The 136,711-nt window shown below is 50.5% G+C and overlaps 3 protein-coding genes across 11 annotated transcripts; 1 reads left to right on the top strand and 2 right to left on the bottom strand.

The window, feature by feature from the left end:
- Positions 1–38,095: 38,095 nt before the first annotated feature.
- TCOF1 (treacle ribosome biogenesis factor 1) lies at positions 38,096–77,261 on the top strand. 4 transcript variants are annotated; one of them, XM_067032074.1, is made up of 28 exons: positions 38,096–38,357; positions 40,769–40,824; positions 43,675–43,826; positions 46,005–46,078; positions 47,021–47,207; positions 47,838–47,911; positions 49,681–49,908; positions 50,793–50,975; positions 51,199–51,426; positions 51,603–51,809; positions 51,973–52,155; positions 52,285–52,536; positions 52,625–52,822; positions 58,277–58,414; positions 58,607–58,792; positions 58,920–59,126; positions 62,343–62,450; positions 63,183–63,247; positions 66,996–67,138; positions 68,354–68,490; positions 70,056–70,169; positions 70,477–70,723; positions 71,204–71,286; positions 71,827–72,007; positions 73,954–74,502; positions 75,194–75,291; positions 76,030–76,073; positions 76,868–77,261. In XM_067032074.1, the coding sequence occupies exons 1-27, from the start codon at positions 38,250–38,252 to the stop codon at positions 76,054–76,056; spliced, it is 4,413 nt and encodes a 1,470-aa protein (XP_066888175.1). In that variant the 5' UTR covers positions 38,096–38,249; the 3' UTR covers positions 76,057–76,073; positions 76,868–77,261. The 4 variants fall into 4 exon arrangements, 2 of the variants coding, with proteins under 2 accessions (XP_066888175.1, XP_058917540.1); XR_010840305.1 differs by lacking the exons at positions 63,183–63,247; positions 75,194–75,291; positions 76,030–76,073; positions 76,868–77,261 and having other exon boundaries at positions 71,201–71,286; XM_059061557.2 differs by lacking the exons at positions 63,183–63,247; positions 75,194–75,291; positions 76,030–76,073; positions 76,868–77,261 and having other exon boundaries at positions 66,955–67,138; positions 71,201–71,286; positions 73,954–74,880.
- Positions 77,262–78,633: 1,372 nt separating this feature from the next.
- On the bottom strand, positions 78,634–99,667 carry CD74 (CD74 molecule). 4 transcript variants are annotated; one of them, XM_059061539.2, is made up of 10 exons: positions 99,623–99,667; positions 87,078–87,293; positions 83,413–83,585; positions 83,133–83,206; positions 82,532–82,594; positions 81,669–81,764; positions 81,304–81,391; positions 80,083–80,274; positions 79,529–79,591; positions 78,634–79,255 (listed from the first exon to the last, which is right to left on the bottom strand). In XM_059061539.2, exons 2-10 carry the CDS (start codon positions 87,152–87,154, stop codon positions 79,245–79,247), a joined length of 837 nt encoding a protein of 278 aa, XP_058917522.1. In that variant the 5' UTR covers positions 87,155–87,293; positions 99,623–99,667; the 3' UTR covers positions 78,634–79,244. The 4 variants fall into 4 exon arrangements, with proteins under 4 accessions (XP_058917522.1, XP_058917520.2, XP_066888176.1 ...); XM_059061537.2 differs by lacking the exon at positions 99,623–99,667 and adding an exon at positions 98,892–98,923; XM_067032075.1 differs by lacking the exon at positions 80,083–80,274.
- Positions 99,668–107,665: 7,998 nt separating this feature from the next.
- Positions 107,666–112,326, bottom strand: RPS14 (ribosomal protein S14). 3 transcript variants are annotated; one of them, XM_059061546.2, is made up of 5 exons: positions 112,019–112,326; positions 110,997–111,147; positions 110,331–110,492; positions 108,930–109,006; positions 107,666–107,783 (listed from the first exon to the last, which is right to left on the bottom strand). In XM_059061546.2, exons 2-5 carry the CDS (start codon positions 111,143–111,145, stop codon positions 107,716–107,718), a joined length of 456 nt encoding a protein of 151 aa, XP_058917529.1. In that variant the 5' UTR covers positions 111,146–111,147; positions 112,019–112,326; the 3' UTR covers positions 107,666–107,715. The 3 variants fall into 3 exon arrangements, with proteins under 3 accessions (XP_058917529.1, XP_058917530.1, XP_066888174.1); XM_059061547.2 differs by having other exon boundaries at positions 111,816–112,299; XM_067032073.1 differs by lacking the exon at positions 112,019–112,326 and adding an exon at positions 111,536–111,681.
- Positions 112,327–136,711: the final 24,385 nt, after the last annotated feature.

The raw sequence follows: 136,711 nt of genomic DNA, 5'->3' as shown, positions 1-136,711 counted from the left end.
GGTCCGGGGCTTGGCATCCCCCTGGAGATCCCCGCCTCCTCTCCCTCAGGCCGTGCCTGTACTGTCCCTGAGTGATGGTGACCAGCCCACCTACTGTGAGTCAGCAGCATTCTTCAGGGCTGAGAGCACACAGCACAGCCACAGGCCCTCCCCCGTACCTCGGTGAGCCTGGTGCATCCTCCAGCTAGGCTGGATGTTAGAGAGTCAGCTGGATGAGTGGCCTCAGGTCATGGCCTAATGGCCTGGGAGCTGACCTTCGGGGATCTCAGGGGTTCGGATGACTCAGAGAAACCTCAGCCGCCTCTGTGCTGCCTGGAAGCTGGAAGCTGACCCTGTGTGCTCTCTGTGAAGGGGCCTGGGGTGGAAGGTCCTGGCAATGGTCTAGGCTGGGAGAGGAGGTGGGAAACAGTGAGAAGGTTCTCTGACATGCCCTCCACCCCTCTTTGGTCAAGTCACTCCCCACCTCTGGGTGCGGAGGTGGTGCGCAGGGGGTGGCGGATGTTAAGAGCACAGACTTTGCCATGAGACAAACCTGGTTTGCAGCTGGAGTCTCAATTCTGCCTCTTATTCACATGTGACCTCAGGAAGTTCCTTAGCCTCTCTGGGCCTCTGAAAATGAGAAGACCAATACCCACCTCACAGAACTGCGGCAGGACTAAATATACATAATGCACTTAGCACAGGGCAGGGCAGAGAGAAAGCACTTAAGAATTGAGTGCTATTATTAAGATAATAGTAAATAGTATCCAGCCTCTTGTCTGGCATTCTTCTTTTATTCATTCACCCATTCACTCATTCATTCCCTTAACCAATATTTACTGAGTACTTACCAGGTGGGGGCAAAACTGAGAACAGGGCTTTCCAGAGACTAGAGGTCATCTAGTTGCTGATGTTCATGGTTGAGACCTTGGCTGAGCAGAGAAAACATGGATGTTGACAGGCGTGGTCTCCACGATCATGCAACTTACTTTCAAATGGGAAAAAGTGACATGGTAAATAGGCAAACTGATAATGAGCAAGAAAGTGACAGATATGGTTGAGGGTGATTTGGGGAGGCCACTTAGATGGAGTGGCTAGGAGCGGCCTCTCTAAAGGGGTGATGTTTATGCTGTAGATGAGAGGGTTGAACTGTGAGAGGCCAGCCTCATGAAGAGGCAGGAGGTAGGGCGCTTCTGCCAGGGCAAGGGTAAGGGCAAGGGCAAGGGTGAGCCCCAGTGCCTGGCAAAGTTCTGCTGGGGAAGGAAGGGTGAGGAGATTAATGGGGCTGCCAGAGTGGCAGGACCTTTCAAGCTGTGTTAAAACATGTTCATTTCTTTCTAAATGCAGTTCCATGCCTCTGTAGGTGGGGGTTCCAGGGTAACACTCCCAAACTCCTGAGTCAGAACTCAGCTGGGGAGAGCTTGACCATTTTCCCCAGGGTTCCGCCTGTGTCCTGTCCAGGACGCTGTGATCCTCAGCCCTCCCAGCACCAGCAGGGCCCTCCCCGGAGCAGGGAGACCACAGCAAAGCTGCCAAGCACTGGCTATTTCTGGCAGGGGAGGAGGTGCCTGGGCCCTGCAGCTGCATTCCTGGAGCAGATCTGCCCAAATGGTTGGACCTGAGGAATGCAGAACCACCCCTACCCCAGACACAAGGAGCCTTTTCTCACCCAGGCCCCTGGAATGAGGCTTTCCGAGGGCCGGAGGTCACTAGATTTCTGCTGTTTATGGTTAATGCCTTTGCTAAGCAGAGAAAACACAGCTGTCAGCAAGAGGTCCAACACGACACCTGCAGGGAGGGACCTGGGCTGGAGAAGTGAGGCGCTGCCAGGCTCGCTGGGGTCCTCCCCCTGCCTACAGAGTTCAGTCACACTGGCATCTACAATGACTGTCCTAGGCAGGGATGACAGCCTGCCATAGATCATCTCCTGAACCCTCTTCAGAGATAGGGAAACTGAGGTCGCCCAGCTAGATCATAATAATTGCTAATATTGAGAACTTACTATGGGTCTTCATGACGGTAAGAACTTAACCAACATTTCACAACAACCCTGTGATGTGATTACTCCTGTTACTGCCATTTTACAGATGGGGAAACTGAGGCTTAGAGAGATTCAGTTACATGCCCGATGTCAAGGAACTATTAAGTGGAGGAATTTGGATCTGAACCCAGGCCTTCTGACTCTAAAGCTCACTCTGGGTTTTTGTTTCCTGGTTGTGTTTTATTTACTTAAATTAATTTTTTTTTCTCAAAGAAAACTTCTTATTGCTACTATTAATAAAAGTCCATCTTGGGCAAAGGTAAAAATAAATGCAATGAAAACCAAATAACGTGAGTAAATTCTAACTAAATACTGTTGCTGTCAAAGATCTGAACCTGAGAGGTGCTCTCAAATGATGAAAAAGAGAGATTAGCACGTGTTGGGTGGGTGTCTATGACACACTAGTGCTGAACAGAGGCTTTCTCCTTGAAAGAATCTGAAAGCTAAAATGAGAGGGGAAAGGAAGTCAGTTTTTCACTGTGTGCTTCCCAGTCCTTTAATGCAGATTGGCTTTGTGGTCTTTGTTAGTGCCGTTCACCAAACATTTCTGGGTTTTTGCCTGCCGGGCGCACGGAAGGATGACACCTCCTGGTCCCTTTGTGGTTGGGTGGGGTCACATGACCAGTTCTGGTCCTGAATTGTACATTATTGTGGGCTGCAGCATTTAATTTCTGATTTGAGGTCCTCCAACACTCTCTTTTCCAAAAAGCAGATGCCTCGTAGCCTAGGTCCCAGAGTAAGGACAGTGCCAAGGAAAGTAAGCCCCCAGCGGGGCCACAGTGAATATGTAACATGGGCAAGAAATAGACCTTGATGTCACAAGCCATTAAGGCTTTTGGGTTGTTTATTTAACACAGCATAAACTAACTATTCTGACTGATAGAGCATGTCATCCAGAAACATACTGAAGATGCAGCCCTCTTTTCAGAGCCCACAGCCTTAATTCCGGTACGGTGCTGACATTGGCCAAGCCTAAGCCATTGTCTTCCTTATAGAACGCTCTTACCTTTACCATGTCTCCTTCCCTGGGTTCACTACCTTGGAAAACTAACCGTTCCCCCAAAGTGCCCTTGATTCTCCCCATTCCAGAGCTTTGCTTTTGTGCATTTGTCTCTGGCAGGAATGATCCACACTGCCATCTCTGCTCCAACCAGTGTCATGGTAATGAGACAGACTGCCAGTGTCTGGATCCAGGCTCAGCTGATTGTTAGCTGTGTGATCCTAGACTCATCACTTCACCTCTCTGGGGATGTTTCCTCATCTATAACATGAAGATGGCAATAGGACTCTGCTATTCGCACAGCTGTTGTGAGGATTCAGTGTGTTAATAAATGTAAAGCACATAGAACAATGCCTGGTGCATAAGAAGATATTTATAAGCATCAAAGTATCAGTATGTTCCCTGCTCATTGGAATCCTGCCTTCGCCTTGCTTCTGGCTTGTGCATGGAAGGCCTGGGACCCTACCCCTTATTCCCGAGGGTCCCTTTGGTGGAAAGATTGGGTACCACGTACATTAGTTTGCCAGGGCTGCCATAGCTAAGTAGCACAAGCTGGGGTGGCTTAAAACAACAGAAATTTATTCTCTCACAGTTCTGGAGACTAGATATCCAAAATCAAGGTTTCCATAGGGCCAGGCTCCCTCTGAGACTCTGGGTAGAATCCTTGCCTCTTCCTGGCTTCTGGTGGTGGCCGTCAAACCTTGACCTTCCTTCACATGCAGAAGCATCATTGCAATCTCTGTCTCTGTTGTGTCATGGGACGTTCCCCTCGTGTGCTGTGTCTTCACGTGGTGTTCCCCGTGTGTGTGTGTCTCTTCTCTTTTTATAAAGGACACCAGTCGTATTGGATTAGCCCTCCCTCCCAAACCAATATGACCTCACTTTAACTTGATTTCATCTGCAAGACTATTTCCAAATCAGGTCACATTCACAGGTACTGGGGTTAGGATTTCAACATATCTTCTGGGGGGACACAATTCAACCCAAAACACCAGGAGTCAGGAGACATGGCCCCTTGACCTCTGACTTTCTCCACGGGGCCATAGAAACTGGGACGTAGGTGAGTGGGAGCTCTGGCTGGGACATCAGGACACCTGGACTCTGCCTTCTGGTCCCAGCATGACCCTGGGCACTCCCCTTCCTGGTCTCATTTCTCTTCATGGTAAGACAAGGAAAAGCATCCTCCACCCCCAACCAGGTTCTTGTGAGACCCAAACAAGGTGGGGTATGGTGTGAAGGGGCTTCGCCAATTGAAACCCCATGCACAGATCAGAAGGCTTGCTCTCAGCCCTTGACTGCTCTCCCATCCTCACCCATGAGCTGGGCAGACTTATTGCAGTGACAGTTTTTCTACTGACTCTGCTAATTAGACATGCCCGAGGATGGGCCCTCAGCCCTCCAACACTCTCCATCTCTGAGCTTCTCTCATGAACTTACCCTTTCTCCTGGCTTCCTTAGTTCAGTTACTTGGCTCTCCAAGTCTCAGTTTCCTTTCCTGTAAAGTAGGAGGATTGGTTGCCACCCCATATGCTTATTGCAAGGATTATATTTAGAGGCAATGCAGTTAAGTCAGCACAGTGCCTGACTCATGGTAAATTGAATAAATATTCATTAATATTGGTTTGATCATCGCCACCAGGAAATAGCACATACAACATAGAGACAGCCAGTGCATTGGAGTAATTGCATCTCCCTTAGCCCTGGGCCTTCATTCACACCTTCATCCAGCAGCGTTCAATGCAGCCCCCTACTCAGTGCCTTGCCAGGCTTCAAAGAGGATGGGTCTGGTTTGCTGGGAAATCGAACTGGCTAGGCTCGCTGTGAGGCTTGGGGAATGGCCCCTCTCTCTCTGGTCCTTAGTCTTCTCGTTGGCACAGTGAAGGCCTGAGGCTGTGCAGTCTCTGGGAGACCCCTCCAGCTTTCCTGTTGTGTGATTCTAGCCTGAGGTGGTCCTTTAGGGCACTTCTGGCCCCAGATCAGGAGTGGCTGACCATCGATCGGCACAGTGGCAGAAGCTCAAATGCCAGGACTCCTGGTTCTGCTTCCTGCTCGGCCACTGACATGCTTGGGCAATTCCTTCCCCTCTTTGGGGGTCTTTCCTCCTTCATCACAGAAGAGGCTAGCCTAGATGAAAGCCCTTCAAGTCTGTTTTTCTGCAGTTCAACAACCAACCCCCCTTTGGAACATGCCAAAGTTGCCCTCACCACCCGGCCTTAACGCCTGCCGTGCCTGCCACCAGGAGCATCATCCCGCGGTGTAAATGTACCGCTTCGCTTCGTTCAGGTCTCCAGGATTCAGCAAGGCCTCACCTTCCCGCCCTACCTAAAACCACACGCATATACACAGCCTTGACACTGTTTTTCCTGAAAACATTTATCCTTACCTGACATTATACTATGCACTTATTTGTAGTTTGTGGTCTCCCAGGCTCTGCCACTAGCATATCTGCCCTATAATGACAGGGACCCTCTGTCCATTCAACACAACACTCCTGTGCCTAAAATAGCACTAGGCACATAGTAGGTGCTTAATATATTGTGTAAGAAAGAGAGGGAAGGAGAGAGGAAGGAAGGGAGGGAGGGAGGGAGGGATAGCCATGAATTTAGCCAAGATCACCTAAGAAGCCTTTTCTTCCTCACCATTGCTGTTGCTAAGCAATGTCTTTTTTAGCTCGTATTTATCTGTTCAACCAATATTTACTGCTGGCTCGCTCTGCCCCAGGCATGGAGCTGAGCCCAGGGGATATGGGGGTGAACTTGATGCTCCCAGCCGTCTACTCCCAGATCTTACATCTTGTGAGGAAAAGATAAACAATTAACCAGGCTTGCAGTCAGTGCAAGAACATACAACAGAGCACCTGGTGACAATGGGACTGAGGACAGGCTGGGGGAACAGGGAGGAGTTAGAGGAAAGCTTCTCAGAGAAAGTGAGGTGGGACCTGCGTGGTCACTCAGGGAATGGGGAGGGAGCCTGGGTTCCCGGTGTGGACCATGACCGTCCAGGGACAGTGCTCAGCCATCCAAGCCTAGGCCTCCTCTACCTGTACCCCTGAGAATCCTTTCTCCCTAGCTGCTTGGTTGGACCTTCCCGCCCCCAACCAAGTCAAGGCCCTCTCTCTCCACTCTCTGCACATGAGGTGGCCAGGTCCTTTCCCTCTGAGCTGTCCCCTTCTCATGGTAGACTGGCAGCTGCCTGATCCCTGCCCCCCCCCCCCCCCGGAGCACTCCCTCTCCTCCCACTTTTGACACACACTGGGGTCAGGCTCTGGACACGCTCCCTGACCTCTGCCCTGCCGCAGCTTCCAAACTGGGCTCCTTTCTCTCCAGCCTCACCTCTGGGGCATCCTCTCTGATTCCTTCTGCGATTTTCTCTCCTTACTCATCTTTTCCTTTCTCCCGAGGCTAGGGTGCAACCCCATGTTTCTTCCTAGAATCAGGACCTGGCCAGCTCCAGGTGATTTTTTCTTTTTTCTTTTTTCTTCCCCCCCCCCACCCCGCCTCACTACGCAGCATGTGGGATCTTAGTTCCCTGATCAGGGATCGAACCTGTGCCCCGTGCAATGGAAACGTGGAGTCTTAACCAGTGGACCACCAGGGAAGTCCAAGGTGATGTTGAAGGACCTGTAAGGAGGCCATTTTCACTGAGGAAGAAGAATAAGACAAAGATAGAGAAGGAAAAGAAGGAGACACACAGGAAGAGGAAGGAGGAGGAGGAGGAGGGGGAGGAGGGGGAGAAGAGCTTCCCTGCACCACGCCCTTTACAAACATCATTTCACTGCATCCTCACAAGGACTCTCTTGTTAGTCCCATTTTACAGATAAAGGCCTGTAACACTGGCCTTGCCTTAGCAGGGGGTTGAGCAGGGGGTCTAAGCCAGGGTGCCGGCACCAAAGCCCTCTGAGCCACCTCTCCCTCCGTGCCTTTCGGAAGAGTCCATCTCCTCTGCACCGCCGTGGCGGGGCTTTTGCCAGGGCTGCCAAGTGAGCCAATGGCCTGCTGCTTCTCCGGGGAATCCAGCCCCTTCCCCTGATGAGGGAGTGGGATAGGGTTGGGAGGTGATCAGAATCATAGGAATTTTCAAGTTTGGGCAAAACCTTGGGGAAGGGAATTAGACAGCCATCCTGCTCTCTGGACATTTTCATAAATAATAACCATCACAACAGCTACCATTTATCTAGTGCTTACTACATGCCAGCCACTGCTGTAAGAAATTACACATACATCAGCTGGCTTGATCTTCACAAAAAACTATTACCCCCATTTTACAGAAGAGGACACTGAGGCAAGGAAAAGTTATATCCACACAGCTGCTAAGTGACTGGGCTGTGAATGAAGCTAGGAGGCTCCAGAGTCGAGCTCTTAAGCTCAACTGATAAAGCAGTTCTCAGTCACCAACATGGCCCTTGTTCATAGAATCGCCCAGGCTCAACCCCACCCCATGTTGGAACACACAAGGGCAAAGGGACCAGTCATCACAGCCCACATACACCCCCGGCCCTTGTCCTCAAACTTCTGAACGATTGTCCGGCAGACCTGAGGCCATTTTCTTGGTGATGGGTCTGGGTGCCTTTTAGAAGGAAAATACAATTTTCTTTTCTGCTCAGCAAGCCCATGTTTCTCTCCCCTACCTCCAGCCCCAGTGTTTATTTCTGCAAGGAAATGGCCTTTGAAGTCCTCACTTCTTGAAAGTTGAGAGGGAGAGGGAGGTACTACAAACATTTTAAAGCATGTCCACATTTTGGTTGGAACATGGCATTTTTTAAAGGATTAATAACAGTTTTTGGAATCCACAGACCCTGCTTCTCTTTTAAGGTGAAAAAAAAAATAACCCCTTGAATATCATGGCTGTGAGGGTCTGGGGGAAAACCCCGCTGGGGCAGAGAGCAGTGCCAGGGGTCTTTTTAGGCAGAACTAGGCAGAGTCCGATGAGGAACAGCTCCAAATCTGGTCCAAGGGGAAGATTTCATAGATCTACAGCAAAGTGAGAGTAAGAACAATGTACTTTTTCCTAAAGCTTCGTTCACTCAGTTTAAAAAATTGTCTTTTGTTCAGAAGTTACGCCCTTCCTGCTTTGTTTGATATCAAAAAGTCCTTTCTTTAAGGAAATCATCGCTATATGAAACATAGTTGAATTTTTTCTACTTTTCTGTATAACTCATTTTTAATATAAGTGTGAATTTCTTTAAAATAAAAAAGAGGTGGGTGCTTTGCTTCATTGTTTTAGTGGTTTTACCAGTAGGACAAGAAGATTTATGGAGTTTTCTGGCCATTCTCTGAGTTTCCCTTCCAGGACCAGACCTCTTGCTTCCTCTTTGTCTGTCATTTCCTTTGGCTCTAGACCTTTACCCACCCCCTTTCAGGGCCCCAGCCTGGCCCTGGCCTATGGCTAACTGTCAGGACCAGAGTGTGTTGTGATAAACCAGAGCATATGGACCAGTGGAGAGACCACGGGCCTGGGAGAGGAACTAGGTCTACCTCCTGCTCTGCCATGAATGTGCTGTGTGGCCTTGGACAAGCCCCTTTCCCTCTCTGGGCCAGATGTTACAGTAGGGCCCTATCATACAGAGTGGCCTACAGCTGAACTATTGCAGTGGTCAAGGAGGCAACCCCACCCCCAGATCCTTTCTTGAGGTTCCTCCTTTTCCACAAAGAGCAGAGAGTGACGGACGCAGGGCAACCTGGAGAAAGGCAGCGTGATACAGTAGGAAGAGCACTGGCCTTGTCTTCTGGAATTCTAAGCTGAAGATTCTCTAGGTGGGCATCATCTGGAGTGTTCTACTTCAAACTCTCTGTGTCTTCCAACTGCCCTGAGAATAACCCCCAAATTCCTCGCCATGGTCCCACGTGATCCATCTCACCAGCTGACTCTGCTCCCATGTCTGCCTCTTGTTCATACCCCCCCTATCGCACTAGCTCCCTGCCTTCCCTCCAAGTTCATATGCCCTCAGAGCCTTCGCACTGGCTATTTCCTCTGCCTAGAACTCTCTTACACCTTCCCATGGCTGCCTCCTTCTTGAATCTGGAGCCCCAGCTGCAATGTCATTCCTCAGAGAGGTTTTGCCCACCACCAGCCTCGTCCCACGAGCCCATGTCTGCACCCCTTCCCCTTTCATCCCCGTGACAATCAGCATCATGCCACCAGGGACCTTCTGTCTGCTTCCCTACTGTGGCCTCAGTGCTTAGACAGTCAATAAATATTTGATGAACGGTTGGTTGAACAACTAGAATGGGCCTCAGTTCTCCTATCAACACAATGGGAAGGTAGGTATAACTCCAGAGCTCTGGTCACAGACATCTTTTCAAATGTAATGCGGTTTAGAGATCCTCTCCCCAAGAAAACACATTCACAATATTTTGCATCGGCTTTGGGGAGGGGGGTCCTCAGCCTCTTTGATACCTACCCCAGACACCCTGACCTTGCTGAGGTTTTCAGATTTGGGAACAGAAAACAGCGAAGATCAAATGGTGGCTCTTCCTTTGGTTGCAAAAGGTGGTCAGGATTTGTTTCTCGCCTTTTGCGGGATTTATATTTCCTCATTTGGAGGGAAAAGTGCCCCTCTCACTCTTGCCCCTACCTCCTGGCAGTCTGGGCTCATTATTCTTGCTCTTTGGTTGCCCTCCCTGGTTCCTTCTGGCCCGTTCATCTCCTCTTCCTGCCGCTAGGATCTTAAGACAACTGACTCAGCACCAGCGCCCCCTTCCCAGAGGAATGGTCTCCCTTAACACCAGTATGGCCCCCGTCTATAAAACCTTTCAACTTCATAAACTCGTAACTGCAGAAATCTGTCCAAACATTCTGGGGCCGTTGTAACTATTGGTGTTGGCTTGCAGACCTGAGCCGAGCTGCCAGGGCTTTAATGAGGAAATACTTAACAGCCCCAGCCCAGGATAACGGCCAGGGAGGGCAAGGATCCCGTTGCTGGGTGCCAAGGAGCCCAAGCTGGCCTCCACTGCACAGTGGACAAGACAGGCTATGGAACGATTTCTCAGCAAAGTGTAATTGACCTAATCCTGTTACCTTTTGCAGGTGTGGCTGGAAGAGGCTGAGATGGGTCAGAGGTGGTGGGGCAGCTGTCAAGAGTGAGAGCTTAGTCAGAGCTGAACTTTTGTGTTGAGACCCATGTAGCCAGACTGATGAAAAAGGTGCCTTTTCTCTACCGGGCTGGGGCATGCTGTCTTTTCCATGATAAATGTAGGGAGAATGGCTTAGACACTTCTGAGGGCCGACGCTGAGAAGTGGTTCCTTTTTTTCCTCCTCCTCAGGCGCCTGTCTGGAGGATGATGGGCCGGGAAGGGTCAGGCGTGTTGGTGCGGGTTGCTGCTGGGCCACCTGGAACTTGCACAGGAATCCACTTCACTGAACACACAGGCCCCCTGGCACTTGGGAGGTGGGCTGCAGGCCATCTCAGGAAGAGAGGTTGCTGCAGCCCCAGCTAGGAGGCTACAGAGAAGCAACTGCCCGTGACATTTCCCCTTCCACGAGCCACATGAAACAGTTTTTGAGGGAGATGGAGAGAGAACATACTTCAGAAGTGGGTGTGATAATTTGGGCCTGGCAGATGAGGTGCCCCATGAGAAGGGGGCAACTCTGTGGCCTTGGATCTCCTGGAAAATTAGTCTGAAGGAGTTCCCTGAGGTCTGGTCACCAGGAGAAAGGGCTCATTGGCTGTGTGGTTAGAGGGAATTGCTGCCCCCGTGACCCCTGCCAGAGACCCCCTCTCCCTACAGCGTGAAGAAGGGCTGGAACCTGCATGGGGCCACATTTTCTGCCTGGAGCTCAGTGGGCAATTCTAAAAACTGGGTACCCAGAGACACTAAGTCAGATCAGCATATCTGACCTCCCCACGTGTCACCATAGCTTAGAGCCCCAGTTTGCAGGGCAGTTGACCCCAGGCCAAGGAAAGCCCGTAAATTTCAGGCCCATGGAGAAAAGAAGGTCACTCTGGCAGAAGCTGGGGATAGAGGTCTTTCTCAGCAGAGTAATGGACCTCTTTCCCCTTCATCCCATCAACAGCTCTCAAGACCTTGCTTTGCCTAACATCCTGGTTCCCACTGAGACTCTCCAAGACACCCTTGGGATGGAGCCCTGCTCTCTTTACAGGTAAGACCCTGAGAATCATTCTTGCAGCCCTGGGGGTCAGGAAAAGTGTTAGTTAGTTTCCCATTGGACAGAAGAAGAAACTGAGGCCCCAGGATAAACTGAGTTAGAATCATAAAATGGATTTTCCCTTGGAGGCCATCTGGCAACCTTCTGGTCTGGCAAGTGGGAACTCTACAGCTAAGAGAAGGGAGAGGACTAAATGTGCCCCCATCGCCACCCCCATACCCCACTGCACTGCGTGATCCCCTATGTCCAGGACCCCTGAACCCGGCCTCCCTCTCCTCTGCTCCCACCTCTGGAGGGGGCTCAGCAGGCCACCCCCATGTAGATGTCCCTCTGCTCCCAGCAGAGGCTGGGCCTGGGCCAGAGGAGCCTCAAGAAACTCGTCATAGCTGAGGAAGACAAAAAAAGCACCAGATGCAGGGGCAGGAGTCAAGAAAGCTGACTTCAGTCCCAGTTCCCTGCTAGAAAGCTCTGTGACTTTGGGGAACCCTTTTACATATATCCCTCATGTTTGAAGAACACATTGTGTTTTACAAGGCTCTCTCACATATGTTATTTCATTCTATCCTTAATCTCTTGGGGCCTCAGTTTCCCCACATCAAAATGAGGGAATTGAACTGACAGATGGCTTCAAGGCTTTCTCCTCCACATGCAAAGATTTTGTGAGAGACTGTTTTATAGTATCATATATATTATATTGTTCATTTTAGGCTTTATGGTGCTAAGAGTCTGTGTCCTGGGATTCTAGAATCCTGGGCTTGTAAAATTCAATGGTCTTTGATTCTGAGAACATACGACTTTTTTTGTTCCACAGTTCCATGTGTCAGTATTTCCCAAATTTCAGTGGTACCCGTACCACCTTTACCAGGTAGGTTATGTCTGCATACCACCTGTATTATTATTCATTTAGTGTTTTTCTTTAAATAGACTCTTTTCAACTTAAACAAATGTCTTTAAAATGGAAACTTTATATCACTACTGCAAATGGAAAACGAGTCTCGCCTGCCATAAATAGGAGCTAAAAGTAAAAATAAATACCATAAAAACAATGTTATTAAATTCTAACTAGATACTGTTGCCTGCCAAAGGCTCCGAGCCCAAGGCCTGCTTTAAAAAAAAATTTATTTAACTGTGTGTGTGTATATACACATACACACACACACACACACACACACACACACAGGCTAGCAAGGCTTAAAGAGGTATTAAAGACATGTTAGCATCAAATTAAAACAGTATAATGAGAAGGCGTGAAAATAAAACTGAACTTTTCATCTCGTTCTCATTAAGGGATTCGGTGTGCCACGCCACCTCCGGACATCACCTTCGTTCACCACAGGAGTGTGTCCCTTCACTGTGCAAATCCCCTGGCTCTGCTACGTGGGTGAAGGCACCCAGAACTCTCACCTCCCAGGCCACAAACGTACTATCCAGAGATAATTGCCCTCAACTTTAGGCCTGGGGCTTCCTCTGCTCGTCCCCCTCTGGCTAAGAAGGGGGAGACCGGAAACCCTCAAAGCCAACCACCTGGAGACAGTTAGAGACATCTGTGGCCCCAGAGCCGCTGGCAGGACTCAGCCGGGCAGAAGTGCTCTTGCTTCAGTGCAGGTGTGATGACAGCTGGGCCTTTAGGTGAGGCCTTTGCCTGAGGGGCGGAGAGGGCAGGCACAGACCCAGTGGGGCTGCACCCCCAGGTCAGGGAGGGTGAGGGGCTTCAGGAACTGCCTGGCCTGTTCAAGGTGGTGCTCACCCTCTCTGGGGCTGACTGCAGAGCTAGGGGCATCAGGCCAGGCCCTGACCTCTGGGAAGGAGGACGCAAGTCCTAATCCCACCCACTGCTGATCCACAGTGGGACTGTGGGCAAATTTCTTCTCCTCTGTGGAGCCACTTCCTCCCTGTAAAATCATGATGGATGCACCGGCTCTGACCATCGCGTCTGACTGCCTGCTGACTCCCAAGTCACATATTTGTATCTCAGATAAGTGGCTCCTGCTATTATTGTTATAACAATAATAATTATTATTTAACCCTCACAATTCTTTGGGGAAGGGTGGGGTGGGCAGCAACTTTCTTGTTGATAGGGTCAATACATATAAATGTTCTGGTACAGGGACTTCCCTGGAGGTCCAGTGGTTAAGACTTTGCTTTCTGGGACTTCCCTGGTGGCGCAGAGGTTAAGAATCCGCCTGCCAGTGCAGGGTTCAAGCCCTGGTCCAGGAAGATCCCACATGCCATGGAGCAACTAAGCCCATGCGCCACAACTACTGAAGCCCGTGAGCCTAGAGCCCATGCTCTACAACAAAGAGAAGCCACCACAATGAGAAGCTCGCGCACCACAACAGGAGAAGAGTAGCCCTCGCTCGCCGCAACTGGAGAAATCCCGCGCGCAGCAATGAAGACCCAACGCAGCCCTAAATTAATTAATTAATTTTTAAAAAATACACTAGTGAAAGAAATTAAATTTAAAAAAAGAAAAGACTTCGCCTTCCAATGCAGGGGGTGCAGGTTTGATCCCTGGTCAGGGGAGCTAAGATCCCACATGCCTCGTGCCCCAAAATCCAAAACAAAAAACAGAAACAATATAGTAACAAATTCAATAAAAATTTTTAAAATGGTCCACAATGAAAAAAAAATCTTGGGCTTCCCTGGTGGCGCAGTGGTTGAGAATCCGCCTGCCGATGCAGGGGATACGGGTTCGTGCCCCGGTCCAGGAAGATCCCACATGCCGCGGAGCGGCTGGGCCCGTGAGCCATGGCCGCTGAGCCTGCGCATCCGGAGCCTGTGCCCCGCAACGGGAGAGGCCACAACAGTGAGAGGCCCGCATACCACAAAAAAAAAAAAAAAAAAAAAAAATCTTAAAAAAAATGTTCTAGTACAGGGAAGTACTTCATGAATTGGGTAACAATTCTGTTTCCCACCTGCCAGGCCCCCTGGTTCCTGAGGCCAACATCAGTCTCTGAACTGGGCTCAGCTTCGGCAGCTGGGCACATAACAACTTCTCCATGATGGTGACCTTGACCTCACATCCAAGGCAACCTCTCTTCATCTGACTCCAGAACAATGTCTGAAAAGCCAGGGATGCCTTCCTCCCTGCTCCCTCCAGCCCATGTACATTCCCACGTCTTGCTCTCTGCCCTTATTCCTGCCTTTACCCTCCTCTCTGCCCCTGTCTTAATCCAGCCCACAGGACCAAATTCCGAGACCCAGGTGAAAGTCCTGGCTGGACCCATGATTCTCTGATTACCTTAGGTAAGTCCTAAGTGGCTGCTCTGGGCCTCAGTTTCCCCATATGAAACAAAGCATTGAACTGAACGTCCTCCAAGTTCCTTTCAGTCCTGGCATTGGGAGCAGCAGATGCAGCAGTGCCCACCACAAGAAGGAAGTGATCCTGGCTACTTGGACTCCCTTGGATCAATGAAGATCTATCAGACTTGCAGTCAGGAAAATGGAGACAATCCGCTCCATGACCTCTAAAGGTTTGTAGCCATCACCTCTGCAAGCAACAGGACAGGACCGCGCCTGTACTTACTGACCCTCACATCCTCAGCCCAGCACAGTACTCAACACATAAAAGTTGCTCAGTAAATAATAATCAAATGAGTGCATCCATGCTTGAAAAGTGGTGTGATAAGATTATTATTAGAAACTGAAGTTGGAGTCAAATGAAATCAAGTTAGGGCTCCTTAACCTTAAGCTCCAAAGAGAGAAGCCCCCTCATCCCTTCAGTCTTTTCCTCCAGGCTCGAACTGCTGTATTGGTGCAGTCTAAGCGTGTGTGTGTGTGTGTGTGTGTGTGTGTGTGTGTGTGAGACAGAAAGAGAGAGAGAGAGAGATTATTAAGTTATTTTAGCTAAATAAACTTCAAATCTACACGTATCCTTACCATGCCCAATATTCAATCATTTATTTCACAAATTTTTATTTTATTTATTTTATTTTATTTATTTCACATTATTTCTTGAGAATGTCTGTGCAGCTGAGGCTACACAGACCTCAGTGGGGGACAGGCATGGAATTCAGGAAGTCAGAACACTTGTTTCCTAGCCCCAGCTCTGACAGACATTCTGACCTTGGGCAAGTCACTTTTTTTCTTAGTAGCCTTAGTGTCCTCATCTGTGAAATGGGGGGATTGGACTGATAATATCTAAGAATCTTTCCTTTCTTATCATCTATGACCAAAGTCTCAACCCGTGAGCTACAGATTCCTGGGCAGGGGTGGGAGGGATGTGATGCGGGGAGGAGGGCATAGGTTTTTTTAAGAGGTCTGGGAAGTCGTCAGTGCATCAAGAATTGTCTGCAAACTAAATACATGAAATTACAACACCTTTCACATGTGTTGGTGTAAGGAGGATGAGGTGCTTCGCAAAAGGGTCTCATAGGTTAAAAAGCAGAACCTCTGATGTGAATGGCACTGGCTCTAGTCCTCACTCGCATGGAACTTACAGTTTTACAAATAGGATAGAATCCAAGTCACCTGAATACAAGGAGAGAAACAGATGTGTGTCCTGAAAGTTCAGAGGCAAGAGAGACCAGCGATCTTCTGGAGGTCAAAGACCCCACTGAGAATCTGAGAAAATTATTGCCTCTCCCCTGTAAAAATGCATGCTGGCACCAAATTTCACATGCAATTTCTTGGTGATCAAAGGACTCCTGGTTCATTTCACAAACCTGAGGCTAAGAACTCGACTTAGATAAACCTATAAGCAGAAGTCAGGTGAGTCTGGAGAAAATCCCTACATTGAATTCTTTTTTTTTTTTAATTTTTATTGGAGTATAGTTGATTTACAATGTTGTGTTACTTTTAGGTGTACAGCAAAGTGAATCAGTTATACATATACGTATATCCACTCTTTTTTAGATTCTTTTCCCATATAGGCCATTACAAAGTATTGAGTAGAGTTCCCTGTGCTACACAGTAGTTCCTTATTAGTTATCTATTTTATACATAGTAGTGTGTATATGTCAATCCCAATCTCCCAATTTATCCCTCCCCCACCCCCATTACCCCCGGTAACCATAAGTTTGTTTCCTACATTGAATTCTTGAACAAGAGCAGCACACAATTTATTGGAGAGACTAGAGACACACGGGGGTCAATGGCCTAGAGACCTGCGGGGGCCTCAGCCAGAGAGAGAAGGGAGACGGGGAAATTTGGGTGGAGTGAACCATGAGTCATCTTCTCTGTTCCTTTTGTTAGACAAAGCAATTCTTCAAGCTATTTTGAAAGACCAAACTCATAATCTTCAAAACGTAAAAAAGCAGAGCCTCTTAAATCATTGAGGAATTGTTTATAAATAAAATTATTGGATTAAATTGTCTGTTCATAATCAACAGAGGCTGGGCTGAGAATCCACAACCTCTGTGACGGGATATAGAACAGCAGAGAATCAAGAAGGGCCCCTGTCCAGACAAGACCCCCTCCGATGGTCCCATTCAGAGGCAAGACCACCATCTGGAAAACTCTTTTTCCATTTTCATGAATATGTACCTCCTGGTGCTAGAAACTTGATGGGTATACAAGATTTAAAAGGTGAAAATATGCTTTTGATCCTTCAGGGGTAATCATTTTAAAAGTCAAGGCCAAAGCTGCCAGCACTACAATTACACCCAGCAGTCTCGTGGCAAAGGACAAAGGACCCAGGACCCAATGGCCAAGTGTAGTTTGAATGAGGCTGTTTGGCAGTCAAGGGCGCAGACCCCCTGAGGGTCTGTGGGGGTGGACTGGCTGGGGAGGAGGGAGGAAGTGTGTGCCACTGAAAACAGGCTTCTCACAGTTCAACGTGTATCTGAATCACCTGAACATCTTGTTACAGTGTAGTTTCTGATCCAATAGGTCTGGGGTGCAGCTGAGATTCTGCAGTTCCAACAAGCTCCCAGGTGATGCCAGTGATCTGGTTCTCAGGTCACACTTTGCTAGCGAGGTCTGAGATAACAAACAGCCATGACAGCAGAGCGTGGCTAAGCCCATGAACTTTGGAGTCAGACAGACGTGGATGCAAATCCTGACTTCCCCATCTCACTAACTAAATAACCTCAGTTACTCAGCTTATTTGAGATTCATCTCCTTATCTGTAAAATACAGATTATAGGCAGGAGTGTTTGTTCATTCAACAAATACATATTTAGCATCAGTTCTGTGTCAGGCTTGTGCTGGGCCCACACAAGTGGTGAGACAACACAGGCCCAGTTCCTGCTCTCGTGGACCTGACTGCATTGGAGATGATGGATGTGAAGTATTCAGCACCGTGCCTGGTACAGAGTAAGAGCTCAACAAATTACATCCACTTTTACGAGAGGAGGAGCATCATCAATTTCACGTGCCAGGGAAGAGAACCCTTCTGCTAAATGCTAACTGCGTGAAAGCATATGGGATTCATTCTGCAATCCAGGGGACACAGATATGAAGAGTACATGGTCCGTCTCCTTGAGGACCTCCTGGTTTAGTGGGAAGGTGAGTATTTAGCCTGAGTGGCCCCCATCAGCTGCCCGGTTGTCCCCAACGGCACAAGTCAGCGGTGGGTTCACTCTGCTCAGGCACTTGGTCCTGAACCACCAGACTCCATTCACTCTTCCAAGCTGGCCCTGGTTCTCACCTAATTGCTCCACCCCCAACTTCAGTTTTCTTACTCTGCCTCCCATTTATCTGCTCTGTCCTCATCCCTGTGACTTGAAAAATGCTATTTTCCCCCCTCGGTAAGGATCCTGACCTCCATCTTGCTCTGCCAGCCAGACAGCCTTAGACCTCCCACTTGGAGCTGGGCACCACTTCATGGGCCTCCCTATCAATCTAGACACCAGTGTTGTGGGGTTCTAGGGGGAAGAAGTACAAAGATTCAGAATGCTCTGGAAAGCTGCACACTCTCCTCAGCGGAAGGCCCAGTGGAGCCAGATAGGCCTAATCAAGAGGCCGGAGTTCAGGTTGTCGATGGAGGAATGACAGCCGCGTCCAGGTGGGTTTGGCTTCCAGGGCACCTGGATCTGGGCCCCGACCCCGTGCTTCCTTCCTGGCACACGCTTCACTGGCAGTGGGGTTGAGTCAAGGCCCATGAGAAGGAACAGGGGGCAACTTCAAGAACAGCCAATGACAGAAGACCTAGAGGCAGCCCTAACCTTTAAAAGAACTGTGAATAAATGACAGAGACTTATTGAGAAACTATCACGTGCAGCACTGGGCCCTGGAGGCACCGTGAGGAGTGCGGCTGAGTCCCTGCCCTCGTGGAGCTTAGTCTAGCGAAGAAAGCCACCGAGTTGGGAGGGCATTTCAGTACAATGCAGCAGGTGCTGTCTGGGGGACACATGGAACCAGTGAGTGATCGGCCGAGACCTTCCAGGAAGCAGAACTTTAATGGGGACCTCAAGGAGAAGGTAGGTGAGGCAGGGAAAGATGAAGGCAAAGAGCCTTCCACAATGGGTAAAGAGCACACGTGAAGACTGATCAAGAGGGCGGGTGCGTTTGGTCCGCGTGAGGAGAGTAAGAAAAGGGTGTGGTGAGGAATGGGGCCATGCACAGGACATGAAGTTTTGACCAGTCTAAGGAGCCTAGTCCCTCTCCTGAGGGCAACGGGGAGTCAGCGTGTGGTTCTATAGTATGATTCAGCAGTACGGCTACCGGCCCCCTTTTACAGATGGGGAAACTGAGGCACTGAGGAGCGGTAGGTCACTGGCCTGAGGTCACACTACCAGAAAGTGAGGGGGCCAGGATGCGATCCCAGCAGTCCAAGGCCTGAGCCTACACTCTCAAGTACGTTGTTAAGTATGTACGCAGATACAAATACACGTATGTTAAAATTAAATAAAATTTTTTTTAAAAAACTGCACCCAGGGCACAGGGCTCAGCTAAAGGCCATACAGGCAAACCCTATTTAAACCATTTAACAAGGAGTGTCTTAATGATCTCATTAGCCCAGACAGGGCCCTTAGGAAACTTGAGGCGAGGCCCTGCTTTAAATGTGGCTTCTTTGAAGTGGCCACCACCTGAAGCAGTCACCTGAGAGGGTGGGAACAAAGCCAGCCTGTGAGGCCTGTGTCCGCTCAGGCAGGCACCACGGGGCTGCTCACACGGCAGGACTTGGTCTCAGCAGGGCACCCGTTGGGTTTCCATTAGCTCACTCCCAGCCGCGAGGGGCGATCTGGCTGGCCACACACGAGGTCATGCGTCGTGATGGCGGCAGCCAGAAGGGGCCTGTGGCCTTCCCTAGGCCTCACCCTCTCAGGTCTCGACTTCCAGACTCCTCCGAGCCCTGGCCTGGCTAATGACCAGGGATGCCCTATGCATGGGCTCTCTCTGACCCCAGGCTCAACCTCCACCTCCTGTGTCCTCCAGTTCCTTTTATCAGTTCTCTTGTTTCTAGACTCACACACACACACACACACACCCCTTCCCTTCCAGCCACCCAACTCTGGTCTCTACGTGACCCCCTTCAGGGTGGGTGCCTGATCTTCCATAAGAGCAGCTGTGGAGACCCCAACCAGACATTCCCCTCCATCCGCATGGACGTCTGCTTCTCAGGCCAGCTCTGGGTCCTCTGGGCTCCCTCTCCCTCTGGCTGGGTCCAGCATGAAGGGGGAGGGTTAGCACCTCAGCAGGGCCCTGCCACACCTGTTCTAAGCTGCCCCAGCCTAAGGTCTCTCTTAGGGTGAGACCTTCTGAGAAATGAGCACCTGGCCAATTGTTCTGCCACAGGGTGCAAAATCCAGACAGGCAAAAAGAAGAGATTCACCTTTGCAGAACTGGATGCCGAGGCCCTCCCAGCAGGCTGCGGCTGAGGCCCCTGCCTATTAATAGTCAAGCAGCTGTTTGCCTCCCTGAATGAGACTCTTTATTACAAGCTGCGTTGACAAAACAGATCCCGCTCCTTCCTGCCCAGAATATTTGAGGGTGGAGGGGCCGCGGGGAGATGTTCCTCCCTTCCAGGGAAGTTGAGAAGGTCAGCAGTGGAAGAGACCTTAACGGTGACCTCCCTCAACACTGGGGAGGCCAAAGCTAAGCTCATTACCACCAGCCCCTCAAACCCCAACCTCACTCCTCTGCCCATGTTCCCAGCTCCAGCCAACAGACCACTGTTCCCCCAGTGCTTCCTCAAATTCCCTCCCCTCCCTTGTCCCGGTCCCACTCTAGAAGCCTCAAAGTCAAGGCCTTGGGTGACGACCCTGGATGCTGACGTCCAGGGTCTCATCTCCCTTGTCCCCACCACTTCAATCCACTGTGTCTGTGGATTTGCATGCTCTGCCTTAGCTCCTGGCCTTTGCACATGCTATTTTCCTTGCCTGGGGCTCCCTTTTCCCACCCTCTTCCCATGTTTAATGGTCCCTTAAGTCTTGGCTTAAAAGAGTTCACTTCAGGAAGCCTTGTCTCCCCATACCCACCTCAGTGTGCCTTCATGTTCTGCTAAATCTTCCTCCTCATCTGAAGTTCTGGGAGAGTAGAATGGGGTGGGATTTTGTGGGGGGTTTTTTTCATTGTATTTCTCCTCCAGCCACCAGAACACTACTATATGACACTGAGCTAAATCAGAGAAAGGGCCTGTGAATTCTTCCTCCCCTTCCTCAGGCCGTCATGGTGTCATCCATCACCACGTCCTGTTAATTCAGCCTGATTGAGAACAGGAGATCTGGAAATAGGCCGCCTGCGTTTGAATCATGGCTCTACCACTTACCAGTTGAGAGACCTTGAATAAGTCATTTAACTGTGTAAAAGCTTAGTTTCCCCACCTGTAAAATGGAGCCAGCCATAGAGCCTGCCTCAGAAAGTTGTTGTAAGAGGTCAATGAGAAAATGCTTGTAAAGTGCCTAGCCCAGTGTCTGGCGCATTCAGCACGTTAGCTGCAAAAATAATTTAACTCAATGTTTCATTCGCCACAGAATCCTTTCCTCCTCTTACTAACCACTGTCCATAATGGTTGGTATTCCACAGCACACGCTTTGAGAAATGCCTGTCTAGCCTAACCTTCCTGCTACTGAACAGGTGAGGGATGTGAGGCCAGAAGGAACAGAGGAAAGAGCCATGAATGTAAGAGTTAGACACTGTCACGTGGCTGCGTCTCTGGGACTTGGCCTGGACAGCTAAGTCCGTGGCCATCTGCTGGCAAGCCTGCCCGGCAGGCCTCCCAAAAATGGACCAGGCCCCAGGAGGCCCACCATCTTCACATTAGAGCAAGCTGGGCATGAATTTGGATTCCCAAAACCCCTCAGAGTGCCTAAGGCATGTTTGTGTCATGAGTTAAAGGGATTTGTTCCTTCTCTGCCTGATGAGGGGTAGAGAGTGCCTGGAGGTAGTGACAGGAAAAAGGAAGATGACATTCATTCAAGCCTTGGAGCTGGTGCTCGCTGCTTCCGTGAGGTTGGCTGGCTGCTCCTGCTCGCCGGGCTTCACAGCCTTCTTAAACTGTCTTCAAAGAGGGAATACGTAGGGTCTTCCCTGGTGGCACAGTGGTTGAGAGTCTGCCTGCTGATGCAGGCGACATGGGTTCGTGCCCCGGTCCGGGAGGATCCCACATGCCGCGGAGCGGCTGGTCCCGTGAGCCATGGACTCTGAGCCTGCGCGTCTGGAGCCTGTGCTCCGCAGTGGGAGAGGCCACAACAGTGAGAGGCCCGCGTACCTCAAAAAAAAAAAAAAAAAAAAAAAAAGACGGAGTACGTATCCCTGCCTGCTGCAGGATTTTTCAGTGCCCAAAGCACATTTACTTCCATGATCTCACTTGATCTCTTCACTGCCCAACCTGTGAGCAGCATAAGACTCTCCCCAGCATGGCTGGTGGTAAAATTGAGGCTCAGAAAAGGCAAATGCCTTGCCTAAGTCCACAGAGTGGGGGTATGACCATGCTGAGGCTGGAACCCAGGTCTCCTGGCTTCCCACCAGGTGCTCTTACCACTCCACCTGGCTGTTGATCAAGGCAGGTAGCAGAATGTTGTCTGTGGTGTCAGAGGCCCAGGTCCTTTAAGCAAATAACTCTAGGCCCATAAACATATGAAAAGATGTTTATCCTTGTTAGGATTCCGAGAAATACAAATTAAGACCTTTATGAGATATCCTTTTACATCCACTACATTGGGAAAAAAAAATAAGGAAACTGACAATACCAAGTGTTGACAAGGATAGGGATCAACCAGATGCTTCCTGCTAGAGGAAATGTCTGTGGGGATAAGTGATTTAGAAAACAATCTGTTATTTTATATATATATATATATATATATATATATATTTTTTTTTTTTTTTTTTTAAATAAAGTTATTTATTTTTGTCTGCATTGGGCCTTCTTTGCTACACGCTGGCTTTCTCTAGTTGCAGCGAGCGGGGGCTACTCTTTGTTGCAGTACTCGAGCTTCTCATGGCAGTGGATTCTGTTGTTGCAGAGCACGGGCTCTAGGCATGCGGGCTCAGTAGTTGTGGTGCATGGGCTTAGTTGTTCCGCGGCATGTGGGATCTTCCCAGACTGGGGCTCGAACTGTGTCCCCTGCATTGGCAGGCGGATTCTTAACCACTGCGCCACCAGGGAAGTCCTGTTGTATTTTATAAAGTTGATCATTCACTTTCCCTGCAATCTAGCAATTCCACTCCTGGACATATATACTCCCAGGTGTATATACACCAGTGCTTACCTTTTTAAAAAAAATTTATTTTATTTATTTATTTTTGGCTGCATTGGGTCTTCGATGCTGCACACGGGCTTTCTCTAGTTGCAGTGAACAGGGCCTACTCTTTGTTGCGGTGTGCAGGCTTCTCATTGCAGTGGCTTCTCTTGTTGTGGAGCATGGGCTCTAGGTGCATGGGCTTCAGTAGTTGCAGCACATGGGCTCAGTAATTGTGGCACACGGGCTCAGTAGTTGTGGCACATGGGCTTAGTTGCTCCACGGCATGTGGAATCTTCCCGGACAAGGGCTTGTCCCCTGCATTGGCCGGTGGATTCTTAACCACTGTGCCACCAGGGAAGCCCAGTGCTTACCATTTTGACCACACTGGTTGTTAAAGTTTTGAAATAATTCTATGTTGGTATTAGTAACCAAATAATACCAGTTAGTAAATAGCTACTACTCTGAGTCTCTCCCCAATCCCTTCACCATGTGATGCCCTATGCTCTGGCTGCCCCAGCTCCTCCCCCGGGGACACCCCCAACCTCTCCATGATCCAGCAACTGTATAGTTAACACCTGGCCTCTCAGAACACCTCCAAGCCGGGTTCCAGCTGAATAGCATTCATCCCGATTGCTCAGTGTCCTTACTTTTCCAGTTGTTTATTATTATTATATACACCAGAGAGAAACTCTTTTCCACATTCACCAAGAGAAATGCACAGTTTATTCATAGCATCAATGTTCTTAGGAGAAATAACAACCACAATAACAAATCAACTATAAATAACTTGATGTGCAGGGACAAGAGGTGCCCATCAGAGCTGCTTCCTCTTGCTGGGTCAGAGAAGCTGGTCAGGACTCAGGGTAGAGGGAGAAGCTGGGCTCATACTTAGTGGGGCCCAGTCCCAGTCAGATGGTTATGCTGGATAGCAGGTACTCAGCCATCACTCTGGGCCAGGTGTTCTGTGCCTTTGGGTTGTATCTTATTTACCAGCGGAGGAGGAAGTTACTAGTCTTCATCTCATTTTACAGGGAGGGAAACTGACATGTAGAGAAGAAGTAAAGGGGCTTGTCCAAGGTCACACATTGTGGAGCTGGGGTTTGCGCTCTCATCTTTTTGATTCCGAAGCCCAAACTCTTCTTCACTACTGTGTGCTCATCACCGCAGACTGGAGGTTCCTGGGATGTAGGACTTTCTCCACTTGGGATCCCCAGCCTCCAGCCCAGAGCCTGACATATGGAACATGCTCAGCACAGAGACTTGATCCAACAAATCAATCAGTTAATCAATCAATCAACCTGTTGTGTCTAACCTCGGCCTCTGGACCTGGCCTCACACCTGCTTACCACCTGCCTGATCCATGAAATCCAGGCCACAGGCCATTTCTGCCCTGATCTCCCTCACTTCCTGAACTCCTTGATTTTGAATGGGGATTTGTGCAAAAATCTTCTCTGAGAAGACCCTCCGAATCTTTAAACACAAAGAAAGCGACACAAGCCACTCATTCCTTCATTCTCTAAACGTTGATTGAGCACGTACTGTATGCCAGGCTCTGAGCTGAGCTTGGGGGAAACAGCACTGACCAGACATGGTCCTTGATTTCTGAAGCTCAAAGTCTACCCTGGGTGACCCTGAACCTGAAACTGCATCCCCCAGAATAGCAGGTGCTGAAATGAAGCCCACGTGCTGGCTCAGTATCCCTTCACCCCAGCAAACTGGTAAATCAAAGCGTCAGGCACTGCAGTGCTTGGTTGGGTGTTCTGTCTCCATCGACCTCCTGTCTGACCTTTTGCCTGAGGAAGGATTTGTTTTTGCTGCAGGAAGAGAGGTATAGCTGTGGGGAGTTCAGTGTGCTCATTTATTTGTTTGGTTTCCTTAATTTAATCTCTTTAACAAAAATAAAGATAGTATGTTTGCCCAAATTGTGGCAGACCCCTCCTGAGATGTTATTACTACACTTTCCAGAATTATAGTCACACCATTACTGCTAATGGCCTAGGTGCCAGAGGCAGTGGGAGAAACACCAAGTGGGATTAGGAACCTGAGTTCCCAGCCCAGCTCTGCCAATAATTGATGCTGGAAAAGTCATTTCACCTTCTCAGGCCTCATCCCCCTCCTTCGTAAAATGAGAGGGCTGAACACACTTATAAAGACTGAACTCTCACATTTACTGTCTCATTTTGCCTCCATAATATCCTGCGAGGAAGGCATTTTGATCCCTATTTTATTGATGGGGAAATTAAAGCAGAAGAGACAGGAGAGTCCAGGTGACCCAGCCAATCAGAGGCAGAGACAGGACCCACAAACAGCCTCCTGACCCTTGCCTGGCATCCTCTTGTCTTCACCAGGGTTTCTGGTACTAGAGTAACGTCCAGATGCCTTTAAAAAATTTCTCATCGATCCTAAGAATACAGCAAGGGATCTTGACTGAGGAGGTCCGCAGACACAAAATATAAGAAACTTCTCGGTTTGATCTACCTGAAAATCTTGGTTTATTCAGGGGACTGTGGAATCATTGATTCTCCCAGTGCCCGTGTGATCATAAATACAAACACCAACACGTGTGTGGTCACATGGCCATACAACATGAGGCACATGAGACAGACAACCAGATGATCCAAAAATATAATTTTTAATTGTTTTAGATTATCACTGAAATGAGCATAAAAAAATTAAAGTCTTAATGAACTTGGGGACTACCCCCCGCCCCCAATCTGAGGTTCTGTCAGGCTGCCTCCACGTGGCTGAAAAACCCCTCCCAGTTCTAACATTCTTTGAATCTCCCTGGTAACCATCTGCTGGTGGAAATGACAATTAAGCTGTTCAGCTGCCTGGTTCACTTAGTTCCCTCATTATGGCTCCATGCCAGGGTCAAGAAGGCCTGAATTTACCCACCTGCAGTGACATGCCGAAGGAGGAGGGAACCTCCCAAGGTCAGGGATGGGTCTCAAAATACAGAGTAAAAATGGCCTAAACCTGGTTGAACATCATTCATTCATCCACCACCCCATTCACTAATCCATCATTCTTAGAACATTCACTCCTGCCTGTCCTCAATTTGGGAAAGAGAAGATAGGGTAGGAAAACGTAAATAAGGTGTACACAGTGTGTATAACGTGCCACTATCAATGTCATGTAAATACATGTATATATATACTCACGGGTAACATTGCTTCCTCCTGGGAATCTGGGGGAGGGGTTGGGAAGCTGGGAGACTTATTTTTCTCTGTATGTTTTTTGTACATTTACAATTTTGCATCATGTATATGTATCAGCTACTCCAGAAATGTTTCAAAGTAAACAATGTTCCTGACTGCCATCCCAGTGCTCTGGTCATTTGAGCAGGCTAACCCCTCTGTGGTGGTGCTGGTGTCAGTGGTAGTACTTTGGGGTCAGTAAGTGGGGAGAGTAAAGAGACATGTCCTGGATAGTGGCATGGACTAATATACACTACCAAATGTAAAATAGATAGCTAGTGGGAAGCAGCTGCATAGCACAGGGAGATCAGCTTGATGCTTTGTGTCCACCTAGAGGGGTGGGATAGGGAGGGTGGGAGGGAGACGCAAGAGGGAGGAGATATGGGGATATATGTATATGTATAGCTAATTCACTTTGTTATAAAGCAGAAACTAACACAACATTGTAAAACAATTATACTCCAATAAAGATTTTAAAAAAAAAGATAAGCTAAATGACCTAAAAAAAAAAAAAGAGAGAGAGACATGCCCTGGCCTTGTTGACCATGGCTGTATGGCCTTGTCCAAGAGGCTGCTGACCTGAGAGGGCTCTGCCCGCCCACCCCTAGCTTGATCCCACCCCAACAGGGTGCTGTGCCCAGGATGAATTACTTGGAGGAAACAGGGGTAACCGCCCTGCTGTGGCCTCAAGAGACCTGTTTTGGTGGCCATCATGTGGTCACATATGAGTGAAACTAACCAGGCATGTGTGGCCCTTTCTTCCCCAGACAAATGTTTTCCTTGGAGCCGTCAGGTGCTCTCCCAAGCCTGCTGCCATGGGTGAATGGGCAGCTTTCCTCTCCTGAGAGGCCAGGAATGCCACTCCACTCACATCCCTGCCTCTGGAGCCAGCCAACATGCCTCGGGACCCAGGGCTGGTAGATCTGGGTTCCCCGTGTCCCAGTTCCTCCAGAGACCCAGTCCCACTCCGAGATGTAGTTAGATGGGGCAGCCTCACGGGATGGCTTTCTGGGTGCAGCTTCTCCAGAGACTTTTCTTAGTGTGAGTCCTGCGTGGGGGCCTCAGTAATTCCTGCCACTGCTCTCCTCTTCCCCGCCTCCCAGAGAACTCAAGACTGTCCTCATTCTTATTTTATTTTTTTATTTTTATTTTTTATGTTTTTGGCCACTCCACGCAGCTTGTGCCATCTCAGTTCCCCAACCGAGGACTGAACTTGGGCAACGGCAGTGAAAGTGCCGAGTCCTAAACATGAGGCAACCAGGGAATTCCCCCTCATCCCAATTTTACAAGTGAGGAAGCTGGAACCCAGAGGTAAGGTAACTTCCTCCCAAGTTCACCAAGCCTATAAACCTCTCAGACTGAATTCAGCCTAGGTTGGCCCAGCTGGAGAAGCCACTCACCTCTCTCTCCACCCCAGGCCCTCCTGAGAAGGGCGCTATGACCAAAAAATGGCCTCAGCTTCTGCAACCCGCAGAAGCCCAGACGGTAGAGGAAGAGATTGGTGCTGTTGGTTATATTAAAATGTAAAACCCTTGTGCATCAGGACTCCATAAATAAAGTGAAAAGACAAGCCACCAACTGGCAGAAGATAGTAGAAACAGACCCAGGATTAGAGCTGTCACAGATCAATAAGAACGACACAAACAACCCAAGAAAACACGGCTTGGGATACAGAGGCAATTCACAGGAGAGGAAATGCAAAAGACCAACAAAATGATGAAAACGTTTCTGCTTCACTGATCAAAGACATACAAATTAAAACTATGAAGGGGAGGCATTTAGCCCCTATCAGAGTGACATAAATTCTGAAGTCTGACAATTGCCTGCCTGAGCCTGGATGTGGAAGGGCAGAAATTAGCCAGGCCTTCAGATGCAAGGATGTCCATGGCTGTGTGGTTTGTACAGTGGAAAACTGGAAATAAATACCCATCAACAAGAGAATGGATTAATAAATTGTGGTACGTACAATGAAAAGGATTAGAATAGTGATGATGTATTCTGCAGAGCTCTGCACATTAACGTGGATAAATTTCAAACCAAAGCTTGAATGAAAACAAGTTGCAGAAGACAATGTACAATATTATATCATTTACGAAAACTTCAAAAATCTGCAAAGCAACACTTTATGTGTTTTATGAATATATACATATGTAGCATAAATATGAAAACATGTACAGGAAGGATTCACACCAACCTCAGGGAATGGGGTGGTGACTCTCTGGGCAGGAGGGAGGGGAATAGGCTGAGAAGCTCCTATTTATTTGTGATGTCATGTTTCACAATCTAGGTCCTGGGAACATAGGAGCTGTATGTATTTGTCTCTATATTTTTCATGTTAAATGTTTTATAATAAAGAAAAGCAGGGAGCTGGACAGTTGCTCCAGGGTCCATTGTCTCTCAGGTCACTGATCACGATTAGAGAATTCCATCTGAAATGTACTCCTAGTCATTGCTCCTAATTCTGTTCCTTCAGGATCCCATGTGAAAACCCAACTATTGGTGGCATACATACGAATTGGCTCCTGCCCTCAGCAGGCTACTTGTGCAGGCTGGCAACTGCAGAGAGGAACCCGCATCTCCCAGCCGTCCCCTCCATTGCCACCCTCCCCCATCTCTCACCACCTCTTCCGGCCCTCTCAGCAGACGGCTGCTCACACAGCATGTTCTTTTCTGTGGAAAGTCCTTGAGAAGTTCAGAGGCAAAGAAGGCTCAGATGATGAATTGCACCACATTTGTCAGTGGAGTTCTCTTTGCTAACAGTGGACCAGGCTCAGCAAGGGATGCTTAGTGGGAAGAACTGAGCTGGGAATCAGGACATCTGCTGTTGATTTACTGGGTAAGTGACACAACCTCTCTGAGCCTCAGTGTCTCCCCAGGTGCACTGAGGGAGATGCAAACCTAGAAGCATCAGCCTTTACTGGGGAGCTTTGAAAAATGTAGATACAGGGGCCCCATAATCAGAATTGCCTGAGGAGGGGCCCTGGAATTGTCTTTCTAGTGAATCGCCAGGCGATTCCAATGCCTGGGCAACTCTGGGAATCGTTAGACGGTCATTCCAGGTTGGACATTCACGTCTGTGAGAAAACTCTATCCACATCATCTTATTTTCTCTCCCCACCCCCAGTGCCTTCCTGAATCCTCGTTAATCATCACCCTGAATAGTTTATGCCAAACAGGGTGCTGGGTGAGAATGAGGGAGCAGATGAGCTTCCAGAATGCAGCCCCTCTCAGCCTCCCACTCCTTAGTAACTGCAGGAAAGCTGAGAAAGAAGGCGGGGAGAGGGGCAAGCACTGGTACCCTCCACGGGGAGAGGAGGGGCTGGTGGTGGGGACACGGCCCATCTGCATAATTCCTGCCCCTCTGCCCTGAGAACCAGCACCCCAGCCCCTAGAGAGAGCTCCTCCTCTCCTCCCTCCCTCCACACCAGGCGAGGACAGGAGTCACCGCAAATCACAGAATTCTAGAACTAGAATGTCAGAGGCAGACCAATGTTTTCCCAATTGCAGCCATTCACCACTGTTCTACCACCTGTACTATTATTATTATTTTTATTATTTTTTTTTTTTTGTGGTACGCGGGCCTCTCACTGCTGTGGCCTCTCCCATTGCGGAGCACAGGCTCCGGACGCGCAGGCTCAGCGGCCATGGCTCACGGGCCCAGCCGCTCCGCGGCATGTGGGATCTTCCCAGACTGGGGCACGAACCCGTGTCCCCTGCATCGGCAGGCGGACTCCCAACCACTGCGCCACCAGGGAAGCCCTGTACTATTATTTAATTGATACTTTCTTTTACATTGGCTCACTGTTTTGTTTTTTTTTTTTCCTTGAATGCCTACTTTAGCCCCACTCTAAGCAATGATACCTGTGAAATAACAGGTTTGATGTGCTGATTATTTTTTGTCTAATACACTTTAAAATAAATACATAATGATTTCCATTTTGAAATGTCCATCTATGTATCTCCTGAAGTCATTTGTGAGTCACCGCACTTTTCAGAAACATTAAACTTGTCCATCCCTCTAGTTTACAGAGATGCAAACTGAGGTACAGGCAGAGGTGGCATTTGCCACAGGTCACAGCCCTGGGTGGAACCTCATTTTTCCACGGGCATCCACAATGGAGAGACTAAGGAGTACACACCACATGGCCCCACTTGAGCCCCAGGCACCCTGGCGACCTTGACCTTTAGGGAGACCTTCTTTGATTGTGCACTGCCCCCTCCTGGTCCCTTCTTCTGCAATGTGGCTCCTCTTGGAAGGAGCAGCTGGAAGAGGGGGGCCTTGCTTCAGACCACGATGCTGAGATGAGAAGCTGGGTTAGTCAGGGAAGGCATCATTGTGGCGGTGGCATTTGTACTTGGTTTTGAAGGATGAACAGACCGGGATGGGCCTGAATGCCTATTAGGAAACTGTGATTTGATCCCATAGTCATTGGTTCATCTGAGGAAGGTTTGGTAAGCAGCAGAGTGATGCAATGCCAAATGCAGTGTGAAGAACACACAGGGGAAGGGAGAATGATGGGGAAAAGAGAATGAGGGCAGAGGTTGCCTGGAGGGAAGAGCAATGTGGCAATGGTCTAGGTGAAGAGGGACGGGGCCTACCTCTGCCTCTACCCCACTGGGGACTTCTCCAAGTCAGTTCCTACCTTTGGGCCCGTTTCCAAATGGGCAAGAGGAGAGAGCTGGGCTCCATGCCCTCCAAGGACCCTTTCGGCTCTGAAAAATAACCACATAAAGAGGAAATTATGCAATAGCCAGGTCATGGAAGCAACCTAAATGCCCATCGGCAGACGAATGGATAAAGAAGATGTGGTACATGTATACAATGGAATATTACTCAGCCATAAAAAGGAACGAAATTGGGTCATTTGTAGAGATGTGGATGAATTTAGAGACTGTCATACAGAGTGAAGTAAGTCAGAAAGAGAAAAACAAATATCACATATTAATGCATATATGTGGAATCTAGAAAAATGGTACAGATGAACTGGTTTGCAGGGCAGAAATTGAGATCCAGATGTAGACAACGAACATATGGACACCAAGGGGGGAAAGCGGCCGGGGGGTGGGGGTGGGGGTGGGATGAATTGGGAGATTGGGATTGACATGTATACACTAATGTGTATGAAATGGATGACTAATAAGAACCTGCTGTATAAAACAAAAAATTAAAAAATTAAAAAAAAATAAATAAAGTGTATTTGAGTCAAAAAAAAAAAAGAAGAAATTATGCCGATGAGACTGGATTGTTACAACCCTTTTGGCAGTTAATCTGGCTTTAGCTATTAAAATAAACCTATTCAGGGCTTCCCTGGTGGCACAGTGGTTGAGAATCCGCCTGCCGATGCAGGAGACACGGGTTCGTGCCCTGGTCCGGGAAGATCCCACATGCCGTGGAGCAACTAAGCCCGTGAGCCATGGCCGCTAGGCCTGTGCGTCCGGAGCCTGTGCTCCACAACGGGAGAGGCCACAACAGTGAGAGGCCCGCATACCGAAAAAAAAAAAAAAAAAAAAAAAAAAAACCTATTCATCTCCTCTGGCCCCCTTTTGATTCCATCCTATGAAAATTAAAGCTCTGGTCTGTACGAATGTATTTACTAGGCTGTTCTGAGCAGCACTGTTGTATTAGCCAAACAACTAGAAGGGACTAACTTATGTCACACTATCTCCCGCCTCTGTTGGTCAGTGGTGCCATGGGGGAATGGTTAAGAGCACTCAGCAGCTGGAGCCTGTCCGAATGCTCCCATTCACTGGCTGCACGACTGAGGCCTTGACCTCTCTGAGCCTCAGTTTCCTCATCTATAAACAGGGCTGATAACCAGTTATATGCTGCCTATAGGGTGCACAGCAGAAGCTCATGGTACCCACTCTACAAATGTGAGCTGTTACTATTACTCAAAAGGCCGTGGCAGATCCAAACATCCGGAGAAATGGCTCTAATATGTTATTAACTGAAAAAAAGCAAGTTGCGGATTTGTGTGTTTAGTATGATCCCCTTTTGTAAACTAGAAAGAAGAGAGAATGGAAAAGGGGGTTGAAACCTGGTGAAGGGTGTCTGTGTCTGCGAGCAAGAAGGATGTGAAGGCATCTGACACCAGGCCCCTGAGACGGGTTGGGGAAGGGAGGGGCTGAGAGTCAGGAATGTTACCGAAAACTCGGCCTCTCTGTACACCATTGCCAAATCAAGCCTCGGAGACAGAGTTTTGGGTGAAGTAGAAAAGGATAGCTTTATTACTTTGCCAGGCAAAGGGGGGCTCCTGCCTCGAAAAACTATGTGTCCCAACCGGGGAGGATCTGATGAGGGGTCTATAACAATAGTTCAATGGTGGGGTCTCTGACAAGATTAGGGGTGAGAAGGGCCTGTGCTCCCTTCATCTCGTCTCAGGTGGTCGGTCTCCTAATCTTGATGAGTTTCTCTCATCCCTTTCATCTTTTTTTTTTTTAAATTTATTTATTTGGCTGCAGCAGGGTCTAGTTCCTGGACCAGGGATCGAACCCAGGCCCCCCCTGCATTGGGAGCAGGAGTCTTTTTCTTTTTTAAAAGATTTATTTTATTATTTATTTGTTCATTTAATTTACTTTTGGCTGTGTCTGGTCTTAGCTGTGGCACGCAGGCCCTTCGTTGCAGCATGTGGGCTTCTCTCTAGTTGTGGAGTGCGGGTTTTCTCTTCTCTAGTCGTGGCATGCAGCCTCCAGGGCACGTGGGCTCTGTAGTTTGCAGCACTTGGGCTCTCTAGGTGAGGTGGGCGAGCTCAGTAATTGTGGCATGCGTGGGCTTAGTTGCCCCTCGGCATATGGGATCTTAGTTCCCTGACCAGGGATCCAACCTGCATCCCCTGCATTGTAAAACAGATTCTTTACCCCTGGACCACCAGGGAAGTCCCAGAATGGGAGTCTTAACCACTGGACCACCAGAGTAGTCCCTTTGGTTCCTTTAATCTTTCCTCAGCTGGTTTCTTGGCTGCGGAAGAAGGATTAGCAACTTGATTAGCAACAGTTCGAATCTGCCCTCTGGAACTCAGGGAAGGTCATGGAGGCTGGAGTCTTGACAAGAAACTGGGGACAAAAGGGCCTCCGTGCCCTGGGGCCCCAAAGGGCCTCACTTGGTTTCAGGAGTCGGCTGGGAATGGATGAAAGAAGGGAAAATTAACTCAGTCTTTATATATCTATAAATTGTTTTATTTGTTACTGCAGTAATAATTTTTCAATCTTTTATAATCTTTAAAATCTCCAGTGCGGGGACTTCCCTGGTGGCATAGTAGTTAAGAATCCGTCTGCCAATGCAGGGGACACGGGTTTGAGCCCTGGTCCAGGAAGATCCCACATGTCGCGGATCAACTAAGCCCGTGTGCCACAACTACTGAACCTGTGCTCTAGAGCCCACGAGCCACAGCTACGGAGCCCACATGCCACAACTACTGAAGCCTGTGCGCCTAGAGCCCATGCTCCACAAGAGAAGCCACCACAATGAGAAGTCCGCACACCACACTGAAGAGTAGCGCCTGCTCACCGCAACTAGAGAAAGCCAGCACACAGCAATGAAGACCCAACACAGCCAAAAATTAATTAATTAATTAATTTAAAAAAAAATCTCCAGTGCTATTGAAGAAAAAAAAGAAACAGAAGAATTGTCATACCAGGAGAGAGAAGGAAGCTGCGGGAAACACAGCTGGCCCAAGTGACTTGACCAGGGAGAATCCATTTTCACAGTGGATGAAGGGTCTGAGTTTGGGTGCTGGGGGCAAAGGCAGTCTTCTCACATGGGCTTCCTCTCTTGAGAGTTTTTGTGCTGGAGGGGCTTTTGTCCAGCTTCTCCAACGAAAAGAAAATTTGAAGAACAGAGAGGGCAAGAGACTAACCCAAGGTCACACAGTAGAGCCAGGTCAAAAAAGCAGCTTCCTGACTCCTGGCCCAGTAACCTCTCCCCTGTATCAAGCTACCTCCCACCTCTGTGCAGGAGCCACTCCTGCTGGGAAGAGAAGGGGATAGAGCCCTACCTGCTTAGCTTCCTTTCTTTCTACGGACAGTCCTTCCTTCACTCATGTCCTGAGTGCCCTGCTCGAGAATTCAAGATGACTAAGGCATACTACTGCTTACCGGAGAGGCACTCAGTTGAGTGGCCTGGAAGCTTCTGGCTTCTAACACTAACAAAGACATCTTTTTCTAAGTGGTAGAAAAATGCTCTGAGGCCAGTTTTGTGTGTGTTTTGTTTTGTTTTGTGTTTGCTGTTTTTTTTTTCATGCACTCTTTTGTTTGTTGCTGTCTTAATTGTTGCCATGTTATATTTTATCAGTTTGATGCTTTGATTTTGTGCTTGGGCCCCAAGGCAATGCAGTGAAGGGGATGATTTGGAAAATCAAGGAAACAGAGAAATTGTCCACAGAAGAGGCAGCCTCCTGGGAGCCAAGGTTAAACCATAAACGCCTAAAATGAATTTCATTAGGAACAGAACAAAAACAACCTGTTGCCAGACCAAAGGTATTAGATAATCCTGCTTTGGTTTGGTTTTTGTTATTTAATTGAATACCAATTCTCCATTTCTTCCAAGGTCAGCCAAGGACGGAAGACCCAGTTCCTTCTCCACTATCTTCTAGAAGACTTCCACATTTCTGCTTCCAGGCCTGTACTTATGGTATGTGCCCTGCCTGCTCTGCCCTCCTCTCCTCTTCAGGAGACAGACTGTAACCACCCTTGCACTGGCCAGTATTTATGGACCGGCGGGGGGGCGGGGGGTGGGGGTGGGTGGGTGCTGGGAATAATGCAGGCAAGGAGAGGACCACCAGTTTGCCTTCAGGGAATTTACATTCTACTAAGGCAGGCATTCTCAACTGGGGCCATAATGCCCCAGGGGGATGAAAATTGGTTCTTGGAGGGGTAAAAAAACTTTTATCTTCCTAATGATTTGCATGCTTATCAGCCTGTTCACGGTTTCAGTGAGTAGCCCTACCAGCCACCCAGTCAGTAACCAGGGCATGGTCATCAATTCGAGGTGCCAACCCTGCGCTCAGGCTCCTGGTTACTGACCTTGTGGCTGCCCAGTCCATGAGAGAGTCCACTCTCTCCCTGAAAATGGACCCCATCTGTCTTCACTTCCCACCCAGCCTAGTTCCCAGGGCCAAAAGATTGGGCATCTCTTTTGCCAACACTTTACAACCCTCTGCCCTTTTCCCCACCCATCTGGCAAAGCCCTGGGCCTGGATAAACCCCACCAAGTACTTTCCCCTGTTTGCACGTGGGTAGGTTACCCATGGTGGGGGAAATCACCCAACCGACAGGACAGGACACACTGGGTTGTCAACGCTCTCGGACATTTGGGGATTTTGTGGGCAAGTTTGCTCCTCAACTGTCTGAATGCACACTCTCCTCCTTCCTTCAAACTCCTCACCACCTCTTCCTCGCTCTCAGCAGAAGACCTTGCCTCCCACTTTGCAGAAAAAATAGAAGCTCAAGATGAAATCTCCCTTAACATCCCACTACAAACCTACATCTACATCTGCACCCATCCTCTCTTTGTTCCTTCTTTTGGTTCTAGAGAAGTCATCCCTCCTCCTTTCCAAGACCAGCCTCTCCACCTACATGCCTGATCCCATCCCCTCATACATGCTCGTGATTATCTCTCCTCTTTCCCACACCCTTAATTAATCTCTCCCCTTGATCTGCCATCAGCCTGTAAACAAACTCAGGTCTCTTCCACCTTCTAACACACACCCCCCCACATATGCTTTGACCCCATCACAGCATCTCTCTCCTCCCCTTCACACAAATACTTCTCAAAAGACCCACTGCCTCCTTCACCCCTCCTTCACTCATCAGAACCACTGCCATCTGACCCTCTCATCACTCTGCAGAAACAGTGCTCCCTAAAGCCACCAGCATATGCCCGTGTCTGTCATTAACCAAAGCCGCTGCTTCCATCCGCCTCCTTCTGACCTCTCAGAGCATTCCCCATTGACTCCTCCCACTTTCCTGAAACTCTCAGCTTCCTTCCCTTGGCTGCCTTCCCTACGTTCACTCTCCAGGATTTTCTCCCACCTCTCAGGCCCTCCTTCTCAGCCTCTGCAGGTATATCCTCGTTTGCACAGCCCTAACCTGTGGTATGTCTCACAGCTCCATCCTGGGGCGCTTTCTCTTTGGACAATCTAGCCATCATCCACAGCCTCGTGATCATTCATCTCCTGACAACTTCCCATCCTCATATGCCTCCAAACCCAGGCCTCCAAGTGCCTGCTCAACATCTACTCTCAGTGTCCCAAAGGCCTTTCAAGCTCAACACATCTAAAGTGGAAGTTGCACTTTTCACGTCCCCCTCCACACCCTCCAATCCTCGCTCACCCAACACCGCCTCCCAGTGGTCTCCAGTTTTCCCCATCTCAGTGAAAACTACTGCCTGCCTGTTTGCAGGGAAACCTCAGGGTCCATCCTGCCACTATCTCTCCCTTACCTTCCATTCCCACACATCTCTGTGATGGTTTTACTTCCTGATAACTGGAACCTTCCACTGCTCTCCAACTGCACTGCCACCAGCACCACCTCTGTGATATTCTCCCCGGATGCCTGTCCATACTCCTAACCCTAACTTATCCTGCAGCTACTCATACACACACTACCCCACTCTCCACTAGGCATTCACACGGGTCACATTAAAATGCAAATGTCATCCTGTCCTTCTTGGGCCTACACTGTCAGTGGTTTCCTATCACTCGGAGGATGAAGAGAAAGATCCTTAATGTAAAATCTGCCTCTGCCTACCTTCTGCACTCCTCAGTCCCCCTGCTCTCCCTCTGGCCCTGTTACACAGGCCTTTTCTCACCTCTTCTCTAGCTGTAACTTCTGCCTCAGACCCTTTACACAGGTTCTTTCTGCTGCCTAGGATTCTCCCTGTACCCCATCCTCCCCTGCATATAGTTCAGATTTCCTCACAAAGATCATTTCCTCAGGGAATCCTTCCCCAAGAAGAGATAGGTCCCTCCATCCTGTCAAATGCTTTCACAGTAATGGCTAACGTACACACAAGCACAGTACTATTCTTTGGAACTCTTCTGTGCATTTTGCATTTCTGCTTAGAACTCATTTACTCCTCATGGCAACCCTATGAGGTAGAAATTATAATTATTTCTGTTTTATGGGTGAAGAAATTGAGGGACCAAGAAGTTATGTAACTTACCCAAGGTCACCTAGTTAATAAGAGGCAAAGCGGGAATTTGAACACAGGCAGCATGACTCCAGTGTAGCTTTTTTTTTTTTTAATTTATTTTTGTCTGCGTTGGGTCTTTGTTGCTGCACGCCAGCTTTCTCTAGTTGTGGCGAGCAGGGGCTATTCTTTTTTTTTTTTTTCTCGGTACGCGGGCCTCTCACTGCTGTGGCCTCTCCCGTTGTAGAGCACAGGCTCCGGACGCACAGGCTCAGCGGGCATGGCTCACGGGCCCAGCCTCTCTGCGGCATGTGGGATCCTCCTGGACCGGGGCATGAACCCGCATCCCCTGCATCGGCAGGTGGACTCTCAACCACTGCGCCACTAGGGAAGCCCCAGGGGCTACTCTTCATCGCGGTGCGCGGGCTCCTCATTGCAGTGGAGCACGGGCTTTAGGTGCTTGGGCTTCAGTAGTTGTGGTGCACAGGCTTAGTTGCTCTGGGGCATGTAGGATCTCCCTGGACCAGGGCTCGAACCCGTGTTCCCTGCATTGGCAGATGGATTCTTAACCACTGCGCCACCAGGGAAGTGTCCAATTCTTCCGTAAGAAAACACTATCCTTTTCCTTTCTGCACTTACTACTGTTTCTAACAATGTATTTGTATGACTATTTGTTTAGCTTGTGTCTCCCGCATTAGACTATAAGCTCTATTCCAAGATATGGTGCTCAATAACTAGTTATTCAGTGAATGAATGAACAATGACAAATAGTACTTGGTTTATGGGTTCTAAAACACCTGTGAAATGAATAAACGAGTGGGTAACTGCAAGTACGGGTCTAGAGAGAGCTGGAGATTAGGATGTCCAGAGATGAGTAAAACCTGATCCGAGCTGTCAGACAACTAAGTGGAAGACAAATCCCCTCAAGGAACGAGTCCGAAGGATTTAAGAGGAAGTCATTCGAATCGTGGCCGGCCCAGGGGGCGTATCCGGGTCTGACCACGCCCTCCAAGCCAATGGGAGGTCTCGTTGTCCTCCCTGCCTCCGCCCCTTAAACCCACCGGGGCGGGGCCGGCCACTCCTGGAGATAAGACTACATGTTCCGGCGTGCCGCGCGGCGGGTGGAGGAGGAGCCGGAAGTGGGGGGCGCGAGGTCTAAGGGCAAGAGGGAAGTGGCGGGCGGGGACTGAGGGGGGCGTGCAGGTGAGCCGACAAGCCGGGGGTTGCGGGCATGGCCGAGGCCAGGAAGCGGCGGGAGCTGCTTCCCCTGATCTACCAGCATCTGCTGCAGGCGGGCTATGTGCGCGCGGCGCGGGAAGTGAAGGAGCAGAGCGGCCAGGTAAGCGTGCCCGGGCCGTGTGCGAGGGCCTCGTGCAAGATCTGAAGAGAGGAGGCCCGCGCCTCCTCCCCTGGCGGCCTGGAGGGCGCCCAGATCCGGATTCCCGCGGTGCTCCGGGACGCGGCCTGGGGTGCCGAAGGAGGCTCAGCCTCTGCTCCCCACCCCTGCGGCTCCCACTTCTTATGGGCCTCAGTTTCCCTGTCTGTGCAGTGGGCGGGCCGGGACGTGAGATATGACGCTCAGGGCTTTATAATTCCCGCGCCTCTTACCTCCACCCGCTTCCTGGGAGCGGCAGTTTAAAGTTTCCGAAGTCTCGGGCCACGTGGCTCGGCGCAGCTCCCTGGGGCGAGAAGGTTGCTGCGAGTCTGAGAGGTGGATTGTGACCAGTTCTGGTGGGGCGAAAGAGCGTCAAGAGAGGGGGTCTGAAGCCCCTTGATTGAGCTGGAGCTCAAGCCCTTAGCAGCCCTTCTGTACTGAGTCGGACAGCTTTGGGATTCGAACTCGTGGTGCAGTCATTTCTTACTTCCTCCATTATTTGAGCAGCTGTTAATCTGGCGGTCAGAGTGCTGGTGACAGAATAGTAAGCACGGTCCCCCAATTCACTGTTTAGAGTTTACAGTCTGAATTTGGTAGGGGAGATAGACATAAATCAAAGAACCATAAAAGCACCTGTACACTTAACACTGCATTAAGTGCCAAGAATGAGAGGCATAAGGTGCTAAGAGAAGAATGGAAGTTTGCCCTCGTCAGGGATATCCAGTGTTGCTTTCCTGAGGAAGTGCATGTTGCTTTGAGATCTGAGAGAAGGGAGGTGGATATTCCAAGCAGAGGTGCAAATTGTTGCATATGTACTGCCCCAGAAAGTTGACTGAAGTGTGGAGTACAAGGATGATAGAGGTCCCTGGGGAGACAGAGGCAGGGAGTTGGCTTACTTTGGTTATTTCATCTGAAGAGCAGTGGTAAGCCACTGGGAAGTTTTAAGCTGGTATGGTGGCTACTGACTTGGTTAATCAGTACCTCTTGGCTGTGGTGGAGGCTGTGGTCATGATGCTTGCTCTCAGGACCTCCTGAGAAACTAAAGGATGATGGGCCTTATGACATTACCTGTGCTTTTTCCAGTTTTCTTTGGACCTCGGTAGCCCTTCTCACCCCAGTTAACATGACTTAACAGCTACAGGGGGTGAAGGAGAATACCCATCTGCTTTGGGGCATTTACCTAAGCAAAAGTATCCTGCCCTCATGGAGCATACATTCAAGCAGGGGCCGAAAGATGACTGATTTTTTTTTTTTAAAGTTAATGATACAGTGTGGGGGGTGATGGTAGGTGCTAGCTCTAAAAATAAGGCAGGCATGGGGGGATAAGGAATGTCAGAGTTAAATTATCTATATAGGGTGGTCAGGAAACCCCAATGAGAAGGTGACATTTGGGCAAGAACCTGAAGGAAGTGAGGGAGTGAGGCGTATAGTTGGCAGGAGAGAGCATTCCAGACAGAAAGAATAGCAAGCCCCCATGCGGGCAGGTTGCCCTGACAGTTTTGAGGGACAGTGAGGAGGCCAGTGTGCCAGGGGCCGAGGAGAGTGAAACTGACACTTTCAATTACTGTCAGTTACAGTCTCAATGTTACTGGCTCCTGTGCTGGGCACTGACTGGATGGTCTGGATCAGGCCTGACGGCAACATCTTAGGTGGGTACTGCTGTTATCCCCATGTTAGAAAGAAAGAACCAGAAGTTTGAAGAGGCAAAGAGAGTAGCCCATCCAGTTAACACAGGCGCTCTGCCTGAGTCCAGGTGCACCCTCTTGACCACTCTGCCTAAATCCCTGGCACTGCCCTCGCCCCACATTACTCACTCAATCTCCTTGGGGCACTTGACACCCCAGGTTCTTGACATTTGCAGAGAGAATAGGCTTCTGATCTTGGCTCCAAAGGCCTCTGTTTCTACCAAAGGACTGGCACCATTTGGTTCCAGTCTCTTCCCAGCGGGTGAGCTGACAGCACCGTATCTGGGCTGTGGTTCGTACTGTCCTGGGGAGATTGACCAGCCTGGCTTCTGAAAGCCTTCTGAAAGGTCACGGGTGGAAAAAGCCCTGTCTCGTGGCACCTAAGCCTGGAGAGTGCCAGGGAGGCTGGGGGCTGGATAAATGCTAGCCTGGAACATTCCAACTCTAATCTTCAAAGGTACTCCTCACCGACATGTTGTCTGAAAAGGTTTTAGCTGGAAATATTTGCCCTGCTTGTCTCTGGAAGGTTTGGGTGGTACTGGAAGGGTCAAGCAGACATACTTCCCAGAGCAGAAAGACCCCCTTCTCAGCCACCTCTCTGTAGATCATGATGTTGTGAGAGTGGGGCCCAAGGAGGACCCTTACTGTGCTTGGGGGATTGATTGCTGCTTTCTCTTTACTTCTCTGCAGAAAAGTTTCCTGACTCAGCCTGTAACCCTTCTGGACATCTATACACACTGGCAACAGTAAGTCTAATGGGACTGAGAGAATACAGCAGGGAGACTGCAAGCCCTCAGCTTGGGATCGGCTAGGATACTAATCTGGTGTAAGATCTGTCCCCATAGCCCACCGTAGATACTATTATCACCTCCAGGAAGCCAGGTCACAGATACGGGTGTCTGGTAATGGAGAGGACACTGAGCTGTGATCCGTGCCTCTTAAGGACAAGAGCTTCTCAGCAGCTTTTATTATTTTTTCAATCAGTAAACATTTATTGAGTAACTACTGAATGCCAGGCTCTGTTCTAAGTACAAAGGTATTGTCATGAGTGAGACATACATGGTTCCTTCTTTCCTGGAGCTGTCATTGGAATCCAGGAAGGTAAGCACGCCTCAGAAAAAACAAATGAGTGTAAAATTATAGTTGTAGTAAGGATTATGCAAAGAGGTTCCCAGTGCCAAAACTACCTAAACAGATTAGCCTAGCCTCATTTGGGGGTTTAGGGGAGGCTTCCCTGAAGTGACCTTTGATTTGAGAGCTGCAGGGAGTGGGGGGAGTGAACGAGGCAATAGGTGTGGAGGGGCCAGTAGAGTGTACCTGGCAGAGGAAACTACTGGTCTAAGGCCTGTAGCTGCGGGCACAGTGCAGACAAGGCTGGACTGTCGGCAGGGCCCACTCCACACAAGGCCTGATCATCCATGGGGAGCAGTTGTGTCTTTGCCCCAAGAGCCGTGAGAGCCATGGAAAGGTGAAGCAGAGAGTGGTGAGATCACTGCAGCATGGCACGACCAGGTGAGGCTGTGGATATCATTATCCACACAAGAGCTGATGGAGCTTGAGGCAGTAATAACATGGGAGGGAGACAGTAGATTCCAGGAATGTGAGACGGTGAGATGAGGGTCTGCGGATGGTTTGGAGAGGCAGTCTAGTCCACTCCCAGGTGTCTGACTTGTACACCTGAATGGAAGGAACCCAATTTGGAGGGGAAGATTTCAAAGACATGTTGAATGTGAAATGCCTGTAAAACATGGGAAACAAGGAGGGGAATAATCTAAGGACATATCAGCAGAGGAATGGCTTGAAAATGAAGGAGGGATAATCGTTCTCTCCATGAACTGGCCTGACCACAGCCAACTACAGGAGTGAAGGACCTACAGTCATGTCCCATGAGGAATGATAGTGAATACTGAACCGTCTGGGATGGGAAAGAGATGTCAGTGGGGCAGGCACGGGACCTCTGTATGCACATCTTTGAAGACAAAGGGAGTGGGGTGTTCCCTGGGGCCCGAGAGACTGAAGTGGGACCCATATGTACCTGCTTTAGGAAGACAGGTTTCAGTTTCTGAATAAAAGCAGTGGGTCATCAGAGCTCTCCAGATATGAGGTAGGCTACAGTGGAGTTGTGAGTTCTTTGTCATCAGAGGTGTGTAAACAAAGGCAGGCATGGTGTGGAAGGGACCCAAGCTTCCAGTAGAGAGCTAAGGTCTTTGAGAGCCCTATCAACCCTCAGTTCTTGGCTCTCCTCTGCTGCTGAGGTGAGCACAGGGCACACCGCCACTTCCCTTCCCACTTGCCCAGGTGTCTGTGTGTTTGCACAGCACTTCCTTCCCCAGAGAACTTCAGTGAGCCACAGTGCACGCCCTTCCCTGCCACCAGCCCTTTCTGTGGGTGAGGAGTACTGACTGGGATGAGGACCTCACACCCACCAGAACTAGCCTAAGCTAGTGGTTCAAACCCAGGAACTAGCCGTATGACCTTGGACGAACTTGGCCTCCCCAAGTCTGTCTCCATCTGTAAAATGAAGATAATAATGGTAAAGTGCTAAACCTAGCCATTGGAGGCATCCCCCTCCCACCCCGACTCACCTCCGTATTTATCGAGCAGTCACTGTGAGCCAGAACTGTTCTTGATATAGCTGGGAACAAACCGGAGAAAAATCCCTGCCCTTGTGAAACTTACATTCTGTTGGGAGGAGAGAGGCAGAGTGAACTGATACATGTAGTAAATGAAACCTGTTTTTGCAGAAGATTCCCTGGGAACAAGGGACCCAAGCAGCACATCCCAAATGGGCAGAGCAGCATCCGTCCCATCTGGAGAACACGGGGCACAGACAGTGACTCCCTCGGGGCAGGAGGCTGGGGTCAGGGGAGATGATGCTCGAAAGTTCCAGCAACTCAGCCATCTGGGTGCTTATCCTCCCCAGTGCCTGAGATTTATTACTCTTTGACTCTGGGCAACTCACTTGGCCGTGAGACTCATGCTATGTGCTCAAGGTACTGAGGGAGCTGGAAAAGGTTCCTGCCAGCCCTCCTCTCCAGGGGCCTGGCTGTGCAGTGAGGACTTCAAGCAGGAAGTAGGTAAAATAACAGGAGAGAGGAACGTGCTCTGAAGAAAATGAAACAGGATGGCAGGGCAGAGAATGTCTTAGGGGAGGGGGGGTGATTAGGGAGGGCCTCTCTGAGGAGGCTGTATTCGAGTTGAGGCCTGAAGGACCATAGGGACCGATCTGGGCATACTCTTCCAGGAAGAGGGCACTGCAGGTGCCACAAGTTCTGGAGGAAGGAGGAGCCTGGATGGTGCTGTGAAGTGTCTATAGTGCCGGTACTTAGTGCTCAGTGACTCTTAGCAGCTGTTATATAATATTGTCCACCCTTCCTGAATATTTGAAGACTCATAGACAATTGTAAAAATACGATGAAATGAGTGAAAATGCAGAACACAAAATTGTATCTAACACTGTGTTTCATCGCTGTTTAAACTCTCTTTATGCACATTTCCTTTGGGGGCAGGGAGGATGTGGGGGCGTCTTCCTTTTCAAGTCTCCTGGGGTTGTCCTTGTCACCCGGTTGAACTAGCCAGTCACCCTTGTCCTGCAGAACCTCGGAGATTGGCCAGAAGCGGAAGGCAGAGGAAGATGTAGCCCTGCAGGCCAAGAAGACCCGCGTGTCAGACCCCATTAGCAGCTCAGAGAGCTCAGAAGAGGAGGAGGAGGAGGAGCAGGAGGCAGAAGTGGAAACCACCAAAGCTAGTAAGAGCTCTGTGTGCTGGGGGGCTCAGCTCAGCGCCCTGCACCTTTCGGAAACAGGCTGTTGTATATTGGATTGTTCCAGGGGAGGGTCCACCTCCAGCTTCTCCTTCAGTGAGCCCTCAGAGGGCCGGTCCTTTTAGAGGGAAGGTTGGAAGGGTCCCAGATACCTATTTCAGTCTTGATTTGAGCCCATCCTCTGGGCCAGACGTCGTGTCCCAGGTGCTAGGAATCCAATGGTGAACAAAAACATGGATGGGCCCTTACAGTCTAATTTGGGGTATGTAGAGTCAGCCCCTCCAGTGGGGCCCAGGAGCTGCATTTTTACAAGCCCTCCAGGTGATTCTGGTAAAGATAGAAAGAAGCCCACATTTTCAGAAGAACTGCTAGCGAGATTTCAGAGAGGGCAGCTGGCGGGCACGTCTTCTGTGTGCTTATGGGCTGCTTCAGGAGCTGCCGATCTTCCTGTTATTTTGGAAGTGTGCAGGTTAGCACTGGCAGGCCTTCCCAGGCACTCTGGTTTCAGGGTGTTGGCAGGGGTGACCCAGGGAGGCCTTCACAGGCCCTTCTCCCCATGTTCTCAGGGCAGTTTGTGCTTTAACCAACAGTGGTCATAGCTCCACAGAGGAATTATCGTTCTTCTTTGCATTATTGGTTTTTACTTACATAGAAGATAATTTCTTAATTTTTAAATATGTTTTCTGATTGTTAAATAAATACAGGCTTTGTTATGGAGTATTCATTATAGAATATGTGAAAATTACTTTTCAGAAAGGTAGGGAAATATTACCCATATTCTTGCCACATATAATTTGGCAAATTATTCTTCCATTTATTTTTCCTGAACATGTTTTTTCAAATACTTGAGATCATACTGAATATGCATTTTATACCTTGCTTAATCTTTTAAAATTATAATGCAAAGCAAGTTCACTGTGCACTGTACAAAAGCATATACAGAAGAAAAGTGGGAGGTTTCCTGTTCCCCTTTCCTGCTCCCCTTCCACACTCCCTAAATGTATCTCCTGGAGGGTAGCCTTACAGTGCTTTCCTTTGTATCTGAAATCATACAGATAGACATCCATACTTGCCTACGTCCATACCTACACACTATTTAAAACAAAAATTGTAAAATTCCCTACTGACGGGCTATTCAATATTAATAAATTTTTTAAGCTGTAATAATGGAATTATAATTATACTTTTAATTTAAGAGTCCTCATTGAGACAAACATGCTGAAATATCTGTGGGCAACATGATACGATGTCTGATGTTTTCTTCAGAATAATACTCAGCAGGGAAGGGCGAATGGGGAGACAGTTGAAATAAGATTGGCCACAAGTTTATAACGGTTGGGGCAGAGTGGTTTTATACACTTTCTCTCTACGTAGAAATGGGCTTAACATTTTCCGTAATTAAAAATAGAGAGAGGGCTTCCCTGGTGGCGCAGTGGTTGAGAGTCCGCCTGCTGATGCAGGGGACACAGGTTCGTGCCCCGGTCGGGGAGGATCCCATATGCCGCGGAGCGGCTGGGCTTGTGAGCCATGGCCACTGAGCCTGCACGTCCGGAGCCTGTGCTCCGCAACGGGAGAGGCCACAACAGTGAGAGGCCCGCGTACCGCCAAAAAAAAAGAGAGAGAGATGGAATTAAATGTCAGGAAAAGAATTAGATCATATTGTTCATCTCATGGTTCAGCTACTTCTCCACTGAGAAACTGCTTAATTCGAGCAGCTTTCTCTGTGGACCTGGGGCTGCCTGACCTGCCCCTGTCTTGCTGAGTGACGTTAGGGCTGAAGTGTGGCAGGTAGCCTGTGGGATTGGCACCCCTGGAGTTGTGCGGGGCCTCCAGGGTAGTATGCGGCAGGGCTAGGAGCCAATCCCTTTTCCTCTGGGGGCTTCAGCGTCTCGTACCACCAGGGAATTGGGACCCCATCTGGGGTCCCATCATGTGTCTGGGATGCCAGACACATGACTTTCATGTCGTCACTCTCCTCTCTTGCTCCTGGGGGATGTGGCTGATGCACCACCGAGTTCTTTCCCAGTCCAGGCTCAGCCTCAGATCTCATGCCAGCCCCAGGCAGCCACACCAGTTGAATTATTAGGTGAGCTCAGCCTGTTTGCCGCTCACCCATGAGAAAATGCTCATCTGGCTCACCCAACCAGTGTTTGTGTCTTGCAGTCCCAGCACTAGCATCTACCAACTCCTCAGCCACGGGGACGGTTGTGCCTTCAAGTGTGAAAGAAAAAGCCAAGGTGAGTGAGACCACCTTCCAAGCTGACGCCCATGGGAGTTGAAGTGCCCTGTAGGACACAGTCCCCTGCGTCAGAGAAGGATAGGGTTGTGGGTAATTGCCCAACTTGGATTCAGATCTCGGCCTCAGTCGCAATGTGATTGTGGTCTGTCCCTTCACCTCTGTGGGCCTCAGTTTTTTTTTTTTTTTCTGTAAGATGGGGATAATTCCTACTGCCATGGGCCACTGGGCACATTACACACCAGGAAGAGACAGTTCCTTTCCTCCTCCAGCCCCACATTCACCTGTTCACTCAGCAAATCGTTACCAATACAGTTATGTTCCAGGCACTGCACAAGGCAGTGGAGACACCAGAGCAGATAAGACACTTGTGGCTCTGAAAGCTTGAGAAGCATTTTATTTTGTTTTTTTGTTTGGTTTTTTTTGGCCGTGCTGGGGGGCTTGTGGGCTCTTAGTCCCCCTACCAGGGGTGGAACCCGTGCCCCCTGCAGTGGAAGTGTGGAGTCCTAACCACAGGACCACCAGGGAACTCCCTCAAGAATCACTTTCTAGGCTGGAAACTACTTGGAAAGTAGACTGTCCTTTTTTGGACATCCACAAAGCAGTGTCACAAGCATGTAAAGGATTATGTCCCTGATGTTGCCTGTAGCATTAGCAAAAAATATGTAGAAAGAATTATGAGGCCATGGTAATGTCCACAACAAAATGCTACTTACCACTGAGCAAAACTACTGTGTCCCAAGAACCGTAATTCGGTTCTCTCCACACCTCTGTGAGGGGAGGTTCCACTTTTAGCCCCACTTTGAAGATGAAGAAACTGAGGCTTAGGGAGGTAGTGTGCCCACGCTCACAGGGCTAGGAAGTGGTGGAGCTGGGATCAGATGTGGTCTGTGCTCTCATTTGCCAGGCCATACCCACTGTCTGTCACTCCTGTTCTGCGTAGGCAAAGACCAAGAAAGCCAGCAAGACGGTGAACTCCACGGCACACCCTGCCTCCGGGAAGGCGGTGGCCCACCTCCTCACCAAGAAGTCACCCCAGAAGGCGGCAGGGCCCTCGGCAAATACCATCCTGGTCTCAGAAACTGAGGAGGAGGGCGGTGTCTCGGCCCTCAGAACCACTGCCAAGCCTGGTGAGCGGCCCTGCCCTCTAGGACCAGGCCCCCCAAGTGCGGGCTGAGGAAGCAGACCTGGGCGCTGCTTTGTCAGGCCCTGGGACCTTCTGGAATTCAGGGAGTTGTCTCTGTGACAGCGAGGACCCCCCCCCCCCCACCTCAGGCCATTTCCCCCTCCCCTGGGTGAGGAAGAGTCAGCTGCAGGGACACCTCAGGCTGTGCCGAGGGAGTGTGAGCAGCCCGGGTGGGCTTGGAGCCCTTTCTGGTTTATTGCTCTCAGGTGGGTACAGGGCCTGCCGCAGAGGCTCAGAGGGTAAGCTGAGCGGCTTGGGCTTGCCTCCATCTCCCATGTAAAATAGGCATCTGCCCTGCCTGCTGCTGTTTGCTGGTGGGAGGAGATCATCTGAGCCATCAGCTTCTGGCGCTCGTGTGTTAGGACCTAACATCATAGGCCTTACCGGGGCCTCAGAGCCGCGCAGGAGCACAGGGAGAGTGGCATGCCCCTCGGCTGTGTGCCTTCCAGAGAGCGCGGAGCTGCAGCGAGAGGAGGAGCGCTCGCACCTGGCCCTGAGTAGTTGGCGTGGAGGGTGCCGGTGAGGGGCGAGCGGGTCTGGAAAAGCCCTCAGTCCCTCCTTGTTTATTCCTCAGGAATGGCGGCCGCCAGCCAGGCCGCCAGCTCCAGCGAGGACACCTCCAGCTCGAGCGATGAGACGGACGTGGAGGTAATTGCCGCCCATCCTCAGGAGCTGCCCTCTGCAAACCTCTAACCCTCATAGGGGCCTGACCGGGGCCTCACCTATCAGGGGCACCGGATCAGTTCAGCAAGGGTGTCAGGGTGACCGCGGAGGCGGGGAGCCAGGCGCTGCTCACTGCACTCTAGGCAGGCAAAGGGTGGGGGGCTGGGGGGAGCCTTCCTGGGAGAGGCGGCACTGGACCGCGCGGCCTTGATGCACAGGAGGCTTCACCGGGGAGGGAGGTGGGGGGAGGGGTATTCGAGCAGGAAGAACTGCGCAAGCAGACGCCCCGGGTCAGGAGCGTGGCTTTCCGGGGGATTGGGGTGTGGGTGAGGCTGCTGCGGAGGCTCTGGGCCTGCTGGTGAATGCCAGGCCTCAGCACCGGCCAGGGGTAGGCAGGTCTTTTAGTCTGTGGCCGTGTCTATTCTGTGAACCGTGACCTGGGAGGAGTTCCCGCAGGTTATTCCTTATTGTGCACCTTCCAAGCGCCAGGCCTTGGGGAAACAGTGGTAAGCAGGACGGGTGGGGTTCCTGCTGCCGTGGGGGAGTGGAGGGGCCCCTCAAATTTAACTGCCGTGGTGATGGTTACTGTGAAAGGGAAACGTGGAGAGCTCTGAGGCGCAGTAACAGGAATGTGACACAGACAGAGGGGCAGCAGGGGCAGAGGCAGACACAAAACGAGTTTGGTGCTTTTAAGCAACGGTGATCTGCAATTTCATGAATGAGGCGGAAAGTGGTACAAGGTGAGGTCAGAAGTAGACGGGGGCCAGATCCATGCCTGACTAAGAGGGCTGCTGAGAGGAATTTGGGTTTTATTCTGGAGGCTGTGAGAAGCCACTGCAGGGCCACAGGCCCAGCGGCAAGATGGCCTGACTTACGGGTCAGAAAGATGGCTGCTTGCGGCCTGGATCGGAGGACAGTGCTGAATAGATGTAATGACGTAGTTGAGGGCCTGTTGGAGTCGTGCTGGCAGGAGACGCTGGTGCCTGGTGCCAGGACACCCGGGGAAAGGTGTTGCAGAGGGAGAAAAGTAGCATTCAGGGATGGATTGGCTGGCACCCACAGTGCTTCCTACCTTGCCTTCCTGCCTTAGCCAGTCACCCACGAAGGTGGAGACCTTGCTCCCAGCTACCCTGGGCCTAACTGTGGGCTGCTCCCCACATTCCGTCCCACCGTTGGGCCCTCGTTACAGCCAGCCATAAGGACGCCCTGGGCTCCCATGCCCCGGGCCCTGCCAAGGGAACGAGTGACACTCCTGGCCCTGGGAAACCAGCAGCCAAACACATATCTTCAGTGGGCCAGAGCCCAGAGAGGGAAGGAGTGTGCCCCAGGAATCTCAGCAAGCCAGTGCCAAGACTGGGGTTCAGATCCTAGCCTCCTGGCCCTTGGGATGGCCACCATGACCAGATATTGTAGCTGGAGGGACAGACAATCATGAGCTGTCCTGGTTGAGAGTGGCTGCCCCTCTGCTGGGCCCTGTGTGCCAGGTGGGAGAGGAGCATCGTGATTGAGAGCTCTGCCCCCAGAGCCATATAGACATGGGTTCAAGTCATAGCTGTGTCCCTTAGTATTGGTGTTGAGTGGTTTAAGCTCTCTGAGCCTTTTGCCCTTTCCTGGCAAATAGGTGTAAAGATAGTATCTGTCTTAGGGAGTTGTTTGAGAACCAGATGACATTAGGAAAGGGCTTTACAAACTATGAAGCATCTTGTACTCCTCAGGGGTGGAGAGGATTCTCTGATTCCATCCTCTTGTTCCAGGTGAAACCTGCAGTAAAACCACCACAGGTCAAAGCCTCAGCAGCTGCAGCCAAGGAGTCTCCAAGGAGAAGGGCAGCCCCGACCCCAGGGAAGGCGGGACGTGTGACACCCCAAGTCAGAGGGGCTACCATGACCCCAGCCAGCAGGGCCAAGAAGCCAGAAGAGGTCTCAGAGAGCAGCGAAGAGTCCGAGAGTGAGGAGGGGGTCCCTGCGGGGACACCCAGCCAGGTGAGGCCCAAGTGAGGCCTACTCCTCGGGGTTCCCTGGTTCCCTGGCCCTGAGACTGGTGGAGTAACTGTGTAATGAGCACCTTCCCTGCCAGAGGAGACTCGCCTTGGAGTTTGGGGGGAGGGAGGCAGGGCTATGGGAGTTGAAGGGCAAGGGTACCTGGTTTTGCTCCAGCCGCTTCTGGAAATGACCCTTCCTGTCCAAGCAGTGGCCTGGAATGGCTGCTTCCCAAAGGGCAGGTGCTGCACCCCACCCAGTCAATAACCACTCCCTTCACCTCAGTTTCCCTGTCTAGTAAATGGGCTGCTGTCCTTGTCCCAGCTAGTCCTGCTGTGAAAGGACTTGAGAAGTTTTAATTACCTGGTCCTCTGTCTTGTCAGGCCAAATCATGGCTTGTTAGCAAACAGGAATCTGCTTCCATTCCATCTGCTGGGACCCCCTTCTCCTCACTTGGGTAGCCAGAGCTGCAGTTGGGCATGTCCTAAGGGAAAGCCAGAGAGGCTGGGAAGCTGTTGGAATCAGAGAGCAGGGAGGAATAGGGGTCAGACAGATGGTAAAAGGCCCCTGGGAGCCCTGAGCCTGCACACCCTGGGGCAGGGCCGTCATGGAGAACTGCTATAAGGAACTGGCATCTGTCTGGGACCCAGGGAGTGAGGCGGTAGTGGTCAGGTGAAATGGGCAGGGGGTGTGAAGGCCCCGGGAATGAGGAGGTATGGCCATACTGGCTGGCCGGCCATACCGGCTGGAGCACCAGTCAAGGTGGGGAGTGTGGAGAGAAGCAGGGGGGTCTTGCGAGCCTCACTAAGGCTTCGAGCCTTATTCTTAAAGTGTCACGGGGGGATTTTCAGAAGGAGGGGAGCAAACTGCACTTTCTCTTTTACTAGGTGAAGGCCTCTGAGAAAACTGTCCAGGTCAGAGCTGCCTCGGGTCCTGCCAAGGGGACCCCTGGGAAAGGGGCCACCCCAGCACCCCCTGGGAAGGCAGGGAGGCCAGAGGAGGACTCGGAGAGCAGCAGCGAGGAGTCGGACAGTGAGGAGGAGACGCCAGCTGCCCAGACCCTGCTGCAGGTGAGGCCTGGGGAGGGAGAGTCCCATAGCCAGCGCCCCATCCCAGGAGGCCTTCAGAGGGCTTGTTCTCCCGCTTCGCATGCGCCCCAGCCATGCTCAGAGCCCTGCACCTTCTCACCGTGTGGTGTGGTGTCTGCGGTGTCCTTAACCCTGTCTGCTGTCCTGTGTTTCCTCACACCCACCGCCTGGGCTCCCTCTCCTGATACCGTTTCTCTCGCTCCAGGCAAAAGCCTCAGGGAAGCTCCCCCAGGTCAGAGCCGTCGCAGCAGCACCTGCCCAGGTGCTTTCCCCTGGGAAAGCGGCCCCTCCAGCACCCCCTGGCAAGGCAGGGTCTGCAGCCATCCAGGCCCAGACCCAGGGGCAGGAGGAGGACTCAGAGAGCAGCAGCGAGGAGTCAGACAGCGAGGGGGAGGCGTCCACAGCCGTGCCCCACACCACGAGCCTGGCTCAGGTGAGGCTGGAAGGATGCCCGGCCCGGTCCTGTGCGTCGCCTGCAGCAACCCTGTGGGCCTCTCCTCCTCTGCACCCGAACCGCTGCCCTCCATCTGCCCTGCCCCCCTCCTGTCTTACCTCACACAACATTCCCCCCAAGCCCCCTATCCTGACCCTGTCCTCTGTCACTCCCAGGCAAAGCCCTTGGGGAAAAACTCCCAGGTCAGAGCTGCCTCAGCCACAAGCACGGGGCCCTCAGCGAAGAGCGCTATCCCAGCGCTCCCTCGGAAGGCAAGGGCTGTAGCTGCCCAGGTGGCAAAGAGGGATGAGGACTCGGAGAGCAGCAGCGAGGAGGAGTCGGACAGCGAGGGGGAGGCGCTGAGGGCAGCGGCCTTGGCCCAGGTGAGGCCCCTGCTTGTCAGGCTCTTCTCTTCGGCTCAGTGCTGGAAGCCCCATCCCCCTCCGCTCAGCATGCCTGTTGACCCTCTCCATCTCTGTGTCTCTGCGTCTCTGCACAGAGCCACACTTTGGGTGCTCTCCCCTGAGCCTGTGTGTCTCGCTGCAGGCAAAGTCCTCGGGGAAAGTCCTGCAGGTCAGACCTGCCTCAGGTCCCACCCAGGGCCCCCTTCAGAAGGCCGGGCCTGCAGCCGCCCAGGTCAAGACCAAAAAATCCAAGGAAGACTCGGAGAGCAGTGAGGAGGAGTCAGACAGTGAGGACGAGGCCCCTACAGCCAAGACTCCAGCCCAGGTAGCTGCCCCCGCCGGTCAGCTCCACAGGGAGCTGTGGGGGAGGATGGCAGTGGGGCTCCAGCCCTGAGCGGATGGGGGCTCTGAGTCCAAGATCCTTCTGTAGCTTCTGACTTCTGTGTCCCCTCAGGCAAAATCAGCTGTGAAAACTCAGACCAAGGTCTCCCCAAGGAAGGGCGCCCCCATTACACCCACATCTGCCAAGGTCCCACCAGTGCAAGTAAGCACACCAGCCCCCCGGAAAGCAGGAACGGTGACTTCGCCAACCTGCACATCATCCCCAGCCGTGGTCAGGGGCACCCAGAGGCCAGAGGAGGACTCTTCAAGCAGCGAGGAGCCGGAGAGCGAGGAGGAGACAGCTCCTGCCACATCCGTGGGACAGGTGAGGAGAAGTTTGTTTGGCAGGTCAGGGCCAGCCCCCACATGATCCTTTGGCTCCTGTGACATGCCTCTTTTCCATGTCATTCCAGGTGAAGTCTGTAGGGAAAAGCCTCCCTGTGAAAGCTGCCTCGGCACCCACCAAGGGGCCCTCAGGGCAACGGACCACCCCAGGGCTCCCTGGGAAGGCAGGGCCTGCAGTGGCCCAGGTCAAAGCTGAGGTGCAGGAAGACTCAGAGAGCAGTGAGGAGGAGTCAGACAGTGAGGAGGCGGCCTCAGCTGCAGCACAGGTGAGACCTGGGAGGAGCCAACCTGCCCCACCCACACCGTTGCCTGGGATGGGGCTGAGGATGCACTTACCTAGGCTTCTCTCGCCCCAGGTATGCAGCAGCCTCAGCTCAGCCTCATTCCACACCTTCCACTCGTCTCCTCTGCCCATCAGAGCTCCAGGGTTGCGCTCCAGGGTCTCCTTCATCACCTTTTGAGCTCCCACTGAGATTTCTTTTTACACAAGCTCTGTTAAGTACCCCATCTGCCAGGTGCCAACTTGTCTGGGGCTCCTTTGGCCCTGGCCCTTGGAGTTCCCAGCCTAGATGTGGGGGGCGTGGACATGTACAGATTATTTCAGCATGGTATGATAGTATGGTTGAGATGGAGGATGTGTGCCTAGGCTAGCAGGGCGTGGCAGGTGATGGTGTCTAGAGGTTTTTCAGGAGAGAAGACCTCTTGAAGAAGTGGCATCTAAACTGTGGGCTGAAAGAGTTGGCCAGGTGATGTGGAGTGTTCTGGGCAGAGAAACCAGCCTGCACAAAAGCCAGGGGGTGGGAGAGTGCCTGGCTTTGTGAGTTTCCCCAAGCAGAACATTCTGGTGGGATCACTAGGGGAGACCATGTGAATGGCGAATGGTGGGAGGTTTGGAGCCAGGTTGCCTGGGTTCAAGTCCTAGCTCCATGTCCTAGCAAATGAAGTAATCCATTAGGGCCTCTGTTTATTCCTCTGTAAATTGGAAATCAACCTGCACAGAGTTGAGAATTTGATGAGATCTCAGCTGCCACACCCAGCAAAGGGCCTGCACACAGCAAGTTCTCATCCGTCTCCCTGAGGGAGCAGAATCAAGAGTTGCTTTCCAGCCTGGGAGAGCAGAGAGAGGTGAAGATATCTCACTCCCTGCATTCACCCACCCACCATTTATTGTTTTTAATTGTTGCTCTTTTTTTCGCTAACCACTCAAATTAGTTATTTCTTGTTTCCCTGTACCAAAGCACACATTTTTATGGATTTTTTTTTTTTTTTTTTGGTCCTGATCTAACTATTATCTTTTAGGATCCAAGGTCCTATCATTCCTTTACTGAGATTTTAAACTATTCTAGGCCTTCCCAGAGTCTCAGGTCAATAGTCTCCTATCCTGTTTTTTCCAAGCTACAGACATATTCCAGACCAATGCCTTAAAAGTTTCAGTGTGCCAATCAATTAAATATCTGTCTTTCCATTTGAGCCTCCCACCTGTACCATGAGACGGTGTTCATTTACTTTGGTTTCTGGAAGAGGATATTGGACCTTAGAGGAGTTGTTTGGTGACTTGCTCCAGCCTCACCAGCACCTGCCTCCAAAGCCTTTGCCTTTCCCACTTCCTTCTGCTGTATCTTGGCCAAAACTTTTCCAGCCACAGAAATGGTCATACTTTGGGGCCTTATTTTCTCTCAGGTAAAATTGAGCAGCCAGTCCCTCTCTATAGGGGCATACCCTTATAGCCTGATGCTCTGTCAGAAGCTACTGCCTTTCCTAGCTTCAAGAGGTCTGAAGAGCTTCTGCTAAAACAAGCAGGGCTGATAGGAGTCTTGTTGACTACCTTCTTTTCCTCGCCTTCATCTGAATGATGAGGATAATAACTGCCTCTGTTGTGGGGTTATTATGAGGGTTGAAATAATACTTGTATGGCCTCACCCGCAAAATGCTGTTCTATTCTGCTTAGCATTGCTGGAGTCAGAAATGAGTCACAATCTCTGATCTGCTCAGAGACACCCAGCCAGCTCAAAGTAAACCATCCATTGAGGGAATTGAGGTTCAAAACAAATTAACAGGACCTCCCTGGTGGCGCAGTGGTTAAGAAACTGCCTGCTAATGCAGGGGACACAGGTTTGAGCCCTGGTCCAGGAAGATCCCACATGCCACAGAGCAACTAAGCCCGTGCGCCACAACTACTGAGCTTGCGCTCTAGAGCCTGTGAGCCACAACTACTGAGCCTGCTTGCCACAGCTACTGAAGCCTGTGCACCTAGAGCCCGTGCTCCAGAACAAGAGAAGCCACCGCAGTGAGAAGCCCGTGCACCGCAACAAAGAGTAACCCCTGCTCGCCGCAACTAGAGAAAGCCCACACACAGCAACAAAAACCCGATGCAGCAAAAAAAAAAAAAATAATAACAAAGTCAGAGAGTCCGTTCTGGAAAACCAAATGTGCCAGAGACTCAGGAAGGAGATTCATGACTTAAATATCATAGAAAGACAGCCCTTGTGTGAGAAAGGCAGGAGAGAGATGTTCAGTCTGTTTGATGAATGGCCAGATGAGTGGTGTGGTGCCTTCTGGGCCTGACCTTGTGATGTATGTTGATCTCATGTCCTGTGACATTGTTACACATGCTTACCAGTTCTAGTGGCTTTTGTAGATTCCTTAGGATTTTCTGTATACGGATCATGTCTGCAAATTAAGGGCAGTTTTGCTTTTTTCTTTCTAATCCAGATGGCTTTTCTCTTTCTTGCCTTATTGCACTGGCTAGAACCTCCAGTAAAATGTTGAATAGTACGGATGAGAGCAGACATCCTTGCCTTGTTTTTAATCTTACTGCTAAAGCATTGTCTTTCACTCTTAAGTGTGATGTTGGCTGTAGGTTTTTCATAGATTCCCTTGATCCGGTTGAGGAAGTTTCCTTCTATGTCTAATTTGTTGAGAGTTCTTATCATGAATTGGAGTTAGGTTTTTATCAAATGCTTTTTCTCCATTGATTTTTTTTCCTTTGTTCTGTTAATATGTTACATTAGTTGATTTTCAGGTATTAAATCAATGTTTCATTCTTGGGATAAATCCATCTTGGTCATAGTGTATATTACTTTTTATTTGTTGCTGGATTTGGTTTGCAAATCACTTGTTAAGGATTTTTGTGTCTGTGTTCATAAAGAATATTGGTCTGTAGATATCGTATGATATCTTTGCCTGGCTTTGGTATTGGGTGATACTGCCTCATAAAATTAGTTGGGTAGTATTTTCTGCTCTGTTTTCTGAGAGTTTGTGTTGGTTTGGTATTATTTCTTTCTTAGTAGAATTCATCAGTCAAGCCAACTGGGCCTGGGCTTTTTGTAGTGGGGGAGAGACTTTTAGTTACTAAGTTAATTTCTCTGATTGATATTGGTATATTCAGATTTTGTTATTCTTGAATCAGTTTATATTTTGTACCTGTTAATAATTCTGTGCACAGTTAATAATTTGTGTCTAGAAACTTGTCCGTTTTCATCTCAGTTGTCTAATTGGTTAACATAAATTTGTTCATAATATTTCCCTATAATCCTTTTAATATCTATAGGATCTGTAGTGATGTTTTGCTTTCTTTCCTAATTTTTGGTAGTTTGTGTCTTCTGTCCTATTCTTGGTAAGTTTAGGTAAAGACTTATCAATTTCATTCTTTTCAAAGAAATAACTTTTGGCTTCATTGATTTTTCTGTATCATTTTCCTGTTTTCTGTTTCATTAATTTCCACTGTGATCTTTATTGTTTCTTTCCTTACTTTGAGTTTGATTTGCTCTTCTCTTTCTAGCCTCTTAAGGTGGAATCTTAGATTTTTTTTCTTTTATTTTCTTTTTAAAATTTATTTATTTTGGCTGCATTGGGTTTTCTTTTTTTTTTTTTTTTGCATTGGGTTTTCTTTGCTGGGCACGGACTTTCTCTAGTTGTGGTGAGCAAGGGCTACTCTTTGTTGTGGTGTGTGGGCTTCTCATTGCAGTGGCTTCTCTTCTTGTGGAGCATGGGCTCTAGGCACGCAGGCTTCAATAGTTGTGGCACACAGGCTCAGTAGTTGTGGCTTGTGGGCTCTAGAGCGCAGGCTCAGTAGTTGTGGCGCACAGTCTTCATTGTTCTGTGGCATGTGGGATCTTCCCAGACCAGGACTCGAACCCATGTCCCCTTCATTGGCAGGTGGATTCTTAACCACTGTGCCACCAGGGAAATCCCTGGAATCTTAGATTTTTGATTTTAGCTCTTTCTTTCTAATGTAAACATTTAAAGCTATAAATTTCCTTCTGAGGACTGCATTATCTTTGTCTCATGAATTTTGAAATGTTGTATTTTTAAATTTTTATTCTTTGAATGTATTATTAAGAAGTGGCTTAACTTCCAAATATATGGAATTATACAGATTTCTTTTTGTTGTTGATTTCTGATTTAATCCTGTGTGGCTGGAGAATATATTTTGTTGTTTTTGGGGTTTTTTTGTGTGGGGTTTTTTTGCAGTACGTGGGCCTCTCACTGTTGTGGCCTCTCCCGTTGTGGAGCACAGGCTCCGGACGCACAGGCTCAGCGGCCATGGCTCACGGGCCCAGCCGCTCCACAACATGTGGGATCTTCCCGGACTGGGGCATGAACCCATGTCCCCTGCATCGGCAGGCGGACTCTCAACCACTGCGCCACCAGGGAAGCACCTGGAGAATATATTTTGTATGATTTCAGTCCTTTTAAACTTTTAAGACTTGTTAGGTCAACTTAGACTTGGTATCTTTTGTTTTGTTTTTATAAGTCTATGTAAAAAACATTACTCCCCTATGGATGACTTGAGTTCTGTGCTGCTAACCACCTGAGCCTTAGTCATGCATAGTCCATGCTTTAGAGAATTTTCTTTCTTCAATTCATGACTGATAATTTCACTTGGTCCCATGTGAATGCGGGAAGCTGGGTTGTAGGGCATATCAGTGTTCAAATGACATCTCTGAAGGAGTCAGGGGCCTTGAGATGATGCCAAATTCCTCATCCAATTTCACATTAATAAGGCTTGCTTTCACATTCTTTCAAGGATTTTGCTCTTTGTTGCTCTTAGTACTATAGTACTATAGTGCTGTCTATAGACTCCGACAAGCTTTTAGGGGATTCCTTGAATATTAGTTAGGTTAGGTTAAGCTAAAGAAAACCTCAAACAACAGTGGTTTTCCTTTTTGTTCTGCCATCCTGAGTACTTGGCTCCCATCTCATAGACTAATATGGCTGCTTGAGCTCCAGCTATTGCCTCAGCATTCCAGGCAGCAGGGAGGAAGAAGACACATTTCCTACGTGTGTAAGAAAGTCAAATGTATGCTTGACTTACATCCATTAGCCAGAAGTTAATCACATGGCCACCTAGCTGAGAGGGAGCCTGGAAAGCACCTTTGCTCTGGGTAGTCTTATACTTAGTTAACAGTAAGAAAAGTTCTTACAGTAATAAGTTTGAGTGCTTATTGTGTGCCAGGCACTGTGTTAAACACTGGGAGTGTTTAAATGGGAGTCTCCCATTTAATCCTCACCCTCCCTATGGGTAGGCCTCATTTATTCCCATTTTATAGAGGAGGAAACTGAGGCCCTGCGAGGTTAAATGATTTGCCCGGTTTCACACAGCTATTACTGGAGGAACCAGAACCCAGACTCAGACATCTGACTCCAGAATCGGCATTCTTGGCTACCTGCTCTATTGCATCTCACCTCCTTTCCGTAATTCCCTTTTCTCCTTCCAGGTGAAGACCTCAGTGAAAACCCCTCAGACCAAAGCCAACCCAGCTGCCACCAGAGTGGCTTCAGTCAAAGGGGCACCATCAGCTCCTGGAAAAGGGGTTTCTGCAGCTGCTCAAGCCAAACTGGGGTCCCCAGCCAAGGCAAGTAGGACCAGTGCCAAAAGAGGTGCCAGGGTGGGATGGAGAGGAGGCCAAGCAGTGGCCCCAACCTGGACAAGGGTCCTGCACAAGCGGGAGTGATCTCCCCACAGCCATGCCCTGGTTGGGGCTTCACTTAAGGGGAACTGTGCTTTCCTCTTCCTTCCCCAATACTGTTCCCTCCTCATGATTCAGGTAAAGCCACCAGCAAGAGCCCCCCAGAGCAGTGCCATCTCGGGCAGGGGCCAGGTGTCTGTGCCGGCTATGGGGAAGGCACTGGCTGCAGCAGCCCAGGCCCAGCTGGGGCCGGTCAGGGGCCCACAGGAGGACTCGGAGAGCAGTGAGGAGGAGTCGGACAGTGAGGGGGAGGTGCCTGCTCAGGTGAGGCCCAGGAGGGCAGAGAGCAGCCCTGTGCTTCCCCTCTGTGCCAGGAGCTGCCCACAGCACAGCTACACATGCCCCATCCATCTCCCGTCTCCCTTCCCTCACTCCGCTTCTCTCACTCCAGGCGAAGCCCTCAGGGAAGACCCCCCAGGTCAGAACTGCCTCAGCCTCCACCAAGGGGTCCCCCAGGAAAGGGGCTGCCCTTGCACCCCCTGGGAAGGCAGGACCCCCAGCCGCCCAGGCTGGGAAGCGGGAAGAGGACTCGGAGAGCAGCAGCGAGGAGGAGTCAGACAATGACGGGGAGACGCCGGCAGCTGTGCCCCCAGCCCAGGTGAGGCCTAATGAGGAAGCAGCTACAGTGCCAGGCCTCTGAGCCACCAACTGCCACCTACTCCTGCATCAGAATGTGGGTTCAGGGCCAGGTGAAGAAGGAATTAAGACCAGATTAAGGCTCTGACCCCGGGATCCTTTCCCCCAGTTGCTGTCCCCCATTTCTCCTTAGGTGAAACCTGCTGTAAAAGCCCCCTAACCAAGGCCTCCCTGATGAAAGGTGTCCTATGCACTCCCATATCTACCAAGGCCTCCACAGCACGAGTGGGTACACCAGCCCCATGGAAGGCTAGGTCAGCAACTCCCGCCAAGCCCCCAAAGATGTCACAGAGGGCCATGAGGAGGCTTGGACTGTGATGCAGGTACCATGAGGCCCTGGGAAGCTGGAGGAAGTCACATCCCTGGGCCTGGGGTCTCCTGTAGGCATGTGTATCTCTTAAGGAGAGCTCTTCTAGCTTAACGTGAAGGCTTGGGAGTGGGGAGGGGGAAGGAATGAGAAAACAACTTTTATCTTGACCATTTTCCCTCTGTCTGCTTGCACAGAAGTTCAGGGTGACAAACTCCAGGACTCAGACATGTGATGGAAATGAAGGGCTCAGGCCTGGTAGGGGTGATAGATGGCAACTGACTTGGAGCCTTGGTGTCAGGAGAGACAGTAGGGAGTGGTGTCAACTAGGACAAACTGGAGAGCCCTTGTCTCATCTAGAAAAGCAGTCGCTGTCAGCTCCAGCCAGTTGTGACCTGGTGGAGATGGACCCTTTGTGAGGCCAGATCTTCTATTTCTTTTTTTTATTTATTCATTTATTTTTGGCTGCATTGGGTCTTCATTGCTGGGAGCACGCAGACTTTCTCTAGCTGCGGTGAGCGGGGGCTACTCTTCGTTGGGGTGCGCAGGCTTCTCACTGTGGTGGCTTCTCTTGTTGCGGAGCACGGGCTCTAGACACTCAGGCTTCAGTAGTTGTGGCGCACGGACTTAGTTGCTCCGTGGCATGTGGGATCTTCCCAGACCAGGGCTCGAACCCGTGTCGCCTGCATTGGCAGGCAGATTCTTAACCACTGCACCACCAGGGAAGTCCCTTGATCTTCCATTTCTTAAGGGAAGCTGGAAATCCCTGTTCCACGCTGAGCTCCAGCCCCTCTTAGATTTCTGTTTTCTTCATGAGTAAACAAGCACCAAGAAGTGTAAGTGCTCCTAGCACTAACCTCTCTGCCTTCAGTGCATCAGACCAGTACTGAACACGCTGTCTTATTGATAGGCACAAAGGGATGAAAGATGTTGGCCCTGCCCTCAAGGAGCATATAGTCTGTAGGACAAGACAGGGTGACTGGATATTATTGGAGAATGTTCTGGTTGTGCTCTGATGGTGATGGGAAAACAAGTTTCTGAGAGGCCAAACGAGATGATTGAGCTGAGCTTGGAGGAGGACCTGGGGTTCTCTAGACATAAAAGTAGAGACAGACCCTCCAGGTTGGGGAGGGGAGTGTGGAAAGGGAGGGGGGATGTAAAGTCAGGTGGGTTCAGCAAAGGCCAGCTGTCCTGTAGGCAATAGTCATTTCTAGTTGCTTGTTACCAGTAACGTTTATGGGGGCCTAAATGCCAGACTAAGACACAAGGGTCCCAGCCACGTTTTGGACTGTGGTGCTTTTTGTAAAGTTTCTTTTGTTTGTTTTTTAATTTTTTTTTTTTTTCTTCCTGCGTTGGGTCTTCATTGCTATGCTTGGGCTTTCTCTAGTTGCGACAAGCGGGGGCTACTCATCGCCACGGTGCGTGGCTCCTTATTGTGGTGGCCTCTCCCATCGCGGAGCACAGGCTCTAGTTGCGCGGGCCTCAGCAGTTGTGGCTCATGAGCTCCAGAGCGCAGCCTCAGTAGTTGTGGCGCAAAGGCCTAGCTGCTCCACGGCATGTCAGATCTTCCTGGACGAGGGTTCGAACCCATGTCCCCTGCATTGACAGGCAGTTTCTCAACCACTGCGCCACCAAGGAAGTCCCTGTAAAGTTTTAAACAGATTATTGTATCAGTCAGGGCATCCTAATCTGCAGGAGAAAACAAGAGCTACTTCACAAGCGCTTAGATGCTAAGGGGATTGGTTAACTCAGTGCACGATGTTTCAGGGTAAGGTGTCTGTAAAGGTGGTTCCTTCAGCTCAGCATCATCAGTGACTCAGATTTCTTCCCTCTCTATGCTTCATGTGGTTCATTGTCACAGCAGGGCTGCAGCATCTCCTAAAGAGCTAGGAAATCCCCCATTTGACTTCCCTTCCCCTTGTCTCCTTGACCAGATCTAAGGCATGTGCTCTGCCCGCTCCCTGCCACCCCCCAAAAAAGTCACTCACTGATGAGAAGCCTGCAGTTCCTGTGATTGGCTAGGAGAAGGAGCCACCCTCTCCAAAGCCTGTGGTGGGGACCCCCTGAACAGAGCCAGGGTTCTGTGAGCAAGGAAGCCATGAGGGCGTGGCTGTTGCAGTGTGCATTGTAATTGATTCATTTTAAAAATTGGGAAATACACAAATCAGGATCTTCTAGCTTTTCTTAAGAAATTGGAGGCTCAGACAACATGGGTCCTGCTTTTCTGAGTGGTGAAAGTGGGGCCTTCGCACCAGTAGGGAGGCCCAGAGCTGCCCTCTGCACCTGCCTGGGCTCCCCTGAGCTGGTCACCATCAGCAACTTGTTGATTAATCACTGCTCTCCGAGTCATCCTCTGGCTCCTGACGGCTCTTCCCAGCCAACCCGCCCCCCTCGTCTACGCCTGGCCCGGCAGGAGCAGAGCAGGAGGGGATAACAGCCGCTCGGAGCACTTTCAGACAACTCCTGCTTTTAGCTGGGGCCGTGACAGCCAGGTGTGAACTGTGCTGGGGCCACTGGCCCCACCCCTGCCACCTTGTCCCGGGCCACTGTCACCTCTCATTCAGATGCCCGGCCAACAGCACACCAGCCCTCAGGCTTTAGTGGTGTCTGACTCACACATTCCCTTTCACGTTCAGAGTCAGCTCTGGAGGAAGGATAGACAGAGTGGAGACCTGTGTTCACAGTGGCTGGGAGGCATGCTGGGCCAGCAGCTGTGCCCCCCATGTGTATATAGGGGGATCATGCTATCTTCCCCGGAGACTGAGGGTCGGTCATTGCTTGCTGGCCGTGGTTTCCCCACCCCGGCCTCTCAGTTGTGCTTCCCCTCGGCTAACAAATGCCCCTTCATCCACCATATGCTTATCCCGTCAGAAGGAGGGTAACTCCAAAACTGCCAGAAGCAAGACACTGGCCCCAGTGCCCGCGGAGAAGAAGGCAGAGGGGTCCTCAACGAGCAGTGATGAGCTGCCAGAGAGACAGGTAGGCCAGGCCTTGCCTCTGAGGACCCTCAGGCTCAGAGCTGGGCAGGTGGGCCCGGGCATGGGGGCAGATCTGTCCCACTTAAATAGCACTTCCCAGTTTCCCGAGCTCTTTCCTCTGTTTTAACATGTTCATCCTCACAGTAACCCCGGGAGGCAGGCAGCAGAGCCAAGGCAGCAGAGCCAGATGGTGTAGGGTCAGAGCCAGCTGCCCCGCCCACCAGCTCCACGGCCCAGGCTTGCCTTAACCATGCTGAGGCCCGGCTGTTTCAGCTGTGAACAGACAGGGTGGCAGTCCTGCTTCCCCGCTTTGCATGCTGGCGCAGGTACACAGCGTGCCGCCCGACAGGGAGGGCCTGTGAATGCAGGAGGGCACATGGTGGTGCATCAGGAGTCAAGATCCAACAACTTGAAGTGATTTCCCTAGACGCCTGTGACCCATAAGGAGCCAAGGAAGGGGCAGACGCTGATACCCCTGCTTCCTGTTGGGAACCAGGAGCCTTCTCTGCAGGGCCTGTCAGAATCCCACAGGCCTGGTCCCAGACCGCACTCACGCACCTGCGGCCCATCTTCACGCGCTGCCGGCCGTCCTCCCCCGACGCTACCCCTGAGGGCGGGACCAAGCCCACCTTGTCTGCCCAACTCCAGAGGCCCACCTTCACCTGGCAGGTGTCTGAGCTGTGTGAACCCCAGGCCTCGCCTGCAGCTGGCACTGCCCTTTGTCCTCCTCTAGCTCCAAGCTCCTAGAAGCTTCTGCCAGGCCCTTCGGAGATGCTGGAGCCCGCAACCCCCAGACCAGTGAGTCTCCTTAACCAGCTCCCCTTAAGGACTTACCTGGCGGTCCAGTGGTTAAGACTGCGCTCTTCCAATGCAAGGGGCACAGGTTCCATCCCTGGTTGGGGAAGTTCCGCATGCTACGCAGTGCAGCCGAAAAAAAACCCAGCTCCCCTTAGATATCATATCACGTGCTAATCAGTCCATCGGTAGTGTCAGATGCCATTTGCACACCCCCAGTGCTGGGGCGCTCCCTTCCTTTCTCTCCTTAATGGCCTAGATTAGAAAAATAACCATGAGCAATTCCATCTACCATTGGTCACTTCCTGAGTACCAAGGACTCTGCTAGGCCCCATACTTTCCTTATTCTGTTTAATCCCCACAACAGACCTATGAGGATAGGTGCTTCTTTTATTCCCATTTTGAGGAGGAAGGAATGAGGCCCAGAGAAGTTGGGTGAGCTGCCCTGGTGTCACAGGGCTGTAACAAGGAGCCAAACCCGGTGTTTGAACCCAGGCTGTCCGCTCCCTGGCACTACCCCGACACTCCCCTCTCCGCGGCAGGAAGGAAGCAGGACTTGGACACTGCCCTCTGGCTCTCTGTGGAGCCTTTTGGAGGCTGCCCCCTTCTCTGAGCAGGATTGAAATAGCTGGGAGGGAGGGGGCCGCTTCGCCCTTCTCTGCGGGGGTGGACTAACACAATTAATATGAACATCGTGCTTAAACTGAACCATTTAATTGGTACGTTAGTCCTCAGTATTCTGGAGTCCCTATTAAAAAAGAGGAAAGAAAAAAGTTGGCACTTTGTGCATTCCCCGGGAGGATTCGGGGAAGACGGCACAGCTCTGGGAAGCTGCAGCCTCCTCCTAACTGGGGGATTTTTATCTCCTTAATCCCCAGCTCACTAATTATTATTATTATCGTTATCCGTTTATCAGGTACTTCTCTGTTGATGTGTTTCACTGTTTTTATTATTAGCCCATCCGTGCGGGAAAGGGATTGATCCCAGGGTGGTGGGCAGAGCCCCAGGCTGGGAGGCAGAGAGGGGATGTGGTCCATTCTCAGGCCCCCTCACGGTGCCTCAGCCTCCCCCCATGCAGGGGATGGGGCCCGCCCCCTTGCTCTGAGGGGCACCTCAGGGGGTGGTCCGTGGCTCAGCCCTGTTGTGCTGGCATTAACCCCAGGCCAGGGTCTGTGCTGGGGCCTGGGGTAAGTACCAAATTAAAAAGACAAGGCCCTGCCTTCCGAGTTTCAGGTTGAGTCAGAAAGAAAGAAGAGAAACTAAATGAGGGTGTTAAATCAGAGGCTTAGCATGGTTGGTCCTGGAAGGAGTTCCTGTCTGGTGCCTGGAGGACTAGCTTCCAGCCCTGGCTCTGACACCAGTTTGCTGGTTACCCTGGGTAGGGCCACTTGCCCTTGCTGAGCTTCAGCCTTCTCAACCCCTGGGGTGAGATTCCCTGGGGGCTGGTGAACCATGGAGGCTCCAGGCCACATCCCTGGGAGTGGGATTTCTCATCTCCCTGGGCTGGAGTGGGCCCAGGATCTGCTAACCAGTCCCAGGCAGTTCTGGGAGAGGCTTTGGAGAAGTGCTGCCATCCAGAGCTTGGGTGCCTTCATGGCCATGTCCCTTGGGGTCAGCAGCCTGGGCCAATCTGCCCGACCCCTGCTCTGCCCCAGACTGGAACGAAGGCACTCTTGTGATGCGCTCAGCTGTGACTTCTAGAAGGCCTCCGGGTTTGGTCCTACAGGCGTCAGACCCTGTAGTAGGGAAGGAGCCCCTGCATTCCCTCTGGGCCCTCACTGCCTGGCACCTACACGGGGCATCCAGCCAGATGTTCTGGCTGCTTCCATTTCCAGTGCGTCTTTTCTGACGTGCCCCAGAAAGAAGGCCCTTGTCACCCCTGTGTGTGCTGGGCAGACCAGAGGCCCTCGGGTGAGTGAGCCCAGGCTGAGGTTACTAATAGCGCTTTCAACAGGTGGGAGGGTGAGGCCCACGAAGCTCGGGCTGGGCTACAAGGTGAGGTCGCGGCAGCGGTGGGATCAGAAGTGCATCCCACATACCCCTGGGCAGCACAGCCCTCCTTCTGAACTCTCCTCCCCAGTCCAGGGCTCAGCCAGGGTCCCCCTCGTGCCCCGCCCCACAAAGCCAGGCCCCCTGCCCAGCCCGGGGGAGGGAGGGGTGCACGGCGTGGGCAGGTGGAACAGGGAGGAGGCTTCTGCTGCGGAGCTGCTTTTAACTTCCCAGACGCTATTGTTTGCCTCAGTGGGCTTGCTGCCTTCTTCATCCCCGACAATCTGTTCCTCTGTCTTCTCACATATATATAGATCCCCCCTCCCTCAACTGTAAGCCTTCTCCCACTTTCCATATTCTCTCTTTCATCACGTGGGAAGGAAGGCTCTGGAAGTGGCAGATCAGAGCAGCCATGGGGGAGGCCGTTTGGCAGGGGTAGGAAGGGCCCAAGCCCAGCAGAGCTTACCCCCTTGGGCGGGCCCCTTTCTGTTTTCCTTTTTACTTTACCTCTCCTGCAGCACCCTGGGAGGAGGTGGAGTCAGGCTCGGGAGGTGGGCAGAGACCTGGGTCCCAGACCATGGCGGTGGCCATGGCCATGGGCAGCTCCCGCCTTCTGCCCTCCTCTCCCTGCGGGGGTGGGGCTGGGGCCAGAACCCAGACCAGACCTGACCTTTGGGGACTGGCAAGTAGCCTCCCCAGATGCCCTTCTGTGCAGTGGGCATATTCGCTGGAGCTGTGGTTCCCAGGCATCCGTAGAATTACCAGGTGGTGCTGCTTTCTTTCTCTTTGTTTCAGTGTCTCACTGGAAAATGCAAAGCATACCCACAGATAGAACAGTGTACAGAGCCCCCAAGTACCATCCCCCAGCTTTGGTAGTTCTGAACTTGTGACCAAGCTTGTTTCATCCAAACCTTCAACTCACTTCCCCAACACCACTGAATCCCTCCTTTTTTTTTTTTTTTTTTTTTTAAGCACAATCACTAAAAAGTTGACCCATCTAGTCAGTGTCCCATTTCCCCAGTTGTCTCATGATTGATGTTTTCTATATCTGGCGTGGTCAAATAGGAGTCCGTGTAAGAGCCACACACTGTACTGGGTCCCTTCGGTCTTACTCTGTTGATTTTCCCTGTGTAGTTTATTTGTTGAAGATACTGGGCCGATGTAGTTGGGTTGCTGCGTCCTGGTCGCACCCCCAGGAGGCGGCATCAGACTCTTGGGCATGGGAGCAACTAGATTGTGAACAACTCCCTGGGTGAATCATGTATTACAACCAGGCAACTGAGGGGGGTGCTGCTCGGAGCGCCCCACGTGGCAGGTGTCTCTCTGAAGTCAGCCAGAGGAGAGAAGCTGAATTGCACGTTCTGGCCCTGACTCTGCTTCTGTTGGGCCATGTGACCTTGGGCAACTCTCCTCCCCTCTCTGGACTTGTGGTTTTCCCATCTGTATGGTGGAGCTAACGCTGCTGACCTCAGGGGTTTATGTGAGGGTCAGATGGGCTCCTGTGAGCTGTGAGGTGCTGTGCAGGGTCTTAGCGGGTGCGTGGGCTGGGAGTGAGCTGGGAGTGCCCTGGGCAGCTAGAATGGCCTGTGACTGTGCCCAGCCACCCCAAGCTCTCTGGACCCCTTGCCTTATAAAACCCTCCCCTACCCACCTTCCCCTTCCTCTTCCCCTGGCCAAGCCTTTAATCACTGGGGGGGTGTGTTTTGTTTTTGTTTTTCAAGGTGATTAAAACCCCTCTGATTTTTGTCGACCCTAATCGTAGTCCAGCTGGCCCAGCTGCTACCCCCGCCCAAGCCCAGGCTACAAGCACCCCGAGGAAGGCCCAGGCCTCAGAGAGCACACCCAGGAGCTCCTCTGAGAGTGAGGATGAGGACGTGATCCCTGCTACGCAGTGCTTGACTCCTGGTGAGCACAGGCCCACTGTGCAGGGCTGATGCCCTTGCTGCAACTGCCAGACACACGCACACACACACGCACACACACATGCACACACGCACGCACACACGCACACACACCCCCACTGGGCTGGCTCAGAAGAAGTAGCTGCTGGGGCTTCTCTGTGCTGGCTCCAAAGGGTAGAACCCAGACCAGAGGCTAGAAGCTGCAGGGACCAGGTTTGTAGTATAAGGAAGAGCTTTGTAACAACTGACTGACTGAACATGGAGAGGGCTGTGAGGTAGTGAGCCTTCCGTTCCTGGTGGCATGTAAAGGGAGGGTTAGGTAATCCCTAAACAGAGACATGTAGGGAAGGATTCCTGGAGACAGGACCAGATCTGGGATTTCTTTGACTTTTGACAATCTGTGATTCTAACAGTGATAGCAAGAAAATGGTTAATTACTGTTATTATTACTAGAACACTTTTTAATGAAGATATTAATGTCTGATCTTGGTAGGCTAATTAAGAAATGCAGATTAGCACAAAAGAAAAAACCTCACTTGGAATCCCCCTGTCCAGAATAATTACTGTTCACATTTTACAACTATTAACTTTACAAAAACCTAAGATAACGCCATGTGTTTTTAGTGAGACCACACTGTACATACGCTCAATAATCTTTACTTGGTATGTTGTGACGTTACATATTTACAGCATGATGCCTGCTGGCTACAGAGTGGTCCCTGGGGTGGGATCCCGCAGTTTGCTTAGCCAGCGCCGCGTTGGAGGAAGCTGAGGGTTTTGTTTGGGGTGTTTGGCTGTCCTGAACAGCGCTACAGTGAACATGTGTAATTGAGCCTCTGCACATGACCAAGGCTGTCCTCAAGAGAGACTGTTTTACGTGCGTGGAGAGTCACGTTTGGCTCCAGTTGCTCTGCCTGTTGCTCAGGAGGAGTGGCCTTGCCAGCGGCGGCGGGGCTGAAGGTGGGGAGGGGCCGAGGAGGAGGCCTGGGGTGACAGCCACAGCAGTCATGTCATCTCCCTGTGATGTGGCGACAGTGGCAGATCCTGCCTGGAAGGCTCGGGAGGGGATTTAACGGGCTTCTACCACACAACGCGCCCGGTCTACCACACACCTGGCACCGTGCCAGGTCCCCAGGACGGGCTGAGAGATTGGGTGTTGCTCCTCTGGGGAAGCCACGGGCTCCTGTGCCCTGATGCAGCCCCTCCCGCTCCATCTCAGCCATTAGGACCAGCGTGGCGACTGTGCCCACGGCCCACCCCAGGGCAGCCCTCAGAGCCAGCATGGTGGGGGCCGGCAGCAGTGAGGACACCAGTCGGGTGTCTGAAGGCAAGAAACAGGAGACGCCAGCCACTCAGGTACCTGACAGGCCGGGGGGGCGCTGTGTGGGCTAGCAGGGCTGAGGGGCTCCCTCCTCTGCCCCCACTTCCCCACAGGGCTTCTGGGTGGCACCGCAGTTGCTTTCTCCCACCCCCTCGAAGCCAGAGCCTTTCCTGGCCTGGCCGTAGCCCTGATCCACGCTCCCAAATCAGCCCTGCGTGATCTGGCACGTGGCGCCCGGGCAGAGCCAGCCCTGCTCCCTGAGTCCCTCAGCAGCTTTTTCAACAATGTCAGGCCTTTGGTTTGTTTTTTCTCTCCCGGTTTGAACAGAAGTTTGCCGTTGTCAGTGTTTGTCATAGTGACCATGAGCGTTCTTCCCAGCCTTCACGGTTTTCAGTGCATTTTTATTTATTTGGTCCGTGCTGGAACTTAAAAACCGGGCAGGGGAGAGTTAATGGCTCATCATTCAGATGGTGAAACTGAGCACCACGCCCTCAGCAAGGGGGTCAAGACGTGTCCAGGATCAGGCAGGGTCAGAATCGGGGCTCCTGCCTCTCAATCCATTGCTCTCAGGGCTGTAGGGTTTGTTTCCCTGACCCCTTGTACCCGCCCCTTTTTTCTGAGAAGGTAGGAGGGAGAGCTGGGGAGGCGGCAGCAGGACTTGGGCACCTCCACTCGTGTAGCTCATCACGAGCTACAGCTCAAAAAGAGCTTCCTGGGAGCATGGGTGCTGAGTGGGTGGCTGGTTTGTGGTCACGGCACCCAACAACCTGCATCCATTTGGCCGTTCAGCCAGCAGATGGTGCTGAGCATCTGTCCATGTGGGACACTGAGGATACAACAGGAAGAAGACAAGGAGGGTCCCTGCCCTCGTGGAGCTCCCAAGGCGGGGGTCAGCCATTAAATAAGGATACCAAACGTTAAAGTACTCACCAACTAGGGAACCGGGGGATGACCTGCTTTAGAAAGGACAGGCCGGGGTGGCCTCCCAGAGGAGGCAGCACTGAGGCCGGAGAAGCAGCCAGGCCTGGGCGAGCTGGGGAGCCCTCCAAGCAGGGAGACCCAGGTGCAGGGACCTCTGGGGAAGCACTTGGGGGTTGGAGAGCTGGAAGAAGCTGGGGCGGAGGGGCCAGGCCTGGCAATGCATGGTGAGGGCCTGGTGAGGGCCGCGGGGGTCCTGGAGGTTTCAGCGAGGGATCACACCCAGGTTTCATTCCGTTCTCTCTCCTTGGCCACTGCCGTGTGTGGGAAGCAGGAGTGGCACCAGGGAGACCGTTAAGGAGGCTGTTACAGCCATGAGGCTAGAGGCTCAGATTGAGTGGTGGGACCTCCAGTGGAGCCTGAGCTGCTTCCCTCCCCTGGGCTGGGAGCTGCCTTTGGACCTCTCAGAACGCTACGATTAGCTCATAACCTGAAGCCTGGCACCATTTTCTGCCCAGATGGTGGCGGTGCCCCTTTGCCCCTCAGTCCTCCACTCCAGCCCCAGGTTCCTCTTGCAGCTACAGGACCCCTTCCACCCCAGCCAGACAGGATCTGACCAGGCTGTGGCATGATGGCATCCCGGGAACCCGGGAGTCTCAGGGCTGCATTTGGCTGTCCACAGGTGACAAAGAGGAACCCAGCTCACCTCCCGCTGACCCAGGCTGCCCTGAAGGTCCTTGCCCAGAAAGCCAGTGAGGCCCAGCCTCCTGCTGCCAGGACCCTGTCTTCAAGTGGGGTGAGCTTGGGAACCGGGGGCCAGGCCCCACTCTGGAGGGGATGGTCATCAGAGACCGCAGAGGGCAGAAGGCAGGGCCCAGGCAGGGGCCTGAGTCCAGCACCAGCACTTACCAGCACCGGCCTTAGCACACGCACTTACCTCCTGGGCTTCTGCTCCCCGTCTTAGAGAGTTGTAGGAGGATTAAATGAGGCCTGTGTGCAAAGCAGCTAACATGGTGCCTGTCCCTTAACTGAGGTGTGCAGTAAGCACCAGATCTTATTTCCCCTAATTTTTCCTTTCGCCCTTTCTCCTCTCACCAAATTAGACCGACAGCGCTCTGGGAACACTGCCCATGACGAGTCCCCAGAGCACCCCCGCACAGGCCAGAGGGGCCAACAAGCTCAGAAAGCCTGAGGTTCCTGCAACCCAGCGGGCCGTAGCCACTCCCTCGGGACGCCCCAAGGCCAAGGCCTCTGGGACCTCAGATGACAGCAAGGACAGCAGTGGCAGCTCTTCAGGGAGTGAAGAAGATGCTGAGGGGCCTCAGGTGGCCCCACTGACCCACAGGCCAGGTGAGGGTCCTGGGAGGAAAAGGCCGGGGGACCTGGTGGAGCCCTCGGCTCAGGCCTCTGCTTTGTATCTCCACTTGTTCTGCCACTTTGGCCTAGCCATCCTACACAGGGTCTCAGTTTACTCAGCCGAACAACCCCATAACAGAGTTGGTCCACATGATGTTAGAGGCCTTCCTACTCGGCTCTTTGGCCACTCCCAACTTTTTGGTATCAAGCTCCCCTAACTGAGCCCCCAAAATCCCAGGGCCATGCTTCCCTTGGGAATTAGAAGGTTTTGGGCATTCAGGTGTCTCACTTGGAATGCTGTGAAGAGCAGTAGACCTTGGAAGGGAGCAGTGAGAGCAGATGAAGCCTTGGGCGGGAGGGTGAGGTACATACACAGGGACCAGGCCATTCTGGGGCCCTCCTGAGGGCTCTGGCCTGTCTAGCTGGCACAGGGTACCTGGGACTCCCAGTAGGATACCTGTGCTTCTCCAGTAGGCCCAGCCCCCGCCAGGAGGGAGACCTTGGTGGAAGAGACCACAGCAGACTCCAGCGATGATGAGATGGTGGAACCTTCCCAGGTAACCACGAGGGAAGGGGCTGGCAACCTTGGGGGCCGTGGGGCAGGAGCTCCAGGCCAGGCTCTTGCCCACCTATGCAGTCGTAGGCTGAGGCCACCCCCGGCTCATGGGTCTGGGCTCTTCCTTTTCCCATGGGCCCTGGGCAGGGTCCTGTCCGTGTGGAGCCAGGCTGGCTCCTGTCCCGAGGCCCCTTTTCAGCATAAAGTCGTGAGTAGCGGACTCTTGGAGTCTATAGACAGGCCTTACCTTGATTTAGGTGATCCCCATATAAAAACGCTCTTTAACAGATGGGATTTCTTTTAAAGTTATCATCTGTACGTGGCAAATGCTAGTGCTTTTCCATTTGCATTAGTAATAAGAAGTTTCCTTTTTAAATGTGCCTGTTGAAACTAGGTATTAATTAAAATAGTGCAGGAGGTACGCACAGAGGGCTGATGTGCCCACCACCCAGTAGGGCTGGCCCAACCCTCGGGGTCCCTGTGCTGGTGTCCTCATAGCAGGCCATGCACTGCTGGGCCTCTTCACACTGGGCTTCTTCAGTCTCTCCTCTCAGGTTATGTGACCCCTGGGCTGACTCCGGCCAGTTCTCAGGCTTCAAAGGCCACTCCCAAGCCAGACCCCAAACCCTCGGTTTCCTCTACTCCGGCCACCAGAGATGCCCTGGACGGCAAGCAGGAAGTGGAGCCCCAACAAGCAGCAGGCACCGTGTCCCCTAAAGCAGGTGAGTCGAGGGCTGCAGGAAGGACACAGCAGGATGTGGAAGGACAAGGCAAGGGCCCCTTTCCCTCCCTCAGGAGCCGTCCCACCAACATGGTCCTGTCTGCCGGCAGGGCCTCCCCAAGTGAGGCCTGGTACCCCTGCATCAGGCCTGGAGGTGCTCATCAAAGGGCAGGGGCCTGCGCCCAGGAGGCTGGCTGCTGTGGTCTAGGGCAGCCTGGAGGTCGGGTTATCCAGCCCTGTGGGATGCTGGTACACCTGGTAGGGTGACCCCTGCCTTAGAGGAGGTGCACCTTGACTTTCAGGGCAGGCCTTGGCTCTCTCTAGCTGTCCGTATTGACTTTTCTTCCTAACAGGTAGGCTGATGGTGCGGGACATCAGGACTCAGGGTTGCTCAGACAGAAAGTGGGGCCACGTTTGGAGAAGTCTTCAGCACATGGCGATGACCCCAGGCTATGGACTGACCTTCTCTAAAGCCTCAGACGAGCCCCTGGCCCCTCTGACCTCAGTGCCTTAACCAGACAGGGCAGGGGTTGATGGCATCCATTGGTGTCACGTAGAAAATGGCACATGTGGAAAATGGTCACGCCGTGTTTAGAGGGCAGACTGGAGTGCTCAGTTCACCTGGCCTGGGGCATCAGCCACCGCTGACTGTGCCAGTGCTATGGGACATTTAGAGGGTACACCTGGGACAGCTCTAGGGGTTCCCCGGCCTTGGTGTTCTCAGGTGTTTGGTAGACAGGAAGCAGAGAAGTGGGCTGCAGGGAGAGAGGTTGCCGAGGCACCCTGTGCCCTCCTCAGCTCCCTTCTCTAGCCGACTCCTGTCCTTGCCAAGAAGCACCAGAGGACTGAGTTGGGCCTCCGTCTGTCCTGCGACCGCCTCTGCCCACCACCCCTGGCCCACTAGGGCTCTGGAGCCAGAGCTGCTGCAGGGCCCATTGCACATTGCCGGGAACAGCGGTCTCCTCCCCACATGCAGCAGGGCCAAGCCAACCAGCACCTCCCCGAGCCCAGGGTGTCGGTGCACTTGTGCTGTGAGGCCCCGAATGGAGCTGAGACCTGCCAAGTCACCTGTGAAGTTGGGGCGGCGTCAGGACATATGCTGAGTCCCACACCCCCCAGTCCCTGGGCTTTTCGTTGCAGCTTGCCTGGTGCCGGGTCAGCAGAGGAGTCATTGCTCACTTTCTTCCCCAGCGTTCTTCTCTTTGTGAGAGGCGGGTGTGACAGGGAGACATTTTAGAGGGGGCTGTGGAAGGCTTTTCACACGTGTAGTCAGCATACAATTATCAAAGGAGAGCAGAGGCGTGGAAAATTCTAAACAAAGGCTGCAGCAGGAGTCGCTCTGGCAGGCAGTAAACCTGCTTAGTCAGCCACCATGTTCATGTTCACTGCACCCAGCACCTCCAGGCCATGCCACCTGGACCCCTGACCACGGAGGGCCTGGGCCCACTGTGCACAGGTGGGCGTGAGTTGAATGACTGCATGGCCTTCGCTTTTGTTATGGATCTGTGATTTAGAATGGGGGTGAGGGGGCTCACAGTTCATCCAACCCCTCATTTTACAAACGGGGGAAACTGAGTTTGGTTGTCAGACCCAGAACTCGGGTCTCCTGCCTCCCAGCACTGGACTCCTGACTGGTAGATACTATCCCTATCCTGATGGTTAGATTCTTTGACTTGTTGCTAGATTTCAAGCCCACTGATGAACATTCTGGAGTTAATTTCCATCCTCAACCTGAGCTTGAGTTTTTAGTGTGAGGAGACAAGAAAAGAGCTCTAAGTTAGAGGCTGGCAGAGAGGTGTGAGCCGGAGACCCAGCGGGGCCCCGCCATCCCCCTCTGTACTGCACCAGAGGAGGTCAGGTCTGTGCTGGAGCCCCTTGACTTTCATTCCACGAGAGGTCTATTTCCTGATTCTCTCAGATCTGTGACCCCGGGTGCTCTCTCCCTAGGCAGAAGAGAGGCTAGCGCCACACCTCAGAAGCCCCAGAAGACCGGGAAGGGGCCCTGGAGCCCCCAGGCCTCCATGCTGGCACTGCAGAGCGACATCACCCGGCGCCTGCTGAGCGAGCCCTGGCCCCTGAGTGAGGCGCAGGTGCAGGCCTCGGTGGTGAAGGTGTTGGCGGAGCTGCTGGAGCAGGAGAAGAAGAAGGCCGTGGATGCCGCCAAGGAGGGCAGCCGGAAGGGCCGCCTGGGCAACAAGCGGAAGCTCTCCGAAGACCAGACGGCCGCCGGTGCCCCCAGGAGCAAGAAGAAGAAGCGGCTGGTGGCCGGGGATGGCGGGGAGCGTGCGGTCTCCCCAGAAAAGGCCCCCAGGACTTCCAAGGGGAAATCCAAGAGGGACAAAGCGAGTGGTGACATCAAGGAGAAGAAGGAGAAGGAGTCTCCTGGCTCCCAAGGGGCCAAGGAGAAGCCAGAAGGGGAGCCAGGGAAGGTGAAGGGTGAGGGGGGAGACCAAGGCAACCCAAAGAGCAAGAAGGAGAAGAAGAAATCCGACAAGAGTAAGTGCCCGGTGCAGCCCGGGAGCACATTCCCCAGCCCCGCCGAGCGCTGTCGGTCACCTCCCAGGCAGGCAGCCCTCAGCCAGCACAGAGATGGGGCTGAGAGTGGCTTGTCCATCATGGGGGGCAGGATGGGCAAAGCCAGAACCAGGTGCCGGAGCACAGGGACCACCACTGCTGAGAAGGTGCTCACGGCTCCAGGGCGTGTGCTCACGGAGCCCCGAGCTCCCTCACAGCAGCCACCGCCATGCGCACTTGCAGCTCAGGCCCCTGCGATCCAGGCTCCTGGACAGCAGCCACCCCTCAGCGCGCTTTGCGCTGGACTCCGCATGCGGCTGGGCTGCCTCTAACCCTCACTCTGGCCCTGTACAATGGGTGATAACCCATCCCCATTTACAGGTTGAAAGGGTTTTTTTAAAAATGTGTAGAAGTTTTACACAGTGAGTTAAAGGAAAATGGTAATAGTCCAGGTGGTCCATGGATGGAGCAGAAATCACGAGGCTGGCCCGAGGGCTGGGGCAGGTGGTCGCAAGGGCCTGTGGACCTGTGCTTTGATGGCTCCCCATGGAGTGAGGCACTGGGAGGAGAGAGCTCCAGGGCCCCCGGAGACCTGCCCGCTATGTCTCTCGACATTGACGCCAACGTTTAAGACTAACACCTGTTGTTTAGCAAGTTTACTTTCTTCCCTTAGAAAAAAAAGACAAGGAAAAAAAAGAAAAGAAGAAGAAAGCAAAAAAGGCCTCAACCAAAGACCCTGACTCACCATTGCAGAAGAAAAAGAAGAAAAAGGTAGAGTGAGTTCCTGAGGAGTCTCAGGCGAGAAAAGGGGGCCCCAACCCAGTCCCCAGGGTGAATGTGATCAGCCCCAGCCTCTGCATGTCAGGGTAGGGGTTCGTGTGGGCCAGACCTGGCCCCTGTGCCCCTTCCATTCTCAGGGTCCAGAACGGGGGCTTGTGCGTTGTGATACACTAGAGAAGAGCTAGGGGTGGGGCGTCACCCTGAGGGGCCCATGGGCACCACGGAGTGGCCCTATCTTGCCTGCGAAATAGAAGGATATTCTTATGACAAGTGAAGAAAGCAGAGGCCCCCCAGGTGGGCAGGGAGGCCAGGTAGGCTGTTGCAGGTTTCCAGGTGAGAGGAAACGTTCCCTGGGATGTGTGTGCCCCAGCGGGCAGGGCATCCCCACCACAGGAACGCACACAGTCAGCTTCATGCATGTCAAGGGCTGATCGCCTGGCCAGGGGGCCCTCAGCACCTTATACTCAGGCGCAGTTCTCACCGTGGCCAGCAGGGCTTCGGCTGTGGTCAGAAAAGCTGAGTATCTGCTGCTGCAAAGTCCTGACCTCCTTCCTCCAGGGCGCATGGGGCACCATCCCTACCCTCAGGATCTCTCTATGCCCAAAATCTGTTCTGAGGGAGCCACGAATCCTCAGGAGACAACTGTCACATCCCCTCCTGGTGGGGGCAGCGTGGGTGGGGAGATGCTTCAGGTACAGGAGCCTCTCATACGTACTTCTCTCTTCACAGAAGAAGACGGCAGCGCAAACTGTCTGAGGGACACCAGGCGGCAGGTGCACTTCCTGACCCGGGAACCCCTGCTGGCCATCTGCTCCCCCGGGAGAGTGGGAGGGCAGGCCCAGCATTCACCGTGGTTCCGGGGAGCTAGACTGGGCTTCGTGGGTAGGCCCTGAGGGGAAGGGGGTTTGGAGAAAGAGGTTGCATTCCTCAGGGTCAGTGGGTGATGCCGGGAACCAGAGCTCTAGAATCAGAAGTGTCCGGGAGAGTCCTGGCAGTGACCGACACTGAGTGTGCAGTGGGAGGTGGGCACTGGGCTGGTGCCCCTGTACATGAGGATAAGGCTTGAGGTCAGGGACAGCTCAGTCTCTCCCTTGCCACTGCCAGTTCCTTTTCCTTATGATTTTGTAATTCGAGGGCATTTCCTCATGGGAAGCAAAATGATTTGCTCAAAACAAGCCATTCTGATGGCTTTGTGCTTCCCAGGTAGTGGTGAAGTGGTTAAGTGGTCCACCTGGCTGAGCTGGCCCCAGCCTGCTGTAAATGGGGGTAATACAGGCCTGGGCTGGTAGTGAGGATTCAGTGCAGTTAATTAAGCTCTAAAGCACTCAGCCCAGTTCCTGGGACATGGTCAGCACTGACAGGTATCCACCATGGTTAGTTAATGCCCCTCCCCTGCATAGGAGGTGCCAGGTTTTAAGTTTGTTCTCCTTGGTGGAGAGGCAGGTCGGAAGTCTGACGTTCCCTTCCCCCCGGGGATGCTTAGCCAGGCGGTGGCCACAGCCCCATGCCTCTTACCTCTGCCCGCCAAGGCTTGGAATTGAATTTTTAACTTCCCCTCCTTCCCCAGAAGATGATGGCCAGCTGCGGTATCCATGCTGGCCAAGCCAGTGAGCCCTGCAGAGAGGCTGGTCCCGGGAGGAGGAACCACGCCCAGCTCCCATGACCTCCACTCACTGACCCTGGCCTGACTTCTGTGCCGACAAAGGATGCCTCGTATGGACATGTACAATATATATATATATATTTTTTAAGTGACCTGCCCCTCCCTTCTCAGACCCAACATGCCCAGAGGTCTCAGGACTTTCCACCTCTGCCCTGCAGACCCAGTGAGGCTCAGCCTGCGACTCCTTCCATGCCCCTGGTCTCCAGCTATGCTGAGGCTTTGTCCTCTTTTTGTCAGTTTTCTCCCATTTTGTTTGTGTTTTTTGTAATAACTCAGAAAATAAAAGACTTGAAGGAAAGGCGCAAGTTCCCATTGCATCTGGGGCAAACGTTTTGCAGTTGATTGATTCTTGGAAGGGAGAGTCTGGCTGACACTTGGAGATGAACAAACCATCGCTCAGGATTGATTCTTGACCGTGTATCAAGGCTGTGGGATACTGTGGTGAGTGACACACTGTTTGCCAGAGAAGGAGACTCAGCAAAAGGCCCTGGTGTTGAATTGGGGTGGGGAAGGCTTCCTGGAGGAGGTGGCATCTAAGCTCAGGGGGAGCTCAGGCACAGTCATGGCTGGTTGCTGGGGTAGGTAGGTCAGGCAGATACCCAGAAGCAAGTAATGGAAGGGGGTCTTCCAAGTCACCTTTTGAAGTTAGGACAAGCTGCGGGCAGGCTCTCTTGAGGTACTTGGTGGAGCGTAGCTGGCAGGGACAGTAGGAGCAGGAAGCCCAGTTAGGACTGAGTTGTCCACGTGTCTAGGTAACAGAGGTTCTGTGATGATGAAGGCAAGAAGTGGAGGAACCTGAAAGATGTGTCAGGGTGACGTCCACAGGACTTTGTGATGGCCAGTGATGCAGAGGTCCACTTCCCTGAGCCCAGAGTAGTGTGGAACACCCAAGGTCATGGAGTCCACTCCAAGGCTTTTAGCCTTCTGCTAGGGGCAGCAAGAGGCCGTGCAGAAACAGAGCACTGGGCTGGGAGGTCTGGGAGTGCCAGGGTGGCATCCAGATTTACCCTAACTTGGGGCTCCTGGGCCAGGCCCTCCCCCAGGGAGCCTCTCTCCCGCTAAGTGCGTTGATCTAGAACAGAGGCCGCAGAGCAGTGTCCTCTTGGGCTTCTTTGACCCACAGCAAGTCTTCAGACTTAGAAATGGAGATTTCAGTGAACTTCTTCATTTGGGGCTCCTCTTGAAAAGTCCAGAAATCTGACCACAGGGGCCTCTGCTCCTCCTGGCAACGAGCGGCTGGGGCACCGCAGCGGCCGCCCCTTAACTAGGACATAGGCCCCCACTTCCACAGCCGCCACTCCCTGGTGATCCCGACACAAGGGCCCATGCTGTTGCCATCTGTCATCACACTTGTACTGTTCTCAGTATAGAAAAGAAAACGGGGACGTGAGAAGCCGGACCCAGAGGAACTTGTGCTTAAAGAACTGTGGGCAAGAGCCTGTTTCTTCTTGGAAGTAGAGAATATATCCCGTGTGTGGAACATGGAGACCAGGCGTGTCTGCGTCCAAAGACTGCAGCCCCGCTGCCCACGGCCCAGCCCCGCCCCACAGGCATCTGTGTTTGGACTCCCTGGGCTGTGTCCTCTCACCTAGACCACAGAATGCAAGGTCTGCAGTTCACCCCCTTCGGGGAAACGAACCGGACCCAACAGAGCAGCCGGGAACTGGGAGTGTTCTACTCACTACCTTTTATTCTCACAGGCGCCGTGGCCCTGAGGGCCAACGACAAGCTTGGCTGCGCAGACGGAACTGGGGGTTGGTAGAAAGGAAGGGGCTGCGGGTGGAGAGGCTGGTTCTTCCTGGGTGGGTGATGCTGGGGAGAGGGAAAGGGTGGCTCCTCCCCCCGAGTTAAATGGGCTGGAAGGCCGAGGCCAGTGGGGGAGGGGACAGCAGAGGCATCCATCCTAGGGCTTGGGTCAGTGCCGTCCCTTCTCCCTACACCTGCCCACCTCTTCCATGGGCCTAGATCTTGGAGCACCATGTGGTGTCAGAAGTGGGGGTCGGCCTGGTTCATGGTCCGTCTCCCTGGGCCTTGTGTCCCTGCTAGTGGATGGGGTTTTGAGCAGCAGGGCCCTTCGGCATTGTTAATCTGTGCCATTCTGATGATTTGATGTGTCCAAGGATGATAGAGAGCCAGGCGCCAGAGTCTCATAGAATGAGGTGCAGGGTGGGAGATGGCAAGGGGAGGGGTGTGTAAAGGAAGGAGAGGGGCTAGGGTAGGGGGCCAGGGAAGCTGTGGCCATGCAGGGCTGGCTGAGTGCTGGCGTCTGCGTCTGCTGTGCTCACAGGATGGCTGCAGAGAGAGACACAGCAGGTTAGGGTTGGAGTCACCTGTTGTTGCTGCCCCTTCCCAGCATTCTGTGGCCTCAGAGCAGTCGAGGACTCTTTACACTCCACTGCCTCCTGCTTGGGTACAAGTACTGACCGTCATAGCCCCTGAAACCCCCAACTCTGGTCCTCATCTGTGAAATGGATGTTGGAGAATGGCCCAGGGTCATCTACCCACGAGGTTAGGCCCCTCGGGGGGTAAGCTGCTAGGGACCAGATGCCCTGCGGGGGCCCTTACCCTGACTGAGATCCTGCTTGGACACGCCCAGCCCAGATGACAGATCCTCCATTTCCAGTGGGTCTGCAAAGGAGCACAGTGTCCACTTGTTAGTTGCAGCCCAGCCTACCGCACCCGTTGACAAGGGGCCTGGGTGAGCTAGTTCTTCCCAACCTCGCCACGAGCCTGGTGCTTGGTAGAACAGACATGAATGGAAGGATGCTTGTTGGATGGCTGCAAGCGGCAATGAAGTGCGGCGGGGAATTGAATGAGCAAGGCCAAGGAGGGGGTGATGAAATCAGATGGGTGGATCTGGAGACTCCTGGATGCATGCTTGGATGGGTAAAGTGGAAGGACTGAAGGATAAATGAGCAAGTAGATGAGTGTGGGCAAAGGAGAGAAATAATAAATGCACAAACAGATAAGGAATGCACAGGTAGGTGGATGCATGGCTGAGTGGCTGACCCCCAGGAGTTGTCACCTCGAGTGTCCTGGCCCCATGTGCGCCAGGAGGGACCTCCTGCCTCTCAGCCTTCCTGGTCCTTCCTGCTCCTGGCACAGTGGCCACTGCTTACCGCTGCAGTTATGGTGCCCACGGCTCCTGGTGTGGGGGACCTCGGTGCCGTTGGGGAAGACGCACCAGCAGTAGCCGATGCTCCCATAGCATTGGAGCGGCATATAGTTGCCGTTCTCGTCGCACTTGGGCCTGAACGTGCCCGGGTGGATGTCAGGGATGCGGCTGACCTCTTTCTGGCACTTGGTCAGTACTGAAGCGACAGGCACGGTGAACACAGTGAGTGAGCGAGCTCTGGGCCAGGGTCTCAGCAGAACCAGAGATCCACATACCACTGCTGTGGACCTAATGCCTTCTGTCCAAATGGCTGTACTTGCTCTACCCATTGCACAGATGGAGAAACTGAGGCCTGAACCAACAAGGTCCAGGATCAAAGAGGAAGTGAATGGCTGTGTGGCTAATTCATCCCAGAACATGATTTCTTCTAACACTCTGCCTATTAAAGTTTAGAATTGCACCTGTGATTCTGACTTCTAGAGAAAAGCAATGGACACCTTGGTAAGTCTGAGCTTGCATTACTGGCGGTAACCAAGTAGAAGTGGGGGTTACTATGTGATGGGGATGTTATAGAGAGGATTCAGACATTAGCTGGGAGTTGGTCGAGATAGCATACAATGTGCCCTCCTCTATGACTATATGATGGAGAATCTGAGGCCCAGAGAGGGCTGGACCGTTGTTCTTCCACTTCTGAAACAAGCCCAGAGGGAAGAAACTTGCCCAAAGTCACACAGCAAATTAGCACCAGGATGAGAACACAGGACCCATAAAGGCTTTAGGGCTGAAAACCCTGGTATACATTGTCCATGAGATGGAAAAACCCCAAGGCCCTCGTACCAAGTACCCGCTAGCTGTGTGACCTGGGAGAGGTCCCTCTGAAGGGTGAGAATCATGAGCCCAGCCCTCTCACGGGAACCTGCAGGGTGCAGTGCTGGGTGGGGAAGGTCACTGCCATGACTCCTGGGATGTTTTGGGTGGTTTTTGCTCCAGGCCCCCTTGTGCAGTACCATCCTCCACAAGGAGGGTCACCTCCTGAAGGGAGGACTCTGTACCCCAGACAGGATGGGGGCTGGGGGCAGCCAAGCCCAGAAAAGCAGGCAGGAGAGACAGGAGTGAGAGCTGAGAGGCTGGGATAGTCCTGTGCATGGATCAGGGAGTGCCCAAGGCTCTACCCCTGAGGGAGCTCCCAGAAACCCTGCCTCCCCAAGGCTCCCATTCCCTCTACCTTTTGGTGGAACTTCCAAAGGCTTCTCCTCCAGCGAGATCTTGCTCATTTCAAACAAGAGCCACTGATGCATCCAGTTCTCAAAGAGCTAATGGGGATAAAGGCAGAGAGTCAGGCTCAGTAGCCCTCTCCAACCCAGCCTGACTCTGTCCCTGGGGACAGAGACATGGAGGGCCAACGGAAGCCTGGTTCCTCCTTAGAGACCCCACAGGGCTTGGTCACTCTTCCATATGGCTGTGGTTTTCTAGGTGCTGGTAAGCCGCCTCCAGCTTCCTGAGAATGGCTTCCCTGCTCACCCGGCCTCTTCCCAGGGCTGCTCTAGATGTCAGGAGAGGGAGGGTACCAGGACAGGGGAAGCTACTGACCTTCCAGTCCATGCCATCCATGGTGTCCTTAAGGTGCTTCAAGTTTTCTGGGAAGCTCCCCTTCAGCTGCGGGTACACCTTCAGTGGGTCAGCCTTCTGCAGGGTAGCAAGGCAGGAAGGAAGGTTAAAAAGCTTCCTGGCAGGCAAGGTTTAATGTGCAGCCCACGTTCCCCTGGTCTTCCGTTCTGAAGGCTGGACCCCAGACCTCAGCATGTTGGAGCTAGTGGGGAGGGGAGGTGGTCTGGGTAATCCGGCTACACAGCTACAAGATCCCAGGGCTAGGAGTCGGGAGACCCAGTTCCAGGCCCAGTTCTACCAATAACACTCAGTCTTCTACTCCTTGCAGGCTCCTGTTCATCTTTCGGGTCTCACCTCCTTCAGGAGGACTTCCTTGACCTTATCCCAACCGCCCAGCTAGGTTGGGTCCTCGGCCTCTTTCCTCACAAAGCCCCTGCACATCCCTCATCACCTGGTCGCTTGTCTATCTCCCATGCCAGCCTGAGATCTCCATGGGACTAGGAGCTGGATCTGATTGCTCCCAATGTGGGTCCAGAGCCTTGCACAGTGCCTGGCACTGAGTAGACATGCAGCAAAAATTTGGGAAGGAAAAAACAGGCATCTTCAGCAAGTCACTTCCAGACTTTGGGCTTTGGTTTCTCTATCCCAAACACAAAACGGGGAGTGGCGGGTCTGGACTTCATATAACGTTTAAGGGCCACACTTGTCTTCCTTCACTAATCTGGTGATCCCATATTGGATGTCTGCTGTGAGCCAGGCATGGTGCAGGTCTTGAAGCATAGCCTCACTGGGGGCTTATGGGGATGGGGCAGGACGTCAGGGATGCCTGGCCGGGTTCCACTCACCAGGAGCAGCTGCATCACATGGTCCTGTGTCATGTTGCCGTACTTGGTGACGTTCTTCATGGGCTGTGGAAGGAAGGAATAGGGTGTTTCCCAGCACTGGCCCATGGAGGAGGGGCCATAGAGCAGAGCCAGCGGTTGGGGTCTGGGTGAGAGTCTGGATTCCCAGATGTTCAATAGGCCCATCTCTGCCACCTCCAAATGTGAGAGCTCGGGCAAGTCACTACCTTCCTGCCTCAATATCCTATTCGTCAACTCTGCATAAGCTTTCCTGCCCAAGGCTTTGTGGACAGGAGATCGTTTTGTGAACAGAAACATTATCCGTATATGATATCAAGGGCTTTGAGAAGAGGAGGGGCTGTGAGATGCTCTGGGAAATGAGAAGTATTTTGTAAGTTGTGGAGGACTGAGCCCTCTTCCCAGGGAGGGCCCCAAGAGGCTCCCCCCCGCCACCTCTGGAGTTCCTCCTCCTCCCCCAGCAGTCAGGACCCCCTCTCCAGCTCTATTTTTCCCAGGCCAGCTGTCCTCCCCTGTCCCTTGGCACCTGCCCTCCATCCAGGCTAGGTAGCGCTTCCCTCTTCCACCGCCCTGGGGCTGGCCTTACCTCCGGGCCTTCCATGGGCAGCGCCTGCATCAGCATCGGGGTGGCAAGCCGCATCTTGCTCAGAGGCTTGGCGGCTGTGGGGCAGAAGGTACAGCATGAGCGTGGCCCCAGGGAAGAGGGCACTCAGCTCGGGGGACCGAGAGCTCAGACCCAGATGAGGGGCTGGAATTCCAGACCGGAGGGAAGGGACGGCGGGCGCAGCTGGGTGCAGGAATGAGGGGGTCTTCTGAGGTGAGGGACGGGGGGGTGAGGGCTGTGGGGATAGAGGTGGGGCACGCACGCTTGGGAAGCTTCATGCGCAGGCTCTCCAGCTGCAGGTTCTGCGAGGTGACTGTCAGCTTGTCCAGGCGGCCCTGCTGCCGGTACAGGAAGTAGGCGGTGGTGGCCTGGCCAGCCAGGAGCAAAGCCACCAGGACGGAAAAGCCTGTGTACAGGGCTCCACGGCTGCACTTGCTGTTGGGGGCAGGGGAGATAGGTCGGAAGAGGGTCCACAGAGGTGGCTGCCCCGAGGACTAGCAGGGAGTGGGGAGTGTGCCCCCCATTTCCAGCCCTTGGCCCTCAGCTACCCCTAACAAACACATACTTTAAACACAAACAGATGCCTATGAACCTGCAGCTTGAAGACGTTCCCCTGACCCCCTATCTCCAACCAGTGCTGCCCCTATAGCCCTCCCAGGTGGAAATCCTGGAGCTGCCCCAGGCCTAGGCTGCATGGTGAAGAACCGGGGACAAGTGCCTTGTCTTCTCCGGGCCTTGGTCCCACCTGTGCAATGAGGGGTCGAGGTGGAGGGTCTCCCCAGGTTCCCTCTACCAGAGGATCTCCTGAGGATCAGGGCTGCCCTCCAGGCAGCCCCCACTATGCACCCAACCCCTGCAGTGAAATCAGAGATGAAGGAAGGAAGTAGGGCCTGGACAACAGAGCATGCAGCCCACCTGAAAAAGAGAAGTGAGGCCTTGCCATTTTTAGGAGTGGGTTGGGTGCATCAGACAATGTCTGGCTGGAGCAGGGCCAGGGACACCCCCTTTGGGAATACATCCTCTGCCCAAGACACTCCCTGTGCCTCTGAGCACATCTCTGCCATTCTGTGGGCCTGTTTCATGGGTACCTCTCACATCAGCAATTCTAGAATTTGGTGGTCATCATCTGAAGTAAGGTCTGTCTGTGACCACAGAAGTAATCTGAATGGTAATATCTAGCGGGGATGGGGGTTAGGGAGCAGGGTGGGGCGCATCTCAGCAGGAGTTTGGTGCCTGAGCCTGTATGACCTGGGAGAACATCTCACGCTCTCTGGACTGGCTGGCTGCACAGGGAGGGGTGGCCAGACCTCAGCCAGCCCTTGGAGCTATTGGCCTTGGATACAGTTTTGAGGGCACATGTACATATTACGTGCCGGGGAAGTAAGGATCCCACCCCAGGACCCTGAGAGTTCCTGACTGGTTTGTTTTTTCCCACCTACCCCAGGAATAGAACTACTAGGACCCCACTGGAAATTGAGGACGAGACTGCACCCTGCTTACTCCAGCAATCAGCAAGGATAGTTTAGGAACCTCCAGGAACACCCTGCTGCCTAGTAACTCATGACATCACAGACATGGCTCATTCTCACTGGCTCTCTACTCGTCAGTCCTCTGTGATTTCCGGGCCAAGGCCCAGCCCAAGGGATTATTATTCTGAAAGGAGAAAGTAAAAAGCCTGTGTAGAGAAAAGGAGAAAAACTAACAGGAGGGGAAAACAAATCCTACTTGTTGGCCTTCCCAAGGAACAGGGGTGGCCTGGCCTCTGAAGTGGTGAAAAGTCCACCCAAACTGGGTCTTGCCTGAGTTCAAGCTCTACAGTCTCACCCCTTCAGCAGCCCCACCCCCAGTCTAGCCCCAGCTCTGCCACCCACCATCCCCTCTCTGAACCTCAGTTTCTCATGAGGCCTGAGACTCTAGAGAGTCATAATGAGGACGAGACCATGTAACCTGGATTGGAATCCTGGTTCTGCCACTCGCTTAGCTCGGGGACCAGGGCAAGTCACTTAAGCTCTCTGAGTGAGTAACTTGAGGTAGGAACATCTACTCTACTCAAAGGTTGTTATATAAAATAAGAGTGGGGGTAAAACTCTCGACTCCATACCTAGCATGCAGTTAGCACCCCATAAGTAACACTGAGCACTAATCTCAAAGGAGTTAGTAGTTAACTTTAGCATCTGGTTTCCTTCCTCTTTATGCACCTTGATTGCCTGTCTCCTGCTTCTAGACAAAGGCCAATTCTTGTCACCCCTCTCTTCACTTCCTCCTTTCTACTGCCTCTTTCTTGACTAGTAATAATAATTGGCCAAAGTCGGGAGCCAACCAGAACTAGCCAACCAGAACTACAAATGTTGCCAGGCAGAAGTGTTCACAAAAGGGTCCAAAACAGGCCAGGGCAGTTTTTAGAAGCAGTAATTGAACTAAAAGGAAAATTAGACAAGGATTTGACGAGGGGGCACCCTTTCTGCTCGCTGAGCCTATGCTGGGTCTGCAACTCACTGGGAGGCCTAAGCTCAGAAGGGGACCCGTCTCCCCTCCCTGCAAATCGTGCCTCTAGAAGGAGGTCAGATGGTAGAATAAACTCAAACTTTGATATCAGACTAGTCCTGGGTTCAAATTCTGACTCCAATATTCAGTAGCTGTGATAAGTAAGTCACTTACTGATATGTCTCAACTTTCTCTTATGTAAAGATGGGAATAATAAAAGTACCCAACTCAGAGTTTCTAAGAGAATTACAATTGAGTTTAGCATTTAGTTATATGTCTGGCACAAAATTAATCATAGTCATGACTAACAGTGGCTGAAGACTGGTAACAGGTATACAGTGAATAGGAACTATTATCATAACTCCTGTCATAGTTATTATTATTATTACTACTACTGAGACCCAGAAGAAACACTGATTTATACAAGTCACACATGACAGTAGCAGAACCTGGACCAGAATCCAGCCCTCATAAGAGTCGGCCCTCCTAGCCATGGGATTCCCCAGGATTTTCACAGGCTGTGAAAATGGTCTCTAAAGGTCTCTATCTAGTTACCTGTCCCACAGTATGCAGTTCCTCATGACACCTCTGAGAGTCTGTCCCAAACCCATTTCTGCCTGGCAACAGCTGACATCACAACTGTAGGTCCCTGTCATTTGCGAATTATTTGGGGGAGCAGGGGCATTAGGGTAGTTGCATTCTAACCACCCCCCTTTCTTTTCAGGGGAACAGATGGATGAGGCCATTTTGGAGTTGGGAAGGGGTCCTCTGGATGGCTGTGCTGGCCCCTTGCTGCAAGGGAGAGGGGCACAGGCAGGGTACCACCCACATCAACCCACAGTCCCTTCTAGAAATTTAGCCAGAGCCCCCCTCACCATTTTCTGATCCCCCTCCAACATCTCTCATTCCCTCCTGTGATGGCAAATGTCTCCATCTACTCTACAGACACCTGCAACTATAATTCCCTTGATATAAACACATACACCAATTTATGGTAACTAGGAGGAAACTCCTCTATGATGAGCTGCTTCTACCAATCTCTTTTAGAAAATCTACTTCTCCATCTAGGATCCATACTGTTTTCAAAATATGGTCCAAAATTTGTAACCTAGGCCTCATGGCCCAGCTTCAGGGGACTCTGTGAAGCTCCTGATATTGTGTGACGCTCTAGGGAAGGAGTCCAGAGCTCTCCTGATTTTCAGAAGAGAAGTGCGTGATGCATAGAAAGTTAAAACCCCTGTCCTAGAGGAGCTCCCTCACTTTACAGGAGGGAGAACTGAAGCCCAGAGCGGGCTGGAGACTTGCTCAAAATCACCCAGTAGCACTGGGGTCAGAGCCCGAGTCCATGCTTCCTCTGACTCCCGGTCTACTGCTCCTCCTGTAGCACCTGCGCACTCTGTGCGGTCCAAGGTTTGTGTGCTCTCTCCTGCCGTTCACACATACCTCTCCTGGGTTCCGGGGCGCTGGCCCAGCATGGGCATCTGCTCATGGCTGGAGATGAGGTCGCGATGCTCTTCCATGGTTCTGGCCTCTGGTCTTCCCCACTCCTTGCTGCTGCTGCTGCCTCCTGCCTGTCTGGGACGCTGAGCCCCTGGCTCACCTCTTGAAATTGGGGCTGAGAAGGAATCTGATTCGTCCACAGGAGGGCACTCCGCCCACCTAGTAGAAGTGGAAGTGAAAGCCACAAAGCTGGAAATACCCTCCACTTGAGCAAAGCTGCTTTTAAGGGGGCAGGATGAGTAAGGGGAGGTCCCCCAGGCAGGTGGAAAGGCCAGCATGCTTCCACTGGCTGCCCAGGGCCCTCATCACTTGTTTCTGGGCAGACCTGTAGATTCATAAGGCTCTTTGGATGTTTTGAGAAACAAGCAAATGTTCACTCCCTAGACAGGAAATCACTTTGAAGCAAAAAATACCGAAAATGCTTTGCTTGTCTCCCCTCTCACCTATAGATGTGTGGGTGCAGAAAGGGGCTGTTCTCCCTTTGTGAACTTAGACAAGTTCCTCTCCTTCTCTCAGTCCTCAGTTATGTCATCTCAAAATGGAGGAGGAAAGTTGGATTCACAGTTCCCTCTGCTTTCTTCTAATTCAAGCATTTTATGAACCTGAGTCCATGGTTCTAAGGCTCTGGTACTAATATTTGCCACCACTTACCAAGCCCTCCTTTGTGCCAGGCACTGTGCTAATTGTTTTGCTTGCTTTGTTTCATTTCATCTTTACAGTAACCCTTTGAGGGCTGTTTTATTTTATTATCTCCATTTACAGATAGGGACACTGAGGCTTTTGAGAGGCTACATGTTTGCCCAGGATCGTGCATCCAGGAATTGCAGCCCATGATTTTAACCGTTCTACCCTTCTGCCTCCTGATGCTCAAATTGTGTCGTTCAAATTCATGAAAGTGGGGACCTCTACAGGAAGGGAATGAGGAGGGACTGGGAAAGGGTATCCAGGGGAGGTTTAACTGTGTTGGCACGGTTTTATTTCTGACTATCTGTGGCTTGTAGACCATATATATATATTTTTTTTTTTTTTTTTTCGGCACACAGGCCTCTCACTGTTGTGGCCTCTCCCGTTGCGGAGCACAGGCTCCGGACGCGCAGGCTCAGCAGCCATGGCTCACGGGCCCAGCCGCTCCGCGGCATGTGGGATCTTCCCGGACCGGGGCACGAACCCGTGTCCCCTGCATCGGCAGGCGGACTCTCAACCACTGTGCCACCAGGGAAGCCCAGACCATATTTTTTAAATTAATCTTTATGTCTTTTGTGTGTGTGTTTAAATTTTCATTAATAAATTAACAAATTTATGGTCAATTAAGTACATGAAAAGATGTTCCACATCATTAGTCATTAGGAGGCAAATTGAGGCCACAGTGAAGTACCACTTCACATCCACCACAATGGCTATAATCAAAAAAACAGATAACAAGTGTTGACAAGGATGTGAAGGAATTGGAACTCATATCTTGCTGGCAAGAATGTAAACTGGTACAGCTACTTTGGAAAACAATTGGGCAATTTCCCAAAAAGTTAAATACAGAGTTACATATGACTCAGTAATTCCACTCCTAGATATCTACTCAAGAGAAATGAAAACATGTATCCACACAAAAACTTCATAGTTTTTGTGTGGATACACAAATGTTCATAGCACCATTATTTATAATAGCCTCAAAGTGAAAACAACCCAAATATACACCAACTGATGAATGAGTAAACAAAATGTGATTTATCTGTACAATGGAATATTATTTAGCCATAAAGAATATCACAATAAAACTGTTATTTTTTTAAAAAGGAATGAAGTACTGATTCATGCCACAAAATGAACTTTGAAAACATCATGCTGGGCTTCCCTGGTGGTGCAGTGGTTAAGAATACGCCTGCCAATGCAGGGGACACGGGTTCGAGCCCTGGTCCAGGAAGATCCCATATGCCACGGAGCAACTAAGCCCGTGTGCTGCAACTATCGAGCCTGCACTCTAGAGCCCACGAGCCACAACTACTGAAGCCTGCGTGCCTAGAGCCCATGCTCTGCAACAAGAGAAGCCACTGCAGTGAGAAGCCCATGCACCGCAACTAGAGAAGGCCCGCATGCAGCAACGAAGACCCAACGCAGCCAAAAATAATAAATAAAATAAATAAATTTATTTAAAAAAAACAAGAAAAGAAAACATCATGCTAAGTGAAATAAGCCAGACACAAAATGTCACATATTGTAAGATTCCATCTATTTGAAATGTCTGGACTAGGCAAGCCATAGGAACAGAAATTAGATCAGCAGTTGCCAGGGGCTTGGGGGAAAAGGGGATGGGGAATGACTGCTAATGGGTCTGGGATTTCCTCTCAGGGTGATGAAAAAGTTCTGGAATTACATAGTGGTGATTGTTGGACAACTTTGTGGATATGTGGAAAAACCACTGAATTGTACCATTTTAAAAGCTTGACTATTATGTGAAATTTATAGCTCAATTTAAAAACAGATTTCTTGGTAATGATCGCTAGAACACATATATAGCGTTGCTTCCTCTTTCACTTGGCTCTGTCACTAAAATGGCAAAGAGTTGCCTTTTTTATTTGTTTTAAGTGTAAATCTATAAGGAGAAAGAGAACAGGAGAAAACAGTGCAGAATTTTGGAAGCTGAAAAGCAGGTGGAGTAGAGGTAGTCATTAACAGACCCCAGAAAGCTTAATCCTAACTCTGCAGCTAGAAAAGCTGAGAAGCCACCAATTTACATGACAGAACAGGCTCAGGAATTGAGGTATTAGGCACACTGGGTGGGAGTACAGGTGGGGCTAAAACGAAGATTCGTTGGCAAGTCTGTTTATGAAAACAGTTGGATATCCATGTCCTCTCCCTCCCCAACTATCCCTCCCTCCCAGAAAGAGGACTGGAAGTCTATCCCCAGGCACAGTGCAGGGCATGGGCCCAGTTCTGAAGCTGAGAGTCCCAGCCTTCTCCCCGACCCAGTTCCCAGAATGCCAGAAGCCAGACCTTCTTTCTCCAGGCAATAAATGAGAGAAGGCTTCCCTGGAGAGCATGACCATCCCACAAGGAATGACGTAAAGATTCTGATATTGGGGTTCAACAATGAAACAACCCAGCTAGATAACCCTATACGGAAGCCCTCAGTGAATAAGCCCTTCACAGCGGTCATGGCTTCCACTTGATTTTTTAGACAATCAAGGGTCATGGGACATCTGAAGTAAACCTCTAACATAAAAGAGAGTGAACAAAACAACTAACCAAACCCCAAAAACCATGGAGGAAGCAAACAGTCATTAATAGCCTTAGGGAGATAAAGGATGATACTGCACCCATGAAACAAGAATAGGATGCTATAAAGATAGAAGTACTGTTAGAAGAAGAACAAAAAAAATCTCTTAAAGACTAAAAATATTAGGGTAGATATTAAACAACCAGTAGGTAAAAGATAAAGGTTTTGTGTGTGTGTGTGTGTGTGTGTTTTACCTCCCAGAAAGTAGACCACAGAGATAAAAAGAAAGAAATAGAAAAGATAAGAGAATTAAAGACCAGTCCAGAATGTCCAATAGCCAAATACCAGAGTTCCAGAAATAGGGAACAGAGAAAATAGAGGGGAAGAAATCAGCGAAAAAATTCAGTACAATTTCCAGAACTCAAAGACATAAATTTGCAAACTGAAAGGGCCCAGTGAATACCAGGGACAAAGTATAAAAATAATTTCACACCAAGGCACATCAAGTGAAGTTTCAGAAAAATAAAGACAAAAAGAAAATTCCACAGAAAGAAATAAACAAGACAGATATAAAGGACCAGGAATCAGAATGACTTTGGACTTCTTAAGAGCAACCCTGGAAACCAGAAGATAATGGAGCAACACCTTCAAAATTCTATGGGAAAATGATTTCCACTGTAGAATATTTACTGAGCCAAATTACTAAATAGGTAGGAGGGTGTCATTAAGATATTTTCAGACATTAGGTATCTCAAAAATTTTTTCTTCCTCAGAAAGCTTCAGGAAGGTATGCTCCACCAAAATGAAGGTGTTCACTACAAATAAAGGAAGACCTGGGACACAGGAAACTGAAATTCAGCTCACAAGAGGGAATGGGGATCCCCAGAATGATGATACAGCAAAATCCCAGGAGTAAAGCAACAGATCCATATTGGATCAGGCCCAAAGGCTCTGAAAGACATTTCTTCAACAAGATAAAATTGATAGATAGCTGATAGGTCTGAACATCCTAAGAGGTGATTTAGATCATTTTTTGGAGAGTATGAGGTTGAATTATGATAATTTCACAGAAAATTAAGCAAATGAAAAACCAAGACAACTATTAACTCTTGGGAAAACAAAAGTTATATAGGAAATGAATAGTCATCATACTATACTACATAGCGCAGCTATAAATGGCATTTATATTGTCATAATATAGTAAACTTTGAATACTGACCTAACTAAACATACAATAGAGGCATTTGGGAGGATGAGAGGTCAGGAAAAGTCACTTAGAGGAGAAAAGAGGGCTAAATCGTGGTCTTCCACAGTGAAAAGCCAACCAGATAATGTTTAAAACTGAAACAATCTGGAAGTAACAATACCGGTAGTTATTTAGAGATATGGAGGTTAATACCAAAAGAATCGGCTAAAAACGTTTTAAAGTGGTGTGAGCAGGAAGGTAAAGAATTGCTGTTTTTCACAGCCAGCCCTTTAGAAGGATTTGATTATTTAAATATGTGAATTTATAACTTTGATACGAAGTAAAACTCCATTCAACATCAAAGTCAGTTGATTCTAAACTGACTGTGATAACAAAATGGTAGTCTAATGCCTTTTCCTTGTGAAGCAGCTTGAGGCCAAAGCTGAGGGTGACCCCAAGGGTCATCCTGTCCTCGCCCACAGGAGGCTGGAGATGATTCCAGCTAGGAGGGTGGGCTAGATGATGGCTCCCTCCTTTTCTTCCAGTAGGGTAAGAGGTCTCAGTTGTCACACAGGCCCTGCTACCCAGTGGAGCAGCCCTGGCCTCCCCACCCTCCTGCATGGGGATGGAGACAGAATGACAGGAAGAAGGAAGGCTTGGTATCTGCCACACCCTGAGGGGTATCCAGGGTTAAGGCAGGATTCTGCCCCCCCACTGTTTGTATGAAGAAAGTCTGGCTCAGAAAGCGGAAAGGAACTGTCCCAAGGTCACACAGAGCTGGGACTGGTCTAAACAAAAGAGCTCTGAGGCCAACTTGGTGGATTCACATTCTAGTTCCAAAATGGCAGATCCCAGGGCTGAGAAAGGGAAAACACAGGTGAGTCGGAGACATCTTTTTTCCCCAGAAACCGAATAAGTGCTCAAAGACCGCTGGAGTGGGCTTCCCTGGTGGCGCAGTGGTTGAGAATCCGCCTGACGATGCAGGGGACATGGGTTCGTGCCCCGGTCCGGGAAGATCCCACATGCCGCGGAGCGGCTGGTCCTGTGAGCCATGGCCGCTGAGCCTGCGCGTCCGGAGCCTGTGCTCTGCAACGGGAGAGGCCACAGCAGTGAGAGGCCCGCATATCACAAAAAAGAAAAGACCGCTGGAGTTTGTCAGAAGGACCCTGGAGCCAACTTGAAGAGGCACCTGCCAGTCAAATATGAGACAATTCCAGCATCAATAAGAATAATTTACCCCGCCTCTTTAAAAGGAACTATATAGTTCAATCCCAGTTGATGAGGAAAAACACTTCTTTCTAGAAGAATGCAAGCTAACTAATGTAAAAGAAAAGACAGAATTAGAAAATCACCTGTTTGTAACCCCCAGTGTAATAATTAATTCAGGCAAGGATCACCAATAGATGCCAAAACCATGAGACAAAGGGTTGGGGGAGAACAGGATATCCACAAGCCATAGTATCATCCCCAAAGTCCTTGCTGGTTGTTTACAGGAAAAGGCACTCTACAATGGCGCAGCCCTGCTGTCACCACCATGTACATGATCAAACTTTTAGCTTCACCAGTGGTGGAGCAACATGACATTATGTATTTCCTAATGGGGTAAGATACTCAGCTGGAGAGTATCTTTGCTAAAATATCATTAAATGAATCTGCCTTTACACCTAAATTCTAGTTTACAGGACACATAAGAACAAATGAAATAAAACTATGAGGAAACAGACAAATTCAGAGACAGAATACAAACCACAACTGTACCCATCAAAGAGTCAATGTCATGAGAAAAAGTGAGTGTGTGGGTGTGGAGAGGGTTCTATATTTTAAAAGATTGAAGAAACGTAACAACCAAATGCAATTTGTAAATTTTGACAAGATTTTGGTTGGGAAAAAAGCTGTAAGAGATTTTTATTTGTTTTTGGTGTTTTTTTTTAAATAAAAAATTTTAATTTATTTTTGGCTGCATCGGATCTTCCTTGCTGTGCGTGGGCTTGCTCTAGTTGCAGCGAGCGGGGGCTACTCTTTTTTGCAGTACGCAGACTTACTCCAGTGGTTTCTCTTGTTGCAGAGCATGAGCTCTAGGCGTGCGGGCTTCAGTAGTTGTGGCAGGCAGGGCTCAATAGTTGTGGCTTGCGGGCTCTAGAGCACAGGCTCAGTAGTTGTGGCACATGGACTTAGCTGCTCTGCGGCATGTGAGATCTTCCCGGACCAGGGCTCAAACCCATGTTCCCTGCATTGGCAGGCGGATTCTTAACCCCTGAGCCACCAGGGAAGTCTCTGTGTTTTGGGGTTTTTTGGCCGTGCTGCAGAGCATGTGGGATCTTAGTTCCCCGACCAGGGATCGAACCCGCACCCCCTGCACTGGAAGCGCAGTCTTAACCATGGGACTGCTGGGGAAGTCCCTGTAAGAATTATTTTTAAGGAGCTGGAGCAGGCTTCCCTGGTGGCGCAGTGGTTAAAAGTCGGCCTGCCGATGCAGGGCACACGGGTTCGTGCCCCGGTCTGGGAAGATCCCACATACCACGGAGCAGCTGGGCCCGTGAGCCATGGCCTCTGAGCCTGCGCGTCCAGAGCTTGTGCTCCGCAACGGTAGAGGCCACAACAGTGAGAAGCCCACGTACCGCAAGAAGCTGGGGCAATTTGAATATGGACTGAATGTTAACAGCTGATAGTTGGGAATTATTACTGCTTTTCTTAGGTGCAATAATGGAATTTTAGTCTGCTAGAAAATTATACTTTTAGAGGCCGAAGGCTGAATTAAGTTCTTGGAGGTGACATGACATGAGGTTTGCAAGTTATTTTCAAAATAGGAAAAAAGAGAGAAAGATAATAGATAAAATTAACAATAGGTGAATCTAGGTGGTGGGTATATGTATGAACATTTTCTCTGTATGTTTGAAATTTTGAATAATAACTGGTTAGAAAAAAAGTAAAGGCAATTGTGTACAAATCCACTTTCCTCCTATATAAGAACTGTGCTAGCTGCTAAGACACTATATTCCCATCACTGTTGCCTTGACACACTATTACAATGACAGTGGGCTCTTTCACAGCATGAGCACAAAATGTGTGTTGTAAGCCTCCTGAAATTTCTCAGAAACTATCAAAAGTTTTGTTTTGATAAGAAAAAAATTCCAGCTCCACCACCCACTACAGGATGTGTGATTTGGAGCAAATTACTTAACTCCACTGTGCCTCAGTTTCCTCACCTGTAAAATGGGCATACTAATAGAACCTAAATCATTAGATTGTTGGGAGTATTGAATGAATTAATATACATATGCCTGCTGTAGAGACTAAATGTGCAATAAATGTTAGGTAGTTCAGTGATAAATTTTTTTTCTGCAAATCTGCTGCATCTGAATCTGGGACCCTGCCTGTACCCAGAGATTTGGAGCTGCTCAACAGAGCCAGAGGGGGCCTCCCCCTCCCCCTCTGGATCATCCTGGGAGTCTCCTCCTGTGGTGTCCCCATTAAGCTCGTCTACGTTGAGATGCCTGCTCTCCCTTGGTCTGGGCACTCCAAGACCCAGAGGTGTGAGTTCCTGCCAGATCACCGGGGTGAGCCAGGAGGTGGAATCCCCCAGGACCTCTCCCATCCTGTTTTCCTCCTTGGTCCCAAAGTCCCTGAGAGGAAAGAGCCACCCCAGGTGGTGGGCAGTGCATATCCAGCCCTATCTACCACCCCACATGGCCTGGCCATCCTTTCTGTGCGGGGGCCCCTTGGACCCTAGCACACCTTGGCCACGAACAAGGGGTCGGAAAAGGTCCTCTTTGTGGGGAAGGAGCAGGCCTGGGCTACAGTCCTGTACCTGTTATGCCTGGCCTGGGCAAGCCACTTACTTCACTTCTTTCACTCACTCATTTACTCATTCAACAATTATTTATTGCACATCTACTTTGTGCCAGGTCCTTGGGCTACATAAATGAACAAGGCAGACAAGTATCCCTGCCCTTATGGAGTTTACATTCTAGTGGGAAACAAACAAGTAAATTTGTTTATTAAAGAGTGATGGCAGAAACTTCCTTGGTGGCGCAGTGGTTAAGGCTCCACACTCCCAGCGCAGGGGGCCCATGTTCGATCCCTGGTCAGGGAACTAGATCCCACATGCATGCCACAACTAAGAGTTCGCATGCCTCAACTAAGGAGCTGGTGAGCCACAACTAAGAAGCCCACAAGCTGCAACTAAGGAGCCCTCTGGCCGCTACTAAGACCTGGCACAACCAAATTAATTAATTAATTTTAAAAAGAGTGATGGCAGACACTAATATATATAAAATGGATAACTAATGAGAACCTGCTGTATAGCACAGGGAACTCCACTTCGCTGTACAGTAGAGGCTAACACAGCATTGTGAAACAACTGTACCCCAATAAAAAAAATAAAGAGTGATGCCAGAGATCGGGAAAAGGAAAGGTATTACTGCAGCAGCAGGACAGGGGCAGGCTGTAGTACTTTATAGGGTGTTGGGCTGGGCCTCACTGACAAGGTGAGATTTGGGCACAGGCTTGAGGTGGTTAATCAAGCCCACGTCTGGGGGAAGGATTCCCTGGCCAGAAGGAACAGCCAGAACAAAGATCCCAGAGTGGGGGTGCACCCAGCATGGCTGAGGAACAGCAAGGAGGCCAGTGTGTCTAGAGTGGCGCCACTAAGGTGCAGCAGGACAGGACATGAGGTCAGCAAGTTCTGGGGTCAGATCCTGTGACCATTGTCACAACCTTGGCTTCTACTCTGAGTAAAATCAAGAGCCATGGGAAGGCTTTGAGCAAAGGAGTGTCATTATCTGACTTGCAGTTTAAAAGGGTGGTTCAGGCTGTGTTGATAATCAGTACAATAGGGGCAGATAATCCCCACTGCCTCATGGCACTGCTGTGAAGGTCCAAGGAGAACTGGGGTGTGGAGACATTTTATACTGAATATAGTACAGTGTTTCTGGGAGAAAGAAACTAGTTGCTTTGCTCCTTCCCATCCTACTGAAGGGACAATTGAGTGAGGAGAGGATTTGATTTGCCCTAGGTCAGATGTTCTACAAACAATCTAGGATCTGGGAATCCCCTACTCTTCTCCCAGCTGCCGTCTGGCAGGTAGGTTAATAGCATGACCTTTGGACACTAGTGGTCCTCGTAGTGATCCTAGTGATCTCAGCTAGCACAGCTGAGCAGGACTGACCGAGCCTTCCCCTAGAATTCATTCATCCAACAAATATGTGTCAAGCACCAGTTCTGTGCCTGCCACTAGGACACAGGGGCATTTGGAGACACCTGGAGATGGCTGAGCCACAGTCTCAGTCAGAGACCAGGCTACCAGTGGCTGAGGTTGGGCTTAGGGGTCGGGGTCAATCTGTGGCTGGGGTCAGGTCACAGCTGAGGCTAGATGCAGGGAGACCAGTCAGGAGGCTGTGGTGAAAAGTCAAGCTGGAGAGGCAGGCCTGTTGGAGGCTATAGCTAGGAGCACTGGAGGAAAGGTGACGAAGAATAAAAGTGTCAGGAGGAAGTCCACAGGACTCAGGCAAAACTGGATATGGATAGAGGGGTGAGACCATGATGCTTGCTGAGCTTTTCTGCTTGGGTGATGGAGATGATGTCATTCACAGAAACAAGAAGTCCTTGGCACATCTGAGGAACAGAAAGAAGTACAGTGCGTCTGAGCCTAGTGAGTGAGGGGAAGGATGGTTTCAGATGCTGTTGAGGGGACAGGCTGGGCTGCAGCTTAGGTATTATTCCAAGAACAATGGGAAGCTGGCAAAGGGTGTCAAGCAGGGAGGGGCTGGGGCTGGTTTATGTTTTTATATGATGTGCGGCATATAGATTTACCAAGGGCAGGAGTGGAAGCCTGGAGATCAGTTAGGAGTAAAGTAGTTTAGGTGAGAGAAGGTGGTGGAGACAAGGAAAAGTGGATGGGTTTGATAGCTGTTTTGAAAGTAGAAATGTCAGGACTTGCTGTGGGAGTGAGTTCAAAGATGGTGGCCGGGTTTAGAGCTATACAATGGATGGTGGCATTCACTGAGATGGAGAAGATGGGAGAACACATTCTGGAATCGGTAGACCCTAGAATTTGGCTCTGGCTGTATTCTGTATGATACCCACGTGTTGACATCAAGTAGATGATTGAAGGTCCTGGACTGAAACTTGAAAACGAGTGAGCATACACCTTTGTAAATGACCAAATTGCAGACAGTATTTTCAACCATGGGATCAGGGCTGAGCTCTGGGGACCCTCAATGTGTAGAGATCGAATGAGGAGCAGCTCTGAGCAGTGCAGAGGCGTGGTCAGGGATCAGAAAGAAAACGGGGAGAGGGTGTGATCACAGATCCCAATAAAGGAGTGAAGGACTGTCAGCTGTGTCAAATATCACTGAGGGAAATGCCCACTGGTCTGGGCCACATGGAGGTCACGGGAGGTCTTGACAAAAGCAGGTATGAGAATTGGGTTGGGAGGTGATTGGGAGGGAAGAAGTGAAGCCAGCATGGGAGGGGGAGCAGAGAGGTGAGGGTAGCCCCTGGAAGAGAGCACAGGTCACGGTGTTTGCACATGTTTGTCCAGATGGGAACGCCTCAGGAGGGAGGGAGGGAAGGAGGGACTGATGATGCTGAGGAGGAGGGGTTCTGCCGAGCTCCTGCGCAGTGAGTCCCTGGTACTTCCACAGAGCCGCCCCTGAACCGCAGGGTCGTGTGGCTGACCAGCCTCCTCCCCAGGCAAGAGTGGTCCTGGAGTGCCTCTACGCGAAGGCACCAGACCAACTCCCTGACACCTCTCTTTTCCTGCTCTCCGGCTCTCAGACCTGCCTCCTCAGCCTGGCAGCTCATTTCCCAATTGCTGCCACAACAGTCCATACACTGGGTTTGGGGAAAAAGTGAAGCTTTCTGAATTACACCAAGGCCTTGGCTCCTGACTTTCCTGAGGTGGCAGATATCTGTCTCATCTCTAATTGAGTATAAATTATTCCTTGTGTTTTCTCATTTTATTGTCACAATAGCCGTGTGAGCCTCAGGGACATTAAATGAGATGTACAAACACTAGCCAAGTGCCAGCAAGTGGCAAACCCAGGATTTGAGCCCAGGTCTGAGCTGTCTGCAGAGCCCATTCTCTTAAGTACCATGCCTCCCACAGAGCCCTTAACTCACTTTGACCAGTCTTAGTGAAGGCCATGCCGCCTACAGCCCCTGTTCCCAAGGCGTTGGATTCAAAACGCAGATAGGATTCCTTCCCAATCCTTGTGGGCAGTGTCTACCTTCATTACTCTCCAGACAAGCTTAATTATCAGTTCACTAGTTCTGTCCTTCTCGGGAATGGTCCTTTTGGAGCATTTCCTTACATCTCTGGCACTCTGCTTACATGCCTCCAGAGCACAGAGCTCAGTACCTCCACAAGCAGCTCATTCTAGGCAGGATAGTGTGGCAATCCAGAGTGTGGACTCCAGTTGGTTGAATCGCAACTCTGCTTCCTACTAGCATCCTGTGGCTCAGTTTCCTCATCTGTAAAATCATAGTAATAGTACCTACTTCCTAGTATGATAATGAGGATGAAATAAGATGCTACATTTAAGTTGCTTGGTAAGTGCTTAATAAATTTTAGCTACTGACACTGTCATTATTGCTATTTTTCCTGAGGTAGAGCTACAACTTGCTCTCTATGACTTCTACACTTTGGGCCTAGCCCTGTCCCTTGGAATTCTGCCCTCTTCCGTATTCCCTGCAGGTTATTCCTATTGTCCTGCATTTCTCAATTTTCATTTTCTCCTGACACCAATTTTTTTTTTTTTGGCAAGCTCAGTTACTCATCACACTAACATGATATTCCTAAGATCATGATTTCTTCTTGACAGAGTCACTGGCTGTTTGCTAGGCAAGCTCAACGCTGCCCAACATTGCGGGGGGTGGGAGAATGGTAGCTTCAAGGTCTCTCTCCTCCTGCCCTCACAGGCCTTCTTGTTGGCTCCTGGGCTTCTGCATTCCCTGAATTTGGAATCCGTATCAGTAGGCCTCATTGACTGTATATCCTAAACATCTATCAGGGCAGGATTATGTCAAGGTGAAGGGTACACACTCTGGAGCCAGACACAGCCAAGTTCAAATCCAGACTCTTCTGCTTACCTGTTGTGTGATCTTGGCCAAGAAGCCTCCCTGAATCTCAGTTTCGCTATCTGCAAAATGAATTTTTAAATTTTTAAATTTTTAATTTTTTTTGGCCACACCGCATGTCATGTGGGATCTTTTTTTTTAAAATTTTATTTATTTTTGGCTGCATTGGGTCTTTCCTGCTGCCTGTGGGCTTTCTTTAGTGGCGGCAAGAAGGGGCTACTCTTTGTTGTGGTACTCTTTGTGGCTTTGCATTGTGGTGGCTTCTCTTGTTGCGGAGCAGAGGCTCTAGGCGCACAGGCTTCAATAGTTGTGACACGCGGCCTCAGTAGTTGCGGCTCAAAGGCTCTAGGGCGCAGACTCAGTAGTTGTGGCGCATGGGCTTAGTTGCTTCGCGGCATGTGGGATCTTCCCAGACCAGGGATTGAACCCATGTCCCCTGCAGTGGAAGCATTTTTGTGTGTGTGTGTGTGCTGCCAGATTATCTTTTATTAGCCAAGTAGGACAAAGAACAAGTCACAATGTCACAGGAAGTCAGACAGACAGAAGGATACACGAGACAGAATGTCATGCTATACTACACAGGGGGCGGAGCAGGGGAGGGGCATTTGAGTCTTATTTTTTCAACTAACAGAATAAATAAATACAATACACAGTGGTTTTGCCACAGGCTGGCATGACCTCTAAGCACAAAAGGTCACAAAACAGCTGGTTTGGAAAGAAGTCTGTACAGCCTGCTGCTACGGAATTGGGGTGGGGGCCCAGGCCCCTGGATCGTGCTCTGGGGAAGTGAGGAAGCAAGGAAATGGAGACCTCGAACAGGAGGGAGAGGAGAGGAATAAGGCCTTCCCAGAAGGAACAGTCAGAGCCTCTGGCTCTCAGCCTTGAGGTGGCCGGGCTAACCTGGGAGAGACTTCAGCCTCAGTCTCAGGTGTGGTGGGCCCGCCCCAAGCTCAAAGGAGATGCAGCGTACCGCTTACAAGTGCTCCCCTCTTGCTCTCTGGCTGCTTTCAGTCACTGAGGCTGGTCCCCTAAGCTACACTGAGATCTGCCTGGGGAAAGGGACCACATACACTTTCCTTGCCTTCTCTGGGCTGGTGGAATTGGGTCAATTGAATGAGGAAGTATTGTCAAAACTCTGAGGGAAGCTGGGCTGAGCCGGAGGTGGGCCTGGTTCTGCCATAACAGAACATGACTCCGGGGTGGACTTGCTCCTTGGGAAGTCAATCAGGGAAGGCTTGCTGGAGGAGCTGGTAATGTCTAGAGTTATTGGATCCCAAGGTCCAGTGACAGTCATTTGCTGCCAGGGACAGGCAAAAAGCTTCAGTCCCCATGCCTGGGCTAGATAAGATTGCTTTCACTTCAGAAACAGAACTTCCTAGAGCTGATCCCAGAGGATAAACCAGAAATCCCTATTATCTCCTAGAGTCTCTGCTACCTTCCCGTCTCTCTGCCCAAGTCTCTCCTCTGATCTCCTATGGCTGTTGGATTCACCTTCCAAATTCCAGATAACTGATCCTGGCTCAACTGATCCCCCTGTTCAGAAACCCTCACCTGCCTGCCTTGGTCCCTGCCACATCAAAGTGAGATCTTGCATTCAGGACCCTCAGCCCCACCTCTCATGAAGCCAGCCACCAATTCCCCATCATCCACAAAGTCTCACTCCACTGCTTTGTTCAAACAGCTTTCCTGGCCCAAGCTATCATCCCCCTCACTTTTCTCCCATCCAAAGCCTTCTCCATCTGCCCCAGCCCAGACGAACTCCCCAAGGGTCATGGGCTTAGCTGCTGGACCACCAGGGAAGTCCCTATCTGCAAAATTTGACTGATAATAATCTTGCCTGATTTATAGGGTATTATGGGGACTGATTAAGATAATGTATATAAAACAGTACAGTGCCTACCTCAGTAAACATTTGTGATTAATATCCTAGGGCTGTGCCATCTAACAGGGCAGCCACTAGCCACATGTGGCAGTTGAAGCCTTGAAACACGGCTAGTTTGAATTGAGATGTGCTGTTAAGTGTAAAACACACACCGGGTTTCAAAGATTTAGTAGAGAAAGAAAATGTAAAATATCTTGCTAATAATTTTCTATATCGATTATACATTGAAGTGAAAATATTTTGGATATATTGGGTTAGATAAAATGTATTATTACAATTTTTTTTTTTTTTTTTTTTTTGTGGTACGCAGGCCTCTCACTGTCGTGGCCTCTCCCGTTGCGGAGCACAGGCTCCGGACGCGCAGGCGCAGTGGCCATGGCTCACGGGCCCAGCCGCTCCGCGGCATGTGGGATCTTCCCGGACCAGGGCACGAACCCACGTCCCCTGCATCGGCAGGTGGACTCTCAACCACTGCGCCACCAGGGAAGCCCTATTATTACAATTAATGTTACTTTCTATAGTTTATTAATATAGCTACTAGAGAATTTGAAATTACATGTGGTTCGGTTTTGTGGTTTGCATATTTGTTTTGGACAGTGATAGTACTGTGGAGTATTATGTGGGGGGGGGGTTGTTGGTGGTGGGTTTTTTGGGTTTTGGGATTTTTTTTTCAGCGTGGGAGAAGAGAAACAGTATATTTGGTTTGCGGGCATTTTATTTTCAGTAGCTGCACCTGTCTCTTATAGGTGGTATTTGAGCTGCAAGTTTTCTTTATGTATTATAGAGATCCAGTCTTCTGTCTGTGAAGATTGCGAAACTAAAGCCCGTAAGAAATGGGGTATGCCTAGGGCCACAGAAGTTACTGGTGGCAGAACCCAGACACCTCCCCCCAACCCAGCAGGTGGCTTCCGAGCTGTACGATGCTGCCACCTGGTGGTCACCCATATACGACGGCTGCAAACTCAACAGCCACTGGGCTCCCTTCAGGAGGGGCACTCTGCTGCCATTTACTTCCCAATCCTCTGCAAGGACAGGGAGGGTCCTCCTCTTCCTGCTCCTCAACCAGACTGTACTGAGCCCCAGCCTGACAAAGGTATGACAGCATAGTGACTGAGGAGGGCACGCGCCACGGTTACAGACAAGCGCAGGTTTGAATCTCTACTCTGACCCTTTCTAGCTATGTGCCCCTGGACAACTCATTTACTCTGACCCTCAGTTTCCCCATATGTAAGATGTGGATAACAGTACTCGCCTTAAAGCTACTGAATGAGATAATATCTGCAATTTGAGTCAACAAATATTTAGAGAACACAACTTAACGCACTGTTCCTGGTGCTGGGATACAGCAGTGACCTAAACAGACAAGTCCAGTGGTTCTCAAAGTGTGGTCTCCAGACCACTGACATCAGCACTACCTGGGGACTTGTTAGAAATAGAAATTCTCAGGACTCCATCCCAGATCTACTGAATCTGATACACGCTCAAGGTTGAGAACCACTGGACTCAAGAGGCACAGACTCTGGACTATCAGTTGGGGTTAAATGCTATGAATGTGGCAGGTAAACAGCTTAAGAATGATGGCTAGAGGTGGGGCAGGGTGCAGAAACATTAACTGATCTGTGATGATCAAGGAAGGGCTGTTTGATAAGGTTACAAGTTCCAGCAAAGATCTGAAAGCAGTTATCTAGAGGAAAGGGAATGTTCCCTTTAAGATGTTTCCTTTATTCATAAAATAAGTCCATGTAATATACAACATGGTGACTATAGTTAGGAACTGTTAATCTCTATTCTGATCAACCATACATCCAGCTAAAAATTGAGACTGCTATTCATAATGAAAAAAGAAGCACTTTAGGGAACTGTCTCTGCCACACTAAGTGATTCTGATGTAACTAGCCTTTGGGGGTCTGGCTTACACTTGTATGCCTCCAATGATTAGGAGATCCACTCTTCAGGAAGCAGTTTTATTTCTCTTAGCAGCTCTCTTTTAGAAAACTCTTCTTTATCTGATGCTTAAATCTCTCTACAACTCCTACCCACCCACTGGCCAAGTTCTACCACCTTAGGACTACAAGCAACAAGACTGCTTGCTCCCTCCTCCCCAAGACAGAACTTTACTTATTTTATTTTTTTTTGTTTTTGTTTTTGTTTTTTTGTTTTTGCGATACGCGGGCCTCTCACTGTCGTGGCCTCTCCCGTTGCGGAGCACAGGCTCCGGACGCGCAGGCTCAGCGGCCATGGCTCACGGGCCCAGCCGCTCCACGGCACGTGGGATCCTCCCGGATCGGGGCACGAACCCGTGTCCCCTGCATCGGCAGGCGGACTCTCAACCACTGCGCCACCAGGGAAGCCCACTTTACTTATTTTAAGTCCCTTATACATCTTCTCTTTGGACCACTTAAGGTCAGCAATGACCCCTGAGGCCACGTTTTGGGAAAGGTTTTCCAGATCCTTCATTAAGAGACTGAGAATGGCCTTGATAGTATTCTCCTGGGCAAAAGGGAGCCATGACACCATCACCCAGGTCAATGAAGTGAACCAGAAGAAACGACTGGCAAGACCTCAAATATAGATGGTTTTCTCCAAAGAGGACTTGCTTTTCTACAAAGAGCCCAGAGACACTACCACCTGGGACCACACTAGCTCTGAAATCTGAGGATTTCTGGCTTAATATGAAGGTCAAGTTCAGTTCCCTCACCTTGGGGCTGTGGGTGGGGCTGAGGGCAGAGCCTAAACTTAATCTCTGGGCACTGACTCCAGTATGTGCCCTGAGGGCTACCCCAACTTTCTTTGCCTACAGCTCTCTGCTCCCTAATGCATTTCATCTTAATGTCCTTTTCTTTCTCATTTCTTTAACTCCCCTGGGAATAGAGCCCACAAATGCATGTTTGTTTTAATGTATCCAGGATCTAGAAAAGTCCTTCAACTGTCTAATTGAGGACAGAAGGTGAAGCCCATTCTTTCAATGATTCATCAAACAAATCTTTATAGAGCCCCTACTTTTGCAGACTGGGCTGGCAGACACTGAACAAGACATACTCTCTGCCCTCAAAGAGCTCACAGATTAGTGGGGAAATAGGCTATTAGAACACAGGGAGACTAGTGGTACCACGAGGAGAGTACGGGTGTTGGGGGAACTGAGTGGAGAAGCATCTTGAGGGGCATCCAGGAAGATAACTTTGTGAGTAATGAAAAACTGATTCCAACAGGTGAACAGAAGGTAGTGAGGGCAAGGTGGGGAGAGGAGATACTGAAGGAGCCAGGCTGGGAGTGGGAAGCATGAGCAAAAGACTGAAGGCATGGAGAATTGGAAAACTGAAAGCAACTAGGTTTGGCATGGGCAGAGAGGGTGAAGGGTGTGGCAGGGTTAGATAAAACACTGGAGATTGGCTTCTAGACTGAAGAGTGGGGCGGGGATAAAATAGCAGGATAGTAACAGAATCCAATTAATTTTAGATCACACAGCTGCAGTGTGGCCTAGGGATAGGCAGGGGCCTGAGGGAAGACAGGGAGACTTGGAGAGACTGTTGTAGGAGCTCAGGTAAGAGAAAGGAGCAAGAAATGGGGACCATCTCCATGGCCCTAGTTGAGGCTGCACTTACAGCCAGCAGCTGGGCTTCCATGCTCTGCAGTCTCGGGGGGGCGGGCAACATCTCGAGTCCTGCCCTGTCCACCTCAGTGGCCAGGAGGCTGCTTATGTTCCAACCTGGGCTGCACCAATTAGCTCTCCTTGTAACTTGCAAACAAAACCTAGAAATGAACTGCTTTCAAAGACCTGGCTGACTGTATCCCTGGTTACCAGGAAACAGCAGGACAGGTTGCAAAGTCCCATCACAGGAAATAAAAAGAACACTCCAGCAAGCACCAGCATTTTCCCACCAGGATTCCAGCCAGCTGTCATTCATGCTGTTTGGCAGAAGAACTGAACAGACATAAGAATAGCAAAAGCTTCTTCAGCACCAGGAACTGTGCTCAACACTTTAATCTTATTTTTGTGATGCCCTATGAGGCTGCCCGTATCACAGGAATTTTCACTAAATGGCTGAGGGGTTAAATAATTTGCCTGAGGTTAGAGTCCAAATCTGGGAAACTGGGATGTTCATGCTGGAATGCCTACCTCTTGAGGGCCTGTGCACCACGTCCTGCCTTAGAAACCAGAATGACAGTAGAAAAGTACCCTCATTTTTTTCCCCTAATGTTTATTTTGGAATCCTTTAAGATTTACCAAAAAGTTGCAAAGATATGGTGTTTCTGTATAACACTCATTTGGTTTCCTCTCATGTTAACATCTTATAACAATACATTTGTCAAAACTAATGGGCATAGGTACATTACTACTAATTGGGCTCCAGGTTAGATATTAGCTTTTACACTAATGCCTCTTCTGGTCCAGGATCCAATGCATTGTATCACATCTCCTTCGGCTCCTTTGGTCTTTTTTTTTTTTTTTTAAATAAATTTATTTATTTTTGGCTGTGTTGGGTCTTTGTTGCTGCGTGTGGGCTTTCTCTAACTGCGATGAGCGGGGGCTACTCTTCGTGTGGTGCATGGGCTTCTCATTGCAGTGGCTTCCCTTGTTGCGGAGCACGGGCTCTAGGTGCACGGGCTTCAGTAGTTGTGGAGCACGGGCTCTACAGCGCAGGCTCAGGTAGTTGTGGCGCACAGGCTTAGTTGCTCCATGGCATGTGGGATCTTCCTGGACCAGAGAACTAACCCGTGTCCCCTGCATTGGCAGGCAGATTCTTAACCACTGCGCCGTAAGTCCCTCCTCTGGTCTTAAGTCCTTGTTTTTCATAACTTTTGACAATTTAAATGTTGATAACGCTGTAGAATGTCCTCTAACTGGACTATAGGTTTTCAGAGAGAATTCAGACCTGAAGTGCTCATCTTGTCAAACCAGAGTACTATCAACATGATATACCAGAAGTGTTAAACAACCTTAACAGTTTGGTTAAGGTCTCTCCAGAACAAAGTTAACATTTTCCCTCTTCCATGTTCTATTCTTTGGAAAGTGAGTCACTAAGTCTAGCCCACAGTAAGTTCTACTTACTGGAAGGGGGAGCATCTACTTTTATTTAGAATCTTTTTTAAGATTTATGGCTTAATTTATTCAAATCACCTGCAACAGCATGGACTTATTTTATACTTTCCGTTGTAATCACTCATTTTTAAGATGAAGAAACAAAGAGACTCAAAAAAGATGGCCTGTCCATCACACAGGGTAAGTTGGTAGGAGCCATGGCAAGACCCACCTCTCCAAGGTTCTGCCAAGTGGGAAGAGAACTGTGAAGAGATCTGTGTATCAAGGTAATGGAACGTAAATCAGCAATAAAAAGGAATGAAGTTCTGAAACATGCTGTGATGAACCCTGAAAACATGCCATTGTCTTGCCTTGGGGTAGCAGTCACTCTCACACAGCCCTATGCTAAGCCTCTGCAGAACACTCAGTACCATCTGGTGCCACTGGGTCCTTGGAGCTGGATGCATGCTTCCGGAAAGCAGAAACTTTCTTTTTCATCACCAACGAAAATAGGGCTTGGTGTATTTGTGGGTGACCGAATCTTTATGTACTTTATGTACTGATGTGGAACAACCTCCAAGATCTGCCAAGTGAGAAAAAGCAAGATGCAAGAGTACGATCCCTTTTTTGCACAGAAGGTGGGGGGGGGGGCGAGTACACACCCACACATGTTTATATATGGCTGTCTGGAAGGCTCTTCTGCTCAGGCTACATACACTTAGCTCAACAGTTTCCACTCCACTCCCGCTCTTTAAGAACTGGTCCATTTTTGGAGTCAACATCTTCACTTTCAAAACAAGGTCTTCAAGGCCTTGGTCGGCTTTAGATGACTGAGGTAACAACACCACAACAAGCAGTGTAGAAAAGACCCAATTGCAGCCACCATTATCTCACCTTTCCTTAGGCTCCTCCTCCCAGGAAACCAGTTCACATAACACAAGCTCACCCTGTCCCATGGTAGGGGCTGAATCAGTACCTCTTGTGTTCTTCTTTGACAGGCTATATACATTCTCTGAAGCAATATATCTATTAAATGGCTGCTGGTTTATCAATGCACCCATGACCTCAAGACAATCCCACACCCTGCTTAAATACAGGAGGAAGGAATCAAAAGCCCCTACACAAAGAAGAAAAGACTAGAGTCAAAAAGAGCTTACATCAAGGCAATTTATTAACAGAAAACAATAATTTGAGGAGTCCTGTTCACAGACGGCGACCACGGCGACCCCCCTTCCTGCGGGTGCTGTCGGAGGGGATGGGGGTGACATCCTCTGTGGGGAGGAAGAGAAAACATCATTTCCTGGAGCTGGATGGGAAGGGGTCAAGGCCTCCCTAGGCCAATGGTCTAACGGATCAGCAGTGGATCCTGCTGCTTCGCAAATTAAGTCCTCAGTATTTAACAGATAGATGTGGAGCTGCCCCATCTGCTGCGTCCTCAAAATTTCTGATGTGGTTTGAACTCAACTTACCGGAAGGGGAAAGTGAGGCACAGAGAGAGTAGGTAACTTGCACAGGATGTCAAAGGCAGGTGATAAATCCAGGTTTCTGAAACCTAGCCCACTGACTCTAGTGGAAAAATCCTCATAAACTGAAGAATATCTCCTTTTTAATAGCTAAGAGGTTGAGAACGTTCTGAAAAAATCTTGAGAGGGCTAGACCATTAGACTGAGGGATCAGTACGCATTGCCAGAAATAGGGAAGGGCTAACATCTCCTTCCTAAGAGCTATAAATGGCCAGATCAGACATGATGGCATAAATGCTACACAAGTGTAGAGAACTGCTGTGATGTCTCAACAATGGGAGCTACTGCCCCCTCCATACACTCTTGTCACAATGCCTGGCCTGCCCTACTGATATTGAGTAGTCAATGATCACACAGGAGACACCGCCCCCAAATACCAATAGCAACCCCCATGAGAACACTGGAAAGGACAGTTCATCTCCTGTCAGTTCCACCAGTCACCATAAGGCACAGAAGTTCAGAAATGAGACGGCGCTGGGCCTCCCTGGTGGTGCAGTGATTGAGAGTCCGTCCGCCTGCTGATGCAGGGGACACGGGTTCATGCCCTGGTCTGGGAAGATCCCACATGCCGCGGAGCGGCCAAGCCCATGAGCCATGGCTGCTGAGCCTGTGCTCCGCAACGGGAGAGGCCACAACAGTGAGAGGCCCGCATACCACAAAAAAAAAAAAGAAAAAAAAGAGTCGGCGCTGTCCCAATGCAGGACATTCACATCAAGGCAACAAGGGTGTTCAGGGAGAGAGTTTATGTCACATGGTGCCTCTTGCACTCCCTATTAACAAACCTAACTGCCAAAAGCTACCAGACTAGGCCCTGTATCCACTACGCAGACCACATGCTTTCCGGGGTCAGTGCTTCAAAGCAAATCCAAGCATAAGCCAAAAAGGGGCACTCACCAATCCGCCCAATCTTCATTCCTGAGCGGGCAAGGGCTCTAAGGGCTGACTGGGCCCCTGGTCCAGGAGTCTTGGTCCTAGGAAATGAATATCTAAATTAAGAAAAGCCTTTGACCAAGTCATTAGAAGATCCCACGACCCTCTAGCTCAGGGCTCTACAAACTTTCTTTCTGCAAAGGGTCAGACCGTAAATACTTCAGGCTTAGTATGCCACTTACTTTTTGTCACATACTCCCCCCCACCACCATGGGTCACAGTTTGTATCCTGCTCTGCCTCCACCCTCTTTAAGGAAGTGCCCCCTTTGGTCACATGCTGTGATTCTAAGTCTTTCTAAGGTCACATGTCCTTTTCCATCCTCCCAAGACCAAGACACTATCATCAGTCCACTGAACCACTTTAAAAACTTCCTATCTGGTCTGTTCCCAACACAGCAGTCATCTTAAAATACAAATAACAACAACAAAAGAAATACCATACAACCCAACCTCAACAGGTCATTACCGTTAACAAGTTTTCATGCCCCGCCCACACCCACCCAGCCCAAGTCCAAATCTTAACCAGGTTCTTCAAGACCCAGCAGGACGTCACCCGTTCCTATCTGATCACACCTCATGCCACTCTTTCCCACAGATGTGCCAAGCTCATTTCCACCCCAAGACCTTTTCCTTCCAGTTGTTCCTGGCTGGAATACTCTCCCCCGTCCTTCCTTCACTCGACCGACTTCTAACACCACAACATTAGGTCTTAGTTTAAACTTTATTACCAACCCATCCTTGACACACTTTTGCTTCCCGGCACTTGCTGCAAAAAGAAACCACATGCTCCCCTGCTCTATACTACTTAAAGCCTGACTCTCCACCAGCGTAAGAGCCACGTAGGAGGATGGAGACCCTATCTATTTCCCCCCATCACTCTCTTCTAGTACTTTGAACATAGCACCTCGTATGCTCTGAGTACTCAATTAACACACTAAGTTGGGGCAGGGGAGGGTGCAGGAACCAGTTACAGGCATTATCTCATTTTACTGCACTTCACAGAAAATGTCTTTAAAAAAAAAAATAAATTGAAGGCTTATGGCAACCCTTCATTGTCAGATGGTTAGAAATTTTTTTTAGTTGTAAAGTATTTTTAACTTACGGTTATGTACACTGGGTTGTTTTTTTTTAAAGACATGATGCTACTGCACATTCAGTAGGCGACATACAGTACAGCGTAAACGTAACTTTTATACATGCTGGGAAAAAAAAATTCACATGACTTGCTTTATTGATATATTAGCTTTAATACAGTGGTCTGGAATCAAACCCACAGTATCTCTGAGGTATGCCTGTATTAATTATGTACACACCTAGGATGTCTTGCCCAAGCCCAGTGACCTCACTACCCAGTCCCAGCCTTACCTATTTCCTCCTGTTGCCCGGAGTTTGATGTGGAGGGCAGTGATGCCCAGCTCCTTGCACCTCTGGGCTACATCTTGGGCAGCCAACATGGCAGCATATGGAGATGACTCATCTCGGTCAGCCTTCACCTTCATCCCACCAGTTACACGGCAGATGGTTTCCCTGGGGACAAAAGCACAGGGTCTTTTCTTTCCTACCCAACAAGGATTCAGAGTGCATTGCACATCTTAATGAGTAAAAAGCAGTACTGCTCAGGTAGGGCAGAGAATGAAGGTCAATTGAACATGCATCCTGATCTGACAAGACTACCATGAGCTCTGCCTCGATGGGGTTCAGATCCTAGATAACTAAACTCTGTATCGACGATTTACATGTACTTTTACATTTAATCCTCCTATTACTCCATGAGTAATTCCTCCTCATGTTACATACGAGGTCCCCATGCTGTAAGCCCATAAGGACACAAAATGTCTCCTTCTCTCTTAGAACTCCAGTACCTAGGAGATTACACCATCTGTGGACTCATCAACCAAGCACATATTCTTATTTGAACATTTTACAACATTTATTTCAAGAGATCCCCTTAAACTGCCACCCAGTTCCAGGGTCGTTTCTAACCCCAACCCCTGTTAATTGGGTCCTGGGCCTCTCCACCTAGGTACTCACTTGCCAGAAAGATCGGTGACATGGACGAAAGTGTCATTGAAGGATGCAAAAATGTGGCACACACCAAACACATTTTCTCCTTCGGCCACCTGAGGGCCAAGGCTGATGACCTGTTCTTCCTTCTTCTCTTTCCCCTTGCGAGGTGCCATTTCTTAAGGAAAGAAAAAAGAATCCCACTGTTAACAACAAAAAACCCCAAGGTTTACTTCTCTGAGAACAACTGCTCCCACGAGAAAGGTGCGCGGGACACGCGAGCACTTGCTCTCCCGCCCCACGCCGCGAACACGCCAGCGCTCAGGATTTCCAGGTGTCGCTTGCTGGACGCTAAACCCGCCCTGCACCTCCCAACCTCCCCTGGCAAGACTTGAGCGCCCCTCGTCTCGGCCTTCAGGGGCAATAGACGCATGGTAGATACTCAGCAAACACTGATGTTAGGAGAAATTAAGGCTTCCCCTAATTTCTGGCTTTGAGAAACCTGCCCTGAGCGCCCAAAAGTTAAAACGTGCCCGATTTAGCAGTCACTCAGATTTAGTAAACACCTAACGAAGGGCTGTTTTTTCTGCATTCCTCTCTGGAATCCTCACTACATCCCACGGGATTCGTGCAACGACTATTCCTGTTTTTCCAGATAAAAAACAAACTAGAAATCAGGGGACCGGCCTGCGACCGCCCACGAAAAAGCTGGTGGAGTAAAGGGGGGAGGTCCCAACAGACTAAGTTTCCGGCTCCATTCGCGCTCAACCACGCTGTGCTGCTCCTTAAGCGTTATGTGTGGTCGTGGCGCGGGGCCTATGCCTTCGAGGCTAGAGCCGAACTCACCCCTGCTTTACCGGCTTTTCCCTGAAGCAAGACCGCCGCCTCCCGAGACAGGGCGCGAACCAGAGTCTGGGTCAGCCCGCCGAGCTCCTCTCGCCCGGCACTTGGTTTGTCTTCCACGGAAAGACGCCAGCCCCGCGCCCCCGGTCCCGGCGGGCCCCCGTGCCGCAGGATGCCACCCGATTTTCCTCGCCCAGGGATCCTACCTACTCTTCTTCTCCAGAATCAGCCACCAGAAAGAGAGAGAGAGAGGGCGGGGCGACGCGTCACGCCCGTGTTCCCGGAAGTGTACGTCTGCGGTCACGGGGCGAGGCCGGCTCCCGGAAGATGCCGATTTTAGCGTTTCCAAGGAGATTAAAACGCCCTCGAGAATACGGCTTACTTAAAGGAGCGCCTAAGGAGGTAAGAGGTTGGGTGTCTTAGCGAGCGGGTCTGCTTCTAAGACTGCACGAAGCAGCCACACACGATGGGTGAGGAAGGTCTGTGTTCTAAGATGGCGGCGACCACGGCTAGACAGACTTCCCTGACCCTGAGCCTGGTCAGCCTGGGGGCGGCAGCACCCCTCGTGGTGTGGAGGCGAACAACAACAACAAAACCACGGTGATCGTACAACTTCTGTGTACTTGCAAAATAAGAATAAATTATTCAATACTTAACCATTGTATACCAGCCTGGGATAAGCGATTCATATGCATTGCCTCATTTAATCGTCACCACATTATCAAATAGATACTGTTTTGACTTCCCTTTTAAAGAAAGGGATTTTATTTTATTTTTAAAAATTTTATTGGAGTATAGTTGATTCACGATGTTGTGTTAGTTTCAGGTGTACAGCAAAGTCATTCAGTTATACATATACATATATTCATTCTTTTTCAGATTCTTTTCTCATATAGGTTATCACAGAATACTGAGTTCCCTGTGCTATACAGTAGGCCTGTGTTGCTTATCCATCTTATATATAGTAGTGTGTGTATGTTAATCCCAAACTCCTGATTTATCCCTACACCACCACCTTTCCCCTTTGGTAACCATAAGTTTGTTTTCAATGTCTTTAAGTGTGTTTCTGTTTTGTAAATAAGTTCATTTGTATCATTTTAAAAAATTAATTTCCACATATGAGTGCTTATTTGTCTTTCTCTGTATGACTTACTTCACTTAGTATGATAATCTCTAGGTCATCCAAGTTGATGCAAATGGCATTATTTCGTTCTTTTTTTATGGCTGAGTAATACTCCATTGTATGCATGTACCACTTCTTTATCCATTCCTCTGTCGAAGGTGGCTTCCATGTCTTGGTTATTGTAAATAGTGCTGCTATGAACAATAGGGGTTCAGGTATCTTTTTGAATTATGGTTTTCTCCAGATATATATGCCCAGGAGTGGGATTGCTGGATCATATGGTAGTTCTGTTTCTAGTTGTTTTTTTTTTTTTTTAAATAAATTTATTTTTGGCTGTGTTGGGTCTTCATTGCAGTGCACAGGCTTCTCATTGCGGTGGCTTCTCTCATTGTGGAGCACAGGCTCTAGAAGCACGGGCTTCAGTAGTTGTGGCCTGTGGGCTTAGTAGTTGTGGTGCACAGGCCTAGTTGCTCTACGGCATGTGAGATCTTCCCGGACCAGGGCTCGAACCTGTGTCCCCTGCATTGGCAAGCAGATTTTTTTTTTTTTTTCTACTACCACCAAGATCTGCACCTGCGGCGGCTCCACGCTGGCCCGCGCCCAAGGCTTCAAGCCTCACTGCAGCGGCCCTCCTACTCGTCGCGGCGTAGCGTACGCGGGGGGTGGGGGTGTGCCGCGCCGGCGGCGGCGGCGGCCTGGTGCGAGCACCGCCGCCCGCCTCCCCCCACCGCGCGCGCGTGCACGCGCTCGCTCGCTCCCGTCCCTCTCGCGCTCTGTCCGACTGCCGGTGACGGCCGGGTATAGGCCCGACGCTCCAGCGCCATCCATTTTCAGGGCTAGTTGATTCGGCAGGTGAGTTGTTACACACTCCTTAGCGGATTCCGACTTCCATGGCCACCGTCCTGCTAGCAAGCAGATTCTCAACCACTGCACTACCAGGGAAGTCCGAGGCACTTCCTTTTTAAAAGAAAATAACCTTACAATATTTTTTCCCTGATAGTATTAAAAAAAAAAATCCATGCTCATTATAAACAATCCACACAATACAGAAAAGTATATAGCAAAAAAGTAAAAATCATCTCTAAATTTTTTTTCTAGAGATACCACTATTATCAAATTGGAGCATCATTCCAGAAATAACTTTCTATACTTATATCTATACCTATATTTTTAGTACATAATATACAATCTCATGTAAATGAAATTGTATTCTATATGCCATTTGGTAACTTTTTTTCTCACTCAACATTGTGGACATCCTCCCGTAACAACTAATAGAGATCTACAACATTTTTTTAACAGATATTTAAAATTTCATTTATTATTTTGAATATTACATGTATTCACACAATTAAAAATTGCGGTTATCAAAAAGTATGTTTAAAAAAACCCTACTCCCAAAAAACAAACAAAACCCCAGAAACCCTACTCCTATCATTTCTGTCCCCAGCAACTCAATCCTCTTCTTTGCAAGCAACCAAAAATACCTGTATTGCATTATTTTTTATTACTATATGATATTCCTCTCTATAGCTGTACCATTGGTTATTTAGTCAGTTCTCTATTGTAGGACATTTAAGTTATTTCCAGAATTTTCAATTATAAACAAAAGTGTCAGAAACACACTTGTGATATTCCTTCCTTGGATAAACTGCCAGCAGTCAAAAGGAACATATATTTTAAGTTTTGATGTTTGTTGCTAAACTGCCCTCCAGAAAGTTGATATCAATTTTCACTTCTGCTAAACTGAGAAACTAAATCTATCTCCTTGCTGTATTGTATTTATTCCATAATTAATAAGGTCAGATACCTCTTTATGGATTGTTTTGCACATTTGCATCTCTCTTGTGAGTTATCTGTTTATATTCTTTGAAAGAAAAAACTTTTTTATTCTCGAACACTGAGTTCCCCAGTAAAGGAAGTTTGTTAGCTGAGTCTGGAGCAGTGTGGAGTAAGTTCCTGCTTTGGACTAGAGGAGTCTTCTTTGACAGCCCTTTCTCTCATGTCCCGTGTTTAATCTACCAGGAAATCCTGTTGGATCTACTTTCAAAATATAACCAAATTTTGAGCACTTCCTTCTCTCCCAACTAATGCCACCTTGGTCTCAGGTACCAATTATCTTTCACCTCTTAACTGTGACCCCTGCTTCTACTTTAGTCCCTCATGCCACCACCATTGAGAGACTATCCTCCACAGAGCATCCATACTGATCCTATTAAAACATGAGTCAGATTCTGTCAGTCCTCTGCTCAAAACCCTCAAAATGGCTTCAGTCAAAGCGAAAGCCAAAATCCTTACAATGACCTAAAGGCCTATATAATCTGCCCCCATCACCCATCTTCTCTCATCATTACATCCCCTTGTCACCCACCCGTCTCCCCTCACTAACTCTACTCCAGTCATACCAGCCTCCTTGCTCTTCCTACAATATGTCAGTGGTGTTTTCACCTTTGGGCCTTTGCACGTGCTGTTCCCTCTTCCAGTAATAATCTTCCCTTAGATTATTGCTAATAATGGAAAGGCTTGCTCCCTTTCCTCCTTCATGCCTCTGCTCAAATCTCTCCTCAACAAGGCTACCCTGCCCCACCCCTTTCCTCAGACCCCGATACCCTTTACCTTGCTTGACTTCTTCTTTCATAGCACTGGTCATCTTCTAACATAATAGGACATTTACTTAGGTACTACATCTGCCTTTTCTGCCAGAATATAAACTCCACGTTGGTAGTGATCATTATCTGTTCTGGTCATCGATGTATCCCAAGTATCTAGAACAGTGCTAGATACCTACTAGGTGATCAGTAAGTATTTACTGAATGAATGAATCACCTATGAGGGGTGGTGGTAGATACGTCTCCTGTACTCACAGTATTGATAGCACATGGGGTTGGATGGGATGGGAAAAGCAGTCAAGGCAACTGCGAAGTAAGAGCCCGCAGAAAGTGGCTCCTGCCATTCCTCCAGCCTGATCTTCCATCCCTCCTCCCTCACATACAACGCCCCAGCTGTTTTTAATTCCTTCAATTCCAAGTGCCTTCTCACCCCAGGACCTTTGTGTATACATGTTCCCCACCCAGACCATTCGTTTTGCCTTTGTTTAGGTAATTCCTATTTTCAAGTCTTAGCTTTGTGCCATTATTATTGTATCTCAGAGCTTGGCACTGAGTAAGTGCCCAATGAAGACATAAGTTTCAATATACATTTAAAAAAAAAATTAACTCCAGAGTCACCATGAGCTGGGGTGGGGAGGCCAAGGGTGGAGTAAATTTGGGGAAGGGGGGGCGGAGCTTAGGTGTTCAGTCTTAGCAGTCTTAGGCCTGAGTTTGAGATGTCTATTATATATCTAAGTGGAGATGTCAACGAGGTTTTGGGGGTAGATGAGTTTGGAATTGAGGAGAGGGTCTTGGCTGGAGGTGTAAATTTGGGAGTCTTCAGCATCTAGATGGTGTGAGACTGCTTGTGACCACCCAGGGGCTGAGTGCAGATAGAGAAGAGGTACAAGGACAGAGCTTTAAAGCGTGGGGACAAGAAGGAGATAGCCAAGGAGAAAGCAGCGGGGAGCAGTGAGATGGGAGGAAATCCAAGAGAGGGGGTATCCAGGAAGCCAGGTGAAGAAAGGGAATCAAGGAGAAGGGAGCAGGTAGCTGTGTCCGCATGCTGAGAGATAAAGTAAGATGAGGGCTGAGAATGACTACTTATGTAGCAGCTTGGAGGCCACTGGGGACCTTGGCAAGAGGTCAAGGTGTGTGTGGCAGGGTTCGGGGGAGGGGAGTGCAAAAGCTTGAATGGAGCAGATTCAAGAGAGAAAGGGAGGTAATAGTCAGCACTTGAGTTTTGCTGCGAAGGTGTGCAAAAGGGCAGAAGAATGAGGAAGCAGGATCAGGAGGCTCTTTTCTGTTTTCTGTTTTAAGATTGTATCAGTAACAGATATTTGTATACCAATGGGAATGGTCTAGTAGAGAGTGAAAAAAGTTGATGATGGTTCCGTGTTCTTGAGCAAGAGGTGACCCACTCTAGTGCACAGATGGAGGTAGCAGCTTTAGATAGGAGTGTGGATAGCACATCTGTGCAAACGGGGAGTAGGGAGATGCTGGAGGGTAAGCACACTTGGGAGTGGGAGCTTGAGAACATTCTTGTCAGGAAAGTAGGAAGCGAACAGCTGTGAGGCTGGGGGTGGGTGGATATTGAAGATTGAAGGTGGAGAGAAGGTTTGAAACCTCACCAAGAGCTAGGGGACTAGGGGGTAATTCCAGGGCAGCATTAAGTGTCCACTGGACGTTTTCTCCAGCCATGTTCTGCTGCATGGATGCAGGCATGGAGTAGGCAGAGGGCTGGATTTAACCAGGGTTGTGGTTTTTGCCAAGAGAAGACAACTTGAGAGAAGAACAGGGGATTGGAGGCTGAATGTACAGGAATGATTATCGCCACTGAGCAGGCACTGAAGCTGGGGTAATTGGGGTAGTGAGAGCATCAAGGGGGTGAGGGGGAGCAGAAAGGTAGTGGGAACAATGGATTTGAGGTCCCATTGGGGTAAGGGACGGCTGAAGTCCAGGTACCAGCTGATACTTTGAGCTGGCGATCAGGGACAGGTGGCGTGAGATTGAGATAATGGTTTGGGGAGGAGTTTCAGACCATGGCAGTGAGTGGCTGACATGGGCAGGAGGCGGGGGGGAGGGGAACAAGATCATTAGGAACAGGTCAAGGGACGAGACCAAGGTGATGGCAGCAGCATCTCTGTGAATACGGGAATGACCAAGATCTACAACAGGAACAAACTGATTGAGAGTGACACTGAGGCCAGGGGCAAGCCCTCAAAGACAGGAGGCTGTGCCCCAGAGGCTGGTAGACATCTGTGCCCAGGTGAAGGCATGGGTGCTGCAGGGTGGAGACAAGATTCAAAACGGGCATTCTTTAGGGAGGTGGGAACACAGACAGCCTGAAAGGGACAGTGAGGGGCAAGGAGGACAACATGCCTGTGGTTTCTCCCTCCGTTCTCTCCATTTTTTCTCCTGTCCATGGGCTATGGAAGAGAAAGGAGAAGCCACTGGGAGGCCTGCGGGGGAACACAGCGTCCTCAGGGGAGAGCGGGTTTCCTAGGGCAAGACGGAAGCATTCAGAGAAAAGATTGGGAGAGAGGAGGTTCCACTGCAGGTGTTCTGGAATTCCTGAGGGCAGCAGAAGGCCTTAAGGCGTTGAGGAGGAGTCCGACGGGAACTGGGGAGGAGCAGCCCAGGACCCATAGGGACTGGAGTGCAGGAGACAAGGGATGCTCTAGGTGTGGCGTTTAGGAGAGATGCAGTGTGTGATCAGTGACCCGACACCGAAGTTGCTCCATGAATAATGGTAGCAGCAATAGGCCTCACATTGAACCCTTACGACAGCCCAGAGCCCATACTAAGTGAGTTGCATATATCCTCTCGTTGAATCCTCTCAATAACCCTGTAAGACAGAAATTTTTATCCCCCTCATTTTACAGCTAAGGAAACAAGCAGCCAACAGCCATCAGCAGTGGTGCCAGGATCGGAGCCCAGACAATCTGACTCCAGAGCCCCAATACTTTTAATCTCAGATCCAGGCATTTTTTACGTATTTGTTGAGTGGATGAATGGAGAACAGAGAATTGGCCTTGAGAAATCCAGACCCTTTCCTGCACCCTCAAGGACAACCTGGAAGGCCCCATACTTCCCATTCTTAGCAACAACTCATATTTTAATTTGCCCATGGGCTTCATCCCTTGGAAGGAAGTTCTGCATGAGGGAGCAAGGGGAGAGTGGGGAGAAGAAGCTGTGGCCCAGAGAGGGTGAGTTAGCTCACCAGAGAAACACAGCCAGAGGTCAGAGACTAATGGCAGCTTAATGGGTTCTGGGGCTTGAAGATGGGGCCCAGCCTGGAGCAGCACCCTGAATCCTTCCTGAAACCCCTCAGTTTCCATCTTCCACAGGCTGTGACCTGCCTGCTTCAGATTTTTTTTTTTTTTTGCCACGCCTCAGGGCTTGTGGGATTTTAGTTCCCCAATTAGGGATTGAACCCAGGCCTTCGGCAGTGACAGCCCAGAGTCCTAACCACTGGACCACCAAGGGATTCCCCTGCTTTGAATTTTTACAGAACTCACCCGCAGTCTGAGCTTATGGGCCCCAGACTCTCTCAGCACTTAGCATGCAGAGGGGAGTGTTACAGGGTCTGCTATCAATGTCTTTGTCTAAGGAGGAAAGAGGGCAAGAAACACAGTGTGTGGATCTAGTTTAGCAACAGGGGGTGAGGAGGCCCACGGGGCAACCGAGGGCAGATCTAGCTTGGTCAGGGACCTCTAGGCAGGTGCCATTCAAGTAGAGGTGCAAAGTGGTAGTAGGGGTTAGCCAGGACATGGAGAAGAGGGTGGGGAAAACTCCCAGGCTGAGATAAGAGGAAAACTTGGATTATTCAGAATCTTTTGTGGGAAGGTTCTGTATGGCTGGAGGGGAAAGAATGGTGGGAGGTGAGCTCGAAGACTGGGGAGGTGGGCCTTCAGCGGTTCAGGGTTAGGACTTAATGCAGTTGGGGAGAGGCTGAGGGCCTTGATGGGCAGCGCCTCTGTCCTTAAGCCTGGTTCTGCCTGGTGAGGACGGTCAGGGCAGGGTCCCAGGGAGCTGCCTCACCCACCCTGAGGAGTGGAAGGGAGGGCTGGAATGCCGGCTCTCGCTTAGGTGCCCGCTAGATGGCGCCTGATCACCACGCTCCTGGGGGAAGGACAGGCCTTGGCTGGGGCTGGCACACTGGGGTGAGGAGTGCCGGGGAGTTCGTTTTGTAGTTTCTGAGCCCCAAGGTTGGTTAGGGAATGTAAGTGTAAGTGAGTGAGTGTGTGTGTGTAAATCTTCACTTCTTTCAGGACGTCCACCTGGGACGTGGTTGTGATAGGGCCTTGGTGTACATTCTCCCTCAGTGCCTCATCACACCCCCAGGAGTTCAGATTATTATTCTCATTTTCCAGAGTGGGAAGCGGGGCAGAAGAAGGTTGAGGATGAGCCCAAGGTCACTCGGCTGGTGCAGAGTGGAGTAAGTGGACAGAGATTGCCACCAGGCCTCCTAGGACAGATCTGGGCCCCTGTGCTCTTTGCCACATGGCAGGACCTACTTGTGAAGGACCTGTTCTGAGTCACCCCAAATGGAAGAACAGGACCCAATGAGCCGGTGGTACCAGGTTACGAATCCTGGGCATTTATCCATTTAGCATATTTGTTGAGCACTACTATGTGCCAGGCACTGTGCTAGGCCTTGGTGAGTGACAAAGCAATGAGTAGCATAGATATGAAGGCACAGTCTAGTGGGGGAGACAGACAGACATCATACAAGTAAGCCAGCCGACAACATTACAGATTATGATAAGTGCTGTGGAAACAGGTGGACCCGAGAAGGTTACGGGGTGGGCTCACACTTAGAGGGGCAGGGACAGGCCTTTGAGTGTGAGAAGGTGCAGACATGAGGCTGGCAGAAGAAACGGCGTTCAGGCAGAGGTGAAAGCTAGTGCAAAAGCTGCCAAAGTGGAAAAGAGCTGATGGACCCCATGGAGGTGGGAGGCTGGTCTGAGGAGAGGGAAAAGAAGTGAGATCATCCAGGAGGCCGGGAGCCTGGCAAATGAGGAGTGTGTGTTATAATCTACATACTGTGAGAAGGGAGAGGAGCTTTAAGCAGGGCGCGGCATGTTGTGATTTGCGTATTTCAAAGTCCACTCTGGCTTTGTTTAGAGATTCAGGTGAAGATGATCACGCAGGTGATAGATGTTGATGGCTCGGAGCATGGAGCACGATGGCAGCTGTGAAGGTGAAGGATGATATCGAGATTTGAGAGTGACTTTGGAAGTAGAATCGGTAGGATTTTCAGATGGATTGGATGCAGGGGTGAGGATGATTCCGGGTACCAAGCTTGAGCAATGGGTGGACAGTGGGGCCATTTCCCAAGGTGGGAGAGCCTGGGGAGGTCGTGACGTGGGTGGAGGGAGGGAACCAAGCTCAGGCCCTGTTATTTTTGAAGCCACCAATGTGACATCCTAGTAGAAAGATGGGGCAGGCAGTTGGGGCTCATTGGAAAGGTCGAAAGGTGCTGATGTAAATTCAGGAGTCTTTAGATTGTATTTAATATCAAGGGATTGGATGAGCTCACTGAGCCCAAAGTCCAGGCAGCTCAATAACAGGAGGTAGTGAGGGTCCCATCGCTGCAGGTGTGCGGGGGAGCCAGGCTGATGTCCCTCATGACTGCTAGAGAGCAGTGGGGGCCTCTTTGAGGGAGGTGCAATGAAATGGCCCCTGAAGATACGAGCGACCAGGACTCCAGGTGGCCCTGGGGCTGCATGGAGGAGCTGGACATGCCGACTCTGCCTCTTTGCCTGGTGAGATCTTCCTTCCCAGTAGCACTTCCCCCACTGCCATCTGGCAGGGCCCAGAGACACAGACCCTGGGGTGGGACTTGGGGGAGGGCAGCCTCTGGGATGGGGCTGTAATTTCAGCTGGGAGCAGGGCTCCTGGGTTTCAGTGCCACCTGGTGTGAGGTTCCTCTTTCTAGCACCTCCCCCATGACTGTCTCTGCCGACATCCTCACCCTGCACTCCCCAACTGCAGCTACTGAGCCTCCCTCAAGGCCCAGGTAGCGTTCCCACCTGGAACGACATTGAGTCAGGTGACAGAGCATCCTGTGGGAGGGGGTGTGGGGTGGTAATTAGAAGGGGCTGCCAAGTTTAATTAGTGGCTGTGAAGCCCTGAAACCTGCATCTGAGAGGTGCCCCCAGACTTTCATCTTCAAAACTTCCCCACCAGCCTGGATAAAGGGACCAGGGAGGGGCCAGGTATTAATAGTAATTATTAGTTTCACTAATAAAGAGGAGAAACGGGATTATCGCCAAGCCCAACGCGTTCTCCCCTGTCTTTGTCTACCTCTTCTGTCCTTCCTCGGGCTCCGTTTCCTTTCTCTTTCCACTTTTCCTCCTTCTTCCCCTCTCCTCCCTCCCTCTATCTTCTTTTCTTTTTCTGCAGGCCTTGCCTCTTCCGTCTGTCGTCATTTCAAGGCCTCAGGATCCACCTGCCCGTCTGGGTCTCATCAGCTTTCTGTGTTGGGATGTCTGGAGCACCAGGACATTCAGGGATAACCCCTGTGTTTATCTGAGGTGCACAGGGAGGGTGTGGGGCAATACTGTCGGGAGGGGGGGGTGGAAGGGTGTCTGTGTCCATTCATTCATTCATTCATTCACTGTTTTATAAATAGTTATTGAACATCTACTATGTGCCAAGCACTGGCTTGGGGCCCTGGGATTCAGTGCTGACTAGGACAGATGCGGCCCTGCGCTAGGGAGCTGACATTCTACCGGGGAAGATGGATAATAAACAGTAAACTGGCAAGTACACTTGAGGTCACAGATTGATGCCCACTAGGAAGGGATAAACAGCAGATATGATGAAGAGCTAAGTGGGTGGCCGCTTGAGGCTGGAGGACCAGGGAGGCATCCCTAAGGAGGTGGTGTTTGGGCTGAGAGCTGAATAATGAGAAGGACCTCATGAGAGAATGATTGAGAAAAGTGTTCAGGGCAGGGAGAATAGCCTTTGCAAAAGCCCTGAGGTGGAGAAGATCATGGACCTTGTGAGGATGTGAAAGGAGGATGGGGTGGCAGGAGGGGAGGTCCAGAGGGAGAGGCCAAGGTGAGCTGGGGTATGCAGGCCCAGGGGCAGGACCCCTGTGCACTCACCCGGGCCTCATGCATCATTGAATGCTCTGCTGTCCCTGTCTTTGAATTCTTAATTTTTGAGCAAGGGGTTCTGCATTTCCATTTTGTACTGGGCCCCATCAATTATGTAGCTGTCCCTACTTGGAGAGGTAAGCAAAAGAAGTAAATGTCTAAAAAAAAAAAACGGGAATGTCTGTGTGTAGAAATATGAAGGTATGGGCTTCCCTGGTGGCACAGTGGTTGACAGTCCGCCTTCCGATGCAGGGGATACGGGTTCGTGCCCCGGTCCGGGAAGATCCCACATGCCGCGGAGCGGCTGGGCCCGTGAGCCATGGCCGCTGAGCCTGCGCGTCCGGAGCCTGGCCACAACAGTGAGAGGCCCACGTACCCCCCCCCCCCAATTTAAAAAAAAAGAAATATGAAGGTATGAAGACTGTTGCACTGGCATTTGGTAAATGAAGGAAGGAAGGCATTTGTGTGCACACATGTGCGAGCTCATCTGTGAGGGTGTCACAGGGTCACGTAGGCCTAGACCAGGTATGCTGCTCACACACAGACATGGCCCCAACATGTCCCAGAGTCTTGCAGTACCTGCTACATTTTCCAGGGCCCGTTGCCGGAGGGGCTCCCAGGGGCTATGTGCACCAGGCCCAAAACAGCACCCTAAACAGGGGATGGTGAGTCCAGGCTTGCTCCAGGCCCTGTTTTGGGAAATAAGGTGACTCCTCTACCCCAGGTGGAGGTGGCCCTGTCTTTCCTGTAAGACCTGAGACTTTGGAGCCAGACAGATTTGAGTTCAAGTCTCCTTCACACCGTGACTAGTGGATGCAAATAACTGGACTTTGGGCATGTGATTTGCTTCTCTGGTCCTCAGTTTCCTCATCTGTAAAATGGGGATCACTACTTAGAATTTCTGAGAGGATTCAATGAGGTAATGAGAGGAAAGTTCTTGGCAGAGTCAGAGCTTGGTAAATATTTGCAATAATAATAATAGTTATTATAATCATACAATCTCTGGAGACTTGGGTAAACATTTGCTCCTGCCCCTAAATGTCTGCATAATCATGAACAAGTCACTTAAATCCCCCTGGGCTGCAGCTTCCTCTTCTGTTAAATTGGGGTGATAATAAACCTACTCATCTCTAACCAGGTTGGACAGGGTGATCCCACACATTCACTGTGGAGCTTCTTTGAGAACTGATGTGCCCATATGAGTTGTTGGCACATTCCCGACCCCCACCTCCCCCATCTTGGGGCAGGTTTTCTCCAAATATGCCCCCTCCACGGAGAGAAAATAGCCCCCCTCCCCCCCATTCTTGGCAGCACATAGAACCCAGTCCCTGGATTCCCAGCCCTGAGTTGTTGTCCTCACACTGGAAAGTCTGCCTGGGAGTGAACCTCAGGGTCAAGGTCTGAGGTTGGGCAAGGAAGAGGAAGGTCCACAGCTGGGGCAGGGGAGGGGGAGGATAAGCTAAAGGAAAACAAAGGAGCTGGAGCCCAAGTACCAGGTGGCCTTACTTCCTGCCTCCCTCTGGGCAGGAAGTAGCCAGAAAGCTGTGAGAATTAATCTCTGACAAAGGGCCGGTGTGACAGTCTTGGAGTGGGTAGAGCTCCCACTTCATCCCCCACATACACCCCCAAAGGCTGATTTGCGGGAGCCTCCAAAACCCATGGGAAGCCCTGAACAGCACCAGCACTAGCCCGGGAAGGGGAGCGCCCTCCGTGACGGGAGTCCTAGCCAGAGGAGCCTGGAAGGGAGAGCTAAAGGGGTCCTCGGCCATCCACAAGTGAAGACCATGGGGTCTGGGGGCAGGAAGGCTGGGTCCACGTCTAGGTGCTACGGCAAACCAGCAATGTGACCACGGGGTTACTTAGCCTCTCTGTGCCTCAGTTTCCTCATCTGAAACATGGGGATAATAGTCACACCTTCTCAGAGTGTTGCTGGTAGAACTAGGTGCTCTTAAGGTTCTTAACAAAGCGTGACACATAGTGAGTGCTTCAGAAAGATTAGTTATTATTAAGGGCTTTAAAAAATGAGGCTACCCTGTGAGCTGTGACAGAATCTGTCAGATCTCCGGAGAGACTAGTTCAAAGCCTTCCCCTATATTTTGCTGTATTCTTGGCTGGCAAAAATCATTCATTCATTTGCTTATTCAAAAAATATTTATGGAGCATTTTTATGACAGCGAAGTATGGCAGATGGGGGCCCCCAAAACTGATCAGTTCTTGGAAGGGCATTTGAGCAAGAACTAAGTATGGGCTTAGTTTATGTACACTCGGATGCCCACTGCCCTGGAGATGGGTATCAGCCAGTTCACCACGGAGAGAGCCCAGCTGAAGTCACAGACACAAGATCACAGAGCTACTAACTAAGTAGCAGTGCTGGGACTCAACCCAGGCCCACATCACTCCAAAGCTGATGCGTTTCCAAATCAGGACTCCAGGGCTACCTTCCTGCGGCACCCCACTACCCCCCACCTCCGCGCCTCCACGTTGGCAGAGCCAGATCCCTAGAGGCCGAAGGTCGGACTGTTTTCTGCGGCCCTTTGTAGCAGGATTTTTGTCACTTCCTCTCTGGTTCTCCTGACCACGCAGAACAACCTTGGGGCTTTCCTCTGAGGGGAAACCCAGCCTGGAAGCAGCCCAGCCTGGAAAATATGGCTACGGGTGACTCCTGGTCTTTGTCTCCTCAGCTGCAGAACATCTGGGTGCCTGGGAGTGGAGCAGGATGGGGGGACGGGGGTGGGGTGGGTGTACTCCCTGAATGGGTGCTGAGCCAATGATTCCCCAGGGGCCTAGACCCAGCCTCCCTCTGGCTCTATAGTCCGAGACAGGTTATAGCCCCTCTCTGGGCCTCAGTTTCCCCACCTGTGAAAAGTGGGACAGTAACAAAGCTCTAGCACCAGGCCCTCTGCATGGCCTTCGTGCTGGGAGTTGATGGGCTGATGGCACATCCTCCCTGCCCCGTTTCCTCTTGGGCTCTCATGAGGATAAATGGGACTGTAGCTGTGAAAGGACTTTGAAATAGAGGACAGAACTGGATACCAGCAGATGCAGAAGCTGATTGATATCAACTGAGACCCTCCCCACCCAGCTCCAGCTTCTGCCTCACCCAGACTCCTGCCTGTGCCCCAGTGCCCATTCTCCGGACCCTTTGTAGGGCCTATGGGCCTGCTGCAGGGGAGCCTGGGAAGAGCCTGGTAGGAAGCAGGACACTCTGGGCCTTGCACAAGCATCCCGAAGCCAAGAAGTCACCCGCCTGGATACAACCCCTGTGGGGCCTTCCAGCAGCCTCGCTAACACCCTGCCATTCTAGGTTTCCCCACAGGCAGAGATGGAACGGGGAGTTTGAGAGTAGGAAGAGGAGGCCCATGGCTAAGCAGGAGGCATCCTTCTGGCAGATCACAACACTCGACTTATGCCTGGGGGTGGAAATCCCTTCTGCTTTTGGGTCTCACTTTCCCTATCTGCATTGTTCTGGCTATATCACAGGACCTCACAGTGAGCCTTCTGAGGTGCAATGGCTGGGTCTCTGGGCCCTAGGCTCGAGCAGATTGAGACCAGTTCCATCCTCAGGGGCTTTCATCTGGGATTTGAACCACACTCCCCAGCTCCATCTGCTCCAGCAGCCCCCTGAGATGCTCTCCAGAGTGGACAGAGACCAAGGCTGGGGGGCCGGATCACGCCCCCTCCCCAGGAGGACTCAGAGGCAAGAGTCCCACTGCCAGGCTTGTGTGCATGGATGGAGAAATGACGAGCCAGATGGATGGTGGGAGAGGCAGCTCCACGTGGAGAGGCCAGCGCCCTGGACATGGGCACGCCCACCCCCTCTTCCACCGGCTGGGCCAGATGGTGGGGGCAGCTGAGGGGAGGGTTCCTTGCTCCCCTCTCTCCTGACCCAGGGGCTTTGAAGGGGCCTAGATTTCTTTCCACACAAAAGACATGTGGGGAGAAGCCTTATCCATACGCAGACTTGGGGCAACATTTTAATCTGGTGGAATCATAGTTGTAGCATTATAGAACATGAGTACGCTGCAGAATTCTAGAATCTCAGAGGCACAGCATCCCAGAATTTCAGAAAAGTGAGTCATAGATTTTAGGTTTCCAAACTGTGCCATCCAACACTGTAGCCACTGGCCACATGTGGTTATTGAGCCCTTGATATGTGACTAGTCTGAATGGGATGAGCCATACATGTAAAATACACAGTGGACAGTGGATTTTGAAGACTTGGTGCAAAAGAAAGAATTTTAAACATCTCATTAATAATTTCTTTATATTAATTACATGTCAAAATGATAATATTTTAAATATATTGGGTTAAATACAATGTATTACTAAAATGAATCTCACCTTTTTTTTTTTTTTGCTTTTAAAACATGGCTACTGGAAAATTTTTAATTTCATGTATTTCATTTCAGAATTTTAAATAGAATTTTAGAACCAGATTTCCAGATCTTTATATTGCTAGCTGACTTTGAGTCTTAGACACTAACTCTCAGAGCCTAAAAGAATCTGAGAAGAATCCTGATCCTTCTCCCACCCAGTTCAGGGATCCTCTAGCCAACGCTGACCAGCACTGACCAGCCTCTGCCTACCCCTTCCCCCCACCTTCCCAGCAGAGGACTCACTGCCGCCATGGCTGCTGGGCTTTTGGAATGGTTAGAGTTTCTGGGTGTCGGGTGGGATCTGCTTCCTGCAGCTTCTTCCACCCTCATGGTTGGTTCCCAGAGCATCTTCCAGGGCCTCCCAGAACAGGTCTGCATCCTTCTCCCCATGAAAGGTGTGGAGTCTGAGTCCTGCCCCTCCCTCCCCTCCCCCCAGGCCACTGTTCTACAGGCTGCAGGGTCTACCTCGACAGCTGTTCCTACAGGTGAGCTTCAGGGAGCCTCTGCTCCAGATGCCCCTCTCTGCTTCCCCATCCCTCAGCAGAACTGTTCCTGGGATGGACCCCAATGACAGAGTGAGGATCCTTCCAGCCTCTCCCAGTTTGTAGAGTATTCTGTTTGTCTGTTTGGGTAACTGGCCTGCACTGCATGGTCTCTGGGCCCCACCCTGTTCCCAGCTCTAGGAAGATGTGTGATGGGTGACAACAGGTGCTAGGATGTGGGGTGACACAGGAGTCAGCAGGTTGATTTAGGGTGCTTCAAATCTGCCTGTAGAATGCTGTTTTCAATTTTAAGAGATTGTGGGGAGGAAGAAGGAAGAGGCTTTCTTACTGACAGAGTCAGGAATTCCAAGGCAATACTAAGTGGCAATGACTCACTCAGAGCACCTCAGCAATTCAGAGGAAGATCGGAGGTCAGTCAGGGAAGGCGTCCTGGAGGAAGTGGGACTGGAGCTGGGACTTGAAGGAAAGGAGAGGGTAGTTAGAGTTGTGAAGAGGTAGAGAGGAGGGCATTCTGGGCAGAAGGGATGCTGGGCACACATGGCCAGTACCCAGGCCTTGAGGGTCCCAGGCTGCCTGGAGTAGAGGGGTAAGAGGGCGGGCGGTAGGGCTGTGAGGGTGGGCTCAGTTGGCTGAGGGCAGCCTGAGAGTTGGCCTCTGGGGAGGGGTGTGTATGCACAATAGAGGGGGAACCCCAGTGAGCTATAGGGGAGTGCTGGATAAAACAACAGTAACAACTGTAGCTATGCCAGGCATGGTGCTAAGTGGCTTCCTAATATTTCCTTTAATCTTCTCAATAACCCTATGATGTAAGTACTATTATCCCCATTCTACAAATAAACAATTGAAGCCACGTTAAGTGACAGTAAGTGAAGGCTGACCTTGGATTTCCACACAGAATAGTCTGGCTCCAAAGCTCTTAAACACTGGAAGGAGGGCAGGTTGGGGGAAAGGGAGGTGGGTGGGGTGAGTGGTGTGTGCAGCGGATGAGTGAATGAGTGTGACCATGTTGTGTGTGGATGGGGGGCGGGTATCCCTGCCATTTCCCTCCTGCTCCCTCCCCCAACCCCAGCTCCATCTCAGGACAGACCCAGCCCAGACAGGTCTGTGTGAAGAGGAGGCCTTGGAATGATAAGAATTTCCATGCCTGTTGGAGCAGTTAGCCCCAGACAAGAGTCTGGCCACCATGCCAGTTCCAGAGCCAACTTCCTACTGGGGTCAACACTGCCCTTCCCCCCATATGCTGGCACATCTCCAAGGGCCCAGGAATGGTGTCTAGGCTTGACCCTGGGAGTCCTTCCCTTACTGGTGCCCCCTTCTTCTCAGCTTCTGATGCACACACAGCTGGGCAATGGGGAAGGGTCATCGTAGCTCGGCTGCATCACTGGTGATGGGGGCAGACCCCTGTTCCTCTCTGGGCCTCAGTGTCTCCATTTCTGTAAAAAGGTAGTTTGGATTAGTTCAGGAATCATAAACAAAGATGACAAGGTAGCCCAGGAGGAGAATGCAAATGAATGAGGCGGGCTGGGTATGTGTAAGGAGTGCGGGGACCCAGGAGAACTGGACAGCAACCTCCAGGCCAGGTGGCCTGGCCCAGCCTCCCTGCTTCACTTGCCAGAGGTGCTGGGACCCTGACCTGCACTTTCTTTAACTAGAAAGTGGGGGTTGTGGTGCCCACCCCCTACCCCATGGGAGTGGTGAGAATTAACTGGAATAATTGATGGGAATCTTGAGGAGAAATGTCCCCTCTGCCTTTGATGAATGTAATCTTTTGATCTGAGTCATGTTAAAAGGATTTAGCTCCAAGCTCATACAGCTCAATATCAAATAAACAAACAATCCAATTTAAAAATGGGCAGAAGACCTACATAGGCATTTCTCCAAAGATGACATACAGATGGTCGACAGGCACATGAAAAGATGCTCATCATCACTAATTATTAGAGAAATGCAAATCAAAGCCACAGTGAGGGATCACCTCACATCGGTCAGAATGGCCATCATCAAAAAGTCTACAAATAAGGCTTCCCTGGTGGCACAGTGGTTGGGAATCTGCCTGCCAATGCAGGGGACACGGGTTCGAGCCCTGGTCCGGGAAGATCCCACATGCCACGGAGCAACTGGGCCCGTGCGCCACAACTACTGAGCCTGTGCGCTGGAGCCCACAAGCCACAACTACTGAGCCCACTGCCACGGCTACTGAAGCCCACGCGCCTGGAGCCCATGCTCCACAAAAGAGAAGCCACCGCAATGAGAAGCCCGCGCGCCGCAATGAAGAGTAGCCTCTGCTCGCTGCAACTAGAGAAAAGAAAGCCACGCACAGCAACGAAGACCCAATGCAGCCATAAATAAATAAATTTTAAAAAAAAAAAGTCTACAAATAATAAATGCTGCAGAGGGTGTGGAGAAAAGGGAACACTCCTACACTGTTGGTGGGAATGTAAATTGATACAGCCACTATGGAGAACAGTATGGAAGTTCCTTAAAAAACTAAAAAAAAAGTTACCATATAATCCAGCAATCTCACTCCTGGGTATATATCTGGAAAAAATGAAAACTCTAAATTAAAAAAAATACATGCACACCAAAGTTCATAGCAGCACTATTTACAATAGCCAAGACATGGAAGCAACCTAAGTGTCCATCAACAGATGACTGGATAAAGAAGATGTGGTATATATGCACAATGGAATATTACTCAGCCATAAAAAAGAATGAAATAATGCCATTTGCAGCAACATGGATGGACCTAGAGATTATCATACTAAGTGAAGTAAGTCAGAAAGACAAAGACAAATACCATATGATATCACTTATATGTGGAATCTAAAAAAATAATACAAATGAATCTGTATACAAAACAGAAACAGACTCACAGACATAGAAAACAAATTTATGTTTACCAAAGGAGAAGATGGGAGAAGGATAAATTAGGAGTATAGGATTAACACATACACACTACCCACATAAAATATATAAGCAACAAGAATTTACTGTATAGCTCAGGGAACCATATTCAATATTATTCTTATAATAATCTACGGTGGAATATAATCTGAAAAATAATATATAACGGAATCACTTTGCTATACACCTGAAACTAACACAATATTGTAAATCAACTTTACTTCAATTTTTTAAAAAAGGAGCTAGCTCCTGGTGGTCAAGTGAAGAGAACTGAAGAATGAGGAGGCCAGATAGTGGAAGAGTGGATGAGAAATGGCCTGGGGGTGAGGGCAAGGCCAGTACAGAGCCCCTCTGTAGAGGTTTGGGAAAGAAAAGTGCCGCCGCCGCCCTTAGCTTCTGCCCTCAGATTAGGAGGGTTCTGCTCCCATATTAGCAGGCTGGAACTGAGCCCCGGACCCTGCCTTGCCCTCAGAGGACTTTGAGCCTATTGGCGGTAGCATCATTTAGAGACCACACACGCTTGTATTTTTCTTTTGCCAGGTTGTAATTAGTGCATCACAATCAACACAGTAGAAAGGGAAATTAACCGATTTACATTTGTTTGCAGAAGCTATTATCTTCTCTGTGTGAGGATTCTGAAGATCTTTCACCCTTCATCTCCGTTCTCTTGGTCAAGTTGAACCTTCCAGGGACGTGGAAGAATGTGGCGGTGGTCTGAAATGGTGTTTAGCTGCAGCTCGGCTCTCTGATCAGCTGAGGGGATCTCCCACGGTTTGGCCAAACTTCCATTTTCTCATCTTTGGGGGTGGAAAAGCCGCATCATCATCAAATGGGGGTGAAAAAGCCTCCACTGTGAAAAATCCTCAGGACTGCTGTGGAGTCCCCAGGAATTGGTTTACAGAATTGGGAAATGCTTTAGAAAACACAGGAAGAGTGCTGCACGTGCAAGGGATTGTGCTAGCTGAGTCCTTGGCCCAGGCAGCTCCTGGGAGTGAGGAATGGGCTGAGGAAGGCGGGACACACATCCTTGGGTGGGTTCTGCCTGAAACAGGAAACCAGGCCCCAGAGACGGGACTGCTTTGGAAACCAGCTGCAAGTGCTCTTCAGACAGCAGCAGCGTAGATGAAAGTGGGGGTGCAACAGGGAAGGGTGGGCGAACCCTGTGGAAGCGGGGGAATAGGGCACAGAACCCAGGTGGTCCTGCACAGTTTGGAGACTCACTGCCCCCGGGCACTGGGAGGTGGGGTAATAGTTCTAAGAACTTAACCCTCGAGTTAGGAGGGCCTGGATTCGAAACCTCTTCTGCCACGCCTGTCTGCGTGACCTTGGGAAAGTTGCTTCATCTCTCTGAGCTACAACTCTCTGGGCTGCTCAGTAACAAATGGCAGAAAGCAGGTAGCATGCACCAGAGTAAGCAACTAATTGCTGTTAATTACTCCCATCCCCCACCTCAGACAGTCTTTGGTTGCTTTTCAGAACAGTTTATATCCATTGTCCATCTGAAGCATGAATAACCTGCCCATTTCACAGATTTTTCTCCTTCATTTGCTTAACAGATATCGAGGTCTGCCAGGAAGCAAATAGTCCCTGTCCTTGAAGAACTGCCTGTGTGTGTGCGTGTGTGCGTGTGTGTGTGTGTGTGTGTGTGTGTGTGTGTGTGAGAGAGAGAGAGAGAGAGAGAGAGAGAGAGAGAGAGAGAGAGAGAGAGAGAGAGAGAGAGAGAGGGGAGAGGGGAGAGGAGAGAGGAGAGAGGAAACTGTTACACCATGTGGTCAATGCTGTAATTATGGTGACCATGTTCTCCAAACCACAAATCAGGTCACATGGTCCGACAGAGGCTATTTTCTGTCTCCACTGAAGTTCAAACGTGAAATCACATGTAGTTACACATTCATTGAATCACCTTTTACTTTTTTAAGAAGAAAATGACATGAAATTTGGATTCTCTGTGACAAATCCCACCATAGTCCCAGAAAATCACTAGAGCTGTGACCAAGTCCAATAGAGAGCCCTGGCAGGAACAGGAAGACTTCCCAGAGGAGGTGCTGCTTAAGTGGGGCCTTGAAGGCTGAATCGGAGGTCTCCAGGCAGGAAAAGGGGGTGATCTTAATACCCTTGGGACAGGACCTACCCTTCCTGCTCTGTTATAGACAACCCTGCTAGGACCTGGGGGTAGGGGCTAAAGTAGGCAACAGTGTCTGTTTTCATTTACTTTTCACTTTTCTGTTCCAAAGACCTCCTGGGAAGCAGAATTGTTTCAGGCCAGTATAACAACATGGTTACATTGCATCATATCTTCTGGTGCATTTACATGTTTGTCTCTGCAGTAGACCATACATTCCTTGAGGACAGGGGCCACATCTGTCATGTTCATCTCTATGTCCCTCTACTTTTCCTCCCCCACCAGGATGGTGTGAGGAAGACTATAGGAGAGGTACTAATCAATGTCAAATGACTAAATGAATGAAGTACCGTGGATGGGCATGTTGTAGGGAGGCAGTGTTCTTTGTTTTGTGATGAATCTGTTGACTTTCATTTTATCTGTTTAGTTAGAAAATATGTGCTGGTTGCTTGCCCTGTGCCTAGCTCTGTGTGGGGTTCCAGAGCTCAGCTGTGTCTGAGACAAATGTGGTCCTGCTTACACACAGCTTACACTCTGGGGAGAGGCAGCCGACAAGTAACTACAAGGATGATGAAGAGGGATTGTGACATGTAGACCAGGAAGTGGTCTGGGTTAGGGACACAGGAAAAGCCCCAGGAGGAAATGAAATTTAACCTGTTACCCCCCCAAAAAAAATTAACCATTTAGCTAACTTTTTTTTTTTTTTTTTTTCAGTACGCAGGCCTCTCACTGTTGTGGCCTCTCCCGTTGTGGAGCACAGGCTCCAGACGCACAGGCTCAGCGGCCATGGCTCACGGGCCTAGCCGCTCCGCGGCATGTGGGATCCTCCTGGACTGGGGCACAAACCCGTGTCCCTTGCATTGGCAGGCGGACTCTCAACCACTGCGCCACCAGGGAAGCCCAAGCTAACATTTTAATAGTGCTTATCATGTGACAGACACCACTCTGAGGGCTTTACATGTTTAACTCATTTAATTCTCACAATTGTCCTAGGAAGTACAGACTATTATCCCATTTTAGAGATGAACACAGAAAGTTTGAAAAACTGTCCCACAGGGACTTCCCTGGTGGCAAAGTGGTTAAGAATCCACCTGCTAATGCAGGGGACATGGGTTCAAGCCCTGGTCCAGGAAGATCCCACATGCCGCAGGGCAACTAAGCCCATGCGCCACAACTATTGAGCCTGCGCTCTAGAGCCTGCGAGCCACTACTACTGAGCCCGTGTGCCACAACTAATTAAGACTGCACACCTAGAGCCCGTGCTCTGCAACAAGGGAAGCCACCGCAATGAGAGGCCCAGGTATCACAACAAAGAGTAGTCCCTACTCGCCACAACTAGAGAAAGCCTGCCTGCAGCAACGAAGACCCAATGAGCCAAAAAAAAAAAAAAGATAAATAAATTTATTTTTTAAAAAATAAAAACTGGGGCCTCCCTGATGGCGCAGTGGTTGAGAGTCCGCCTGCCGATGCAGGGGACGCGGGTTTGTGCCCCGGTCTGGGAGGATCCCACGTGCCGCGGAGCGGCTGGGCCGTTGAGCCTGTGCATCCGGAGCCTGTGCTCTGCAACGGGAGAGGCCACAACAGTGAGAGGCCCGCATACCGCAAAAAAATAAAATAAATAAAAATAAAAATAAAAAAAACTGGCCCACGGTCACACAGCTTGTAAGTGGCAGAGCCAGCATTCAAACCCAGGTAGTCCACACTCTGAACAAGGAATTAGTCAGGTAAAGGGGAAGGCCAGGCATACCACTTAGGACAAGAGGTAAGGCTGGACAACAAGGTGGGGAATTTATCCTGAGAGCAATGGGAAGGCATTGGTGGCTTTAAGTAAGAAATGGGCATGATTAGGTTGCATTAGAGGAGGCACAGTTGGGGGGAGGGAGAGCAGTGAAGGGGCTGTTAACATGGGCCAAGGCAGAGACAAGATGTTGGATTGGACTAGGGTGGTAGTGATGAAGAGGAAGGGATGGGGTTGGGTTAGAGAAGAAAACTGGAGGCGGAACCAATGGTCCTGGCTCATGGATGGGATGTGGGGACAGGGGCTGGTGACAGATTTCTGGACTGGACATGTGAACTGGACACATAGGAGGAAGGAGAGAAGCAGGTTTGGGTGGATGCAGGCTTGGAAGTTCAGCCTTTGGTTTACGAAGTTGGATAAAATGGGACCTTGGGACAGCCAAGGAGCATGTCAAGTGGCCAGTGGGGAGGACACTGGACTGAGGAGGGGGTGTGGGCAGGGGAAGTTACCAGCACAAAGAATGTCCCCAAAGCTCTGGGAGGTGTGGGTGGGTCCTGAGGGGGTGGAGGACCAAGGCACCTCGACAGTCTTCCTCAGAACCTCCCAGGGTATGGTTAGAAATGCGAGTCCTCAGCTTCACCTAGACCCATGGAGGCCAATGCCCAGGGTGGAGCCTGGGCCTTGCTTTTTTGCAGGCTTTCTGGGTAACAGTGAGCTGGAGGGCCTTGGGCCCAACTTGGTGAACGGTAACTGAAGACTTGAAAAGAGTAGGAAGAGCTGTTGGTGATGGGGAGTCACCCCAGCTCACAGCTGTCCCCCCTCCCCCCTGCCAATGCTTGGGACCTGAAACTCCATTGGTGAGATGCTGGCTCTCGCTCAGCTTGGGCAGGAGAATAGCTCCATGACCTGACTGGCCTCCATTCCCCTCTACCCTCCCGTGGCATCGCTCTTATTACCTCCTTCACCTGCTTATAGCCTTCTCACTCCACCTGGCCCTCAGGATAATGTCCTTTCCTTTGGGCCCCTCATAGAAGGTCACCCATAAACTGCTCCTAACCCACTTCTCCAGTTTTCTTGCTCATTCTTTCCTTCCTGCTTCCTCTACCCTTCCCCCCACCCCCCTCCATGCAACACTCAGCTTTTCCTGAATGCTTTCCATGTGGCCTGTAACAGGTTGTTCCTTGTACTGGGAATGTCCATATCCCCACCCTGATCCCCTCCAGTCCCTCCAGATCCTGCTCAGAGGCTGCCTCCGCCCAAAGTTCCCTTGTTCTGCTCCCCTGTTATTGTGGGCCATAGCACTTGCCCTGGGCCTCCCCAGCAGGCCCTCAGCTCAGCCAGCCTCCAGACACAGGGAGGGACATTCAGATCACCTCCAAACACACCCCGACACTTCTTGAGAGTGCAGACCCACGTCTCTTTCAACCCTGTATCTCAGTTACCAAGAACACAGTGCCTGGCACAGGGAAGATGCTACAAGACCTCATGTGGATGAAAATAAGATTCTAGGGACTTGTTTAACCTGCTCAAGACCCAGACAGTATTCAAGAACTTTAGATCATTGACCACAGGAACATAGATTATAAGAGAATTTGCTAGTGGATGTTGATTTCCCTGGCTAAATTGGTGGCATGGCTGGAGTATGCACTAGGAAGTCACAAGCCTATCTTTGAACATGGCCTGCAGTTTGGGCCTGTGATCACCACCCTTAGGCTTAGTCCTACTGACTACACTCCATGCAAAGCTGTCACATGGGCATGACTGGGAGTCCAGAGCCTGGTCCCATTCCCCAGCATCAACCTTGCTCAAGCCTCAGCGTCTTTGCTCCTCTGAGACATGAGTGGGCTGGCTGAAACCCCTTTCCCCCCTCCCCCCAGTACAGGAGGTTACCATTTAGGGGAATTGGATGATTCTGTCCTATTCTCGTATGTCAAACTTGGCTTTTCTACCTCTCTTGGCTCTGCTTTGGTTGCTCATATTTTTTTTAAGCTTTGCTCCTACAATTAGGTAATCTCGAGCCTCGGAAGGTCCTTAGGAAACCACCAATCCATTGTTTTCCAAATTTGCTAGTCTCACCCCAGGCCCACAGAGTCAGGATCTCTAGGGTGGCCTGGTGATCTACATCATTAGCAAGCTCCTTATGTTTCAGTAATCAACCAATCAACTAATGACCCAGTCCTTCATTACAGGCAGGCTCATGGATGGTAAAAAGCCCCACCTGAAACAGTCAGATCTGAGTGCAGGCTGGGGCTCTCAGCCACTTCAGAGACTCCCAGAAATCATTTTGTGTTTCTGGGTCTCGCTGTTCTCATCTGTGTAATGAGGATGACCAGTGTAATCTTGCCTAATTTGCAGGGTCCTTGAGATGGTTGCACTGGGGGTGGGAAACTGAGGCGCAGTGGGAGAAGACATTTGCACAATGTCATCCACCTCTTC

This window comes from Kogia breviceps, chromosome 4 (assembly GCF_026419965.1).
Source record: "Kogia breviceps isolate mKogBre1 chromosome 4, mKogBre1 haplotype 1, whole genome shotgun sequence".
Taxonomy (NCBI): Eukaryota; Metazoa; Chordata; class Mammalia; order Artiodactyla; family Physeteridae; genus Kogia; species Kogia breviceps.
Note: the sequence above shows the minus strand (reverse complement) of the source record. Positions and strands in the feature narration are given on the sequence as shown.

Bases quoted from the DNA above. Each gene is read 5' to 3' on its own strand.
- CD74 (XM_059061537.2), bottom strand. The intron at 80,275-81,303 runs GTAGAGGGAATG...CTGTCGCTTCAG, and splicing joins TTTGGAAGTTCCACCAAAAG to TACTGACCAAGTGCCAGAAA. The intron at 79,592-80,082 runs GTAAGCAGTGGC...GCTCCTTTGCAG, and splicing joins TGGGCACCATAACTGCAGCG to ACCCACTGGAAATGGAGGAT.
- TCOF1 (XM_059061557.2), top strand. From the start codon at position 38,250: ATGGCCGAGGCCAGGAAGCGGCGGGAGCTGCTTCCCCTGATCTACCAG. The intron at 70,724-71,200 runs GTGAGGGTCCTG...GTGCTTCTCCAG, and splicing joins CCCACTGACCCACAGGCCAG to TAGGCCCAGCCCCCGCCAGG. The intron at 72,008-73,953 runs GTGAGTCGAGGG...CTCTCTCCCTAG, and splicing joins CACCGTGTCCCCTAAAGCAG to GCAGAAGAGAGGCTAGCGCC.
- RPS14 (XM_059061546.2), bottom strand. From the start codon at position 111,145: ATGGCACCTCGCAAGGGGAAAGAGAAGAAGGAAGAACAGGTCATCAGC. The intron at 109,007-110,330 runs GTAAGGCTGGGA...TTCATTTCCTAG, and splicing joins CGGGCAACAGGAGGAAATAG to GACCAAGACTCCTGGACCAG. The intron at 107,784-108,929 runs GTGAGTGCCCCT...TCCTCCCCACAG, and splicing joins AATGAAGATTGGGCGGATTG to AGGATGTCACCCCCATCCCC.